Source organism: Peromyscus leucopus, chromosome 16_21, assembly GCF_004664715.2.
Source record: "Peromyscus leucopus breed LL Stock chromosome 16_21, UCI_PerLeu_2.1, whole genome shotgun sequence".
NCBI lineage: Eukaryota > Metazoa > Chordata > Mammalia > Rodentia > Cricetidae > Peromyscus > Peromyscus leucopus.
The window spans coordinates 59,083,727-59,227,905 of record NC_051084.1 but is presented as its reverse complement, the minus strand read 5'-3'; the positions used below and the strand labels follow the sequence as shown (position 1 = coordinate 59,227,905).

The 144,179-nt window shown below is 40.6% G+C and overlaps 1 protein-coding gene, 4 long non-coding RNA genes, 1 other non-coding gene and 2 pseudogenes across 8 annotated transcripts; 5 read left to right on the top strand and 3 right to left on the bottom strand.

The window, feature by feature from the left end:
• The first annotated feature begins 14,564 nt into the window (after positions 1 to 14,564).
• LOC114692327 lies at positions 14,565 to 19,462 on the top strand. Its single transcript, XR_003734403.2, has 2 exons — positions 14,565 to 14,640; positions 18,275 to 19,462. It is a non-coding gene; the product is annotated as an uncharacterized LOC114692327 (long non-coding RNA).
• A 10,380-nt stretch (positions 19,463 to 29,842) lies between these two features.
• Positions 29,843 to 82,819, top strand: LOC119086775. Its single transcript, XR_005090129.1, has 3 exons — positions 29,843 to 31,608; positions 80,475 to 80,533; positions 80,613 to 82,819. It is a non-coding gene; the product is annotated as an uncharacterized LOC119086775 (long non-coding RNA).
• Positions 71,967 to 72,068, top strand: LOC114692400. The gene has a single exon (XR_003734409.1). It is a non-coding gene; the product is annotated as a U6 spliceosomal RNA (small nuclear RNA).
• Positions 72,429 to 75,165, top strand: LOC114692326 (annotated as a pseudogene).
• A 6,625-nt stretch (positions 82,820 to 89,444) lies between the features above and the next one.
• Positions 89,445 to 96,672, top strand: LOC114692354 (annotated as a pseudogene).
• Positions 96,673 to 99,639: 2,967 nt separating this feature from the next.
• On the bottom strand, positions 99,640 to 101,670 carry LOC119086756. The gene is made up of 2 exons (XR_005090113.1): positions 101,310 to 101,670; positions 99,640 to 100,440 (listed from the first exon to the last, which is right to left on the bottom strand). It is a non-coding gene; the product is annotated as an uncharacterized LOC119086756 (long non-coding RNA).
• Positions 101,671 to 102,354: 684 nt separating this feature from the next.
• On the bottom strand, positions 102,355 to 120,390 carry Ogfrl1 (opioid growth factor receptor like 1). 3 transcript variants are annotated; one of them, XM_037200138.1, is made up of 8 exons: positions 120,006 to 120,390; positions 115,900 to 115,986; positions 115,663 to 115,744; positions 112,913 to 112,991; positions 112,743 to 112,809; positions 112,456 to 112,601; positions 106,790 to 107,747; positions 102,355 to 106,759 (listed from the first exon to the last, which is right to left on the bottom strand). In XM_037200138.1, the coding sequence occupies exons 1-7, from the start codon at positions 120,261 to 120,263 to the stop codon at positions 107,081 to 107,083; spliced, it is 1,386 nt and encodes a 461-aa protein (XP_037056033.1). In that variant the 5' UTR covers positions 120,264 to 120,390; the 3' UTR covers positions 102,355 to 106,759; positions 106,790 to 107,080. The 3 variants fall into 3 exon arrangements, with proteins under 3 accessions (XP_037056033.1, XP_028723836.1, XP_028723835.1); XM_028868003.2 differs by having other exon boundaries at positions 115,663 to 115,741; XM_028868002.2 differs by having other exon boundaries at positions 102,355 to 107,747.
• An 11,402-nt stretch (positions 120,391 to 131,792) lies between these two features.
• LOC114692382 lies at positions 131,793 to 133,587 on the bottom strand. Its single transcript, XR_003734407.2, has 3 exons — positions 133,360 to 133,587; positions 132,610 to 132,703; positions 131,793 to 132,325 (listed from the first exon to the last, which is right to left on the bottom strand). It is a non-coding gene; the product is annotated as an uncharacterized LOC114692382 (long non-coding RNA).
• Between the last annotated feature and the right edge of the window lie 10,592 nt (positions 133,588 to 144,179).

Sequence of the window (144,179 nt, the reverse complement as noted above, 5' to 3'; positions counted from 1 at the left end):
AGCCATCTCAGTGGGATATGAAAATATATTTAACAGTGATAAAGAATAGCTGTGCAACAAGCCAACTCTACGAGTTTAAAAAACAAAATAACAAAAATAAGAAGCTTGAGCTTGATCTGAAATAAAGGTGAAATTATCAGAATCAAGATATAAAAGGCAATTCATTATTAATGGTCTGAGACAGTTATTTAACAAATGGAAATAAAGGGCTAGAAAGATGGCTCAGCAGTTAATAGCACTGGCTGTTCTTCCAGAGGATTCGGGTTCAATTTCCAGCACCCACATGGCAGCTCATAATTGTCACTCCGGTTTTGAGGGGATAATACACCCTCACACATATATACATGCAGGCAAAACACCAATGCACACAAAATAAAAATAAATAATTATAAAATAACACTACCCATCTTTCACAATAGAAAACAAAACAAGTGATTGTTACAAGCTGCAGGAAAATGTAGTGGAATTCAGCTGCTATCACAAAAGCTACCACTTGAAAAAGTCAAGGACTTGTCCAAAGGTCAAGCCATGGCTTAAGAAGTCTTGGTCTCGAAAAACCAAAAAAAAAAAAAAAAGAAGTCTTGGTGATATTTGAGTATATCCTAGAACTCCTAACAGTATTTATCTAAAATACCTATCAAGCATCCAAGGCCAAATGAAACAACACCCGTCTCCTAGGTCAGGCGGATAGCTTCATTTCTTGTGCAATTTAGGGTGAGACCCTCCTTTCTTATTCAACCTTACTAATAGACCCCTAACTCCTAACTTCTTACCTAACCACTTCTAGGAATGTAGATTGAGCATATAAATTCTCTTCTTGATGTACTAACTGATCATTAGCTCTCTATTGACCTCCTCCTTTACCTCTCCCCTTTTGGATTATAAAAGAAAGCCTGGTGGTTACTGCCTGAGAAAAATTCTTACCTGCCTTTATGACCTCGTAAGAATTCAAGCCTGGTGACCTCGCTCTGCAAGAGGATTGCTATTGATTGGGTTTATAACTGGGTTCCTGAGAGACTTATAGAGAACTGACAGTATAAGGAGAACTGAAAGGTGTAAGGAGAGAGAGGAGGATTTTTGAAGAGAGAACTTGAAGATGAGACAGAGACAAGAGAACAGAAGAACTAGATGGAAAGAACTAGATTGAAGGACTAAAGGAAAGTACCAGAGGAACAAGATGGAAGATGAGGAAGAGCGAGATGGGGAAGAAGGAGATGAGAGGAGCTAAGATGGGAAAGAACTAGATGGATGAGAACCAAATGGGGCAGAACCAAGATGAAGGAATTAAGATAGAACTTAGAGGAGACAGCAGATTAATGTAGAGAGAAATCAGACAAGCAAGGAGCTAGACTTGAGAGCAGAGTAGAACCTTGTAGAGAAAGAACTGACAGAGAATAATAAAGTGTGTGGACTAAGGAGTTTCATGTACGTACATTCATTTCATTTCACCAAAGATTAAATTATCAGCTGGTTGTAGATTCTTCCCGGACCCTGGGAGGGGACTATCAAGGGACTGGACCCCCATAGTCCCTGATAAATGATAGAATGAGTAAATATTTTAAAATTAAAAACTGGAACCTTGCACCTAGACACTCAAGTCTAGACTAAGTTTATCTCAGGGGTGGAGAATGTTCTCTAACCACGAGCACACTGGAAGAAATGCTAAACGGAAAATACTGTTGGGCCAGCAAGATGGCTCAGTGGGTAAACGAGCATGCTGCTATTCGTGAGAATCTGAGTTTAGTTTCCAGGACCCGTGTGCTGGAAGGGAAGATTCAGCTCCTACAAGTTGTCCTCTGACCTCATGAGCATGCTCACATACATACAGACATGCACATAAAGCAAATAAAAATTTAATATTTTTTTTCAAAAAAGTATGAATTTGGCCATAGAGACTAAAATTTAAGTTTCCTTCTGAGAACTAGCAACAAAAATCTAACTGAAATCTCTATCTTCATTGGGAAAAAATGTAATCTATAATCACACAGCTGGGGAAAGTATTTGATGGAGATTTATGATAAGTAGTATAATAAACTAATGTCTAAAGAGCTTTTGTGAATCTTAAAATGCAAATAGAAAAGTTGGCAAGGGGAATGAATAGACAGAGAGGAAAGAAAGATAGGGAGGGAAAGAGTGAAGCAGAGAGAAAGGTGAGTTAAAAATAAGTAAGAGTTTAAATACTTTTCTTAGAAGACTGTATTTTTCACTTAACTAAGTCAAATTTGAAATTGGGGCTATTCTGTAAAACAAGTTTGGGAGTCGGTTCCGTGATCAATGCCCTCCAAGCCAGCAAGTTTCTCATAGACAACTCCCCTATGAATTTGGGGACAGGAACATACATCCACTGCTGGGCTATGCCTGTATTTAGTTCAACTCAGTGTTAATAACCCAAGATGTCGACACTCACCATCATCAGTTGTCAGGTGTCTTGTATAACTTGTTGCTACCAATAGTAAAATGGTAAACCAACTACCATACAGTATGTTAGGCTCTAGCGAAGGTTACCTGCTTCCTTGGGCTACTGTACACTTTCTAAGTGGCGCAGGTAGGAATGGAGCTCTGGAAAGTACACAAAGCAGAGCCTTCCTTCCCCGTGTGCACATGGGAGAGAAAAAGACAGAACCACAGAAGAGATACCTGGTGCAGCCTTGCTAAACCTTGATGTGGAGGAAATTTGATGTGGGATCAAATAAATGGTTTCCACGGTGTGATGGGGCCTGAAGTCAGTGTTAGATACACACTGACCCTTCTTTTAAGGAAGAACTTAAACTGAGTTGATCTCTGTTGGAAGTGATGTCCTCTGAGAGAAAAGTTTCATTTTGTATTTTCTGGAATTTTTCAAGTTATAAGTAGTGGACAACTATCAACTGTATGGTTGGAAAGAAAGTATTTATTAATGGAAAATACTGTGAAAGTATAAAAACAGAAACATGGGAATTTACAAATCAACTCTGTAATCCTTCTTCTCTTCTGATTCCAACACCAATGAAAGCATAATATTTACCAGAGTAAAAGCATGTTGTCTTAGTTAGGAGTCTACTGCTGTCATAAGACACCATGACCAAGAAGCAGCTTGGAGAAGAAAGAGTTTATTTCAGCTTACACTCAGAGGTCACACTACATCACTTAGGAAAGTCAGGGCAGGATTTCAAGGCAGGAACCTGAAAACAGGAACTGGAATGGAAGTCATGAAGGGGGTGCTGCTTACTGGATAGCTCTCAGTCTGATCAAGTTGATCAGTGGGTTGATCAACTTGCTTTCTTATAGAACCCAGAACTACCTGCCCAGGGGTGGCAGTGCCCACAGTGGGCTGGGCTCTCTCATGTCAATCATCAATCAAGAAAATATCTCACAGGATTGCCTACAGGCAATTTTTCATTTGAGGTCCCTCTTCTCAGCCAACTCTAGCTTGAGACAAGTTGACAAGAAGACAAAACAGGACACATGCCTTTCTGATTAACTTCACGAAATTAATTATATCACATACTACAAAGAAAGTATTACTAAGTTTCTTCCTCAGCACATCCTTTTGTAGCCTACTCAACAGATCTTTGTGGCTCTTTCAAGAATTACATATTTAATTATAAGTAAATTATATAACCATTAAGTGTCAGTCTGTTTTTCATGAAACACTTTGCTTTTTTAGGAAAAGATTAGTAAAGGACGAATGGTATATTTTGGTTAAAACATAATTCTTCTTTATATTCTTTGACGTCTAACACTTATTTCTCATATCTGCAGCCACTGAGATGCTCAAGGTCTGAGAGTTGTGCCTGTTTGGTGGATCTTTGGATTGTGAAGCCATCAAAGACATGGATTTTCCACTTGGTTCCACTCAAGCCTTAGGAAGCTAGGAATGCAATATGTGGAGGCTTGGGGGGGCCACCCACACCAGAATGACAGGAGCTGGCTGCAGCCAGTCATCTAAGTGCTGAGCCCCCCCTTAACATTGAACACTTATTTCTCATATCTGTAGCCACTTAGATGCTCAAGGTCTGAGAGTTGTGCCTGTTTGGTGGATCTTTGGATTGTGAAGCCATCAAAGACATGGATTTTCCACTTGGTTCCACTCAAGCCTTAGGAAGCTAGGAATGCAATATGTGGAGGCTTGGGGGGGGGCACCCACACCAGAATGACAGGAGCTGGCTGCAGCCAGTCATCTAAGTACTGAGCCCCCCCTTAACATTGCCGGGCTGAGCACTAACCACAGCCACTCACAGGAGTGCACAGGACTCTAACCCATGCCTGCACAGGTTCCCTGGAGTGTTGCATATGTAGGTGAGCCTCCAGGAAAAGTCCATAATTCTTATTTATAACCAATCTTATTCATACCTTTTTTTTTTTTTTTGCCTTTTGATTCAGGGTTTGCTTTATTTTTTTCCTTTTATTTTATTTTACAATACCATTCAGTTCTACATATCCTTTTTCTAGAGAAAAAAAATAAGGTGTGATAACCTCCACTGAAATTTGTGGAAGAGAAAGAGGAAAGAATGTAGAGCCAGATGATAGGGAAGAGCTGTGAAACACTGTTCTGAACATGCCATGGCCAGTCCATTCACGAATTCACAGCAGCTTTTATAGGTAACACAGTTACCTATAAAAGATCAAGTCAGTCAGAATTCTAGCGTTTATGGGGGAGGAGCTCCTAAAGCCCCACCCCTAGCTGAGGAGTTGCTTCAGTTGACAGCTGATGGTGGAAGACTCACTCCTCTTTGGGGATGTGGCCAGCACTCCATGATTGGCCCCACACTCGTGTATACATGACTGGACTAATTGGACACAGTGGTTCATTTTAAAAAGCAAAACCAAGTAGAAGGCATGAAATTGGCACAACGATGTGTTGGGGAGGCCTGGGAGGAGTTGAAGAAGTACTTGGGGTGGGGGGTGTTAATATAATCATGGTCCATTGTATGCACGCATGAAATTTTCAGAGAGTAATTTTTTCAAGTAGTATGAAAAAGAAAAGAAATTCTAGCACTAACAAGCAGAAAGCATAATTTTTAAATTCCCTGAAGAAAATGAGACCTAATCATGGATTAGGCTGAAACAAAATCCTTGAAGAGTCTTTTAGTTGTCAGATAAAAGATAACAATGACTTTCCATATCTTTCAAAGAAAAATGACCAACAAAAATAAATTAGAACATCAAAAGTAATTATTAAATTTCATTGTGGAAGAAAAATCACTTAATGATATTCTCCAGTGATTAATCTTGAATGCTAAAACGCTGATCTACCAGGGAAAATGTGTCTACTGACGCAATAGTGGCACCAAGTTGGCATTTTCTTTGGGCCACCAACCAGCTTCCCAAATAAAGACACAGAGACTTATTATTGTGAATGCTTGGCCTTAGCTTAGGCTTATCCCACTAGCTCTCTAACTTAATTTAACCTGTTTCTATTCATCTACAATTTGCCTTGGGGCTTATTACCTTTCTTTCATTCTATATGTCTTTCCTGCTTCCTCCATGTCTGGCTGGTTGGCCCCTGGCATCTCCCTGTTGTCTCCTTTTTCTTCTCCCTTGAGCCTAAATTCTTTCTCCTACTTACTCTCCATGTCCAGAAGTTCTGCCTATATCCCCTTCCTCATTATTGGCCATTCGGCTTTTTATAAGACAAACCAGGTGCTTTAGGCAGGCAAGGTAAAATAGTAAGACCTCCTTACATAATTAAACAAATGCAACAAATCTTTACATAGTTAAATATTTTGCAACATAAACAAATGCAACACATCTTTGCACAGTTAAACAAATGTCCAGCAACACAAAGGTTATAAGGGTAAACAATCACTTTCTGATTGAATTTGATGCCTGCTCTATAAGAAGGAACTCATACCTGAAACTGTAAACCTGGCCAAAAGTCTACAGCTGGGGAGGTTATGGGCCCTAGAGGGAACCTACTTTTGTTCTACCAAATGTAGAACTATATTTTTCACATTATCAAACTGCCTTCTAAATATTTGTGTTTATAGTCATTGGTTAGTGCTGCTCCCGACCTTTATCAAAGGAGCTTCTGTTTTCAATAGGAAGCAGTGAGTGGAAAGATGCACATCTGGTCTAATTTTATACATATATGAAATTGTCAAAGAACAAGTAAAAGGTATTTCAAGTGTTTCATTCTGTGTAGCTCTACTTTTTTATATTCTTGTTTTTATTTGATCATCAAAGTCATCTAAATTATTTTAGCACAACAGACATCTAAGTTTTTGTTTTAAACATCCAAGTAAGGAGTTTTTAGTATGATTTAATATGTGAATACGCTTTTATTTGTAAATTTAATTACTACGTAGCAGAGGAGGAGTAGGGTTTCCCACACCAGTTTTAGACAACATTCAAACATCTTTGTAATTATTTTAATTGTAACATATTTACTTGAAACATGTCAGAAAGTTTAGAAAAATATGTGATTACATGTTTCCATATTTCATTAGATTCATATAAATGTATCCTATATTATATCCTTACCAAATCACAATCTATACTCCAGCCCACATGAATGAAACATAGCATTTGCTGAGTGATACAAAACGATCAAAATTCTCAATGATAACTGCACTTAGCTTTCGCTAGCAACAAAGCATAAGACAAATTATACTGTGCCCAAACCCTCTATCTGCTGCACTTTTCTATTTCTCTGTCTTTAACAATATCAAGATAAGAGTATCATGGCCATAATTTAAGCCTTGATTTAATTATTCAATCCTCTCACTGTGTTGGAGATCAAACTCAGGTTATCATAGGTCAGGCAAGCACTCTTCCAATGAACTATGTCCCCAGGCCTGCTTTTCATTTTAATTTTTTTTCTATATGTCATCTAGAGACAGAAACTCAAAGATTTGCTCATTTTTCCTTAAGATCTTAAAGGAACAAAGGAAGGTGTTTCCTATTATTTTTCTGTGCTGTACATGAACCTTTTGAAATGAAATAAACAGAAAACATAAAAAGAAATCTCCAGGCAGGGCCATTTATGTATCTTATATCTTTGGCGCATTATATTTTTTACCCTTTTTTGTATGAGTTAAGCAAAATATTTGCTGGATGATATATTAAATCAAAATTTGAGATGATAAATAGCCTTAACTTTCTCAAACTATTTTTTTTCACAGCTTGGGAGATTTCATTGGAAGCTTGTCCTTGAACCTTATTTATTTATTTTTTTCTTCATGACCCTTCCACCTCCACATTTAGGAAATACTTGTGGATTGTTTCATGGTTTGAAGTTCTCAACTTTAAATCATCTTCTTGGTCCTCTGCCCCCCCCCCCCTCTTTCTGCCCTTCTTTTGCAAGGGCAGTTTCTCTGTTTTGTACACAGAGCTATTGAATCATTGTCTGGGTTACCTGCAGGCAGGCCCTGTAGAGCAACAAGGACCTCTAGGCAGATGGAGAATCAAATATGCAATACGTGTAGAGTTTACAGTCAGGAGATTCTGATAATCAACTAATCTAGCTGTTTGATCCAAAAGAGAAATTGAGGAAACCACAGACAAGTCCAACTTCTATATTTATTAATCACCACTCAAAGCATAGCTCAAAGCAGTGTGTTGAACACTTGCTCATCATTAAGATGTACAAGGACCTGAGGCAACAGACTGCAGCTTATCTAACTTGGTTAATTGGTTTTACATACCATCTTCTTTCCATTAACCCACACAAAAATGGGAATAAAGCTTGTTAACTAAGAGCATTGGCTACCCATATGGGGTCTACAAAGCATGTTCCCACAAACAAGTGTTTCCATCCTTAATATAGCAAGAAAGAGACACAGCATCCATAACTGCTATCATTCCTCATTTAGTGTCCTGGAGGAACTAATGACCTATTTGCTAGTTATTGAAATAGGAAAGCTCAACCATTCTTTAACTCTAACCATCACACCAAGCTGCCTCTTTATCATGGGGGAAAATTCTGAAGAGTCAATGTCTTTATACATAGGAAGGTGCTTTCCAAATTAAAAAAAAATAAAGGAAAAAAGGAAACGTTATTGCTATATTAATTTTTAGACTACTTTGGGGAGATTCAGTCCAATGAGAATGCATTGAGTAGAGTTAATCTAGTTTCCATATACTGCCTCCAAATGACTTATGTCATGCAGCAAAGCTTTGCATATCAGGATTAAACATTACCATTGACAGCACTATTGCAGGTCTACCATGCTTCTTGACTTATTCCGGCTTTGCTTTATTTTCCCTCCTGCTGCTAATCAACTGACAGTGATTCAAAGCTCATTCAGCTTTGTCTCATAGACACACACACACACACACACACACACACACACACACACACACCCCTACACACTACACAATTTCCAGTAGTGCTGCAACAGACTGATTTACCTCTACCTAAGACACACTCATCCTAACATACCCTCTAAGACCCTGACAGCAATTCAAAACTTATTCAGCTCAGTCTCATATACATAGACACACACATACACCTACACACTACATGATTTCCAGTAGTGCTGCAACAGATTAGACACACTCATCCTAACATACCCACTGGGACCCTAAAGTATTTTCCAGTGGGTACAACAGTCTCATTTGCTTGCATAGAGAATTACCAATGAATTTTTATCTGAAAATCTAGACACTTGAAAGCTCAAATAAGACAATTTCTCATACCATTTGTGTTCCGGATTTCTAATTCTTTTTGTAACTTTCCACAGAATCTTCTCCATAATTTTCATTCATTTCTCAAGCCATAAAGCTCACACTTTGCAAAATTTCAATTGAGTTTTCCTGTATGCTGAGTCAAACAGTTTTAAATGATACAATCGCTTCATCAAAAAACAAATAGGCATTTAGGAAACACTTTCCCCATCCTCATTTTGTCCTGAAGTCTGTGGGACCCAAGGACACAGTTGTTTTCTAGTGCACACACACACACACACACACACACACACACACACACACACACACAATCTTTATTATGAATTGCTTATAAAGTGCATTAAATAATTTCACTGAATATCTATTATGTTGGTGTTTTTTAAACCATCCTTTATATTCTTTGTGTTAATATTTTATGTACTGCAGTCCTACAGTCTTTTCCTTGAGATAATATTTACAAAAATCTAACAAGATCCCAACCTTCCTCCTATTCAAACACAACAACCTTTCCCAAATGAAAAACCTTTCAAGCATTTACACTTTTAGTTTTCTGCCTGTAAAGAGCTAAAGAAGACTTGCTATTTGAAAAGAAAGAAAACGTAAATAATGAAATTATGATGATGAAATTACTACTACATCTCTATTTTTATTTCTATATTATTTATCATCTTGATCACCACATGTATAAAGTGAGGTATGGTTCTTTTACTTTAGACAATCTATGATTGGTGTAATTTTATTAAAGACATCATTATTTTCTGTTTGATGGTTGCAGTTTAGAGCTAGTTTGCTTATATTGATGTTTCTTGCCCAGGAAGCATCAGTTGCTTTCTTGACAGCCCTTCTCATGACCTCGCCTCCACCTATCTTCTGCTCCTTTCTTTGGTCCCCATCTGTCAGCCTACTTTAAATCAGTGACAGAATAAACTAGTTTTAATAATTATGTAATATTAAGTTTTCTCTCCCTTCTGACTTCCTCAACTTCCTACATATTGATCTGCTGACCTGGAGAGCAGGTGCTACCCTTGTAAACTGTTTTAAAGGAGCGTGCAACTTCTAGGTAAGGAAGATATAATTGCTAAAAATGAAAGAAAAAAATTGTAAGCTGCAGTTCTGTAACATTCTAAGTCACTATCATACTTAGTGTTTTTATTGTAAAGTCACTTTTGAAACCTTTAAAGATGATTCTAATGCCTTCTTTCTACTCGAGCTCTTCCATTGTTTTTCTGACTGCCTGTTGTAGGGCTTTTTCTGGGGAAGCATGATCAAACATCTATCTAGTCTATAGGATAGGAAACTATTCTGCCCCAGTCTGGCTTGCTGAACTAGTAAGAAGCATAAATGACTCGGGTCCCTGCATCATAAAAGCCCACCCTGGTACTCAGCCACTGAGACAGGAAGGAGACACAGCATCCCTCAGCACAGGAAGACAGACGGCCCTACTGGGACTCTCTCTCCATGCATGCCAGCCTCAGATGGATCAATCTCAATTGGATGTCTTTCCTCCCATAGCAGGGGGGCACAGAATGGCTCTGTCAGTCTGTTTGGGCATCAGTTGTATTATGGGATATTTTTTCCCTGGGGAAACAAGAACAAACATCTACTGAGAAAATAAAGTAGCAACAGCAGACCAAAGAAATGAGTGTTCTTATCTAGCTTGGTTTACCAAAGAAAGCACAGATCATTCAGGCAGTTCATCGCCAAATAGCCCACCCCCCACATGAATGAATCATGGGAACCGGGTCAGTGGAGCTTCCTATGCAGTGAATATTCTGGCAACTGTTCCATAGAACAGTCCCCTCTCTGATAGCAATGGTTCACGGCTTATATAATCTCTGAGAGGCTTGTGAGTCTTGTACATTTCAGTGACTTCCTGAGTCTTATGAGTTTTCCTCTTCCCTCCAGGAGGGAATGTTACAATTCAGACAAAAGAGTTACAGAACCCTCTGAGAAAGTTTTTGAGAGGTGACACCTGACATGTCAAATTTCTATTCCTCTGTGAAGAAGAACCACAGAAAGAACCTCAATGTTGTCTTGACTGCACATAAACTGCATTAAGCTCATCATGCCCAGGTGCTATAAAAACTCAAAATATGTTATTTGTCCATTTATTTACATAGACACAGCACACAGTGAAAAAACAGCATGAGTAAAGTGAAGAATTCAGGAAAAAAAAAATGTAAGTTTTGTAAAGAGAGTGTTAAAGGATCTAGCATTATGCCTCAAAAAGCAATTGTCTTTCATCCATGTCAGAAATAGAAAGAAAAATGGAGCTAATTATTTTTCTATTCTCTCTATAGATATTATTTCATTATTACTAACAACATCATTTTCATATGAATGAATTGGATTCAGTGAATTGGAGACAAGTCATGTGGAAGTCTGCTTTGTCCAAGACACAAAAACTCAGAGGCATTTCAATAATCAGAATCCAGAAAATCTGAATCCTGTTGTTTGTTACGCTCAGTGATAATGCAGTCTCAAGACAATTGTACCTTAAACGCAAAATAATTACACAACATATTGATTGTCCTTAGTAATACTACTACCGACATGTGACTCAGCTTAGAAAAGATCTTTATGTACTAAAATTATTTTTACCAGTGCTAATGTTAATCTGAAAGTCAGAGTTTCTATATTAATCATTTAAATGTATGTTAAAGCCAATAGCTCTCTCTCATGCTATAACTCTCCTGTTCCACAATGGACAACTAATGAGGAAGTCACTGTGGAAAACTACAAAAATATCACTTTGTAAATGATATAACACCTGAGTGCAATCACAAGTATTACCCAGCTAACTTAGGAAAGAGTCATTGCCTATAAAAAATGTGTGTGAACTTATAGATTAGTAAGACATTACCTAATACTGTCCTTGATATATATAAGTCATATTTAGTGTAAGTACTAAATTACACTAAATATTGATCAATTCTCCCATCATTTCCACTCAGAAAATTATATATCTATCTATCTATCTCTCTATATATTTATATATATGTATATAAAATTAGTTGAAATTAACTAGTATTTCAATTAAATTTAGTAAATTTCACAAATTCTAGAGTTATCATATGTATGTCTGTTTGAGGTAACAATTAAGCTCCTTACTAGATTGTATGTTTTGAAATAAAGTAAACAAATTACATTACAACACATGGACATACATCTAAAATTACATTTTGCTTTCCTTTTTGAAAATTAAGCACAAAAACCTCAAGTGAACCCCTAATAAGTGCCTACAAAAATAATTCAGTATTTGACTATACAGGTATAAATTTGACACAGCCACTCTAATTTCCATGGACAGTTATGCACATTAGCAGGCACAGGATATATTAATTTATATGTATATGCTGAAATTTTCATGAATTTTAAATATGAATAGAACAGTATTGCATTGGACGTTATGATGCATCTTGTTTTTTTTTGAGACATATGTTAAGAACAACCGGTAAAGAATTTTCTTTAAGCTTTTCCATTCATAATTCCTCCAGACATAATTCTTGTCTTTTAACACATTTCTATTTCAAAAGAGTGGGGATGGAAATAAAAAGAAGAAAAACCTGTTAGAAGTCATGCTTTGTTTGTTTTTTTGAGAGAGGGATAAGGAAGGAGGGCAGGAAGAACACACACACACACACACACAGAGAGAGAGAGAGAGAGAGAGAGAGAGAGAGAGAGAGAGAGAGAGAGAGAGAGAGAGAGAGATTGAGATTGAGTCTATGGTGCCCAAATCACCCTCAAACTGCAGAGTCACAGGATTCTCCCTCCTTAGTCTCCGGAGCAACTGGGGCAACAGGCTCACACTGTGGTGCCTAACACAGAAGGACTGCTTTTTTTTTTTTTTTTTCTAGAATGTGTAGGCAGAAGCTTAATTCATATCTATTTTAAGAAAAAAACTGATGGGTTCAAAAATATTTAGATTGAAAGATCACGAAGACTGAGGAAATGCTCATTGGCTGCTGGTGGGCAAGTATTTTGACAGAAATGTCGAGAATGATAATCACACTTGAGGCTGCTCTGCACTTGGCGCAGGATCTTACAGAAAACAAAGTGCTTGACAACTATCTGGGCTGGATCTCACCCAGTGAGGCAGGCAGAGTCTGGCATGTTGTTCTCTGGTTACAGAGTTAGTCATTAACCTATGTGCCCCAAATCAGGCCAGAACTGGGATATTTTGACAAAACGAAGTCCTGGACATCATTGTTTCTCTTCAAGGTAGTCACGGTGAGTTTCAGTTGTGAAATGAGGGTGGTCAGAGAATATTTTTTCTTGTTTGGCATTCTCTCTCTCTGTCTCTCTCTCTCTCTTTCTCTCTTTCTCCCTCCCTCCCTCCTTCCCTCCTTCTTCTCCCCCTCCCCCTTTTTCTCTCCATTTGGTTGACTCTAGAAATCATCCTTTCAGAAATGACATTAGTCATCAAAACAATTTATGTAAAGGAACAGGTCACATGTACAAATATTTTTAAATGCCGTTTATTGCCAAAATAAAGAAATTGAGCATGCCGGCTATGTGAAGTATACAAATAGATAAAGTTTTATTCTAAAATGTGTACATATGTTACCAAATACTTCTTTCATCATCCTGTAGTCCATTTTCAGAAAGGAAATCAACAAAACTATTAACTTCATAGAAACAATGAAAACTGAGTAATTCTGGTTGTAGTAGTTTGAATAGGGTGTTCCCATAGTCTCCAGCGTTTGAATCCTTGTTGCCTAGTTAGTGATGCTGTCTGGGGAGGCTTAGGAAGTGTGGCCCTATTGGAAGACGTATTTCTCTGCGTTCCCTGTCTGCTTCCTGCGTGTGGCTCAAGTGAGCATGCCAGCTTTTGCTCCTGCAGCAATACCAGCCACCTGCTGCCTCTGCTCTGCCATCATCCCTCTGGAACCGCAAGCTCAAATTAGTCCTTCCTTCTGAGAGTTGCCTTGGTCATGGTGTTTTATCACAGCAAGCACAGTGGTCCTATAAAATAAGCAAATAGCTACACAGCTTCTATTTATTGCAAGGGTCACTGACCACCATCTTTAACCAGCGCCTTCTTTACTCAAGATTTTGTAGGTAGCTAGAAACATCTTACGAGCACATCCACTCTATCTATAGCCTTCAATTCAGGTATTTCACATAAGTTGTACTGAAGACAGTTTGTGCAACTTTACTGTAGAACTAAGGTTCACAACTGGACACTGTGATATGCCTGTGATACCAGCACTCAAGGGGTCGAGAGAGGAAGATACTGGTTTAAACCAGATAGGATTATACAGAAAGACCCTAACTCAAAACAACATAACGATAGCAATGAGGTTCGTAATAAAAAAACGATTTATGTATTACACTCACTTTTTCAATCTTGAATGCAATTTTCCTTTAAGAAAAAAAAAAATCATGGCTATGCCATTGACGGCTGGGACTTGATATCAGGACAAAAACTAACCTGAATGAGATACCTGATGTTCTGGCTAATTCTTTAAGAACACAGATGCTCAAGACTGCAGAAACACCGATCTGGGCGCTGTCTGGTTATGAAGTCTTGGAAAGGGAAAGGCCTTACTTAACTTTAAAAATTAATTACGTTGCAAACCCATGTGTGCAGCTTTCTTGCATGGGAGGAGTTTGGGTGGAGGGTGAGGATTTTATTGAACCTCAGAAGCACGAGTCACCTGCCTCCAACTGAGGGCAGTCAGGCTCGGCATCTGCCCAGGTCCCCTCCCTCTGCGACGCCGCCGCTCGGGCGCGGACTGGACTTGCTCAAGGCGGCAGGATCAGGTCCCACCTCTGGCCTCTGGAGCGGTTCGGCTCCTCGGAGGATCAAGGGCGGGTGTGTAGCCGGAGTCGCTTCCTATTGGCCGCGCTGCCGGGCGTCCCGACATCGGATTGGACGGCCCCGCCTCCCCGCCGGCCGAGCTGATTGGAGGCAGCCAGTCAAGGGGGCGGGGCGCGTTCCCCCACCCCGGGGTTCTTGAGCGAGCGCGCCGGGCCGCTGAGCCGGGGCTGAGGCGCGGGAGCGGGGCTGCGCGGCGCCGGGCTGCGGAGGTAGGGATCGCGGCGGGCGGCGAGAGGGCGGCGAGGGGCGGCGGGCCCGCGGCGGGCGGCCGGGGGCTCGCGGACGTCCCGGGCGAGACGAGCTCGCCGCAGTCCTCGGCCGCCGGGGACCCAGCAGCCGGCGCGCCGAGCCCTCCACCGTCCTGTCAGCCGCGGCCGCCACACACACACACACACACACACACACGCACGCACACACACACACACACACACATATACACACACACACAAAGAGCGCGGCGGCGGCGGTGCGGGGCGGCTCGCCGGGGCCCGCAGCGCCCAGGCCGCGGAGACAATGCGGCGGGCGGGGACCCGGGCGACAGGCGAGCCGTGCGAGCCGGGAAAAGTTTGCAGCGGCTCCTCGGGGCCCGGCCGGGCCGAGCCGGGCCGCGGCTTAGGGAAGCCGGCTTCGGGACGGGGGCCCCGCGAGCTCGGGCGCCTGCGCGGCCGGAGAGGCGTGAGGCGAGCCTTTAATACTTTTTTTTTTTTTGGAGCGGGCGGGGAAGAACAAAATACAAGTGCGGTCGGGCGGGCGAGAGGCGCTGGCGTGCCGCTGACGCGGGGCCGGTCTCCGTGGGAACCCTTCGGGGGCGAAGGCTTGCCCTGGGCCTGGCGGGGGCGGGGTGGAGAGGTGAGAAGGTCGCCGAGCTGCGCTGCCTGCGACCGGCTCTGCTTGACCTTGGACCAATGATTTAACCGCTGGGATCGCCTCGGGAGGGTGATCCGGGAGGCGACAGCGGCTCCGAGAGTCTGGTCGCTTTGAAATGTGTCTCCGATGGAGCATTTTTTTTTTTTTTCCTTTTCCTTAAGCCTCGTCGTGGTGCGGGAGTTAGGAAGTGGTGGTAGGCCGGGGTGTATTTATAGGCGCCCGGCTTCACCCTTCAGCTTTACTCCGAAGTAACTTTTAAGTCGGGTGGCTTAAAAACACTGCTCCTTAAAGGTGATCTCGAGGGGGAAAAGTAGGTATCCCTTGCATTATTTGCGATTCTTAAGACTGCCCTACCTTGCTAGGATGTTTGAAAGTCCGAGGGCCGGGGAGGGGTGGGGTGGGGTGGGGGGCAGAACCCCCATCCTAAGGGTGAAGAGGCAGGTGCCCCCAGCCAGCCCTTCTCCGCTCAGTGTAGAAGAAGCACGAAGTATTTATTATGCAAAGGGAGGAGGAAGCAGGGCAGGTGTTGTGTTTATGGCGTTGGTTTCTGTGTTGCTGCTCCCTACTGAAAAGTTTTGTTTGAAGGGTGAGGGGTGTGTGTGTGTGTGTGTGTGTGTGTGTGTTGAGGCGCGCACGCGGGGCTGAGGGGGGGGGTCCTCTTGTGACAAAGAAGAGAAAAAAAAACTTTATCTGTAATCCAAGTAAATCTTAAAAGTAATGTAAATCTCCCTTGCGGGCGGGCACAGTAGCGGTGCTAGTACATCTTGATCTAATTTTAATGAAGGATTGAAATAGCCACTGTGTTCGTATCCCTGACGCCAAGTCAGCTCACTTACATAATCTTCTTTGTTGAGATGTGTTAGTGCCGCGTATAATTCTAAAGAATGATTAAAAGGTTTGTTCTGACATTGTCGTGGAACTCTTGTCGTTTCAGATTGAAATGTAAAATAATGAAATCGTAACTTTTGGTTATAGTGATAACCTACATTTCCCCATCAAAAGTAAAATCAAACGTTTCCATGAACAGAACCGTTGTAAATACTGCATATATACTTTGTCAGCAGTGTATAAAGAAAGTGTTTGCTCTGTCAATGATCAGGTACCACAGTTCTCTTTGTGGTGAGAGTGCTTCTTAGATGTCAGGTGATCCGCTGGCCATGTTTTCTCCACCACGCCACTTATAAACAATGCAAGGGTGTATGTTAGATATTCAGCAAATATTTGCTCACTAAAGAACCCACTGTTCAGATAAAAATAATTAAAAATTCCCTTGAACTATTAAAGAGAATTATCACCATGCTTTTCTGGGAAGAGAGATAGCAAAGAAAGAATTTACAGAAAAAGTAAGTTTAATTCTTGTACATAGCCTGAAAGTTTATAGCTTAAAATAGGGATACATATTTAGAGACAAAGACAACTGGTAGTGTTTCTAGGAGAATGCTAACAATGTTGAGTTAACATAATACATTTCATGACCTAGTTTTATTTGAGCATGAGCCTTTGAAGAGGTGTGTTTCTTAAATAATCAGTACCTGTTTGCATTGATTGGATGTCTAATTAAATGTCCCAATCATAACTGTGATTTTCATTTGAGTGCTGCCTCATTTTTAAACTCTTAGAAAATAACGTGAAAGCTTTTAATTTATTTGTATGAAGGAATCTTTTTAAAATCACATAAATCCTCGGAAGAATTATCTCCAATCTGATATCAAATGTAAATTAAGCACCAGAAGTGGCATCTTTTGAAGATCTTTGCTCTAGACAAGCACTGGGTGTAGGAAAGATCCAATTCGGACCACAGTGCAGCCTGCTCTGTGTAGTAATGGTAGTATCAGGGGAGTAGCAAGGCCTTAAGGTTTGGAAGCTGGGACACTTAGGGAAAGTTGAGTGGCTTTATTTCAAAGTGACCACTCATCCCTGACCTAACATTGGTAACAATGAGCTTTCTTTGTAGAATTTGTGTTTTTTTTACTCAGATTTTTTTAGTTGTGTACCAGTGTCAGGTGGGAACAGTACATCTCAGGGTGTGCTCTTTATAATAATAAAGACAGGTATCAGAATCCCCTTGTTGAGCTTGCAAAGCTTCACACTAGAGAATCAGGATGTTTGTGAAGGGAATCTAAATCTGTACTCAAGCTCCTTTCAGTTTAAGAGTTAGTCACACAAAAGTGTAAGCATCAGTGCTTTGTTTTTTTTCTTGCCAGTGTGATAGTGGCTAGTGTTTTCTTTTAAGGTAGTTTCTCAGATGCTCAGTGCGTAAGCATTTCCCTATGGCGCCAAACATGGTGTCAGCCCTCATTTGTTGTCTTTGCATGTCAACCAAGTTAAGGTATCTAAGAGTATAACTAGAGTTTACAGATGCTTCCTTTCTGTCCTGCTTGTGGGAGTAACCTGGTGTACTTACCCTGTTAACTAAATTTTAGGCTTAAGGTTGAGAATGGACCCTGGGATGGCAGCCTGAGAGACTAGAACAAGACTACTCTCAATGGAGAGCCGTCCGTTTGTTATCCTTTAACACTCACATTTGAAGATTGGGGTTAAACGCTAATATTTTGGCAGGCAAGTGTGTGGTATATCCATGTACCCTGCCCTTTATTGTTACAGATTTTTGTTGACAAATTTATGTAAGGGCTTCTGAAAGTTCTGTATTCAAATGTCCCCCAACTTGTAAAGATTTTTGTGTTCATTGAAAAAAAAAAATAGAAATAATGTAAAAGAGAAGTTCAAAGACTACCGAGTAGTCTACCAGACCTGCTTCCAGTCCTAGCTGACATTACTGCCCAGGTGGCTTCAGATGAACCTGACCTCCTGTGCCTTAGCTCCTTTACTACAAAGACAAGGATGATAGTGCCTGGCTCATAGGAGTTGTTTTGAAAATTATGCAAGATTATACATGAAAATACCATCTGCTAATAATGTACTGTATATACTCAGTAGATGTAATTTCTAATTGTAACTTTCAATTTTCCTTTTTAGCCCTGGAGAGTCACTGAAGAAGGAAAAGAGGAAGCATACACTGGATGAGCTAAGTAATCTGAACACAGTGGGAGGTCACATTACTAAGTAGTAATTGTTGAGCAGAGGGGAAGAGGGTAGGAGAAAGATGGAGATGGTAGTACCAGCTAAAACTTGGATTTTATGGTGCAGCCTTCTGGCTCAGGTGCTTTCTTTACCCTCCTCTCCTTTTGTACCATCTTATTTAGCCCTTAATTATATATTTCCTACACTCACTTTGAGAAGCACTGGTTATGTGGTTTGCCTCAAATTCTGAATCTTGGCTTTAGATTTTAGTATCACTGATTCTCAGCTTTTGGGTTTAAGGGTAGCAGCTGTTTTTCTTATGAGGAGGTAGATGGGGTCTGGCTCTTAGAATTATTGAAAGGAATATATTTCTACCCATGGTGCTTGGAATGGATCCAGAATTCAGCTTAAGAGTTTCTTTTTTTGTATAGGCATTTGCCACCAAAGAACAGGTTCTGGTCAGAGAGGCTCCTACCCGAGGACTTAACACTACCTGTGCTTTGAGGTAATATTTAGACATGTCAGCGTACTTTCTTTAGTTTCAGTTCATTTGCTCATCATGGCAGCCCATTAAAATGCTGTCTTTATAAGTGGACAGATTCCAATCAATACCTCAAATCCTTTCTCCTCATCTCTCTTTATTGCTTATCAACAAAAGGAGTCCCATCCTGCTCTAAAAAACTATCTTTGTAGATTTAGGAACAACCAACCATTGTAGCTTAGCTCATTGGTGATGTCTTCTCTTGAACCACCCAGAATCTGTCCATTTTTTAGTTTCTATTCCTCCATAGTCTGTTCCCAGATTCCTGACCTCTTAAGAATCTTACACTCCTTGAATTCATATGGTAGCCACAACCATTTGGCCAGTTGTAATGGAGTTATAAAGTCAATGCAAAAAAGGATATATGGTATACTTGATAGGAGAAAGCACTGGACTGAGTGAGTTTTAAGACTTTTATCAGGGTTTGTGTGAGCCAGGTCAGCTTGCTCTGCTTCCCTGATCAGTGAGTGGAAAGCATGAGCCAGATTTCTTCTTCTGAGGTTCTAGCACATTTTGGCCTTGCATAGGTAGGATGGGATTGAGTGTTCCTGGTTACAAATGTTGTTATGAGAACTGAGTGCCTCAGGACCAGTTCAGTCACAGAGATTTATAAATATAAAGTTGTTGCCTTTAAATTCCATATGCCTTTTCTGGAAAGCCTTTTAACAAAACTCAAGAAGATTAGTTGTGGGGGGGACAGTTAAGTGCTTGTTGATAGATATTAGAGAAAAAAAAAAGTCCACATCATCCTTGGGAATAATTTACTATGGTAAAATAGTACACTGTTGGTCCTCACTATCAATTGGGGTTGGGAGGAATTGATGCTAGGATCTACCACTTTAGATACTAAAATCTGTGACTATTTAAATCCTTTGTGGAAAGTAATTGAGTATATGAACACAATCCCCCACACATCCTGTATACTTAAAGCACCTCTTGATGACTAGATCCAATGTAACGTGATGCCATGTCAGTAGTTGCTGTATTGTGTTGTTTGGGGAGCGGTGACAAGATTAAAAAGTCTATACATGTTTAACATAAATGAAATTGTTAGTTGTTTGATTTATTTATTGAAGTAAGGTGTTGTTTTAGTCCAGGCTGGAGTGGAATTTACCATGTAGTCTATGCTGTCTTTGAATTTATAATTTTTGTAGCTTAGCTTCCCAAATGCTAGAATTCTGAGGCATGTGACATGAAGCTTAGCATACTTTTATACACACACATACACACACACACACACACACACACACATACACTTTACATACACACTTACTCTTGATTCACAGAAACTATAATGTCATGTAAAAACCAATGATATTTTACATTTCATTTTTATTGATGAATGTTGTGTAATACTGGCTATATGCATTCTTTTTTAAATCATTGCATGACTAAAAGTCATAGAAAGGAAGGAAATCTAGGCTAGAGTAAAAAATACTTGGTGAATTTCTACTTATCTGGCTGGTGAGTATTGTAGACTACATCTATATGTACATACATCACATGCACATTACACCTAAATTAAGGATACTCTGAAGTTACGAGATGCTATTATACATTGACCAGACTTTAGGGATATCTCTTTAAAGTGTGTTGACATTTCATTGACCTTTGAAGGTTCATTCTGTTAATCATACTCAAAGTGCTAAAGCTATGGTTGACTGCTCTGGAATTTTTACATCCAGTCGTGCTTAGCATATAAATTCTCTCTCTGGCATAATTGCTGCTTTTTTCCTTTCTTCTCCCTAAAAATGTGAGTTGTGCTTATGTTTTATTTGTTTGTTGGTTGATTTGTTTTTCTTAAACTTTGCTTCAGGCTAGGTAACGTTAGAGGTTTGACTTTAAGGCTTTTCCTGTCAGTCATTGTATGGGATATTTTTCATACATAAGGAATGGAAATTGCTTACCTAAATAAAGGGTACTGTTCTTTATGCAAGAACTAGAGCTCTTCAAGGTACAATGTTAAAATTTAAACAAGTTTAACACTTAAAATTGTTTATTTTTCAACACTTTTAAGAGCCTTTCAGTTCTATTATTGTATTAAAATCATCAATGCAAATGTTTTTATTAAACAAGAATTCAAAAGAACTATTTCCATAGTAAACTGTATTCCTTAAATTATTGTGATTATAATTTTATTGTAGACAAACTATTTGTAAAAACATAAAAAATCCAATTTGTTTTTTTTTAAATGATAACTTATGTTGCTTTATCTAGAGAATATCTGCTGAAATGTTTTAAAATTTCTGGGACTTAAATTTATGAAAATGGTGTTTGGAAGTATTTTTGATATAGTGAGCTCAATTGACTTCTAAGTTGATGGCTTTTTTATTTTTATTTTATTTTTATTTATTTATTTTTGCTTTGCTTTGGAGTGTCTTCACATAACTTGGACTGGCCTTGAGATCATGACCCTGCAGCCTCAGTCTCCTGAGGACTGGGACTACAGGTGTGTATGACCATGCTGGACGTTCTACCTGCGTGTTTGGCTGTACCATATATGTGCCTGGTGCCTGTGGAGATTAGAGGAGGGCATCAGGTCCCCTGAGGCTGGAGTTGCACAGTTGTTAGTTGCCATGTAGGTAATAGGAATAGAACCCAGGGCTACTAGAAGATCATTACCATCTCTTCAGCCCCTAAGTTAATATTTTTAATAAGTATGGAAATGTTAACATTTTGCTAAATTATGATTGAAAAATTAACATGTTCCCACCATTTTTTTGATGATTATCTTTGAGGCTTCATGTGTTCTTTTGAATGCTTTTGCTTTAACACAGCTATTAAGTAGGAAAATTGATGTTTAAACTAGAATTTTCACTTTCATGAGATAATTTTATACTTTTCAAATATGTGCCTCCATGTTTAAAATGCATTCTACTGTAAATTTTGATGTCATTATATCATTTACTTATTCGTACAGTATGAGTAAAGCAAACATTTACCCTGCTACAAAATTTGATCTTTTTGCATCAATTCTCTGTCATCTCATCTTTTCTGCTTTTTCGCTGTCTTCCATTAGAGCTAATAGAACCTCCTCCAGAGAAAAGGTTAATCATTTTCGCTTAGATGTTTAACTTCAGACTATCCTTTTTTGGGGATAGGGGAGATACAGTGAAACATATTAAATAACATTATTTCATTAAAACCTAAAGGATGTGAATTAGTTCAGTGGTGAACAGGAGTGTATAGGATACTTAGGACAAGGGTGACATCTCAAACTTTTTTGTATGCTGTGATTTCAGTGTATTTCTTCATCAATAGCTAGTATCTTAAAGTCAGAAATAACTAAATGTAATTTTAATATAAAGACTGGTTGCCTCAGGAAACTTCCTTAGTTTGGTAAGTCTATTGAGTGGGTGATACATTAACAAAAATAAATATTTACTATTCTTTTATTTTTTATCATAAAGAATGTTCTGTCATGCAGAGCTGAAGATGTTCACAGGTGGTTTATTTAACCACTTTCTGTGTTTTCACATACTGAATCCTGGCCTAAACTCTCCCATAGCTGTTAGTTTACTTAATATTCTCCATGTTAAAATTGTGTCTTCATTTTACAAGTGAGAAGGTAATGGTGCAAGCGTTTGTCTTTAGTTGGGGAGACAGATGTGTAAGAAAAGTAGGTAACAATCTTAGTCCTCGGAAGCAACAGAAAGCTGTGCCGGATCTGAGGAAAATGGGTCTATTAGGAAAGAACAAGAGACTGAGCTGGGCCCAGTTTGGAGAGCAGCAGGCCCTCTTTCCAATGGCTCTGGAAGCACAGGGCAGATGTTCTCAGGTTTCAGTTGAGGGTTCAGACTGCCAGGTGGAGGAGGCTCCTGCTCTAGGGCTGCAGGAGCCCTCATGTCTTCCTCCTCCTGGCGTTTTCTGGCTGACTCAGGCAGTTTTGCCCCAGGAGGGTTTTCCTTCTCCCTCTGTTGGAAGCCTGAGCTTTGGAAATAATAGATTTTTTTTAGCCTCACCTCAGGCCAGTTCATCCTCCCCTTGCCCATTGTATATTCCTGTGAAAATAAGTACTCAGTCGTGATTTTTATGTGCATATTGTATGAAACTTAGAGGTTGATAGTAAGTAACAGAATTAAAGGGCAAAGCAGTCTTTTCTGTTTGAATTCAGGAGAGAAGGTGAGAGAGCAGTTAAATGTAGAAAAAAAGGGAGAAAAGAAACATTGTGGAAATGAAGAGATAAATTGGGAGCAGGAGGATGATGGGAAAGGGAAGGAGAGAATTGCTGATTTGCATCACACCCACACCTCCCCCCCAAATTCACAGAAACAGGCAATGTCACTTTCTTTTTCATGACGTGTGCTGAGCCAGGGAGTTGAGAATCGTGGGAGTGGAAATTTTCTTCCTTTTGCATTTTGAGACTTGGGTGTGCTGCTAAGATGCACTGGTATCTGAGTACCTTTTGTTGATACTGGATATGTCTGTGTAGCCTTTGTGGATGGGCTTATAACACAAACAGTGCTGTTAGAAGGACTGCAGGTACTCCAGTGCTGTGTTTATTTTACTAGTTAAAAAATTGCCAGAGCCCTAAGACTTCTGAGCACATTTAGAAAACACCAGAGGCAACTTTAAGAATAGCTTTAGTAAAAAAGAAAGAAAAGAAATTAAGACTTAGTGCTGACCGACATGTAAGTTTTTCTTCAGAGAGCATAAATTAGGGTCCAGCATTTTTAAAACTTAAATGTAAAATAGTTTTTTTGTAATATTACCTTCTTAATTGTCTAGATAAAAGTGTAGCACTTTTGTTCCACAGAATATGAGATTAAAGTTAGAAAAAATTTGGAGGGATTTTAGCCCGATTTTAAAGTTCCATTTTGGTCATGTATAAAGATCCTTGATCAGATCGTGGGTCTCAAATTATTTCTTCCTGATTTATGATTGTAATAGTACAGAATAATTGAAATTATAATCATTTCACAAAATCTAAGATACATTGCCAGTCTTATTTTTAAACTCTCTGGTAACTCATTTTATGCCTCTTCCTCACTTTTTTTTTTAATCTTACTAGCTGTATAAAAAGTAGATTACTCATTCACATTTATGAAAAAATAGTCTCTTTGAATAACAAAATGTCAAGTTAAATCGTAAACTGTTGATTTGGACAAAGTAATTGCTGAGTGACTGTTTCCCAGGTAGAGAAGCATCTGACAGGGTTTGTTTAGTTCTCCATCTGTGAAATAATGTGAATTAACCATGCTTTTCCCAGTCAGTGCATAGCCCTGGCATTCTGTTCAAGCATTCATGGGCTCTAGGAAACAGAAAGGGGCAAGCAGATTTTCTTTCTTATTTTCCTTGTATCTAATTCTTGTACTTGTCCATTCTTCGCTATTGTCATGGAAACTTCCCCCTCCTCTGACACTGTTCTCATTACACTCTAGATTGCCACTGTGCCCAGTTTTCCACATTAGGCAGAATTGGAACCTGGGCCTACAAGCGTGTAGAAAGGGTCCCAGCTTTCTTGGACTCTTCTCCCAGAAGCAGGAGCTGCATAGTGCTGCTTATTTATTGCCGCTGTTTGTTCCTGTGTCTGTGCTGTTCGCCTAGCTTGAACTGTCTTTTAACCTCCACTCTTAATGCTTAACTTTACAAGTGAAATTTGAGCCAGTCACACTGGAAATGTCAGCCATCCCTAGTGGGTCAATTCACATTCATCACAGATCTACTGAGTACTTATTAAGTGGGTAACTATTTTTTACATAGGAGTTTTTTTTTTTTTTATCTTGCAGGTTTATAGTTACTTCATGAAAATTTTAAAAATTCTTACTTAAAAGCCACTTAGCTTTAGATAACCCCAAACAAACACTTTTTAATCAAATATTAACTTCCCATAAAACTCTCCTAATTTTCAGGTAAGCAAGCTATTTATTCTCTTATGAAATGATACAGAGTTGTGAAAGCTGATTCAAAGGTTGGACTCTGAATAAGACTTTTGTCCTGATTTTCTATGTGCTTTATTGCTATTTGCCTTCGGCATAAGGTATGTGATCCTCCTTTGTTCCCTGCTTGTATCCGTATTTCTTACCAAATGGCACTGTAGACAAGTTCTGCAGGAAGCTTTATAAGTTAGCTTCTAACTGCTGTGTCTGTAACTATACTTTCAAACAGTTGTGTAATGCTGCTATTTTTAAAAAAAATGTGGGTGTGGAAAGTGGTGGTGAATGAATTCAGGGTAATTGGTGACTTTGTATTAAGAGAAAAAAATCACTGGTTAAGAGAAATCTGCTTCCATGATTTATATATCTTTAATTTTAAAATCTTTCAACCCATATTTACTCTGTTTCCACTGTATTTCATAAATTTAAAAAAAAAATCAAGAAATTAGTCATGGCGCTTGATAGCTTTAAGGATTTTATAGAAAATTTTATTAACCCTCTTATTGAGAAAATTGACATCCAGTGTAGTCTAATGAAATCAGGTAACTAGCTGGTTTAAAAGCCTAAATAACATTTTAGTAGTTTGTTTCCATTAGTATATACTGTTCTATTTAAGCTTCCTTAGCCTTCTAATAATCAGAAAAGGACAGTACAGGAACGTAACTACTAGTAGGGACATGTGTTCTTTGTCTTCTTACACACACCTTGGTCACTTCTCCAGGAAGGTCTGATGAGCAGGTATTACTGTTTCCTTTCATAGAGAAAGCAGCTTGGGCTCAAAGTTACAGATCTCCCCTAGCCCCCAGGTGTCTGCTAGGTAACCCTGTGTTTCTTGTCTTCCTGTAATTTAAGATTCACCAGCTGGTCTTGGAGAATTCTCACAGGGGAGAGTGGGGAACAGCATCTTGATATTGTGACTTCTGCTTCTTTGTTGAGTTGTAAGCTCCCAAAAGATGTTGTCTAATTGTTAAAAAGATACATCTTAAGAATTCTATTACTGATGTCTTGAAGATTCAGCCAGCATATACTGAGCACCCACTTTCTGCAGGGCACATCTTGGGGCACTTCTATAGATGCAGGACATCGAATCATGGCCATGGGCAAAGAATAAAGGTAGTTTCTTTCCTTTCAAAGACTTGCCTTTGTAGGGAGGTGTGAAAGATACTAGTCCCTGTGTCTGAAATTGGTCAGCTCTCTCTAAATTTCTGTATTAAAGTGCATATTAAAGTAATGTACATCATATAGAAAAACAAGGAAGTGACTTTTTCATAGTTACAGTTATATGACTTGGTTATTGTCTTGACTTTCTTTTTATTGATAACATAGCTAATACTCTCATTGCATAACTTTGAAAGCATTGTCATAAGTGCTTACAGAATGAATCAATTTGGTAATATGACATTCTGGGTATTTTATGGCAATTGATTATTATTAAAGACTCTAGACTAACCTTGCCTTTTAAATGCTTTCAAAGAAAATTAGTTAAGTAGTAGACTACTCTATAATATTTAACAATAGCAAATCATTTAAGTTACTAATATATATATATAGTTATACATATAAAGTTACACACACACACACACACACACACACACACACACACAGGACAGTTGGCCTAAGTTAAAAATAGATGTTTTCCAGTTACTGATACTGGTTAACAGACTTTTTTTTTTTTTTATTATTTTCATTTTTTTAAATAAAGTCTTACTGTGTTATCCATGTTAGTCTTGAACTCTGGTCTTTCTAAAACTACAAGTGTGTAGCAGTCCCAACTCAAATACTTGTTTTGAAACAGTTTTCCTGTGTAGCCCTCCCTGACCTGAAACACCTTATATATATTCTTAGTAGCCAGGCTAGCCTCAGATTCTGCCTCCTGAGTGCTATGATTACAAGTGTGCTTCACCATGCCTGGTAAAATAAATATTTTTTTAAAAGGCAGCATTTGTTATAAAATGGTTCACATCTGAAACAATATATTATCCTGAAGGAATAATACTGATCATGCTGAGTTTTTATAGTGTGGGAATTATAGCTTTAGTTTTGTTTTTAAAGTAGTTCAGTATTTGAGCTCATTTCTGCCATGTGATTGTTAATAATAAAACTTAAATGTACTTGATATTCCTTTAGAAGCATTCTGTATTTCAGCAGAAGCAGGAGGGTATTTCTGTTCTTTGGAAGGAGCCTAATTGAGCAAAGTCTGGCAGAAAGAGCTGAGCCAGCAGCCTGTGGTCTGAGGGAGGTTGCCTGGGAACTGCTGACAGTGAGGTAAGAAAAGGGAGCTGAGGTAGATAGACTGGGGTGGGAAAGTCCCCCATTAGCCTGGAGGCTCGGAGGCCCTGACCTTCTGGAATGTCCCACCTTAGTAGGAATACCAGGGAAAGTAAGAGAGGAGAGCTACTTGCAGGTGAGGGGTGAGTGGAGAATGAATGATAAGACTAAGGTCCTGATGCCTTTGAGAATATCTGAAAACTTGCCTTGGAGAGCAAATCAATTCTATTTCATCATAAAAGGGGTTCTTAACTCTTAATTTTTTGGTTATAATGAAAATACAATTATTATTGAACTGTTAACTCTTATTCAAGTACATGCCTTCCATACTCCACAAATGCTCTAGAACATCAGAATAGAGGAGTGAGCAGTGAGCCATTTCAGTGCTGCAAGTCTGGTGTCCTCCTCAGCGTTATGGTGATGGTGCATTTGTCTTGGTAGCAGCTTATCATGCTGTGACAGGGACAAGATGAAAGTGGCATGGTGGATATTGATTGACATGAGGAAATACTTAGGAGAGGTTCAGTTGAACTGAGCTTGTAAATGTGTACAAGACTAAGCGTGCTGAATGCCTGTAATCCCAACACAACATTTGGTAGGTGGAAGCAAGAGAATCAGGATTTCAAGGTCAACTTCTGCTACGTAGTTCAAGGCCAGGCTGGGCTACATTTGGACCCCCTTACCTCCAAAATAAAAAGTCATAAAGATGAGTACATACGCTTAATTTTTTATTTATTTTGTACTGCCACCTTAGTAAAGAATGATAATTGAATAAAATAATTATGTTCACTTCTAGACTAGGAGAGGACTTAATCTTCATAAATTTAAACTCTTTACTATCCAAGATAATGGTTTTCTTCCTAGAACTTGAGTTTCTTAACAGGTGTTTGCATGAGCAAACTCCATGAGAAGTTGTTCCCAGTCAGTTCCCATGGTTCTATTAATTTTCACAAAGCAAGGAATATAGCAGGTAGGTTTTTATTAGTATTACTTCAACAGCACTAAAGAAAGTCAAGAGAAGACTCACTGGTGTCGTGATTAACAGGAAATGTAATGAGGATTAATACAAACCCTTAGGCTAGCTAAAACTGAGGAAAACTGCACCTTGAATGAGTCAGAAAAGGTGGAGATTGGATTTGAAGTTCAGAATTCTGTTTGTACATTTAGTTACTCTGTTTCAGATGAGTTCTATGCATGCTTTCAACAAAAGGAAACAGACCAGTTGGTGTTCGTTCTTTACAGGTGTGTCAAAATAAAAACAAGATAGTTAGAATTCCAGTAATGTTCATGCAGCTTCCTAGACCCTAGGATTCCCAGGCAGAAAGATGCAGATCCTAGGCACTGGAGCCTGGGCTGACAAGGGACCTCCCATTCTTGGAGTATTCCTATAAACTTGCAAACCTGTAGTTGGGAGGTTATATGGATAGGAAGGAGTAAGATGGAAGGAAGGAGAAGTGTCATTTTCTGGAGGGGCAGGGCACCTTGTACTTTTTCATTTCTTTGACTAGCTAAGAAAACGTTTTAAAAGATTTTAGGACCAGTCTCCTCCACCTGAATGAGTTAATCCTTTACATAGTTAAAACATAAAGGATGTGTGGTAGATTCCAAGACGCTACAGCTACACCTTTGGGCTGGCAGACTTAGGGACCTTGACTCACAGATCTGAAGCCATGGAGTGCTCATAGTTTTAAAGTTGGAAGTTTGTTTTGTGTTCCAGGGTTATATAAGGCAGATCAGGGTCTGATGTACTAAACAAAATTGAATCTTATTCCTTCATATTTGTTAAGATGTGCTTTTTTCTTGTATAATATTAGAGGGACCAGCCTTAATATTATACATCTCAGGGGCTCAGGAGAGAGAACTACTAACGGCAAGGACTAATTTCGGGAAATAGAATCTCAGCACACCACGCTCTATCGTCCACTTGCTTTAATTCGTCTGGGATAACATCCTATATACACAGCTTCAGTTCTGTTCTCGTGCCTAGCTCCTTTCTTGCCTGATTTCTCTCTGTTTATCTACTGCTCCCTCTTAAGTTCTATCTTAATTCTCTCGTCTTAATTCTGCCTCATCTAGGTTCTTTTCACCTTGTTCTTACCCAGCTAGGACTTTCCCATATCACCTCCTCTCCCATCTCCTTCTCTTTCTCTTGTTCTTCCTCATCTTGTTCTTCCCCATCTGGCTCTTCCTCATCTTCCATCTCGTTTCTCTAGTCTTCTCTTCTAGCCCTTCAATCTAGTTCTTCCCCATCTCAGTTTGTTCCTCTCAAGTTCTTACCCATCTAGTTCTTCCATTCTCTTTTCCCTTCTCATTCCTGTGCCCCGGAAGTCCCGGTATACATAGGGAGGGTCCAAGCCAAATTGTGTAAAACTATTAACGTTCACCTGACCTAGGCAGTGTCTCCTTGTGGAATTTACCGTAAGTCAGGAGACTTGCATGTGGGCTGTTATCACTGTTAGTCCTCAGAAGTTGAGCGACCACCTGGGTGGTGTCTCCTTGTGGAATTTACCTTAAGTCAGGAGACTCGCATGTGGGCTGTTATCACTGTTATCCTCAGAAGTTGCGCACCCACCTGGGCAGTGTTTCCTGTAGTCCTTGAAAGTGGCTAAGGGAGATATCTGATTCCAGAGAAAGCCTTTCCAAATACCTGGAATGTGTATGTCCAGAGAGTGATCGGTCCACATTGTTAGCCCTTCTTAGGTAAAAGTCAATTGGGAAAACTATGAGGGCACACATGATTTTCATAACAGAATACAGCTGATAAATAACAAGCCAAATAACACCAAAAGCTCCTTGGAATTTGGCTTCCTCTGGAGGAAATCCTTGATCCCTCCAGATAGTGACTTTGCCATAACCAGCTGAGTTCTTATGATATATTCCTGCGACCTGCAGCACTTTTTAAAAACATTCATATTTTCTAGATATTTTGGTCAGAAGCACACTTACTTAGTTCAGATATTTTACGTCAGTGGTTCTCTGCTGGAAAGGTGTAGCAGAAGCATTTGGTAGCTTTTGCCAGGTGTATACATACACCCAGCAGCTTCCCACCTTTGAGGAAGAGTTGGAGAAGCAGTGGGGCAAACTGAAATTTAGGTATGTGGGGTTAGAAGAAGCCAAATGGATAATCTATCTTATCTCAACCCTCAAACTTTAAGAATTATGGTTCCAAGTGGAATCTCTGCTTCTCAACAACAAATAAAATCCTAAGTCATTGAAACAACTACCTAACACAGACCTACACCTGAAGTGGCAAGTTATCCAGCATCCATTTGAATAAATCGACTTAGCTTTTGTGTGGTTTTACTATGCTTGTATTTTGCTAAAAAAAAAAACCCTACATGTAGAGTCTGAAACCCTGAGTTGCTCCTTGTTAAATGCTCTTGCATGTTTGAGCTCTTGTATGTATGATCTTAGTCTTTCATGTTTTAAAGAATTTTTTCCTCTTTATTCATAAAGTGTTGAGCAAAAGGCTGGAGTGGTGCCGAAGTTTTATGTTTCTTTCACAAAGAATTGTTATTGGAAGTTGTTTGCTTAGTATATACCAGGAAATTAATGATTTTAACATTTTTTAATTTAAAGTTACTACTCAAAAGTGGACAGATTCCAAGGCAACTAAGAGATCCTTTACTTTGAGAAAAATTTATGGGAGTGAAAACCTTTTCTTTTTGTAAACAGTTGCTGATATACAATATCCTCTGGGGTGCCAGTTCTGGTATTTATGTTTTAATTAAAGAGCACCCTGCCTCTCTATTTGTGGGCCACTTAAAAGGAGTGGGTGTCTTGGTGAGAAGTTCACAAGGTTGGTGGCTGTAGCTGAGTTTAGGATTGACTTAGCTGGGGCAGCAGTGGTCTATGAATGCCAAGTGCTAGGAATGTTTGGAATGTAGACTTGCCAGCACTGATAGGGTTTGCTTTGTTCCCTCGTGTGACTTGACCCATTGAGAAGTTGTGATTCCCTAGGAAGTTTTAATAGTTCAAAGTGTTTAGTTAATAAAGAGAATGGCCACAACATAATTCAGCTTGTTTTCACCTGCTGCCTCAAAGATTAACTTTCTTAACCATAATGGGATAGAACTACCCTTTGCTTTGAAAAAGAAATTTATGGAGCTCATCACATTTGTTAGTTTCCACAAACATGAAGCTCTCTGTGGGGATTTTTGTATCATAAAATCCCAAGGCATTGGCAGCTTAACCTTGTGGTAACTTCATCTAAAACCCAATCTCAGAGAAAGGGCACACCCGCCGTATCAGCTTAATCTTTCACTAGACTCAGAAGGGTTTTGAATTACTTCAGGAAAAGTAGTGACTGATAGAGCTTAACCTTCCGTTTTCCTCATTTATTTTCATTAGAGAATGGGAGTGGAATTCAGAACATTCAGATGTGGAGTTAACGTGCGTCACTGCTGCCAGCCCCTGCTGCCAGCGATAGGTTCTGTGTTTTTCCAGTGGGAAACTCAGATCCACAGACTGATCCTGCAGACCGGCACCTCCTTGCCTTTTCTGCTTTCCTCCTGATTGTTGCTTATTCCTTCAAACATCAGCTGACTGGACAAGGCCTCTATGAACGCGGGTTTCAGAACAAAGGTGATCTGTAGAAGCAGCACGTAAGTCTTTTGTCTGTTTATAACTTTACTGTTTTTATTGGTCTACGCTCCCCTATTTCAGTGTTTAATGTCAAATGTGCATTTTATGCTGTGTTGATAATTACGTTTTTTTCCTGGTTACTTTTGCTTCAAGAAGGATTTTGATGAACTTGTACATGTTGTAATCCTAGTCAGTCACCTCACCACTTTCCTGTTTGTTTCTTATGGCCAACAGTAATGGCTGAAGTCCATTTACATATGTTGTTTTAGTAAATGTTTTTCACACTTAGTAGATGAATAATAGATGTTCCTGAAGCATCTGTTTGGAACTACAGTCATTTTCTAGGGCCTATTTGTGTGAACGAGGCTTTACAGTTTACAGAAATGGTGCCTGTACATTTCAGAAACACCTACAGGGGACTTGTCAGGTCAGTGAGACAGACTGCTGCAGAAGGCCCCTCTCTGTTGACAGTGAGCGACTGTAAACATCCTCGACTGGAAGCTGTGCAGCCACAAACGGGCTTTCAGTCGGATGTTTGCAGCTGCCTACTGCCTCCAACTTCAAGGAGCAGTTATCTTGTTTGCTGAAACCAATACCTTGTTTTCTCTGATTTATTTTTACAAAGCTTGGGTGGAAAAGATATAAATTAAGCAACTTCTAAACCACAGATAGAAGTATTCTTCCTATGCGTAGAATATGTAGTATATGAACTAAAAAAAAATGTAACAGTGTTCTTGAGATAACTGAAGTAATGTATTATATAGCATTAACTATTTTTTTAAGTATGCTAGGACAATGCTTAAAAAAATCATTCTAAAACATGGGCTCTTTGATCCACTATTTATATATTAATTCTCAGAGTAGGTATTTTTTTTAGAGCCATTCACAAAAAATTCTGTTAATGTAGCTAAATTATTTGAAAAGAGAAAGTAAAATCCAAAGTAGAGAATTAATTCATGTTTCATATTACTTGAATTAAACCACCTATCCCTTCTTGGTTTAGTCTTTCACAAAGGGTTTAAAAAGTATATTTGGCTTTGTTTTGCTGATCAAAAATACTGTACGGTCTTTGAGATTTTCCTTTTAGCTGAACTGGTAAAGTAACCATCTCTCTTCAAAGCAGTCAGTGCATCAAATTCCATTCTTTATGAAGACAGTTTCAGAATGGGAAGTCTATCACAGATCTCTGAAGGACAAGTTTTCTAAGTTGCCTTTTTTGAAAATCTATATTCTTCTTATGGCTTAATGTGAATGTTTAGTTAAATTGTGGGAATGAAACACCTTAAAAAGAGAAGCAGGCAGTAGCTTTATCTTCTAAAACACAGTTTTTTGAAAGGTAGTATTTTCATTATAAACTACAGCTTCTATTCTCTCATTTAATGTGTTGATCTTATTAATAGGAGGACATATTGAAGGACTGTGCTGCATTCCATAAGTGCTGGCCATGTTGGTGGCTGGATGGAGAGATGGGTGTATAGAAGTGAGTTTCCCTCATACATAAAGCCATCAAGTGAGAAAACTCAATTAGTCATGCTAGGCATGAAGAGTTAGTTGACTACCTCTGGAACAGGGGGCTGGATAGAGAGCCCTCGGGTCTGAAACTGAGTGCAATGTTGCTTAATAGGTAAGCTGAAAACATTCAGTGTAAGTAACTCAGCTATGTCCTAGGGAAACTAACAGTCTTTCCCAGGGAAACGGCTGTAGGTTTGAAGAAAGTCTTTGACCTTCACTTTCTTTATCTTCTCCCTGTGTTATTTCACACTCCCTTCCTTGCTTCATTGACTTCTAAATTTTCCACTTTCCACTTCTATTTGGTTATTTCCTTCATATAAGAAATTACTTACTGGAATTTTTTAACTTGTAAATTTTCTTAGATATTCCTTAAGCCAGCAGATATAAAACTCCATTAGCTATTTTGGTTCATTTTGAAATTAATATCTGTTATGTTTTGTGCTCATTTCCATAGTAATAATCTAAAATGCTATTTTAGAATATCAACAATGTGCTATTTATAGTTGAAATAAGATCTGGATTTTTTTTCTTCATTTTATAAAAATAAACTTAAGTTTAAAACTTAGCAGTATTACATTTATATAACTATATTGTCAAAGTTATTGTGCACTTCTGTAAGATTAAGTATCATTTTATATAAATTAACTTGCTCATTATTTTTTCTTTAATAATATTTCTTTTAAATTTCACATCCATATCTGCTCAATAAATCATCTTAAATGAACTACAACATAAAACAAGTGTTTTAAAGTTAGTAATGTTTTAAAAGTGAGCAGCATGCCTAAAATCCCTAAGTAGTGTATATTTAGTTTTATTTGTAATTTTCCAAAATAGCAATTATAACGTCCTTTGAAAAGAGATTTCTAAAGGACGAATGTAAGAGCTGAAAGTGACATTGGTGATTCATTTAAACGATATTATTTTTTCCTGAACTCTGACTTGAACCCACACTTAAGTTTATGGGATGTTCCATAAATAGCATACATGTGTAACTCCTTTCCTCCCTGAGAGGACAGCTACAGTCTGTGAGGATTGTGATGACAAAACTGAACATTGTTGTTCTGATTTCTAATGGTCTTATAATGAAAAAGATCAGAGAGACAAAGGAACAGGCCACCTCTTACCTCTAGGACTCCTCAGCCTGAAAAGCTTTCTGTCTTCTCACGCCTTATATACCTTTCTCTGCCCACCCACAACATTTCCTGTCTCAACTTTCCTAGTGCTGGGATTAAAGGCATATGATTCCCAAGTATTGGGATTAAAGGCATGTGTCACCACTTCCTGGCTCTGTTTCTCTCCTAGACTGAGTCAATCTCACACAGTCCAGGGTGGCTTTGAACTCACAGAGATCCAGATGGATCTCTGCCTCCTGAGTGCTAGGATTAAAGGCATGTGCCACCACTGTCTGGCCTCTATGTTTAATCTAGTGGCTTATTCTGTCCTCTGACCTTTAGGCAAATTTTATTAGGGTACACAATATGTCACCATAGACCATGACAGGGGTCCTTTGTGGATTTCATACCTAGACCGGTGAGTGCCATCTCTGCCTACATTGCTATTAGATTGTGTTGTTTTCTTATGCAAAGTATTAGCTAAATGTTACCTATCAAGAACAAAGTCTTTCATAAGTATTGTCAGGTTTTAATGGTTTAATAACACTAATTTGAAGTTGCCAGTTATTTTTGTCTATTGAGAAAATAATAGGATGTTAAGTGTTTCTTTTAATTTTTGAAGTGACTTAATAATATCCTAAAGATGATTTCTAGTGAGCTATCTTAAAAAACTTGCTAAAGGAACTGAAAATTTTTTTCACATGGCCCTCCCTGTAAGTAGTACAGAAAAAGTACTAGAGATTCTAAATAAATGGGAAAGTGGGCTTATTAGTATGTATTATACAAATTATATATACTATTATATATTATAGTATATATTCTAGTTGTGCATATATGTATTATACATATATATATATAGTATATATGTTATAGTTGTATATGTGACTAGGCAAATACAGAACTGAGCCATTTGAAATTGAGGTTTTAATGATTATTATTTTTCTTCATTTTCATTCCTCTTATTGACAGAAATTCAGTAAATAAAGGTTACTTTGGGGGTGGTTACTTTGGGGGTGGTTACTTTGGGGGTGGTGCTTCTTTTGTTATTTGTTTTTATAAATCTATTAAATGTGGAGCTAACCAAATGGCTCATGGGTAAAGTGATTGCTTCCAAGCCTGATGATGACCTGAGTTCAGTGCTAGGCCTCATTGGGAAGAATGAAAGAAGTGACTCCTACAGTTGTTCTCTCACTTCCTCTTGCAGACTATAGACCGCACACACATAAACATTTACTTGTGGACTCACAATGCAGTGCATTTCAGAAAAGGAATGTTTTAATCCTGACAACTGGATCTTGCAAATGGTTTTTGATGAATTAAATATTCTTTAATAGACTTCATTAACAGTTATTCATGACAAGTTATCTGTCACTGATATATACTTAAAGTCTGGCACTGTGAACGTGGTTGAGTAAGTTAGTGTTGCCAAGTTAGACTTAATTGGCCCTTCTAATTTTTAGATTTAATTATTATATAAGCTTAATAATGCAGTGCTGTTAGAATAAAAGTTTTTTCTTGCAAAATGCAAATTTAAACAAAGTAGACTGGGGATTCATTCAGCACAGTCACTAAATGTGAAGTACTGTCTCCACAGACTTCACAGCCTCCCATGGTTAGCAAGATTAAGGAATAAAGTCCATCAAGCTCCCTTTCACAATATCAGAATCTTTCTTGTTAGGAAATACAAAACAGTGTGATACTGTATCTTAAGTTGTTACACGCAGTGATTTCTTGCAAGGCTGACCACAAGAGCTAAATTTTGGATTTTGTGAGTTTTTAGCACAAGAATGAAACTCTTGAAAAATACAGTGCTTAAATGAGAAGTCTTTAAGTAAAGGAAATTTACATAAACTAGTTAAGAAATACCACAGTTGAATATGTAAATAAATACACAATGTCATAAAACAGTATCACTTGTCATAACTCCCCCAGTTAGGTATTTACTTACTGGCAGGATGTGTGAGTTTATGTCATCAAAACATCCTGGCCCTGTTTGGATGAAGACTTATTTGCTCTGAATATAACTGTACAGAAATAAGACAGAGAATTTGTAGAATTTGCAAATTCAGATGTTCATTGTTGAGCATTCTTGTTTTGACACAGTAGATCTTTCTAAGTACATACCAAGGAAGTCATTTTGCTAATTTATTTAATTTTTAGTTATTGTCTTAGATTAAAATTATTTGGCAATTAGTAATTTTTAAGTATGGACTTCCTATCTAGGAAATATAATTTTTATAAATATTTTATGTTTTTGGTGGCTTTCTTAGTCATATCAGCTACGTAATTTTAACCAGTAACCAATATTTTACTTAAAATAAGTTCCAACAGTCTAAAACTGAACTAGAAGTAGAAAATCTGCATAGATTGCTCATAGGATAATGTCTAACTGTATCTTGAAACAGTTTTCCAAATTTCCATACTATAGCTGTAGATTTTGGGTTGATTTCATTGGTTTCTTACAATTCAGGCTAAATTTAATTCAGTGCCAAGGTGCAAAAACACTGTATTGCCTCCTTTTGAGAGACCCTTCTGAAGAGGTGTTTCTGATCTGACTTGTGCCCATCCTCTGCCATCCTCGCCTCCTTAAACCCCAGCTATACTGTTCTAGTCCATTGGGCCCTTCCTCTTGACTCAGTTCCTTCCACTGACAGATGATTGTTCTTATATCACTCATTGCTACTCCCAAACACATAAGTCCTTGCACACTTGCACACGTGCACATGCACGCCCACTCATACTTTATCTTTGGTTCTAAATATCATTTCCTTGGTGAAGAATGCCTGTATTCCTTTTTATGCTGTGGCCTCATTTGTCTGCAAATTGCTGTGCACAGTGTAAATGCAGAGGAAACAGCAAGTAAATGATCAAAAAGTGTGTCAATAAAAGACTAGGAAGTACTCAAGGATACTCACTGTAGTGAATAAGAGTCATAGAGAGGTAAGCAGCAGCCAGATGATCCTTGTAGGAAATAGTGGTCAGTTAAAATATATTAATCGACACTAGATTAATATTTGTTTCTATGAAACATACTTTGGATTTTGAATTTAGTTTAATGATAAGACCTTAGACATAGAATTCGATTCTACCAGAATATGACTTTTTAAGAAAATTAATGATTATCAGCTTGCTTTAGTAAATGCCTCACGTGTAGGAAGGCTAGTTGAAGCTTTACATAGAAAAAAAATCTTTGCCCACTGTGGTACTAATAGGTGGAGTGAGACAATGTGAGGTGGACCAGTGACCAGCATTTCCTGAATCCGACCTAATACCAGTCAGTCCTTCCAGAAAAGGTCCGACAAGAATTCCATGCCAAGAAGAGGAAAAACAATAAACTATCACCACTAAGCAGGGCATTTTTTCCAACTCTAATATACTATGTAAATGAGCCAGGTTGGAATAATTTGTTTCACATTCCTTTATTCTGTATATGGGCTATTAAAGAACAAGAAAGTTTTAGATAATGAAGGAGAAATAAAAATCAAGACCTGTCCATAACAAGTTCTTTAAACTTGAGGCAGAAGGGCATCATTGAGGAAGTCTGTACAGAAGGGATAAGGACCATGTCCATGTGTTCTTGAGCCTTCAGTGTTCATTTACCTAACTCACCATGGGGCTGGAGAGTGTGGAGAGGAAAGAAAGGGAAGGAGAGAAAGACAGGCAAGGAAAGATGCTTACATACATCTTTCTTCCCCTGGGTGCTACTACTTGCCTTTCAGCAATTTTCCCGGTGATGGCATTGGAAGTGATTATGACAAAAGTGTATTGCTGCCTGGTGCCCTGGACTGCTGATGGCATTGTTAAAATTGTAGATGCCATGTGCCAAGCACTGTTCTGACTGCTTTGTTGTATCTGTCACAGCTGAATTAGCACAAAAGTATTGTGATAGAAGTGGATTCTTACATTTTTACAAATGAGGAAACTGAGACCTAGACAGGTTCAGTTACTCAGAGCTTTTCAGTAAGTGGCAAGGAATCTAAAGTAAGAATATAAGCTACTGAGGCTCCCATGATAAAGACCAACCAGTTTGAGCTGAAAGGGCTGTGAAGGCATATGGAGCATACTCTCCACAGGTTGAGGAAATGAAGTACAAGGGAGGTGTGGAGAGAAATGTCGGGGTGCAAGGTGAGTGCTTACCAGCAGAGATTGCCTAAATTGGCTGGCCTGCTGCAGGTAAAAGGGTATCTGGAAGCAGTATGGTGAGGAAATAAGCTAGAATATTTATGAAGTTTGAAAATGTGCAAAAATAGCTCTCCAAACTTAATGGCAAGCTACACTTTTAAAGAGTGTTGAATTATAGGTTAAACTTATTATGCAGACTTGTTTTGTGTCCCTTCAAAGCTTCAAACAAGGGACAGCACTCTTGCTGCATCTGTAAATAGGCTGCTGTCTGTTTTCCTTTCTTTTTGTGGTTGTAAAGAATCATTTCATGCCAGCACAGTTAATGAGCTTCGGCAGCTGTTGAATGAAATGATATATTCTGTTCAGTAAGGGCTTCTCATGCTGCCATCATCTCCTGCCTGCCTTGGTGTCTTTCTCCAGGTTCTTCTCCAGAGGCAGGGTCATACTGTACCTGTAGAGAGAGAGGCCCTTTGGGCAAAGTTAGCCATAGTGAGGTATCATTTTTCTATTCCATAAATCCCCTCTTCACCAAGATCTCTAAAAAATTCTAGGGGGATATCATTCAGTTTTCTAAAACATTTTCTTAAACAGAACCATGATCTGCCAAATTGTGCAGGAACTTTGAGTTTTCATGTACTTCACCTTCATAGACTGTTGAGTTAAGGGTGTGAATGAAACTTGATTTTCTCCTCTAAGGTATTTCTCTATTGCACCCCTATTTTGTAGGTTCTTGGATAGGCTTGTAGCCTTCCCATCTGTAATTAAATGGGATTTAAACTTCTCTTTTCAGTACTATGAATTGAAACTAGGACCTTGTGCACAATAGACAAGTATTGTATATCACAGCTCTATCCCCAGCCCTGAATTCAAACTTTAGCATTTATTCTTCCTTAAATATTTCTCTGAGATGACCACTTTTCTCTAATTCTTAGAAAGGTAAGCCAATTACCTGGTGTCACCATGAAGTAACTGCTCACTTTGCTTCCCTGTCCTGGGCTGGACTCTGGATTTGCCTCCTTGATATAGCTGGTGGCCACAGCCAAGTGCTTTGTGCTAGAGACAGAAGAACGCATGCTGACATAACCAGCACCAGCTCTGGCCGGGCACAGGAGCTAGCGAAGCGTGGGCTCCTGCGTGTGGTAAATGCCGCTCTGCGGTGAAAGCACTTTGTTCCTTTCCTCTTCCACTACAAAAATGCTTTCAGGTTTTTCCACAAATATTTCTGCGTACATTTCCATAAGAAAAATATTTGGTAGACATATTTGACTGCCTACTGTGTAAATAAAAATTTTTAAAAAAGTTATTTTTTTTTCTAAACCTCAGTGAAGTGTTAATTCCAATTAAGTTATATTTCAGAGTTAAAACTAAGAAAATCAGAAGATAAGCACAGGAAGCAAAGGTATTTTATAAACAGATGCACACATACAACTACACCTTTTGGTCTTTGATTTTCTATATATTTACATCCTTGATTCCATATGGATCTTCTATAAATGAACAGTGGTTTATTATGTAAACATTTTAGCTGTTGGCAGAATTAAGTGTGAGTAATCCAGCAGTACTATTCTGATTATTCAGTCACTGTACTAGTTACTTTCTTCCTTGATGTAATTAAATACCAGTCAAGGACCAAATTGAAGGCCTTATTTTGGGTCACAGTTTGAGGACATAGTCTATCATTATGGTGGCAGGACTGTGAGGTAGCTGGTCACATTATACCTATAGTCAGAAAGTAGAGAGAGAGAGGTGAGTCCTAGACCTTACCCCTTAACTTACTTTTTTTTTTTTCACTCAGTTCAGGACCCCAGCCCATGGTACAGTGCTGGATACATGCAGAGTGGGTCTTCCCATCTTATTTAACTGAATCTAGGGGGTGAAGGTATCTCTTTACAGAAGTGCATAGAGGTTTGTTTCTATGGTTATTTTAAATTCCACCAAGTTGACAGTCAAGATTAACCATCACAGCTCATACATCTACCTCAAAACTATGGCAATATATGAATACTTTAACAATCTTTTCATTTTTACATACCTTTTGATAGGGAAGTAATTTCAATGTGAGATGAGAAAAATATTTATAAGTGAAACACCCCAGTCAAAAAGGATGCCATGCAAGCTTTCCATGGCTTAGTCTATGTTGATGTTATTAAGAATATGTGGAAATTATAGTCTGGAGGCTCTCCTGTGTTATGTAGCAAGAACATCAGCTGACACATGGGCCACTTAGTTAACATGTTTTCAAGAACTCTGTTACCATCTCAGTCACATTCATTTCTGAATTAATAAGACTCTTCTGTGCATTACAGATCTTAGAGATATGTAGTGCTATATATTCAGGAGCTGCTTCAGAAGTAATATTTTTGTAGCTATAATCATTTGTTCCTCTAACAGTAAGCATTAAGATAAAGACTGTCCCTGGCACTGTATAGCACAGTGAGAATACTCGCTTGCTGACTAAACAAATAATGGCTTCCATAGTGAACTACTAAATTTCAACTAGCCTTGCTTGCTAGAAAACTTTGCTCCTTTTTTGTACACAGCTTTGTACCTTTTTATTAAATGAACATTTTCAACTCTAGCAAATAATTTCTGTATTTTTCTAGTCATTATTCTAAGTTTCCAGCATTTATATATTTTTTTAAAGTAGTACTTGGAGTCCTACTTTGTGTGCACCTATGCAGATGTTCATCTAAAATTACATTAATAAAAGTCTCGGTGTCTAGTGTGTACAAGGCCCTCGGTTTCATTCCCAGGTATTGCAATAAATATCACAGAGACTCTACTCCTAGGTCTGACTGCTGTACCTGAGTCACCACTGTGAGACAGTCACATCATCAAGCTACTTTTATGTTGTGATTAAACAGTGGTGACTTCATTTCAGTATTTCCTTTAGGCTGCTATTTGGGAGACTCCCTTCCAATAGAGGAAGTGAGTTGATGAAGGCCAGTGTTTTCATTCCAGATCCTTCACATCTCTGGAAAGCTGCATCCTCTGTAGAAAATAGAGCTGTATGTGTGCCAGAGTGTAACCCTGACATTCATCAGGGAGGGGGAGGAGGTCACATAATGCCTTGTGTCTTTCAGCAGTAATCCTCCCATTTGGCAAGAGTTAGACAGGAAGTATTTTAACAATGGGATTTTATAAAATTCAATGTAGTAATGAGTGTTTTTTTATTTGAATGGATCTAAGGAAGTCCCCCCCCCCCCAGTAGAGGGAGGGTACTTAAGAACGAGGATGTCTGTGGACTTGGGAGCATTTGTCTACTTTATTGGACTTTGTGTAATATTTTTTTTTCCATTTTGTCATGTCCATGAAAGGGAGTTGGCAGAAGAAAGAGCTGTATGTAGTCTCTTCATACTGATCTCAAATATTTTGCTTGAGGGAATTAGTGAGGAAGTAACCATCTCTTCGGAAGGTGAATTTATTCAACAACTACAGGTCTTATAATGCCTTTAACTAGGCCAGAAACAATGGAGTTCTTTTCTTTCACACGTGTACTGGAAGACCTGATAGTTTCAAAAGCTTTGCACATAAATAGCTTTACATTAAAAATTAGTTACACAAACTAGGGGAAAAGATACTCCTGTTACATTTCCTGCTTGCCCCCAGTCACACAAGTTCTCCAGGGCAGCTGAGGACACAAAGTTCTTAGGGCTGGTACCGGAGAGTTGGTTAGTAGTACAGAGGACATCTGCCAAGGAACAAGGTGAGTCCTTTCCTCCAAGTCCTAAGTAGTTACAGGCTTTGAACACAAGAATGATGGAGGTCATCACTAGCCAGAAGTCCTTGTCAATAACACAGGCAGGGAGGGAGGCACAGCCAAGGGGAGGAAGAGAATGAAGAGTCAGAGATTCAGAAAAGCATGGAGACCATCAACCTGGCAATGAAAAGTGTTCTGCTTCACTGGGGACCAGCTAAAAGGTCACAACTTTGGGGTGGCATATATTCGTTTTTCAGGCATTTTTTTTCTAGTATTTATATAAAGTCCTAATAAAGGCACCAAGAAATAGGAATATTGTATATTGGGAACCCCACTTAAGATGAGAATGCACTTTAGGAGTCCACAGCTATTAAGTATACTAGGATGTTTTTTGTTTTTGTTTTTTTAATGACAAATCTCTGCCTTATCTGTGATCCTGTCATATCTACCGAGTCTGGTTACACCATGACCTTAAAGTACTCAAGTCCACAAAAGATCTAGAATACCTTATTTTTATTTTTATTTTTCTCTTTTCTCTCAGATGTTATAGATTGGCCTGTACATTTCAGCTTACGGGGGAGGGTGCTTTTAGGAAAGAATTAATCCCCATAATTTCATTTTCCAGATAAGTGAATTATGTCCCATTTAAACTAAAACAACTAAATCTAAAAGGTAATTTCTGAAGTGTGTTTGTAACTTGTTGATTTCTCTAAAGAAAGAAACAGCCCCTTTTCAGCAGTGTTTGGTAAATTCAGGCTGTGGTTATAGGCCACACTTGTGCTGTGCCTGTTGAGCGCACTGAGGCCTCTGCTGTTTGGGCTTGGGACTGTAACTGTTAGTCTTCCTATGACAGAACTGTGTCTTTAAAACGTGGGGACTGTGCCTACTACTTCTCTATCCCCACAGCACTAGAACAGTGCCAGAAAAGGTTCCATAAATACTTGACTGACTTCTAAAGATAGCATGACTCTCCCTGACTGTTGCCTTTTTCAGTTAGTATTACTCAGGTTGGGCTTCATAGCCATGAAGACACTGTCCTGTTCTCTCTTGAGTTGCTCGGTTGCCTCAGTGGGTCCTTTTCTGTTCTTCCATGACCTGAATTTGAATAGGTACTTAAAGTTATCCTTAAGCCTCAGGAGTTACCTCAATTGTACTGCACAGGCAATTTCTAGGACACACTGCCTTCTATTGACATTAATGTGGTTCATTGTGCTAATCTTTAGTCAATGTCTTTGTGGACCCCAAGTCATAAGCTTTTTAAGGTATATGCCCAGTTTAGGAAACCTTTACTCTCTAGTTTAATTGGCCATCTGAACAGAAGTTGCCATGTTATACAGTAAATATCCAAAGTCCAGTCAGTGAAGACTGGAGTTTACCACTCTGCTTGGCTGGTTTCTGTTGCTATCAGTTCCTTTAGGACACATTTATTCTACACGTAAGACTCTCCACAACTGTTAGAATTCTGACTAAATTTTTCCACAAGGACATCTTGAGAGACCTGATCAGATATGTGTTGCATAACACATTTTCTCTATCTGTCCATCCACTAATCATTCAAAAAGAGGAAATTAAAAACCAACACCCAAATTACACAAATTTCCTCTTACCTTCTCTTATACCTTTAAAAAAAAAATTAAAACATGATTGCTGCTCCAAGGCAGAGGATTTCAGATGTGTGTTCACTCATGAATACTTGTTCATCTCTTACTCTAAGTAGGACTCTGTGCTAGAGTTGTTGGTACACCTGTGAACAAGTCAGGTGCTCTCCCTGCTCTCTCTTGTCCATTACTGCCAGACATTGTAAGGTTGTCAGGAGTGGGTGAGAAGCAGTTGCTGAATAGGTGGTGGCCCCATCAGAGCTGAGAAATAGTGTATGCTAAAATGGAAGCCTTTCAAGTTGCCGAGAGTCTAAAATTAAATGTCTTATCAAGGTCTAGACAGATTGGGAAACTGATAGAACTGTGAAGCACATAAACCCCAAGAAACTGAAATTTGGAGCAGCTTGCTTTCTAAAGCATTAATTAGTAATATTAGACTTCTCATGTCAGTAATTCGGGTGCATACTAGCAATAGCTTTCACAGTCTGGTTAACATACTCTAAAAGTGACACTGTCGTGTAAAGTAAATGTCCTTGAACTTAGAACTGCCGTATATGAATTTTGATTATTTTACCAAGAGGAAAATACTAGGAGAACAATGAGTCAGTCTTACTACGTTGCCCAAGTCTGATGCTCTTTAGAGAGTTTTCAGAGAATTGCTTATGCAATACCACTTTGCTCACTGTTGCCTCAGAGGGTTCACATTAATCATCTTCTGAAAGTTCTTTATTTAGGTGTACACTATACCTGAGCCAACTTCTGAGTTAATCAGTCCTGTTCACAGGTCTCAAAAGGTCTGTAGGTGGAAAACCACAAGGTAACTGGGCCAGGACTCCTATTTAACCCTATCTCAGTTCATTTTCCTTTATCTGGTGCAGCTTATCCTTAGTCTAAAACGTAACCCTTTTAAAAGACTGAGAAAAAGGAAAAGTCTGGTCCCTTGGAGGTTACTGCTTGCAGAAGCCTGGTTCTAGGTTCCCAGGTCTCCTATGGATGCTAGGCTAGAGTATTTTTGCTCAAATTTAGAAAGTCTGTGTGTCACCCAGTTGCCCAAGGGAAAATAAATGTTTCCTTTTCTCAACACTGCTATCGTCTAAATGCTTCTTTGTGTTTCCTGGTGGTCTGTTTGCTTCTGGATTTCTTTCAGTCTCTTATTAATATATACATAGGTCTCACACATGTATGCATGTCACATAGAGATGTGGAAATGTCTAGATGCAATTAGGTATATAAGTGAAAATGCCAGATAAACATTTGTTTCAGTTATTTTTCTGGTCAACTATCACTTCAGTAAGAAGGGCCATACATGACCATTCTTCTAAATGGTCTCATCCATTTAAAATGGGCTTCTACAAATGATACCATAATATGGGGAATTTACCATCACTGTAAAATTGTATATTATTTTCATAAGTAATTATATTTGTCTCTTTGTAAGTATTATGATGCCAAGAATTCAGTTAGATCTCTATTACCTAGAACACTGCCATATATATGTCCTTAATTTTTAATTATACATTGAGAAGCACTTTTAAATTTAGAAACTTGAGGTATATCTTAATGAAAGTTGATCATGATATCTCTTTTTAAAGCTGAGTATGTGCTAAAGTTTATTGTTTCCCAATGTAACACAAATAGCAAATGGAACCCAAATCCAAACTCAGGCTCTAGACTGTTCTTGTTGTGACTCAGCACAGCAAGAGAACAGTATCCATACTTACTAGTATGCCTTTACGGAGGAAATAACATAAACATAAAGGACAATGCATTAAAGTTTTCCACAAGCAGCTCTTACTGACGTGTGTCGGCCTTGTATCAGAGTAAGAAAGCTACGATAGCACACCAAGTGTGGTGGAGCCTGGAGGAATGTGGAAGCTTCTTGTCAGTCAGGCAGTTTCCTTTCTCCCCTGTACTTCTGATTTCATCCAGTTAAAGAAATGACCAATTTGGTTTTATTTTCCTTTCTTAGGCCAACTTTAAGGCAACCGCTCATTCCTGAAGATGTGATTAGTGTTGCTTTTTCTTCAGTCCCTGTGGGAGGAGAGTTAGGGACACATAGCTTGCTTATTTATTAATTTGCTCTTAAATCCTCTTAGGTGTCTCTTGCTGCCCAAAGACACTTTAGCACGGGGCTTAAGCAGTTAGATTTTGAGCCAGGCAGGGTTCTGTGTGTGCATTTGATGTATTTGGACTTCATGCTTTTCTTGCAAACTTCTCTGTCTTCTGATGGGCTAGAAAGGAAACATACAGTTCTCACATGAATTTCAGTGACAGGATTAAAGTTTTCTCCAATTTTTTTTTTATGAGGAAAAAGAGTGAACTATAATAGAAGTTTTTATTTTATGAAAATAAGAAAACAATTCCTTTGCCACAGTTCTTTTTCTCATAAATTAATTTTTCCAGTGGAAATAAGCTGCCATCTTTAATATAATGGAAAAGAAAAACTGGTAGATTTAATGTTTGTCAATGATGAGAAAGACTTAAAAATTAGTTCTGTACTGAGACAGTGTCCAAAGTATTTCAGTGCTAGTTTGTTGTATAAGCTTAGCACATTTTTCTTCACTTGGTTCTCCTGGGTTCTGTTTTTCATCAGAAGAAAACATTGTGTCATGTTAATATACAATAGCCACAAAACCCTGCCCTGGGATACTGCCCTTGGTGCTGTGACAAGGATCACTGTCAGATTGCCTAAAGTATAAAACGCCCTCTGCTCTGTTTTCACCAAATATAGTAGGTTACCTGAGAAATATGTGCATTGCTGCTGCTGTTTCAAAGCAATGGGTTATTGGGCAGCAGCAAATGTCTTTTATTCATCTCCTTAAAAAGAATTCTCACCATAGACTCAGCATCATGAGTCTGTGAGATCTCAGTATTTCTTTGTCGTAAAAAGTTATTGAAACATTGAGAAAGTATAACAAAAGGTCCACAAAGGAATGCTTTACCATTCTAGTGTTCAAACGTAAATGTTTTATGTTTTTACATATTCAGTACTGGTCCATTTTTGTAGCCATGCAATTATGTTATATTGAAAGTAACAGTGTACTTAAAAAAGTGTCATAAATAGATATCCTGTGGATGACTTAAGTGAATGTGTTACATTGATACATTATGCCAAATTACTCTCGAAATTGCTTTCATTTTAACTGATAATTCTCATGTAGATACTTGTTTCTACCAGTCTGCTATCATGATAAATTATCTTAAAAATATTCAAGTTAAAAAAGAGTAAGGTTTTTTGTTGTTTTTACTGTTTGTTTGCTTGCTTTCTTTGGGGGTGGAGCACTTTGCTTAAGCATAACAGATTTGTGAGCCATGCCAGGATTTTATATGTATACATATATAATTTATTAGCTGCAAAATGCTAACTCAAAATATTTATTGACCTTAGTTTTGATGACTACAAAAACCTAGTGATCCCTGCATTTTATTATTTTATTACTCTGGTAAGTCATATTATAGCTCCTAGCAGCAGGCATTCTTGATTCCACAATTGCCTGTTGTAACGCTGATTGACAGCGGTTTATAGACATTTCATGATCTCCTGAGAAGTACATGCAGTGCCTACCCATGTTGAAGATTGTGCAATCTAATGCAATAAATAAGCTTTGATTGTTGCTCATTATGACCTTAAATTTTAAAAGCCAGTACAATACAGAGATAGTTGTTTTGTCATTCACAAATTGATAAGAACCAAACTGCTATAATGGAAAGTAAGCTGAATAGATTAAAGCATAAACAAAAGGAAATATAGCAGCCATGGACCAGAGGCTGCATAGTGCGTTCCTCATTGGAGGCGTATAGGTAAGTCTAGCTTTTGTGCAGCCACATCCATACTTTTGGCTTAGACTTGCCCTAAGAAGTGGTGTTGCTGATTTTTATTCTGTGGCTATAATATGCCTCTTTAATGTATTATAATCAATTTAAAATCATTGTCAATTTTAACGTGGATAAAATAATTATATACATGTAATTATGTGCGTATATACAGGTCCATTTACCTTGCCACTGCTTTGTGTGATTATTGACACTTATAGTACATCTATATTAAAACCCAAAGTATAGTGTTATAAACATTTCTATAGGTAGTCATAGACTTTTAGGAAGTTAAAGGAAGATACAAAATGCTACTAAATGCCTAGGTAGTTTCATCTCTAAAATAAATCTTGTATATTGTGATTTATTAGTTATGAATATCCCCAACAATTGCTTTTACTTCCTCAGGAGGCAAGCTCAGTGTGGGAGGTGGAGAGTTTAGTGCTGAGTGATCACTTGGGCTCACTGGCTTTCAGTCGGTCTCCATCAAACATCACCATAGAGTGATCCCTCAGGTTTGCCTACTAAAAGGACAGACCTGAATATCCAAAGTCTTTGACCTCCTAAAATATCCACTCAATGCATTTGAAGTCATTTCTAGCATCCATTCCCTGTGTACTGTACAGTATGTTTTAGCTGAGGTTTGCCTGTTCTCTCCTGTTTAGATGAGGCAGCCACTGTGTGGCAGTGTCACCCAGCAGCACTGGAGTCTGCTTGAGCTCACTGCTGTAATGGAGAGCTCCGTTCCCTCACTAGGGCAGAGAAGCGGAGGAGCTTTGCGTTGTAGTGACACCTGCTGGTGTGTTTTATTTTGTCTAGACCACTTTTTGAGAAGGAATCATTTAATCCATTAGAATGTCACAAAAGGCCTCCCTTTAATGTCACCACATGATCTTGTGTAGCATGTGGCTTTGGTGGAGACAGCAACCAACATTTGGTTTTTACATTTGGCTTGAGAGAAAGAGCTAACCTCTTCCTCCAGAGGGGACTAGGCCAAAAGAATGAAGACATGGTTATGTGTTAAAGTTGGAAACATCTGTATAATAGTATCACAGGAAGTGCTTCTGAGAGCAGGTACTCTGAGAGAACATGCCTGGTACATCATGAGGTGTCGCCATGTTATTTTATCATTTTATATCATCTGAGGGTATTCAAAGACAGAGTTAGCAGTTTTATTCCATTTCTGGTGAAGCCAGAGTTTTCAAATGAATGCTGGACAGTGATAGAACAATCACAGTACACCGATGCAATTTTTAAACTTGTATAAATGTTGCAGGAGTAGATTCTCTTTTTAAAAATTAGTATTGAAAAGAAGGTTAAAATCATCTTTACCCAGCCCCCCCCCCCCCCCCCCGCTTCTTTCTTTGGTTGTATTACTGCTGTCACTCCTCTGTGTTTGCCAGATACCCTTTCCCAAAAGCACATGCACATACTTTGTTGCTTGATTGTAGACTTGAAACACAGTGGCTAGTTGTCAGAAGCTACTTTGTATTAAAGCATTCACTAGAGAGACAGAATAGTCTTAGTATCTTAAGTCATGCTATTACCAATTTGATATTCTGTTAATGACAGTTGTTTTTAAAGTTGCTCCAGTATGTCTATAGTAGATGTACAAGATTTAACTCAAAGATTGATAGTACTATAAAAACAGTGATTTACTTATACAGTTGTCTAATAAATGTTTCAATTTTTAAACACTGGTCAGAATACCTTTGATTTGGCCACTGCCACATACCCATCACCATGGTTGTAGCCAGAATTAGCTAACTTTTCAACTTAAGACCCACAGTTGTTTATTGTGACTAACGGTGTCAAAGTGGTCTGTGTTCATGATTCACGTGGAAATATGACTGAAATTGGCTGTCAGGAAATTTTACTTGAACATTTTTTTCATTACATCATTGAAAATTCATATATATCATCATTCAAACCCTTAGGATCCCAAAGTGTGTGTTTGTGTGTATGTGTGTGTTTAACTTGGATTTTCCACACTTAAAACACTAAAAGGAAGTTTTAAAATATATATGAATGAATTATAACAAGTTCATCTGTTAGTGTGTCCAAATAATTACCTTGAAGGCATTAAAATACCAGACATTAGATAGTGACATTCATATATTTATTCTTTAAATATTTACTGATTATACCCAATAAACTCTGGCTCTATCTTGTTGATTTTCTTCAAACAGAATGAAGTTGAGTGAAACTAAACTAACTTGTCAAGTAGCTTGGTTTCTCAGAGATAGAAAGTTATAATGATGATGGTAATGAACAATGAGTTGGTGGTAGACAAGCATGCAGAGCATAGTAACGTGGAAAGGATGGAATAGATAGTTCCTCCAGGGTGACAGGGCACAGATTTAGACAAAGATCAGTGGGGGCTGCTTTGGAAGAGATTCTGGATTTGGGATCTGACAGTATGGGGCTAGCTAGTTGGGTGATGAAAAGTGCAGAAACAGTTGAGTGAAGGATGCGCTTCTTGAAGTTCTTTGAGATGCCATTCCTTCAGGGGCACCAGAAGTCCAATATGCAGCGCGCTGGGTTGTGAGCCTCCCATCCAGATTCCAGGGGATGTCAGCTTGGATGTGGCTGCTTCTCAGCACTCACTTCTCCTTGGGAAGTGGTGTCACTAAAACCTGTGTGAGGAATGAATTCGATTTCCCCATCTCTGCTTTCTCTGAGTGTTCTCCTATTTGTGCTTTCTAGCTTTGGTATTAAAATAATCCACATCCTCTGCTGTTTTCCCAGTTACACAGCCTGGCATTTGTGTCACCCATCTTCCTTCCCTAGCACCTGTCTCACTAGCCTCACTTCTCACCCCTCATCTTCTAACTACTGAGTTCTGGAGGGTCTCAATATAGACTTTTATTTCTCCATGACTTTTTTCTGATAAATTTCAATATATACTGTCCTCCTCAGTGTACAGCCCTCTCAGGTCCCTACAACACACCTTCGTCTAACCACTTTATTTAATATTCAGCATTGTCTCAGTTAGCATCTAACTCAGGGGTGTGTCTTGACCCACCACAGTCCCTTCTACACTGAGATTGATACATATGGCCTGCAGATTAGGTTGTGTTTTGAGGGAAAAGATTGGTAATATTCCTTACTCCTTACCTAGCATTTTACAACATTGCTAGTGTGTGGCAGGTACCTCTAAATGTTTGTCTAATGCATGAATGAGGGATTTGTGTCTGTTCCTGAGATGTGTGCCACTCTGGTTCATAGGTGGGAGTCTCATCATGTAGGCTTCTTTTTCAGTGTGTTGTATCAGTGATGACTTTCTGCTTCACTATCCAACAAATCAGTTTAGCAAATGACCTCCAAGAACCATTTGTGTCATTCATTGTTAGAGAAGAATTTAGGGATTGACGGGCTCTGTTTATGTGTACGCTGCCAGTTATAGATTTGTTTCCTTCCACATATAAGACTTTAAATTCCCAGCATTATTTTAGAATAGTTAGTGTACCATTTTAATGCATGTAATTTGTATTCCAACTGACATGTTTACTCTGCTCATTTGATTGATTTATGACTTTATAACCCATAATTAAGATAACCGGCTATCAGTAATTAAACCTTTGAATGGTATCTGTCTGCAGACACAGTTGAACAGTTTTTCTCAGTTCTATGCAGGAGTAAAGCACAACAGAGTCATTTGGCTAAGATAATGAGAAGGTGGACTTGTCTTCCTGAAGTTAAAAGACATAGTTATAAGTAGAAAGGAACCTTCTGAGACTATTTTGGGAAAGCATAGAATGTTAAATTTCAAAATTAATCAAATTCCCAAGTGGTTAGGGCCCACCGCACAGACCCCAGGAAAATCCTGGCGTGTGCAGAACAGGAACTGAGCAGTCATCAGGAAAGTAAGCAGTCTGCAGCCTTCTCACCGGCTCCAGACCTAGAAGCTCTTCTGCTCTAACACAATCTTGTCTCTCCAAATGCTGCTGGGCTTCCTGAGGCTTGTGCTGCTCACCACCAACCTGCTCTAGAGAGCACTGAGTGACAGATACTGTAAACATCCTACACTCTCAGCTGTGAAAAGTAAGAAAGCTGGGAGAAGGCTGTTTACTCTCTCTGCCTTGGAAATCAACTAAAGAGAAAGGAATTTTAGATGGCCTGTGTCTTATAGTTAATCTTGTCACTGGTCTGTTATGAGATCAACTCTAAGAGGTAAAAGGGTGAACTAACTCACTCATGGTAAGAAATGCATGATGCTTTGCGAGATCGGTTATTTTTTAACTCTTTAAAAAGACCAGGTATAATGGTGTGTCCCTAAAATCCCAGTACTCAGGAAGCTGAGACTGTTGGATAATGATGTAAAACCAGATTAGGCTACCATGTCAGATTCTAGGCTAGCCTGAACTGTATCCAAAAACCTTATCTTATAAAAGGTTTATTACATACCCACTGAGTTTGTGTTGTCATGACTGGGACTTGCTACTTTATCAGGGATCACAGGCAGTGTAGATTCTCATACAGAAAGAATGGTATGATAAGCAATTTGACTAAAGCCTGCTATTAAAAGACAATGTAAATATACTTTTCCTGAAAAGGTAGGATTGTGGGGTGCAGTTAGAGGACATATAAGAAAAGAATTTTAATCAATCTGTAGAGCTAACTTCCAGGTTCAATTTTAACCTGAAAAATAGCAACCTGTTTCTTTTTCCAGTAAATAATTTAACTTCATCTAAAATCTGAGTCTTTTGCCTTGGGCATTCAAGCAAGCATCTGCCACTGAGCTACATTCCCAACCCAAGTTTTGCTTTTGTTCTAATCATTGTCAAAAAAAAGTCTTCTTTTCAGAGATAATGTAAATGAAGTATGTTCTTATACAGCAAGCTCTTAAGAGGTTAACATACTTAATGCTTATAGTAAATTTTAGTTATACATATTTATTCACATACTGTAACCTTGGTATGCTAGCATACCTCAGTCATTTAAACTAAAAGACATTCTATTGCCTTAAATATATTAGAAGAACATTTTATTTTCCCTGATCCCTAAATATAGCATATAAGACAATAAGAAGTATTGCTTCATGTAGGTCTAGTAAAAACAAGTATAAGTACAGTGACTTCAGCATGTGAGTTCAAGGAAGTATTTGGACAGACTGGTCTTGAATCTGTTACAGACACTGATGAAGCACTAGCTAAGCCACTCAGCTTGGATGGGTCATTAACCTTTCTAGGTTTGCCTCCAGGCATAAACCATTTTCTTCCTAGTATGTTCTCATTGGAACAGTACTGAATGTGACATCACTAACTTGTATAAGTAAGCATGCTTGAGAGGTCAGTGGTTTGTTTGTTCGTGGTTTTTTTTTTATATATATCATATATACATATCACATGTATTTGCTGAAAAGATTGTTAACCAGTTATGTAAAAGTATGTATATTTAGTGTATGTTACATAAATGCAAATATTGTAATTGTACAAGTAAACTTAATTACTTTGAACCTATGTTCGGGTTTGTAGCTTTATCTTTTCATTATATTTGTATGTTCTTTTAAAAACGCTGTAAACACTTTAAAAGAATAAACTATGAGTAGAGGTAAATGTTCTATTGGAAGAGTAAGCTTTAATGAACAATTTATTGTAAGCCTGTATTGTTTAAAACTTAATAAAAATAAGCGTTTTACATATTTCATTCATCTATCAATTATCTCCTTGTCTACTCTTGTATAAATGAGTAAATCTTTAATACATTAATTGTATGTCTAGTGGCAATCTATTTCTATAAAACTAGTTTGACTTAAATTTCTCAATTTGAGTATATTCAAACTCTTCATTTTGAAACTATAGAAAGTAGGTTATTATAGTATCAATTACTATAAACAACAAACAAACATGGGGATGGGGTTGGCATGTTTCCACACTGCACTGAAGAGTGAAGTCAGGGCAGACTGGCTCACCTAGCCAGAAGGAGGCTTTCAACTCTGGGAGGTGTTACAGAAGCCACTGCTAGCTAGCTCCTTGCCTGTGATACCTCAAGGGATTTCGATAGCCATCCTCAGGCCTTTGACATGGCTTAGTGGGCGAAGGTGTCTGCCACCAAGCCTGATGTTCAATCCCTAAGAACTGTATATTGGAAGGAGAGAACCAACTCCCCCAAGTTCTCTTCTGACCCCCATGTGCATACTGATGTGTGCATACACATGCTGAATAATAAATGTAATAAAATTTAAATTAGTCCTCCACCATCATGGTAAATTTTTGAAATAAAAATTTCTTTAAAGACAGGGATACAAATAGACTGTACATTTAGTGTTCTTATTTTAATGGTTATTGTAGCTGAAATTTTACTGGGGAGGAGAATGATTTATGATTTTTTGAAATAGTCTTTTAAAAGTTTTCATTAAGGAAATATTTCTTCATCAAACACCACTTTAATTTTTTAATCCTATATTTAACCAAAAGAAAAAAAAATCTTGACCCTTTTATAGATCAAATCCCAGGCTTCACAGAATACTTCTCATCTGGGGACTGTGCAGCTCCATCCATGTGTAGGTCATTTGAGATATTACGCTTTGGACAGTGCCACCCAACAATAGATCATTTCAGCCCAAATCACAGTAGAACAGGAAACACGGTCTTACAGATAGTCTAATTCTCATTGGAATTGGAACTTCTCATGCTATCTGTACTGTACCCCCGAGACACTATAGGCCTGGAAAAGATACATATGATCTGGGTCATCTAAAAATAATCAAAATTAAATATTAAAAAGTTTCCTGAGTAGATTATGTGACTCCACACATCCTACAATGTTGAGATTTTTCAAAGGCTTTGTCACTAAAGTGCTATTTTGTTTTGTTTGAATTAAAACTTTAATTTTTAATAGTAACCTCAGTTTAAGGGGCAGATATCTTAGGAAAAAGAAAAGAGATTGTGTTTTTAAAAGAGTGAATTCCTGATATGTTGGTTTCCATGATATGGGAATTTGATATATAGCTTCTTAACAAGTTTGCTAAGAGAATAAAAGAAATTCAAAACTTTAGATATTTAAGCTTCAACTGTGTTTCTTAAAGTGTTGCTCTTCTTTGGCTCAGGGGAAAATGCTATTTTTAATTCCAAGGTTTATGAGGGCAAACCCAGATATTGTGTAGTCTGATCATGATTACCGCTTGAGAATCTGACAGCAACACTCGGGACTTGGTGGCAGTGTCATTCAGTTCTTAAAAAGCTGTGACTTTTTTAAGCAGTGTTAAAAAGCTTTCAACACTAGGCATAGACCCTCCTCTAAAAGAACCTTCAGTGGATGACAAGGAAGCTCTTCTGGACACAGCAGGGCATCTGTCTGTCCTTGCAAACTCAGCGGCTGTGACAGTGAATGGGAACTGTGCAAGCTCAAGCCAGACCAAATCCCAGCATAGAGGAGAGAGTGAGCTGTCAAACCCCAACCCCAGATGTGGAGCTTGGTAAATTTGTTCTAAGTGTGTACATAGTACCTGGTAAGTCAACCACAACTTCAATGTAGGCCACACATTAAAGAATATTTGGTCTTGATGGGAAGGAAAAAGGATACAAAGTAGAGAAGGAAGTGGGGTGGCTGGGTGAGTCTGGGAAGAGTTGCAGGATTGGAGGAGGTAAATAAGATCAAATAGGAAATTCTCAAAGAACTAATAAAATTTCCTTGAAATCTCATTTAATTTTTGCAGAATTTTAATACAAGCCAGACATGTATATGCATAAAGAGACCAGTTACTGCCTAATGTCTGATAAGACATGGTTGGTTGCATTGCACTCTGCAGTTACGCTAGGCTGTACCATCCCAACCCACTCCACGATTTTATGCTCGACTGAGTCATGGCGTCTGCCACATTGCTAAGATACACTACACAGTAAGGGCTCAAATATCTGCTCTTGACCCCATCAAGGCTTCTGGAATGTAATGTCTCCTGTGACGAGTAGTTACTATGATAACTGTTAATGCCATAGCAGAAGCCAGGCTTGCTTCTCAGCTTTGACTTAACATTAAAATTCTAAATAATGGGGCTGGAGAGATGGCCAATGCTGGTGAAACATTTGCTTCACAAGCCCGAGGACCTGGGTTCAAATCCATGTGAAGCCTGGTGGAGTAGTGGGTATCTACAGCCCTGGTGTTCCTGTGGTAAGATGGGAGGCAGAGCCAAGGCAGCAGTGCACAAGAGACCTGTCTCAAAACAAGATAGAAGGTGAAGACTGACAGTCAAACTTGTCCTTAGGTGTGAACACACAAGCACCTGTGTACACATACGCATGCACTCACACCACACATGAATTTAATCAGATCCTGATGAGGATGGGTGGGTAGTTACTGATTAGATAGTTTTAGGGACAGGAACCTCAATTCTTGTCCATAACCAAAGAGCCAAGTTGGTATTCATGAAGAATTTTATACAGTTCACTATAGTATATGTTTAGAAAAAAAAAAACAATTGTCTTCACCAAACCAGAAACTTTCTGAAGGTGGAAATCTACTTGTATTTGAAAATTTGAAGTTCAAAACTGATTACTCAGAAATACATCATTATATGAATAAGCCACCATTCATGAATCCTACTGTCTAGTAGTTCCTAATCTGGGGATAATATAGTGTCCCTGTAAGCATTCTTATTCTCGATGATCAGGGTGTAGAACATTGTACAAGCTTCTCTAGGGCAAGTGACAATTGACATACGGAAGAGTGAAATATTTTTAAAAGGTCAAATGTGGAATATCTATTACCTGCAAATGGAGGGGAAACTGCCAAGTGTTACAGGTTTTAAAAATAAAATGAAGAACCATATAAGCGTAGATGAGTAGACTCCATATTGAGATAAAATATGAAGAGAATAGGAATTTTGGACACTTACAGAGAAAATTAACAGTTGTGTGTAAGACTTATCACAATACAGACTTCAACAAATACATGAGGTAATAATTTACAAAAGACATTCAGATAGCTATTAAAATGGTAAAACTGTCCACAATGGAAGGTGTGCAGTACTCAGGGCAATGGCTCTTGACTGGAAGGTTAAGCCTTCAAGTGACAGTTCATTGGCTTCATTCACATAACCACATAAAGTTTCAAATCTGAGTTGACATGACATGCTTGAATTGCATTTTAAAAAAATGGACTATGCTAATGGAGTCCACAATCCTATTGATCAACTACTCTGTATGTTTATCCTTGAGATTAGGAAACTAATCAGAATTAATGGAGAAAATGGCTCTAGTTTTTATGAAACCTTTCTTATAAAAATGAGTTTTACAATGCTGTTACCTGCTAGGAAGAAAAGATACGTCTATTGTGATAAACATGATTGCCACTATAGTTGTTAGATTTTTTTTTTTCAATGGTGGCACTGAACCTGGGGCCTCACACACAAGGTAAGCAAGCTACATCCCTAGCCCAACCAAGTACTATTTTGGAATCAGATTTGAAAGAAGTGAAATTAGCCTAAGATTTTCTTATCCCAATTTAAACCCATGTGCATTACCATAGTGTAATTAGAATTGGTCCCTTTCCATTTGTCCTTCTCTAGGAGCCAGGAGCCCTTTAGTGTATATCCATCCCAAGGTAGAAACAGTAGGCTGCAGTTGTCTTTTTTTTAAAATCCAGATCCCCTTGGCTGTAGTTGTCTTTAATGATATGGTCATGAGTAGATACCACTGAGATATAAAATAATCCAAAAAGTGATGGGGCAGTAGGTCATTTTCAGCTGCTAATTCTATGGCAGTGTCACGTTTTCCCCTTCCTTGGTGTCAGGGACAGGGAGTGGGAAAAACAGTGAAACGATGTCTCTTAAAGACTGTTAAATTGCAGTCATGTTCAGTGATCTCATAATACTCAATTTGTGTGGAGATTAAATAGCTTTCACAGTCAGGAATATATAACAAGTCCCTGTTGGGTAGGGAATGTTTAATCCCAGCACTCAGGAGGCAGAGGCAGGCAGATCTCTGTGAGTTTGAGGCCAGCCTGGTCTACAAAGTAAGTTTCAAGACAGGGCGGTTACACAGAGAAACCCTGTCTCAAAAAACCAAAACAAATAAAAAACAAAGTCCCAAGATTCAGACTTATTATACTAACAATATACTAAAGTCCATCTACCTTTGTGTTGGCTAAAAATTTAGTTCTATTGAAAATTAGAAACTAACAGGTAAAGACAAGCATAGCTAAGAAGTTACTAAGAACCTACAGAGGTCAGCTGAACTACACGGGAATTCACTGAATAGTAGATGTTATCTCAACTGCCATGAACAAAGATGCCCTGTTTAATGCAGTACAGGGGCTGCTGAAGTAGGTGTAGTCCTTCCAGTACACCCCAGAGTAAAGAAGCTGAGAAAAGGTACTTACAGCATGTATCACCAACAAGCCACTACTCTTAAATTTATTGAAATTGAAACATATAGATAAGGACATAAAGAAGTCTTGTGGAGATATGGACAGACTGAACAAATAGCTTGAGCAAACAACTAAAAAAATAAAAATAAAAAAAATGGTCTTTAATTATATGGAAAGATTGGCAATTACATCCACACCAAAATAAATGATAAAAACCACAAGGAAGGTCTACTTTTCACACATCAAACTGGAAAGGAAAAATATCTCCAAGTTTTACAATCCATTCTGTTTGTGAGGTGATAAAGAAACAGGGCTATGGCCAGGAGATGTGGGCAATGGCTGTACAGAGGGGAAATTGTCTCTAACCCACCTCATCTAACTTTGCACTACTGATCTTCAGGGAGATATCAACAAATACCGTTCATCCCTGATAGGAAACCGACCACAGACCAAAGAAACAATTTTTCCCAAGTCCAGTCTGGCAATTAGTTTAACTGGGATTACTGTCAGGAACATTGGAGGAACAGACACATTCATGCCTTGTGCACGAGTACCATGTGCCATATGCTACTCATGATCTAGCCATCTAGCTGCGCTGCCTCAGGAGCCTTTCTCCTTTCCACAAGGAGAAGTTAGTGTAAGCGACTTGTACAGCTAACCCCACTGCTCTGGTTTCAAGATGGCAATGGCCGTGTGGTACCTAAAGGACAAAACTCCACATCTCAACACACAAATCTCTAAGCTTGACCACATTTCCCCAGTAACATGATACGAAAATATCTTTGTACAAGATTACTCATAAAATATTATTGGTGATTGTCAAGCAAATGAGTACTACAGAGCACTTAAGCAGAATAATAAAGAATTCTAGCCTGGCTGTCGTGGTGCACACCTTTACTCCCAGTACTCAGGAGGCAGATGCAGGTGATCTCTGTGAGTTTGAGGCCAGCCTGGTCTACAGAGTGAGTTCCAGGACAGCCAGGACTACAGAGAGAAACCCTGTCTTAAAAACAACTCTATGTAAGGATAAAGAATGATTTACAAGCAGTATAATTAAGTGGGAAAGTTAGAAAAAGCATGTAAAGTATATTAACTATTGTAAAAAGGAAAAAATTCTTAACACAAACAAAGCAGTGGACAGTCCAGTTGGCTACTTATGGGGGATAGAGAAATTGGACAAAAAATACAGGAAGGAGGAACTCTGATTATAGCACTTCACATAGCTGGGTTTGAAATCATGCTAATTAATATTCTATATATTGTAGAAGTAGAATCAGTGAGATGAAGGAGGGAGTACAAATGAAATGCACATACCTAGTTGATTTTCCATTGAATACCAGGTCACGACAAGGGGAAAAAGAAATGAGTGAACAGTTTCTAGACACATTTCACTGCATACCCTTATTCTTGGATTAGAGGTGAAGGGAGAGCTGTGAACAGCTTACATGTTATTATCATAGTGGCATGTGTAAAGTCATGCTTAACCTATTTTAAATGCATTAGATAGTTGAATAAATGAGTAAATGCCGCGAGGTCATTGGGTTCTCACTGGAAAAAGAAGCACAGAAATACAGACTGATAGAAAGCAAGACAAATTGGGGGGGTGGGGGGCTTTGAACCAGGCACCTTTGTTTTGATTTTATGACATCTGATTTCATCTGTGTATGAAATTCTATGTACACGTATACATGGTTATGTATTATGTGGGTGTGCCACCCCCTATCCCCCATTAAATGGCCAAGAAGCAAAGACCAGAATCACAGTGAGCAAGCCTAGAACTAGACTGACCTTAGTGAAAGAAACCCAGGAATCTAGAAATGAGACTTCACAACTCAGGGCAGCTCATAAAATATGCTCTACCTATAGCTCCTAACATTGGCATTGCCTTTATAGCCTAGAATCCACCCACAATTACTTCAATTTATCTCTAACCAATCCATGAAAATGATCCACATTAATGAGGTGTGTTATGCTGTGATAATGTGTATTTTGCATAATGTTCAAATCTGTACCTTCTCATGAAAACAAAATCAACATTTTTGTCAAATTTATATGGATCCTCAAGACATTAAAGAATTTCACCAATTACAGTTGTCATTTACTTCTATCCTGTTTGCTTGCAAAATGATCTTCAAAGGCCGCGTAAAAGTAGGATTTTAATACTCACAATAGCAGCTCTCCTTATATTCAGTTGGTTCTGCATTTCCACTTCTGTGTGTGTATCTACATTATGAATTGAATGTTGTCATGGTTAATATTGTTTGTGAACTTGATGGAATTTAGAGTCACCATGAAAACAAACTTCTGGGCATGGCTGTGAGGGACTGTAGATCGGGTTCATTGAGGTTGGGAAAGCCTCCAACTCTGGGAGGCGTTATTCCAGATGCAGAGGTCCTAGACTGGATCAAAAGGAGAAAGAGGTCTGTTGGGGGCGGGCCACCATTCTTCTCCCTCTGCTTCCTGACGGAGGACAGTATGAGCAGCTGCCCCATGTTCCCGCCACTATGCCTCCCAGACCACAGTGGGCCATACCCTCACACTGTGCACCAAAAATAAAGGCCTCCAGCCTTAGATGACTTTTGTCAATATTTTGTCTTAGTCACAAGAAAAGTAACTAATATAAAAGTTTTGCTAGAAATATCAGAGGAGCGACAGCAGCATGAGTTAGCCACATTGTAGAAAACTCTCAGTAGCTGACGGGGAAACTCAAGATGATCTACACTGTGGATGTGCTGAGACTTGGCAGCCAAGAATATACCTAACAAGCTGAAAACAGAGCTAACACAATGTTCTGTATTGCTTTTTGTTGCTGTGATAAACAATGACCAAAAGCAACTTTGGGAGGGCATTTCAACTCGCACTTCCGGGTCACAATCTGTCACTGAGGGAAGTGAGAGCAGGAACGGAAACAGAAACCATAGAGGAGTGTTGCTTACTGACAGACTCATGCTCAGTCAGCTTTCTTCTACTGAACAGGTTCTCCTGTCAAGGGTGGTGCTACCCACAGTGGGCAGGCCTACTACATCAATCATCAATCAAGACAATCTCTCACAGACATGGGAATGGGCCAGTCTGATCTAGACAATTCTTCAACTGATGATCCCACTTCCAGGTGACTCTAGGTTATGTCACAATAAAAACCAGGACATGAAAGTCTATCAGGAAAAAACCCATTACAATAAATTATCCTTCTGTGAACACCTGGCTAACCCACCTGACATTTTTATTATCAGTTGGTTTTAAATGATGACTACCGTTTAGATCGGTAGCCATGATAGTGCAACCTGTCTGCCCTGTAGAGGAGTTGCTGTTACCCAGATTCGCAGCCATGCAAGGCCAGTGGACTTGAGGCCTTGGAGCTCTGATCCAGAAGGATTGAACTTTGGAACAAAAGCCCAGAGCAGTTACCCAGCAGCAGTAGCCAGTGCCTCTTCCCTTGGAGGAGAGTCCACAGGGTAGGGGAGAGGAACTGAAAGCTGATTCCCCTGGGCTTGAGGAAAAGTGAAAGTGCTTTTTAAAGGCCCAAGAAGGATCACAGATCAAGGAAATTTTGAGTCGTGCAGTTTTGTTAAGTGTGAGCCCCCGGCTCTCTGGAAGGTACCTCCTGCTTCTGTCCTGCACTGCTAAGCCGTCCCCACTTTCCTTGAACCTATGTGGTTGCCTCTGGCACAGAGAAAGAAGTTCAAGTGACTACATTATGAGATCAAGGCTCTTCTGGCCGGCAATCCAACCAGAGGCACGTTGTCACTACCAGTTTTAATGTGTGTTTGCTTCATGGTTTTTGTTTGTTTGTTTTTGTTTTTGTTTTTCTGGATAAAATGAAAATAGACTCAAAGAGTTGAGGAGGGGACACCCGTTTGCTTCTCCTCCCTGCCCCTAAACTGCCTCTTACTGTACTTTCAAGTGGCTTGTGAAAGGGATTAAAAACAAAGGGTGAGTATGACAAATAGACACTGTTTCTATTGTCAGCCTCTGAAGTTCCAGGAACAGACTGAAAGTTCAGCCTAGGTCTATGAAAATATCAGCAGGCGCCAAAAGGCCAGCGCCAAGGTCTGCCTCTTTGTGGGAGAACTAAAAAGCTAGAAAAAAAATTTTTTTAAAGCTTTGGCAATGATGCAAGAGTCCTATGAAAAGAGTGAGAAAGAGAGAATGCCTCTGAATTAATTAGATTTATGAGCTTCGGAAAGAATGTTTTCTCATGATCCTGGGCCTCTAAGTGTTAGTTGGCAGAAATTTTAAGACCAGGAGATATTTATTTACTCTCTACATGCTGCTGCTAGTACAGTGCAGAGGAAATAAGTCTGAAGTAACTTGGAATCCTTTAGAGAGGGATTATTGGTAAAAATAAATAAATATTTTGTGTTCACAATAAGCAGATATGTAACCTTAAAAGGCTATTCTAAGTTATTCAGAATGCCAATCACATGACATCTTTTTGAAATTATTTCTTTTCTGAGATTATAGTCTAATTACATTATTTTCTCCTTCCCCCCTCCAAACTCCTATAATACCTACTTTGCTGCTTTCTTTAAAAATTCATGACCTCTTTTTTCATTCATTGTTGTTATATATGTATATATAATATATATGCATACATATAAGAATATGTATATACTTAGGTATTTAGGAATATATATGTATGTATATGTATATTCCTAATTGCATACGTACAGCCTGATCCGTCTGTATAATGTTACTTGTATGTACGCCTTCAGGGCTGACCACTTGGGATTGGACCAGCTGGAGTGCTGGTGTGTTCTTCCCTGGGGAGACTTATTTCTCCCATTCTTGGTATTCCTCGATTCTCTGTAGTTTTGTAAACCATGTGACATTGTAAGACCTTTTTTTTTTAATAAATTTAATTGTATTGAGAAAAAAATCATAACTGAGCCTTCACAATTTTATGTTATTAGAAATTTAAATTAGAAACGCCTGTTTTTTCATTTTTAAAATATGTCAAGTAACACAGGGAGAAAACAAAATGTATAAAGTGAAACTGATGCTAAAAGTTGAAAGCGTTTGCATACATAATGTAGAAACTTAGAATAAAATACATGATTGAAAAATCACTAAGGCAAACACTTGGGTTTTATTTAGTGATCAAATTATAAGACATTTAAGTACCTCACTGAATTTTAGTTAGTAGTTTCCTTTTTCACAAATACCCATCGTTTATCAGAAATAAATTTATTGCTTGTATTTCTAGAGAGCCTCTAATGTGTCTGTAATGATAGAAAATAAACAGTAGAGGGCACTCTGGTTCTCTAACAAAATAAATTGTTCCAAAATCTTTTGTAAATCAGCAAAATAGAGGATAAAATTTGGGCAACATGGTAAGCATAAACAAAGGTATAAAAACAAGACTTTTCACTTGTTGTAGCCAAAGCAAAGATATCTCAGGATAATTGAAATATCTTTCTTTAGTCAGCCTATAAAGACATTGGCTGCCCTGTGGAAGAAAAAACAAGTGTTCTGAGGACTACAAATTGAGGTTCCATCATTTCAAGAATATTTCATTAAGCAACAACAACAACAACTGACATTCAGTTTTAAATTCCCTGACACACTAAATGTTTCTGATTTAAATCAGTAAGCTCAAGGCTAGTGGTGGTGGTGGCTCATGCCTTTAGTCCGGGAGGCAGAGGCAGGCGAATCTCTGTGAGCTTGGGGGGCAGCCTGGTCTACAGAGCGAGTTCCAGAAAAGCCAAGTTCCAGAATAGCCAAGGTTACACAGAGAAACTCTATCTTGAAAAACCAGAATGAATGAATGAATGAATAAATAAATAAATTAATTAATTAATTTAAAAAATCTGTAAGCCCATTAGTTACTGTGTCTTGCTGTAAAACAATTTAGGGTTGAAAGTGTCTATTTGGCTTACAGGTTTTAGTCCATCATCAGGGTAACCAAGAAAGGCACTCCAGGCAGGAGCTTGAAGCAAAATCCAATGGAAGAATGCTGCTTGCTGGCTTGCTTCTCTGGTTTGTTCAGCTACCTTTCTGATACAGCCTAGTCCCACCTGCCTAGGGATGCCACCACCCCCACTGGGCTGAGACATCATCCTATATCACTTAGCAATAGGAAAATGCCCCACAGATGTGCGCACAGGCCAATCTGATAAAGCCAATTCCTTTAAGATTCCCTCTGTGTACGTATACCAAGGTTTGTGTGAAGCTGACAGAAACTAATCATGACCTTGACATTATCCAGAATTTGAAGACATAATTTGCCTGCTCCAACTGCATGAGCAGTAATGGTAGGTAACTGTACATTTCTTCCATGTTGCTGTGACACTCCTAACCTTTGGCCTGAATTTAGAAGTGTTGGTCAGTTTTTTCTAGAATCATCCTTTATTATCACCTTTGTCGTTTGGGTCATAAGTCATCATTTTATAGCACAGTGACTTCCTTGTACCACCTACAAATCCATTCTAATGTTATATACACACCAGCAATATTATATGGACTCGTGGGAGTGTATCTATACATCTATGCATATATATGTAACAACAGTAAAGAGTCTGGGCTGGCTGAAGGCATCCACAGGCCTGCCTGGTGCCAATTCAGCCCAGGCAGGTGAAAGACAGCCACAGGCCAGCCTGAGTCCTCATAGTCCAGGCTGGCTGAAGATGTGTCCACAGGCCCACCCAGCGCTTTGCACTGCCGGGTAGGTAGGTGCCTTTATGATGAGCAAATATATGGTGGAGAAACGGAAGAGAAAGAGAAGAATGGTTTGTGTGCTGTGGAAAGAGGCAGAACCGAAGAAGTGAAGGCGGTGAGGAGCAGGCTGATGTGGGTGGCCTGCTTGCCACGTGAGGCCAGGGTGATGTCTGGCCCTGGGCTGGCTGCTGCCAAGGGCCATGTCTATGTCTACGGCCACATAGCAGCCAGGGTCTGTGCTAGTATCTGTAGCTACTGATACCATCAAAGGCCATGCTGATGCCAGGAGTCTGGGCCACCACCTGAGGCCATGTTGGTGTCTGAGGGCCATGCCAGTCTGAGTGGTCCTGCACTGCCACCTGGGGCCATGGTGGCATCTGGGCCCAGGACCATGTCTGGGTCTGCGGTCCTACCGCAGCCCGGGCCTGTGTTGATGTCCGTGGCCCATGTTGTCACCAAAGGCTACACAAACTCCCAGGATTTAGGCCACAACCTGTGGCCATGTTGGTGTTCGAGGGCCAGGCTGCCACTGGGACCATACTGATCTCGGTGGCCTGTGCTGCCACCAGGGCCATGGTGTTGTCTGGGGCCAAACTGCCCCGTAGGGCCATATCTGGGTTCTTGGCCCTCTGTAGTCGGGGACTGAGTTGATGTCTGTAGCTCCTGTTACCAACTAAGGGCTGTGTGGATGCTCAGGATCTGGTCAGTCACCTTCGACCATGTTGGTGTCAGAGGGCCATGCTGCTACTGGGGCCATAGTGATCTGGGATGCCTGTGCTGCCACCAGGGCTATGGTGATGTACAGGCCCAAGCTGCTACCCAGGACCATGTCTGGGTTCGTGGTCCTGCTGAAGCTGGGGTCTGTGTTGATGTCCATGGCCCATGCTAACACAGGGTCCCATAGAAACCATGCATGTTGAAATCTGAGGGCCATGTTGAGCTGGCCCATCCGTCACTGGCCATGGGATAACTGGCCCTGTTCCTCACTTGACACTGAAGCAGGAGAGCGGGTCCCACGAGAGCCAGACCTCCCTGCACTAGGGAGAGATGATCCCATCCCTCACCACAGATGTAGGAGAGCTGACTCCTCCCCTCACCTGAGGGGTGTGGTCCTCAGAGGCCCAGACTGACCAGCTTAACTACCACCCAGACCCACATCCTGGGCCTTTGGTTGCCCTACCCTAACATCTACCTTCATGGCTTGCTGGAGCACATGAAGGGATTAGTCCTGCAGAATGATAGCCACAGGATCTCCATGACTCAGGGCAATGGTAGGATATCCAAGAGGAGTTTTGGTGAGGTCCAGTATTAATGGACCAATGACTCATTGCAATAAACATGTGCAGGCAGGGTTGATTAGACAAAAGGGTATACTCTGGCATGCCGAAGCTCTCAATGCCACTAGAAGAGGTGTTGGAGAGTCGGGGAAAATGGAGGCGTGGTTTTTTGTTGTTGTTGTTGTTTGTTTTATATTGTTTTTAATTAATAGGGGGGAGGAGTCTTTTTGGGAGTTGTTGTAGGGGTGAAGGGCAGATATGGAGAGACTGGGAGGTGAATGGGATTGGGGTGCATGATATGGAATTCCCAAAGAATCAATAAATGATTATGTTGTAAAAAAATAATTTTAAAAAAAGCCATGAATTTGAAGGGGAGAGGGACTAAAGAGGAGACATGGGAGGGGCTGGAAGGAGGAGAGGGAAGGTTGAAATGATGTAATTGTATTTTAACTTAAAATTAAAGTTAACAATGAAAATGTGAGAGAAAACTCGTCAAAGAAGATAATACACAATTAAATCTAAATTATATTGTTCCACATATAATTGACCTTGGGAAAATCATTACAATTTCTTGGACCTCAGTTTTAACATTTTTATAAAAGAAGTTCTATATTTGTTATCAACTCTACAACAATGTCATCCATTCTTACTCTGTATACTTTTTCTAGCAAATGTAATGATCTGTGCCCTACTTCTCAGCAGACTTATAAAGAATCTTATTCTAGTAGGTTGAAAGAGCCACTTGAATTTTGATAAAAAGATATGGAGCTATTGCTAAAATGTACATCTTGCTCAAAATGAGCATCTACTTCAGGAAGCCTGAGGACCTTCAGAAATCAATCAGTAGATTCCACAAATCACATGTCAAGAATTAGTAAGGAGGTTCAAATTACACAATTACTACATATCTGGGGGCCCAGTACAGAAAGTCGATGTGATATTCTTGCGTCAAAGTGAGCAATAAATTGTAAGACACTAAAGAACATTTTCAAATCCAATAAAGGTTTATTCTACAATTCCATAAACTATCCATTTTCCACTTGAGACAATAGGTGGGTATCTGCAGCCTTGTACTTATACCCTTCCTATGTGAAGTACTTCAACAGTTTGAGTTGCTGCTGACCCATTGGTGAGACACAGGAGCTCCTCCAGAGCTGACAGACAGGAGAGCTTCACTTGCTGTCCCCCCACATCCAAGTCCAGTCGTGAGGGCTCTATCTACTTCCATTATGTCCCTAGGGAAGAAAATGATTTACCACTCAGGATGTTACCTAAGGCTAGTCCCATCTGGAGATAACTTACCACTGTCTGGTAACCAAACTGGAACAGCAAACAAGCAAAAAGTCTGCACACAGATTTATCAAGAACTTAGTAAAAGTGGGGGAAAAAAAACCCAAAATATTTGTATTCATAGATTATTCTCTAGGATGTTTGCACACATCTTGTATTATCAGTCTTATATGATTCTAATAAGAAAGGTAAAAGATGACTAATTAAATGGTAGAGATGAGATCTAAGCATTTGTTTATTCTTATGAGAAGGACTTTGGCTAAAGGACTCTAAGACCAGGGCCAGAAATAAGACAAGATCAAAGGAATTATAGAAACGCAGTTCAATAGTAGTTTCTTGAGTCTACTGAACCACCAGCATTGAGCCAATGTAAGAGCTGAAATCGATCATTCCAACTCTGTAGAGCACAGCCGCCATGCTTTGTTGAACACCTCACACTATCTGGCCCACACCACATACCTGCCTCCTGTCTATCTACTGTCTGCCTTATGTTCATGCTCAATGGATAGCTAAACACTCCCCAAATCTTAGAGTCTTTGTGATGTAGTATACCTGGGACCAAAAAAGCCCTTTCCCATCGCTCTGCCCCGGGGAAACCCTATCTGACCCAAACCCTTAGCCTCTAAACTACCTTCTCCATGTAAGCCCTCGTTAACTCCTGCCTACCTCCGGCAAGCCAAAGTTACCACTCCTCACTTTGGACCATATGTCTGGTGTTCACCATGGCACACCTAGGTGAACTAAGTTCACATCCTTCTTTCCCACAGGACTGTGCATTCCTAGAAGAAGGCTAGTCTAATTCCTTTTATACCCCCAGCTCCTAGCACAGTGTTGGCATATAATAAGATCAACATTTCTTGAAGAATGCAAAGGAGAGATTCTAGCTGACAGGCTAGTGGGATAGTCCAGTCTTCCTAAATTCAGAAAGTGGAACTATGGGTGAAATGAAAAATGATTAATAGACAATAGATCCAATTAGCTGAGTTATGAAATATAGAAATGAGAGATAATAAGAACTGGAAGATTATTATAGCCACAATTCCTAGTTAAAAGGACGGAGAAACTCTAGAGGCTATACTAAACATAGGAAGAACAGAAGGAAAAGAACATGAATTCTGCTTCAGGCTTCTGGACCCGATAGGCAGATGATCACCATTAACAGATGGTTAGCAGACAGTAGTGTATTCAAAGACTAAGCTTTCAGGAAGGCTATAGACGTTAAGGGCATGCAGTGGAAAATACAGAGTGGAGGATATCGAAGAGATACTGAAGAGAAGCATAAAAATTACTACACTGGGTACTACCTCTATGTAAAAAACAAAGGGCTGGGAAGAAGGAAGTGAGAGGGTCGGAGAAGCAAGCAGATGGCATGCTCCAAGAACATGAATCCAAACTGAAGAAGGGCCATGGAGCCCTCCTCATGGCGACCCCCACAAACGCAGCTTCACCAGATGAGGGAACAGAATGTAGAAGAGCTGCGGAGGAGGGTGGAGCTGGTGAGTGAGGGTGGCTGCTCCCTGAAGTGGCTGTTGTAACAGGCATGGGCAGAGCTGCTGTAAGTTCTGTCACTTGTCACTGCCACCATCTTATAACTGAGAGTGATCGGTGTAGTTCCGCTGCATTTGAAGCTTCTACTGCTCAGAGCCACTAACTTCTGCTTCTTTAAGAAGTTAGTAATGTAATATATGGGGTTGGAGATAGAGCTTAATGGCAGGTCACTTGCTAATGTGCCCCATGTCCTGAGATCATTGCTGGCAACACACACACACACACACACACACACACACACACACACACACACGACCTAGTATAGTTATAGTCTTGAGATTGGGCTGGGGAAATAGTTTGAGAGTTCATCTTTACTCTCTTTTAAAGTATGTCACAGCTCTTATGAATCATCTGTTCTGTGTTTTGTTTTGCTTTTTTTTTTCCTAAAAAGATAAACCAAGAAGATCTTAAAAGATCCCTTCCAAAGAGACACAGACTATCACTAAAGCTAATGAAAATTGTATATGCCTGCTGCTCCGGGCTGCGGTCAGGGTCTGACTGTGACCCTTCATACTTGAAGTCATTATTTCCCATGTGGTTTTCTCCTCCTGTCAACAAAGATCATGGACGTTGTTTAGTGCTGCAAAGAGGGGACTGACATGCCTCCACCCTTGCAGGGAAGTACATTTTATTGTGTCATCCACTATTTATGACCAAGGAGATCTATGGATTTTAGGTCATGATGGTGAAGGCTCGTGGCTCTTTTTAGCTGGTGACATTTCCATCTTGGTGGATTTATTCCATTAAATTTACCACTGAAGACTTGTGTGTTTTGATTTGGCAATAGTCGATTATGTCATTTTAAATATAGCCTCTGAAGCAGTTTGGGGAAGATAATTAAAATCCAATTAAATGCGGGGCTTTAGTGGAGATCAAATATATTAACTAAATAAAATATCCGGGGTCATTTCACTCTGCTAGTGACTTCCTGGAAATTACAGTCGATGAATTTCTGCAAATGAGGTGAGTCTTTCCCCAGGGAAGCCATAGGAAACTCAGGGAAAACCTTAGAGGAGCCAAGGGAACTGGGGGCAAACTTGGTTCCCAGTAATCACACACAAGGCAACTCCTGCCGAAAAACAAAGGTAGTCTATGTGAAACCTCTTCAGATAGGTTACCTGTGTGTTTTTTATATTCTATGTACATGTTAGTATCTTCCTGCTAAAACTTGAGCCAGACATAGGGATCTTTGCTTTGATTCTACCATGTCCCGATCACCCACAACAGTATCTGGCACACTAACTGACTCACAATTGTTGGTTACACGAGTGAGTGATTTTTCTAAGAACTCTCATTTTCTGAAGTTTTGCATTTCCTACCCAGGAAACCTCTCTTTAGAACTTCCTCCTGTTCTTGCCATTTTTTTCCCTCCTCGGAACACCTCCCTCTGGCCCCATGATACGCCATGCCTTTGTAATGCATCTCCCTGACTTCCAGAGATAGTGGTTCATTTTCTGCTCCACTGCTTAGAGAAGCGGGTCTTCCATGCACCCATCCTCCCCTCAGGAAGTGAGCAGCAGAGAATGTACATATTGTCCTCTTGGTCTTAGTTTTTTATTGCTCATCCAATTTTGTACATTGTCTCAGGATTTACTCAAACTTTGTGGATAATGTCCATCTGATCTCCCTCTTGACAACACAGTTACCATGGCTACAGTCTTGTGCTGAAAGAGGTAAGAAGTGAAGCCATACATTTAATATCCCATGACTTGTCCCCAAAACATTGCCTGGTAGATTCCTAATGGCCCCAGAGTAGCACAACAGACATGCCAGAGGAAAGGAACTTCAGGTTTTGTGTACACAGAAAGACCCCTTTTGTTTGCTATCTGGATCTCCTTTGAAGAGACCCTGCATGGGGACAGGGTTGGGTCCAGTTCTTTCAAGTCCATTGTGCTTCTTCTGAGCTTCCAGGCAAGGATGGAGCATACAGAGATCTTAGAGCTTCCTTATCCCACTCAAAGTGGAACCCCTAACACTTCTGGATCTGCCGGTTCAACTTGTACCTCCTGTTTCTGCCTCATTTATGCCTCGTGGGGCTCTCCCCATAAATCTCTTCCATATAAAATCCCATCTTGCCATTAGCTTTGTGGAGAACCTGAACAGACACCTCGAACAGTTGGCTACCTTACAAAATCATCAGTGAAAGGCACCAAAGGAAGATACTGTGGATGAAGGTGTCACTTTCTAAAAGCCTTATTGCACACACTGCGCCTCCAAATGCAGTCAAATGCAGGTTCTAGTCACATAATGGGTCAGTGGAGGAGACTCATGTTCACAGGGACAGGTTGTCTTAAACCCTTTGTCTAAGTGTGTACTATAATGAATCTGAATTTCTACAAGGATCCTAGCCTTTCGTTTCATTGCCTTCATCTGCTAAATTATCAACAATGGTGGCTAATATGTCAATTAACATGTTAGATCTCAAACGACAGTAATATGGGTCTGCATAAAATAACACATTTTACACAATAATAATTATGGCTTCATTTTCCATCCCAAACTCAGTAAGTACTTGTCACCTTTTGAAGGCAAAAGAAGCCTGTGGTGTAAAGATAATGAGTTATCTTCATCTAGTGGTGGGCATTAAGAGAAGCTATACCCCAACAGAAGGACTCACTAATATGAGTGAATTAAGTAAGAGAAATCAATAGGTAAAACTTTCAGACTAGGTACTAACTCTTGGTAGAAGATGCTTCCCTTTTCAGCCTAGACAGTGCTCTGAGCTAAGCCCTGGGGATTTGGCCAGAAGGCACCTCCAGCAGCTGTTGTCAAGGAGAAGGCTTATGTCAGCACCATTTATATCAAGTACACCCGGAACATTGTGTCAGCGGCATAAGTGCAGGCATGTCAGCATCTCTATTTTACACCCCCTAAAATGTGTACACTTTAATTAGACTGAAGCCCGGGAGTGGGTTGTTGAGAGCCCAACATGGAAGTAATGACTTCCTAAGGGAGTCATCCCTCCCCACCCTGGGGAATCATCTAATATTTGTCTTTGAAAAGCCGATCTCTCATGGTGTGCTCCCTCTAGGAGACTACTCTCAAAAAGCAATAACTTTACCCCCTGAATCTAGTGGAATATTTATGGTGAACTGGGATCAATAATTTGTCTGGACACCTGCAGACTTCTGTATTCTGCTAGTACCCACTTCAGCCACGTGCTCTATGTTCTTCCTCAAGCAGGTTGTGTCCCTGCTCCATTTAAATGGAGGAGAGAACATTTCCACAGAGAGAGCTAGTTGAATGACAGAATGACAGACTGCCTACAATCCAGGAGAGGCTTGAGGAGGCCTCTGAGGGAAGAGCAAGTTTCTCTGAAGGCAGAGATCAGTGAGCCCCCAAAAGCTTAAGAACATTTTCAGAACTCTCTCCTTTCCCCCACAAAGTGTTGAGTCTGTTTGGACCATTCTTTGGTTAAAAAAAAAAAAAATCTTTCTTGCAGAGTTTCGGCAGCGCATATACTAAAATTGAAATGATACAGAGAAGATTAGTACAGCCCTGCACAAGGATGATATGCAAATGGGTGAAGCATTCCAAATTTTTAGACAACTGAAACTGTTGTATCTTTGTATTTATTACTTGATGTAATAAAGATTATTTTCATTAACAAAAAAAATCTACCTTTATCATCTTTCTCGGTGCCTCATTAGGCTGAATGATGGTTTAAAGAGAGAACAGCCCAAGTTAATTTTTGAAAACCTCAAAAGATTTGGTTGTGTAGGGACAACAATGTGTATGTGAGAGAATTATATCCAGTTAGGTTTGGAAGATAAAGGATCATTTGAAGCCCTTCCTGTAGGGAGCAGGATGCTAGGAAGAAACATCAAAGGAGAGTTAAAACTGAACTAAGACTTTTGAAGGAGAAATCAGAGATTTCTTTGTGATGATGATGGAGACCAGATACTAACTTCTAACCAAACAGAACTGGTGCCTCCATAGAAGTTCCTCTCTGACCAGTAACTGAGTTCCTTACATCTCAGTATCTCCCGGAACCTCCTTTTGCTGAAAGGAGCATACTTCATATCATGAAACAAAATGCATATCCTGGAATGCATGCATAGATGTGCATGTATACACACAACACACACAGCCAGGGGCAGTGGGGGAGAGAAGAGAGACTTTTACAGCATACTTTTTCTTCTTTTCTTTTATTATATCTTCATACAGGGTTTCAATGTGTATCCCAAACTGGCCCTGTGGGGGTTTCTTCTTTCTTTGTGGTCTGCTGACTACCAGGCCACAAGGGTAGAAAAGGCAGAAGTGATAAGCAGGGCCTCGTCCTGCCTGTGGTATAATGGAAACAGCCTTCCAGGACTCTGCTCCAGTGTTACAGCTCAACGTTACTCAAGGGTGAGGGCAGTGTCTGGGGCAGAACCTAATCTGCATTAAACAGCATACACCTATCATAAGATTCCTAGTACAAGTCTTGGTTATCATATGTGGAAACACCGGCCTCTCATAAAGTCTAATTACCATATGGGCAGCAGGGGCAAAGCTTCCCCAGGGAACTGTGTCAAGGGTCATACTTGAGATAAGTCAGGCATCTGGACCTAGAGATATTCTCCAAATAAGGTCAGAGAGAGAGCAGGGAGCCTCTGCTGCTGGGAAGGAGTCCTCTATGTTGCACCAAGCTCGGAGAGAACTGCCAGGCCACTGTAGACTGCAACCTCTGACCAGTAGGGCCTCCCAACAGCCCAAACCTTGATATTCTCCTGCCTCAGCTTACTTGGTGCTAGGATTACAGGTTTGCATCATTATGCCTCATTGAAGTACTCTTGTTTGTTGCAGTAATTTTATGGGAGAAATGTAGAAAATGGTTACTATAATGATTTTTGCCAAGTCAGAGTTCTCAACTGTTAATTGCAAAGTCTTCACATCAGGGTCTTGACAGAAACTCAAAAAGAATAATGCAATGTTTAGTGTGGGACCAATATTCCCAATCAATAGCTCTCATAATCCCACTAGCTCTTACAAAAAATAATAAATAAAAGATTTTTTCTTTAGTGCTACCAGTATCTTTTCCATGTCTTAAAGATATACTTTCGGAGACATCTTTCTGGAACAGCCAGGGTTCTGGATAGGAGACCTGGGCAGGATATATTTGGTGTCATGTGTTACTTTGTTAACACAGAAAAATAAATTTTACTTGGACTGCATCTTTTTGAAGGCTCACAAATTGCTTTACAGCTGTCACTACAGAGCTACTCTTCAATCACTTTGAAGAATTATAAAGGACACACACACACAAAAAAAAAAATCTCTGAAGATGAAATAAGGGAAATGCTTCTCCTTCCTAATAAAAAGGAAAAAGGAGTATCGCAGGAAATTACAGACTGCTGGTTGACGATGAGCTCCAGAACCAAGGATCAAACAAGCCCTTTCAGTGCCCAATGAGCAACAGGCAGCCTTCCTTTTCAGAGAGCATCATATTAACTAGGATGATGAAGAGACTTGTTACATTTTGAACCAATTTTTAGCACCAATGGGGTTCTAATTCTACTGCACTGAATAAGTATCATGGTACTACAGACCTGGCTCTAGCCTCATTTTTTTCCAGAAACTCCCCATGCAATTCTGAGTAATCAGACTTTCATTTGTTGGATTCTTAGACTTATTAATTGTTAATGTTCTTTGAAATCTGAGAAGCTCAAAACTGGGGTTCAAATTCCCAAAGATATTTGTACCTAGAGTCAATGCCACTTAAGAGTAGCAGTTTGCCTCATGGGGGTATCCACCCGTTGTGATTTGTGTTTTGACGAAGGCTATTGAAATGGAAATGTTCTTATCTGGGTTATAAAATCCTGTTTTCTTCTTTCTTGTCCATAACTGATTATTGTAGATCTAGATAATTCATTCAAACTTAGTTGGCCAAATTCTCTCCAGGACATCAAATGAAAAGATGGAAGGCTCTTTTCCAGGTTTTGTGGCTTGAGCAGCCATGGGCAGCAACGCCTCTCACAATACCCTATACTAGACAAGTGCTGAAAGTCCTGCACAGGAACCAGAGCAAGTGCCACAAGTTTCTGGAAATGGTGGCATTGCAGATCAGCCTGAAGAGCTATGACCCACAGAAGGACAAACACTTCTGGAGCACCATCAGGTTTAAGTGCACATCTCACCCCAAGTTCTCTGTGTCCTGGAGACCACCAACACTGTGATGAAGCCAAGGCCGTGGAGATCCCCTACATGGACATTGAAGTGCTGAAGAAAGCTTACAAAGAACAAGAAGTTGGTCCAAAAGCTGACCAAGAAGTATGCTGCCTCTGAGTCTCTAATCAAGCAAATCCCATGTATCCTGGACCCAGACCTGAGCGAGACTGGCAAGTTCTCTTCTCTGTTGACATGCAATGAAAACATGGTGGCCAAAGTAGATGAGGTGAAGTCCATAATCAAGGTCCAGATGACGAAGGTGGTGTGTCTGGCCATTGCTGTTGGGCACATGAAGAGGACTGATGATAATCTGGCTGCCAATTTCTTGGTGTCCTTGCTCAAGAGGAACTAGCACCATGGGCAAGCCCCAGAATCTGTACTAGGGTGCCCCAATAAACCTTAGTGCTACCATCCCCTTGGTCTGCCTGTGATTGGGGGTAGGGTGTTTGTGAACTGTTACAGCCTTGGTAAAGAAAAAGAGAAAGAAAGGAAGGAAAGAAGGAAGGGAGGAAGGAAGGAAGGAAGGGAGGGAGGGAAGGAGGAAAAAAGAAAACAAGAAAGAAAGAGAAAGAAAGGAACCTAAAGATGGGGTATTGTCAATCCAGAGACACCAAAAGAGATTTTTACATTGTTAAAGAATGAAATGGAAGGAATGGGTGAATAGTGCTCTTAACACCTCCCTTGTCCATAATAGATGCCTCTCCTTGCAGTGCCTAGGATTACCAAGAGCCCTGGATAGGGACCTGTTTCCAATTTCTTCTCTTTGAGATACTCTATAACCCTACACTACTACCTAAAGTCAATCAGATGCCTCAAAAACCTTTAAGTCCCAGACTTATGGTGTTGTATTAGGGTCCCGTGACCAGACTCTGATTTCACAAAGTGATCAGATGAGGAAGTTACTTTTGTTAATTGGCATTATATTTCTTCTATGGGATTGTGTGAGATTGGGCTGTCATAACAGTGTCCACACACTAATATAGGAGCTCTACACACCCTATGGATCCTTGTTCAACAATGTTACTAGTGGTAATAAGGTAAGCTTGCTTTGTGAAATGAAACTCTTTATATAACTAATATAAGTATTATATAAATACTTGTATAAATATATATAACATAATAACATATAATATGGGCATCTCATAAACATCTATGTTATAAATTTAAATGTATTAAGTTCACATTTGATAAATTATTTACTAGAGGTCACAGTAAAGAATACTTGCTTTAGGATTGTAGGAGCCAGAGGGGTCAAGGGCACCACAAGAACATGGCCCACAGAATCAACTAAGCAGGCCTCATAGGGGCTCACAGGGACTGAAGTGACAATCACGGAGCCTGTGCTAGGTCCTCTACATATACCTTATGGTCCTTTATGTCCAACCTTGATATGAGCATTTGTGCCTAGTCTTATCATAGCTTGTTATGCCATGTTCGGTTGATATCCCTGGGAGGCCTGCTCCTTTTTTCTGAAGGGAAACAGAAAAGAAGTGGATCTGGGGAAGAGGGGAGATGGGTGAGAAGGGACTGGGAGGAGAGGAGGGAGGAGAAAATACAGTCAGGATTTAATATATGAGAAAACAACAACAAAAGAATACTTTCTTCGATAAACTGCTACATATACCTAAAAACAGATGAATTAACACCAAAACCAGTATTGGAGAATGGAAGCACTAATATACAATTTATCATTCAACATTAACACTGCATTACTTCAATGAGAGCTATAACTTCAAACTTGTAGGACTAAAGAAAAACACATCTATAACAAAAATATTTCTCTGTAAATCCATTTATGCCATTTGGGGATCCAAACACGAGACAGCAGAGTAGATGCGGAACTGGGCTGAATCTGAAACTCTCAGCTTGAAGCAGACAAGTCATGCTGAGGACAGGTGTACACCTGCATCTCTTAAGCCCAGCCAAGCACATCGTCATGTTAGGCCTGCCTCGGCTGTCTGAGTCTAAATCTTAATGCTACATCTCCAAGAGTGACCTTCACATCTCATCATTTCTACCTCATCTACCATTTTGCATTGGCTTTCTTATTTTGTTGCAGGTGAATGACCAATAACTAATCCTATAATTTTAGAACTTAAATAAAGGCTTTCACCCCATAGGAAGAGCAAGATTAGTTGAGAAAAAAAAAACAACTAAAAATAAACATTGCAAATAAATTTTATGTATGCATGACCCTTGGACATGCCAAGTATATTTTCAAATCTTCTTTAATCCACCCAATCAATCGTATTAAGTCAACACATTAGTCCTGTCAGTGCCTGGTCAAGCCCGAAGAATCAAACTGCGTGATTCGGGCTAAAAGGAAAGTTTTCATGCTGGAAAACTGTCAACTGTGTCATGATTTTTTTTCCTCCCAGTTTATGGGAGCTCATTAAAGCAGCATCCATCCCCCTTAAAACCCACCCACAATTTACTGTCAAATACATCACCCTCAATTAAAGGTTATTCTTCCTAATAATGTTTCCCAACATACACTCCTTTTTTTTCTTTTAAAAAAGTGAAGTGACTAGTAACTGTGAGAAAATAAGCTTGTTCATCACATTTTATCACTTTCCCTGCTATTTTTTTTCCCTGTGAGACACCACAGCCTTTTTATGTCCATGCTGGCTGTGCATGTTTGTGACATCTATCACTGAGAGCCATACCTGCCAGGACAAAAACACAGAGGAGGGAGAGTCATTGCTGGCCAAATCCCTTTAGACTATGTCAGAATGAGTGATGGTGGTAGGAACTTGCAGAAGAGCCGCAGAACCTGTGGGATGCGAGGATGCTTTATCTAGATCAGAATCTGTGCAAATCTCCTGCAGTGGGTATTTACTGTAACCATTTTTCATATTTAACATAAGTCACAATTTCATTTTTAGGGCTAAATCATTCAACATTCCAAGCTCCTCAACTAAGGACATTTTTTCAGTGTTTTATTATCGGATTTGATGGGCAAACAATGATTTGATGTTTACTTCTAAGGTCACTCAATGCCTTGAGACAGGATAACAGCTTTACATGAAAGCAGTATAAAGAATTGAAAAAATGCAAGCATTGTCTGGTCATTGCCAGTGGCTTTTCTCAGAAAGGAGAATTGTTGGGTTCTCTGTTACATTTATTTTAAAATTCTGTGAGGTCCTGCATGATGTGTTTCACTTCCCACTGAAGAGAGGGAGGGAGAGAGAGAGAGAGAGAGAGAGAGAGAGAGAGAGATAGAGAGAGAGAGAGAGAGAGAGAGATGAGATGAGATGAGATGAAATGAGATGATCTATTCTGGTTACTGTTGCTTTCATTCATCCTAATATGCCCTATCCAGGTGCACATGAGTGGGGATGCTCACATGGGGGAAAACATTTGGCCACAGTTTAACATTTAGAACTACTTCAATGCTGAGATGCTGGCATTATCTTCAAACACTATGTATTCATAGAGTCACATAAATATTCTCACAGGGTGTTTGCCATTCATGCAATTTTCAATGAGCCCTATTGCTTAGGTGGCTTTTGAATAAGGCCCTTGGTGACCTATGAGTAGCATCTGGTGTGTATGAATGGTCTTGATCTAAACATTTACAATACACAACAATTTTCAAAAACTTTGTGATTGTGGTGTTTTGGTTTTTTTTTTTTTTTTTTGGTGTTTAACATCTGGCATCTGGAACCCTGGACAACTGGAAGTGACTCAGGATCTGAACTGTTCTATTACCAGAACCTTCCACCCTTTGCTGTCCTAAGCTCCAATCCGGCTCTTTCTCCTTTGCTCCCGTGTCTTGACCACAGTTTACTACACTGTGGTATACGTTCTTATATGGAGGCGTCTGCTTTTCACAAACTGTCTCAGAGACCAGCGGACACCTAGGTCCCAGTGACCACGGTGGCTACCCATCACTGTTCAGAGCATCTGCCAACTTCACTTATCCCTTCGAGGTGTTTGCTTCTCAACCTTAACGCTTCATTCCCACATATTACTGCCAATTTTACCAGTTGTCGTGAGCACACAATTCCGTTAAATCTGAAAGTGGGTGTAGCAGGAATCAAAGTTTGGTTCTTGCCAAACGTATCCTGAAAGCTTTGGGAAAACCTCATAACGGGAAATTATAACACCAAATAAAGATAACCAAACAAGCCCGTCAAATGGATCACAGGTAATGCCACTATATTCAGCTAAGGAGACAATCTTAAACATCTAGAAAGGATCTTCATGAGGGTTGTTTGCCAGTGCATTTATATCTTGGCTCCATCCTCAAGAAATCATAGCTAGAAAGTGCAGGATCAGATGGCTCTCCAAACAAAAGGAAAAGTCTTTTTTTTTAATTATTTATTTTTATTTTATGTACATTGATGTTTTGTCTGCATGTACGTCTGTGTGAGGGCGTCAGGTTCCCTGGAACTGGGGTTGCAGACAGTTGTGAGCTGCCATGTGGGCGCTGGGAATTGAACCTGGGTCCTCCAGAAGAGCAGTCAGTGCTCTCAACCGCTGAGCCATCTCTCCAGCCCCCTAAGTCTTGTTTCTCATTAAAAGATTAGCAAGTTAAAGGTATGATTAAATGTCTATGAACACTCTTTTTTAAACTTTTCACAACTGACTTTTGAAACATAAACTAACCAATTTCTGATAAAAGAACTCCTTACAAGCTTTGTCTGGGTCCCTAACTTCCCCACTGTCCCCATTACTTTTCATTGCTATGATAAAACACTAATGAGACCAACATGGGGAGGAAGGGGCTGACTTGATTTGATTTACAGGTTACCGTCCATCATCCAGGGAGGCCGAGGCAGGGACTCGAGGGAGGAATCTGGAAGCAGAGACTAAAGCAGAGGCCACGGGGGAACTCTGCTTGGGGCCTTCCTCTCCATGCTTGTTCAGCTGGTCTCCTCCTGCAGCCTGGGACCACCTGCCCAGAGATGGCAACATCCACAATGGCCTGGGCCTTCCTCCATCAACAATAAATCAAGAAAACACCACCCAGTCATGCCCACAGGCCAGTCTGGTGGAGGAAATTCAGAACCTCAGTTCTTTCTTCTCATGGGCCTCGAAGTTTGTGTTAAGTCGACAAGAGTTAACGCACATACTCACTAAGAGCAGTTTAAAGAAACCCCAAGCCAAAGAAGGGATGTGACAGCTCCTTGGTGCTAATGCACTGATAAAAGCCATGAGCTACCTATGGTCATGATTCACCTAATGAAAGACACTGAGTGGTGAAGACAAGGCCTATGGATTTGGGTCCCTCAATGTCACTCCTAAGGCCAGGTGCACACATTTCATTCTAGGGTTGACCACACACAACAGCTTACTTCCTTTTTGCTTAAGTACCTACAAGTTGGGTTTCTAACACATTTAACAATTATATATATATATATATATATATATATATATATATATATATATATATATATATTAGTATACTAAAATTTTGGACATCTCCTTGTGTGGCTTTGAGGACAGAAGAGTGACTAACAAGACCATAGCCCAGACCTCTCTAAGACTTACAGCCTAGTTCCCCAATGACTGGAAGGGACTGCAAATGGGAATTTTATATTTGCATCACAGTAACATTTGTATTATAATTCATTCATGATGCATTAATAATGTCTGACAGATCCAACATGGGCATTAAAGGTTAGAGTACTTCCAAGCCATAACCCTTCAACGAAATGCCAGTGGGAATATGCCCTCCAAGTGATACTCCTTTGTCATTGTCAAAGTCAGAATCTGAAAGCGAAGCTCTGGTCTCACTAGGCAAAGCCATTTCTTCTGAGAGCTGCTGACTCACGCCAGGTGTTTACCTTGTAGGTCACAGTGCTTCGAAATGTCTTATGAGTGGTGTGCTTCCAATAATGGCACGGGAACAGGTAAGAAGTATTACTTTATTCATGAACTAGACCAGAAGTTTGATTTATCCCTAAAACCTTATGCTCATTTGCATTGCAGAATCCATTCTCGAGCAGAGAGGAGGGTAAGTTTTTTCCGTGCTAATGATCCAGGAATGGAGCACTCCCTGGGAAGCCCTCAGGAAAGGTCTTGTACAAATCAATACTGCCAGTCAAGTGTTTCTTCCACTGGGGATATCAAGGCTAAAACTCACTGGGCAGGAAAATTCAGGACTGGACCCCAGTATCTTTAATTTTGATGAAGGTTTTGTTTGAAGTCATTTACAATAAAAGGCAAAATGAATTCTAATCTTCAAGCGAAGAAGAAGAAGGAGGAGGAGGAGGAGAAGGAGAAGAAGGAGAAGGAGAAGGAGAAGAAATTTTAAGATGGAGTTATTAAATGGCCCAGGAGAAATAAACTCACATCAAACGAAGCTGAGTCTGTTATTTCTGAAAAGCCTTTTTTTCCTCTGTTCCTTAAAGAGCAATCACACTGATCTAGAGGGAATTTTATTTTTATCCTTTCTGGCTTAACTTCTGTTTATTGCAAAGGAGGTTAATATCTTCCCTAAACTTGGGTTTCGTAACACAGCATTAGGACCTGACAACTAACATCTTATTGAAATACCTGGGATGAAACAAAACATCATTGGCTTGTACTTGCTCCTATAAACCTCAGTTTTCAAAAGCTTTCCATGTCAATTACCTCCCATAACAAAGCAGGTCACGCTGGCCTCCTGATGACGCTGAGAGGGTCATATCATCAGTCAGGGCCTTGCTTAGACTTCACAGTCAAATCTAATTTCTTGTAGTTACTCCTGAGAGTTAGGCTGCCTTAATCAATTGAATTCCTGAAGAAAATGAGGACCCCAGAAGTAAACCTGAATTTATTAAAAACAACCTTGCAATCAAAATTTCCTGCAGCTACAGGGCTTGCTAATGCCATTCACCCAATACGTGCTACTCAGCAGTTTTAAGGATGTATTTTCTAGACTATATTGAGGTCTCTTCCCATTAGAGGAAAAATGTTGAATGGAATGCAATTCATACAATATTAATCTCTTGCTCTACTTTACAGCTTAGTAATAAAGTTATTTATGCTGCCAGAGGCATTTCATGACATTAATGGTGGAAAGAGAGCAGTAGACAGGTGGACTGAGTCTGTGATGGTGACAAAGGGCGGAATAACAGCATCTCTCTGCAAGGCTACAGAACAGGGCCATGAGCAAGAGGAATGACCCTGGAATGAATTCTTCATACGATACACAGAAGAGTAATTGATGACTAGATCAATCTCTGTCCTATCTCCTGGAACAAATGAATAGCAGAAATTGTCAATTAGATGAACATAGTCTAGATGTAGGTCAACTAGCTGCCAATCACAAAATCTATCTCTTTTCCAGATCAAATATATCCTTTCAGATCTAATTATGTATTCTGTGTCTAACTCTCCACATATTATCACAAACTATACTCTCAACCACACTATGTTTATTCACATGGACATATTTTTATCTGATTATGCAATTTTATAAACCTTTATCTATTCTATTTTATTTTTTCCTACATCCAATACCAACTAGAAAATGGTAATGCCACCTTGCCCAAGGGTTTGCTGTCTCCCACAGCATCCGCTACAATGGTAAATACGAGACAGACACACACAAAGTGTCTGTAAATAAAGAAATACAGAGCTAACATTTTGTCTGATGGAAGGTTATAATACTGTCATTTTCCATGATCAGATGTAGACCGTTCAAAAAGAAGGGAGTCATGCCATAAATAATTCAGAACAGAAGACCTGAAAGTCATTTATATTTTACTTTGAAATGCATTGAGGCTGGCCACATCTTTATAGAAATGTGCAAATACAAAAACAGTCCACAAATGACGATCTGTGTGCTGTGGTAAGCACAGAGATGAGAAGGGTACAAGAACATTTGTGGTTGTGTCTGATCAGTTTTCCTCCCCAGCCAATCCTTATAGCATCTTACATCCTCCTGTGTAACTGTCTGCCCCGTCTGGTGAACTCCAACAGGAAAGCAAACTCACACATCACTCCAGGCTCTTCCATCTGATTTCTCTGTTATTATGTGCAACCTAAAGGCTGGCACCTCAATAACTCTTACACAACCTGCTCTCTTTCCTGCAGTTTTGAATTTCAGACCATGTGATGGAAAAACAGAAACAGAGCATTCCAGAGCCGGTAGACACTTAGCATGCTCCTAAGGATTTCTAGATACCCACATTCCCTGAGCATCCAATATGTGTCCTGTGGTCTACCTATAGTTTCTAATCAATTCATTTATAATATTTATCAGAATTTTCTGTCGTTTGTGCACAAGCTGCTACCAGAGATGCCCTGAAAGTATGAATGGTTTCTCCAGTTGTCCTGGAAGCAGTGGAAATGCCCAGTCCTACTTCTCAAGACTGCCCGCTGTATATTTTTCCTGGAATTATATCACTTCACTAAGCTTTCTGAACCAGTGGTTCTCAGCCTACGGGTCTTGGCCCCTTTGGCAGTTGAAATGGCCCTTTCACAGAGGTTTCCTAAGACCACCGAAAACAAATATTTACATTATGATTCATAACAGTAGCACAATTAATGATGATGAATTAGCAACGGAATGTGGCTGGAGGTCACCACCACATGAGGAACTATATTAAAGAGTCACAGTGCTAGGACGGTTGAGAACCACTGCTCTAAACTCTCGGAGAGCTTTCAAAATCAAGATCTGCCTACCAGTCAAAGTGTAAGCTCTCGGGTCCAACAGCTCCCATAAACACCCCAGTCTACTTATTTTAATTTTCAGACCTCTAACCTGCAAAGTCAGAATCTAATCGACGTCTCAAATGATTTTGATGAAGTTGTAATATAATAATCCAATCCTAGCACTCAGCAGAATGTCGCTGTAACATAAATCTTGTCTGCCTCCTTAGATTTTTCTCTGTCTCTCACCTGCCGGTCAACCCTGACTGCTGGGAGGCCTCCTTGGCTACTCCAGGCTGCTGAACTAGAAAAATCTAAGCAAACACTGAAGGTGTAGGAGAGTGCAAGGGAGCTAACGCCCTGTGGCAGAAGCTATGATCCCTGATTAAGAGACAGGAGAGAGCCAGGCAGATGAGATGTCACCCATCTGCCCCTGAAGCCCCAGAACCTGCTCCCTGGCCAGCTGTGTCCCGGTAACAGCTCCCAGGGCCCAGGATACAACATTTCATGTCCTGTTAATGCCCACCAGTCTCCACACGCTTTCTCCCCTTTCTCATCCACTTTTTTCAATTTGTACCTCCCAAATAAAACCCTAGCAGAAGAGTTCCTGTTTGCTTTATTTTCTACATCCTGTGGAACCCAGTCAAACCAAAGATCAGTGCTGTGTTTTCTTAAACTAGCTTGATCGGGTCTCCGGTACTTGAAACATTCCATGTGACCCAGTCAAACCAAAGATCAGTGCTATTATTTCTTGAACTAGCTTGATCGGATCTCTGGAGCTTGAAACCAAGAAATCAGAAAAGAGCAAAGAGGCCGAGTATCTATGTTAACGCCGTACTACATCAAAAGACGGGTGGGCTCCTCAGCCACTCAGCACTGAGCCTGAGAGGCTTTTAGAAGGTAATGAAGGTGTGACCGTGATAGTAGTGGGGCTCCTTCTCTTTTTCTTCTTCTTCGTCTGCCTGTGGAGGTGATGGAAGAGTGTTAAGAATGGAGTTAGGTGCTCTGAGCATCATAAGCACCCTACAGCAGAACTGCATTCACAGCTCATGAAGGCAACTTTAAACATTAACACTAAATGCCTCTTAAAGTCACTTGCTAATAAATGGGATGATGGGCTTTTCAAATATATATATGAAGATTTTTCAGATGAATATCATCAAGAATCAACTATTTTTAAAAGCCAAACTTTTTTTTCTCTTCTCCTGAACCAACCAAGAAACTTTGAGGGTTGTTCATCTATTTCTAGCTCATACACTGATGTTGAAAGTCTTGTTCTGTTAGAAATTCTTGGAAGGTTAATTGTTTACATAGAAGGTACCTACACCTTTTATTAGCTAAGTGGAGTTGAGAAAATTATTTAACCTTTCTGTGACGTTGATTTCTCTTCTTTAAAATGTAGTATCTACTTCAAAGATTCAAAGAAAATGAATATAAAGACGTCTATGAGGATCACTCAACTGAAAAGAAATCTTAATCTAGGATTTGCCTTGTTATCCAATACCAACATGTTAGGCCTGCCCTCCAGAGCCCTGGATCGCCTCATTTGTATTATTTCTCTTCCCCCTCAACCAGCTATGTTTTATTCATTGCCAAGCATGAAGCAAAGATTTTAAAATGTAGCCAGACTCTCCACTCATCTAGATCCTTAAAAACCAAACTCACTTCAGCAAGCTATCATTGGAGCCCCAAAACAAAAGAAGAGGATCCAATCTAGCCAGGCTTCAGGTAAAGATGGGCTGCAATAACATGTCCTCTTGATGAAAGTATGCCTCGATGCTGGGACCACATAGATCCCTTAAATGGTAAAGTTCCACTAATTTGGTGCACTGTATGTATGCCAGCCACTAAACTCACCATTTATAAAATGATATCATAGGATATTTGCATAGAATATCTGCATTGCTGTAAGAAATATCTGATGTTGCTATCTTTCTAGAAAGGCGATTTCTTTTCTTCACAGTCCTCAACTAATGGTATTTTTCATTTGTTTCTGCCAGGGCATTCTGGGAAAGATAATAAACGATCATTCAGTCTCAGTACTCAGTATTTTCATGAGGGAATTAGAGTTGTATAAAAACCAGTATCTTTGTCAGCCTTACTTAGTTGCCTGTAGTTCTCTGTCTAGGGTTAAGGCCTCGTGAGACATCTCCCTTTCATGTCTATCAGCATCATCATGGTTGGAACTTCACAAGTGAAGCTTCTCTCACATTTCTAGGAGGCGAAATGTCACAGCAAACTCCTTGCTCCTCTGGTTCTCACAGTATGTCTGCCCACGTCTGAAACTGGGAAGAAATGGCTTTCTCCAGTTGGTTATCTAAAATCATAAACATATCAATGACATTACACGAACTGGGCAGATTGTGTATATATTTAGAACACATGCACACGCACAAGCACACGTACACACACACACACACCAACAATTAAAGAAAAAGAAGCCATGAATTTGAGAGAGAAAAAGGATGTAGGCACATGAGAAAAGTTGGTAGGAGGAAAAAGAAGAAAGGAAAATTATGTAATTATAATCTCCAATATATCACTTTAAAAGCCAGAACAAAATGATAATTTATGAAGTATGGCAAAAACTTAAACTTGCTGGGCAGTGGTGGTGCATGCTTTTAATCCCAGTACTCAGGAAGCAGAGGCAGATGGATCTCTGAGTTTGAGGCCAGCCTGGTCTACATAGTGAGTTCTAAGACAGTCAGGGCTACACAGAGAAACCCTGTCTCAAAAAACAAAAACCCAAGAAACATAAACTGATTCTCAGACTTTAATTTTTCATTAAGTGTGATATTCATACCACAAATGTACATACCACCACAAAGATAGCTGTATTCCTTGCCGTTTTTCAAACAGTAACACGCTGATTGCATCATTCAGCAGAGGTTGCAGACACAAAACCATTTCCTGATTTCAGAAGACCATGGAAACATTAGGCAATTCCTATACTACAAATACAGTCTCCAGCTATAGTGAAATGAAGCCATCAGTGACTTTGGCCATTTGGACCCGCTGGCTGGTTCTGTCTTGTCTGCACCACTCTCAGTATAGCGACTGCAGTATTCCTGGCCAATTTAAAGGTCCAGTATTTCCCCAGGTGAATATCTAGAATACTAGTTCTACAGTGTCTGTCACAGCAGGAGCTTCAGCCTCAACAGCTAATCCAGTATTCCGTTTCTTCTTAGGGCACTGCATAAAATCTGAAGATTGCTTTATTGCCCTTAACTCCAGTATTCTCTGACAGCGCCATGGAGTAGCTTCCAGTGCCTCAGTAGACTTCATAATAACACACCCCCTACTCCAGGACATCTCTTTCCATATGATATGAACTGTTTGGCCAATTCAGTTTATGTTGTTCCACCTCCAGCTCTAGAATACTTATATCTTATGAGAACTTCGAAAGTATTAACAGCATCATCTACTGACCTTTCTATAGTATCCATCAGATTGTGTAGGACTTTGATGTACTGTACTAGAAATGACAATTTTTTTTTGCTTGCTTGAAAACAACCACCTGCATGTCTCCAACAGCTGAGAAATCAGCACTTTTTCAGTGTCCTATTTCTTCAGGGATATAAGCAATCAATTTAGGAAGAGCCACAGCACCAGATGGTCTGGGCACTAGGGATCTGAACAGCTAGGGCAGCAGGGACTTTGGCCACTACGTCATCTTAGTCCTGGCCCCAGGACTATCATTTTCACTGGTGTGTTTTTCCCCTAATCCATCACTGTTTGATTATAGCATCTCTAAAACTACCAATGAGATCTCGTTCAGCACATGGACAACAATTCCTTCAAGTTGTCCCTCACGATAGCCTTCCTTTCAATTTTGTCCTGTTCTCAGAGTTTTTAACGAGCTGAAGTAGGCTCTCTGCCACCAACACATTCACCAAGGGATGAGCACGCACTCTGTGCACAATCCTTCTTAAAGACGCTCTCACGTCAAATCACCCTTCTCAGAAACCTTCAGTCACGGTGCTTACTAGAGAGACTTGCTCGTTTCCCAGGCTGGGTTCCACACTTTCCCAGCTAAAATCCCCTATACTCCAGACAATGACATGTGGTCTTACTGAAATAGACCATCTTTACTTCCTTGCACAATTCCTTGGGATGCTTGCTTTCTTACCTCTCTCTCTTTCCTCCCTTGCATTCCAGTTTACACCTTCCAGACCACTTCGTACTTGCTTCCTCCACTGTCGCTCACAATAAATGGAGAGGATCAGTCTTTTGTTGTCTTGTGGTGACTGCTCTGTTCATTTAGAACCTTCAGAGGGACTTTGGCTTAGCCTCGGATAGCCCTTTTTCCCACAGAGCAAGCTTGAGTGCAGAAGGGGGGAGACAAAATATGAACAGGTGTGTGGAAGGAATGCACATTCATATGCTGGGACGTGGAAGGGAAGACTAGAAAAATCTGACTCCTCATTACTCACTCAATTACATTTTCTAACAGAAGTCTTGGGAAATCTCCCATGGGACTATGAACTGTCTGGAGCAGAGCGATGAGGAATGTACGTTGCCTTGGGCTCTTCAAACAGAATCAAAGAAGGGAGTAAAACTTGCTGTAGGGAACCATCTAGTAGAAAGATCAGCTTAAATACCTTTTAGAGTTCTAATCTTAAGGAATAGTGGAGTAAATGGACCGCATAATCTCCTTTGGAAACTGTGACTATTTGTTAAATCTTTAACTATACCTACCTTTCTCCTTTTGATGTGGAACTTTGTTGGAAGTTTCAGGCATATTTCATATGCCGTCAATATTTTGTAAATAGGGCTCTCAAACTGTTTTGTGTGTAGCCTACTTGCTTTTGCCATTGTGTGATTTAGGGGAAAAAAAGACCTATCTTTGGATTATCTCAATATTCATTAGAGTGCTTCCATGTACCCTGTCCTACAAAACTGTTCCCCAGGGTTCTAACAGGCAATACTAGAATGTGTGTTTATCTCAGTTGTAGTGAGAGCATATTTTTATGTGCAGTAAAAGGTGACCATTTGCCTATGACATGACATGAATGATCAAAGTTGAAGCAAATAGACAAAACAAATATATTGTGCCGTGGAGATGGCTAACTGTCTTCAGATCCTTGTGTTTTGTTTCATTGTGGTTGAGGATGGCCTCTTAGCTGTGCAGCCAAGAATGCAACTCCCACCGTCTCCAACTACATGAAAATGTAGAAGTCAGGCTGTTGCAGGAGAATGTGTAGGAGCTGGTGTGCTGATTGACAGGGTGGGTTTTTGAAATGCTGACAATATGCTCTTCTCCACTCATGGATATGTGAGCTTCAGTGTGCTCACAGCCAAGACTCTGCTGCCCGGAAATCTGAGGCAAATACTTTCTGTGGAGATCACAAGAGCTTTGTGACCTTTCAGTCTCCATCTGCAGTGTACAAATAGATGACAAACAGACATGGATATATTGTAATAAAATGCATTTGTAAAAATAGCGGGCAGATTGGATACAGGGGTGTGTCCTTTCCTCATCCTTTACCATATAAATTATGGAAGAAGTTAGTGTCTGAATGGCAACATAAAGCAGAAATACCCACAAACCAAACCACTTGCCTTAAAACTACTTATGAAAAAGAAAGACAAACTTCGTTTTCTTTTGGTCACTGTGCTTTGGGGACACTTTTCAAAGTTTGACTTTCTGCCTAGATAGTGCACATGAGCAGACATTGCTTACGCCTCTTAAGTTCATGGTTGAGAACAGGAAGCATGACCAGCTTCAAGTTCACGGTTGAGAACAGGAAACATCAGGCTTCCACCATTTGAGGCTGGCACTTCACTGAATCTTAACTTCACTCCAGAAGGCTCTACTACTCCTTCCCTTTTGATTAAGGAAGACAGATTGCTTTTCTAGGTAACTCTCTGTCTCTGACTTGCCCTTTATTGAATCTTTCGCTGAAGCTGACTGACACACCTTGAGTCACCTGGGTACACAGTGGCACCTAGATGTCCTGTGAAAACGGAATAGAATTTCGTGATGGTTGAACTCTTCTGTCTTACATCACTTCCCCTCCTTTTCTGTGCCCTAGTCTTAGCTGCAAATTAAAGTGTTCACTTGTCATAATGTCATGATATGTTCTCCCACATTTTTGCTCTGTTTGTTCCAACCATTAATTATGTGACCTTTAAAGAGCTGGACAATAGAGAAATTGAAGAGTTATGCATGATGCAACTACCATGGCTACTACTGCTGGTATATCTTGGAACAAGCTTGGCTTGGACTTCAATGTAAGCTAAGTAGACCCTTCAAAATTCTAAGAATGAGACTCTGCAGAGGAGAGATGGCTTCAATCATTCATTTTACCTGAAGATGAGGGGGCAGTCATGAAAAAAGCAATGCTCTAATTTGATATGAAAGTGTAAGAAATGTTTTGAGGCATGGAGAAGAAGGTAAAGACATTCTATGATGAAAGAAAATCTTGAAGTCACTAAAGGGTACTTGGCTGTGGTATAGAATCATGTAAACTTTTGAGCTCCACTTTCCTTGTTTATGAATTTAAGAGGTTTTTCATAATTCTAGAAAAAGGAATATGTGGAAGAAAATCCATTTTCATATGCTTGAATTCTTTAGAGGAAATGGTACTAAAATCTATAACACATAACACATAAAAAATTTGTCATTTTTACAATGTATTTGATTTTATTTGTTACAATGTGACAATATTTCTTCTAGAACTTTCCTAGAAGAGTTATAGGATATTAGGTATCACATGTTTTAAATTAATATTTTTTTATCTGAACTTCTATTCACAAGGAAACACTTTTGAAAACATCATATTTATTACAGATTAAATAACATGCAACTAATTTAATTTTTCTCAGTTGTTTTTGGATGTTTCTGACTTTGTTTTTTTTTTTATTTTCTTCAATGAATTACAAAGTTAATCTTCAATTTCAGCCAAGGTGAAGTTGGTCATCTCAAAGTCAGACTACATAATATTCAGGTAGCTCTCTGAGCTGTTACTAAATGAAGCACTATTGAATGTTAACAAAATAAACATCTCTGTTGCAGACACAAATAGTTCAGAGGATCTGTTAATAAAACAGCCACAGCATCTCATATATTGTTGCTTCTTATGCTAAAGATGCAGCAGAATAAAGATAAACTATTCACAAGAAATCTGCTTACATTGCCACATGGAAATGACAAACCTTTACTAATAATTCTGGATGCCTGGGATTTCATATGGTGAGTGTTGTAACCTCTCATTAGGGATCTTGTTGATCAAATGTACAGGATTAAAATCAAGGTTCAGATTGTATTCTGATGTTCATTCTTATGGAGGAAATGAAAATCCACTTATATGAACATAGTCAGGAATGAATCAACCATCATTTTGAAGGTTGTGTTTGTAGGCTTATTTCTCAAGAGTAACTATAATTCTATAGTTCAGTAGTGGCAAGTATAACAGGTAAACTCAAGTTATAAGAAACATCTTGGCTCTTACTGACTTTACATCAGATAAAATGGATTTTGACCTTCACCCCTCAAGGCTTCCAGGGAATGAAACTTCTTCATCAGTACTGAGGCTATTGGTTCTCCACGGATCATGTCAGCATTCAGAAATCACGTATGTGGGATCAGGAAAAAGGCTTCTCATTGCTGGGTTGTCACAGTCTCAGTTGATGGATAGCATGATTCTGCTTCAAAATCTGTGATTCCTTAGAGTTCCAGGGTCTCTGCTCCCTAGTGCATGGAGATATAAGCTTGTGGCAAAGACACTTCTGGTGTCTCCCCTGTATGTCTACTGAGGACTCATCATCCTTCAGAGGTCTTGACACACATTCACTGGGAGTTGCATGATGGTATACTTACATACCAGACAAAAGGCTAGCTTCAGAGGACGGAGGAACTTAAGCCATTCTGCACTCTGCTTGCCAGGCCCTGTTCCCTGGCATGGACTGACTGATTTTCTCCTGGACAATGGACTATCTAATCAAGTTACATGTGCTGGGCTGAGTCTGCCCAGAGGAGTGCCCTTCCGCTGGCTCCGGAGACAGATGAGCTGCATTGTTTGGCCGTCCAGAGACATTCCTGCCAAGCGTTTAGATCTCTTACCTTACCTTCAGCACATGATTTGAGAAGGGTATTTCCTCTCTCTCTCTCTCTCTCTCTCTCTCTCTCTCTCTCTCTCTCTCTCTCTCTCCTTCTTCAAGATGTTTTTATTTTCCTTTACTATGACTCCCAGAAAAGGGCCCTTTTGAGTTTTACGACCCTACAAGGAGTGCCAAGGGCTTTGGCTCTGAGTGATTTTGCTTTGCCTGGCCAAGATAATACTCATTGAAATAATGACTAGGACCTAGCCACCAGCTTGGATGAGGAGATAACTAAAACCAATACAGGTCCTCCTTCTTAAGGGCTTGGGGGTGGGCTTTTTGCTTTTACCCCAGACTCCTTGGTTTGCAGTTTACTTGGTGTTGGGGGACAGGCAGATATGAACTAGTTACGGACTGAGAACATTCTGCTGTTCTCACCTTGGCACACAGGCCGCAGTGACTCCTGATGAGCAGAATTCTTGCCAGCATTTTCCATATTCAGGATACTCAGGTCCTTGGATGCGGCGAGTGGAGCGGTCCCTCCCAGGCTGCTCCTGCCAGCTGCGCCTGCACACCTCCCAGCTGGATGGCCCAGGACCAAAAGTGGTGCTTTGCCAGTGCAGGTGTCTGCATGGGGAATGTTCTAGTAGCTGCTGAGCTTCCAGTAAGGTAACTGGTGCTTTGAGAGGGTGTATAATATAATATTATATGATATAATATAATATAATAACACAACACAACACAACACAACACAACACAACACAACACAACACAACATAACATAACATAACATAACATAACATATGAGGTAGAGGCTGCAAGGGTATGAACGCCGAGTTATCCTGGGTGCTCTGGCCATACCTCACCTGTCTCTATTGCAGCCTCCTAGCTCATGCTCACACTCAGCTGGTCTCATTCCTCTCTTTTGAGAAATCAGGTTACAGTTCCCAAATATGAGCTCTCTCCACTTCCTTCTGTAGCATGGCCATACTTCCCACCAGAGCTCTGCTGTTTTTGCATTAAAATTACAAACAGATCCCTCAGGTGATTTCTTTCTTAATGAGTGGGCAGGGGAAGCTTTTGAGTCTGAGAGATATAAAAAGGCAGAGCTTCTTTCTGTCCACCCCAAAACGACTAGCAGCAAAGAGTTTTACCAAAGATCTTTCAAGATGGTTCTACCACACTAGTGAGCACGGGAGGATGTGTGGGGCTCCTTTTCTGGCTCCAGACTGCAGAGTTTCTCTTCTAGATTATAATTTTCTGAGCGCCACATTCTGTGTCTATGGCACTCACTCTGAAGCATACTTTCTCTATTTCCCTTGAAGCCCTGGTGCAGGGAAGTCCCACTCTTCCCAGCCATGATGCCTAGGAAGCAATGTTAGGGTCTGGTGTTTCTTCTATGAATCTAAACCAGTATTTCTCTCTGTGTAAAGTCTCTGTTGTACTCTCATGCATTCCCATGGGAGCGATTTTGTGAACTCCCCATCCTTGCTAATTTGATTTCATTATCATAGGACAAAGTCTGAAGGCTTTCACGGCTCTTTGCAGCCACGCATCAGATGTTTCATTTACAATGTGTGCAGATCTGAGAAAGTGTTCAGCATTTGGACTGCCATCTTCCATTCCTTTCTCCAACTTTTCATAACAACCTTTGTCTACGTACAGATCTTGTAATACTCTGTTTAATTTATCTCTGATGATTTGAGGCATCTCTCCTAGAAGTTGACTGTTGTGGGAGGCAACGGCATCCAGAATTCATCTTTTGTTCTAACAACAAGTCCTTCACATTGGTGGCAGTGGAGGACAGGTGCTAATGGGCAAGAAACACTTTGCAACTGGAAGCATTTCCAATTTAAAGTTAATTTCCTGCCCCAGCAGGGGGAAAATTCTCCATGCAACCCCACTCAGCTACAACTGACAGGAATGCCAGTGAGTACAGAGACAAGGACGACTCGAAGGTGCCCAGGTTTCCCTCCTGCCAGTGGCGAAGCTGCTGACCAAGACAATGAGTTCCCCGGGGCCGAACTCAGCGGTTTCATGCATGTGACCCGGTCTACAGTTATACATAGCCACCGCTTAAAAATCTATCTGATTTATCACAGTAATAGACACTCTGAAAATGTCTCCCTGGGGGTGCTTCTTTTAGCAGAATCCCCACCTTCAGTTTGAATCAGCAATGGTGTTTATGCAATTATAAATGCTTGAAGGAAGCCTAGAGATTGTAGATAGCAATGTCTTATCAGCACAGTTTTACCTACATGGACAAAATTGTCTTTATAACACTTTGGGGAAATCTCACTACCTAGTTGATCTTCAGGCTTTGCACACAAAAATATTGATGATGAAGAAGAAAGTGGCTTTCTGAAACATTAAAAATCATATTATTTCTCTTGCTAAATCCCCTGATGGGCATTTTATGGGTCTCCTTAATTTGAAAAAGAGTTTTTTTTTTCAAGATTCCTGTGATAATTAAATAATAAATATAACATGCATACTTACATAACATTTCTATTTGTGTTACCAATCTATTGCATATCAATCATATTAGATAAGGAATGACTAGGTGTTATCTAATTGGGAAACACATTCAAGCAAACATCAAAGTGGGCTCTGGGATGGTATGTGGAGAATTGGTCGTCCTTTCTTCCTTCTCTTTCTTCCTTCCCATCCTCTTCTTCCCTTTTTGACTCTGTTCTTGTGGAAAATGCTCATAAGCCACAATATTAAATAACTGCCAGTCAACAACAGTAGCTGTCTGCTCTTCTCGGGAAAAGACATTCTAATTCTGTAACCTTCAGTCTGTGCAAGGCAAGTGTTATTTCCACCCGATAAATAAATCGATGCTCACAGTGTGTAGTAACCTTTCCCAAGGTCAAGCAGACTAATGCAGGGGTGGGTGGGGGATGGGTGGTGAGATTAAAGATTTCCGAACCAAATTTCTCTCCATCTCTCACGTGCTTTCTATACTACCCATGATGCCTCAGGCTTGGGACTTCAAGGATGGGACTGCTACATCGGACAACTATAAGACTGAGGCTTCCAGCTCTACCATGAGTACCCCTGGGGTTAAGTCTCAGTAGTCAGAGAAAGTCTCTTGGACCCTAGCAGTTTCCAGTCTGAGAGTTGCCCCAGTCAGCCATTCCAGAGACCAGTGCAGATCTCTTCAGCTGTTTGTGCTGCCACAGAGACTGAGTAGCACTCCTTAGTGCCAACTTCCCCACAGCAGTCTTGGTAAAGATGGGAGAGTGGCGTGCAAAACCCAAATGACTAGCGATTTGCTCAACGAAGCTAGGTTGTTCCAAAGAAGCCTTTCACTGGCTCTGTCTGAGTTTTGAACATTCTGGATACTTCAACCAGAAAAAAAAAAAATGCAAGCATGAAATAACAGAACCAGCTTCCACTGTCCAGTCTACGGCGCCCCCAGACAATGAGTAGGGCGGGGCTCCTGACATCACAGGAGATACCAGAACCTATGCCTTACACATTTATTTACACATCTGAGTTGGGTGAGAGAGATTCTGTGAGCTCATCAAACTTTTATCATTTGATTTTTATCACTATGAGCTACAGAAGGACGAACACAATCAAGAATCACCCTCTTCACCAAGTCATGTTCAACTCAAGTGTTTTCTAAGTCCATGAAACACTCAAACCTTTCTTAGGGCTCCTAATAATGTTTATGTAGTTTAGAGGAATTTGAGTGATCAATTGCTTCCATCCACTAAGCCTCCACAGTGTTTTTACTTAAAGGGGACCTTTAAGTCAATGTTTTATTTTGATTTGGTTGTCAACATCCAGAGGGGGGGGAAGCTCAAATGAAAGATACAATACAACCTGAAAATTAAATGTTATCAGAAAAAAAAAATGTATTCCTACACATGTGGTATTTGCTGATAATCAGGATTTCCAAGTTGTAAAAACAAAGAGGGCAAATCATCTTCGCTGTGAACTTCCAAGGGAATTACCTTTATCCTGACAAATGGTCCAGATGTTTTTCTTCCAGAAAAATTTCCATATCGTGCTAATCCTGATTTACATGCACATAACTCAGCCAGGCAGAGTAAGGTATTCCTCTGACTTACAGAACATGACTTTAAAATTACTTGACTTGATTTAAAATGAAGCTAGGCAATAAAAGTGGAACCATGGGTTTCCCTTTTCTTTTTCTAACCTTGAACCTGAAACTGACACTAAATCATATTAAAAACAAGTATTGCTAAGTGACCCAAGAAAGCAGAAAAGAACGAAGACCTAAGTTTACAGAGCAAATCATTAAATACTTGTGAAATGTTTCAGTATAAAAATTAGTAATGCCATATACATAATTCTTTAAGAGTTTTTTTTTAAAATTTATTTTATGTGTATGGGTGTTTTGCCTGCATGTATGTCTGTGCACCATGTGTATTCACAGAGGCCAGAAGAGGGTGTTGAATACTCCGAGACTGGAGTTATAGACAGTTGTGAGCTGGCGTGTAGGTACTGGAAATCTCTTAACCACGGAGACATCTCTCCAGTCCCCAAATAATCCTTTCTTAAAGATATCTACCTTGAGGGACAGATCTTGTTTCCATAAAAGAACTCAAGTAGTTGTCCACCACATACACATCTTGCCTCAAGATGCTAATGTCCTATGTTTGAAATTCAGTGAATGATAACTCAGTATGTACTGTATGTAGGCTTCATGTTAGGCACTCAAAATATAAAGGGACGCCATGGCATTTTGTGAAGACTCCAGTCTCTATTGGAAACAGATGATCTGGCATCCGCAAAAGTAGACAGAGGCCTGTGGAGGTGGTGATGGTGATGGTGATGGTGCATGAACGACTTGGAGACAAGTCAAGAAGAGTCAACAGAATCCGTTACCACACTGGATGTTGATGAACAAGGAAATTTGGTTTCCAGTTTGGGGATCAGGCAACGCCGCTGGAGGAGATGAAGAAATGTCAAGTCTATGGAGGCCCGTTGGGAACAGGACTTTTAAAAGGCAAGTACGTCTGGAAGGCTGTGGTGCTAGGCCATTTTTAGTGGCTGTAAGCAAGGTCTTTGGAACCAAAGAGAGCATACAGATCTTCTTGAAACTGAAGGTGTTTATGTCTGAGATGAAACTGAATTCTACTTGAACAAGAGATGTGTTTATGTGTATAAAGCAAAAAACACCAACAAGTGACTCCTGGAGGCAAAGGAAACAAAACCAGAGAGATCTGGGGGAAAAGTAACTCCGGCTCACGGAAACAGCGACACGGTTCATGGTTCGTGCCAAATTCCAAAGCAACCTTCCCTCAAAGGCCATTGGACACAGAATCCGTGTGATGCTGTACCCTTCCTGATTTTAAACTACTGAAAAGTAAATAAAAGCGCAGGAGGAGAAATGTCCAGGTTAGAGCAGTAGCACAGGCTCCATCACCCTACGGAGGAGCGCCCAGAGAGCTAACTGCAGTGTGTGTGCTGTCAAAGATGCCTGTATTCCGAGGCCAGTTTTAGAGGCCGCTTGGCTGGTTTCCCAAATGGATATCTGAAATTCCACTAACTGTAAGCGCCAGCGGGGCACAAATGGCTGTAGTGGTGAAGCCTTTCAGTTCAGTCCTCGGGTTTCAAATTACCCCCACAGCATAGGCCAGCTCATTTCCTGACTGATCCTCTTCCATCTATTCTGATGATTAAAGTTAAAGAAGCCATCCAGCACACCCACTGAGCAGACCCCAACCCCTCCTCCCTGCTTGGGTTCTACATTTGGTTCTTGCATTTGCACCTGTGGGGTGGAGGGAGTCATCGATGACCTCAGCATCACTACCTGTAAAATTATAAAACATTCTGCCAACGACGGAAGTCTGTGATTTTCCCCTCACATTTCTGCACACAGAAACGATAAAATCAGGGCAAATGCTCGAAATGAATCTAGATTTTTGTATTCTAGAGGAAATGGAAACGTTAAATTTCTATCCAAGTCAATGGGAATTTATTTCAGATTGTGTTGATAATATCTGTATGACATTCTTAGGGGAGAAAGGCTGTGTAACACCCCTTTTAATGCACAGCGTGTCAATACCTACAGTTTAGAATTCCAAAGTGTGAATATCAGCCAAGATAATTCAACCTTCTAATTTTATGAAAATAATGGCAGTTAAGCCATCATGCTCAGAGAATTAATTACATGCATATTTTAAGGTTTAACTTTTAAGAGGCCTCCCATTAAGACATGAAGTGAATATTCACCTGGAGGGTTACAAATTAAAATGTCCTGATTTCAATAGGAATCAAATAGTGTCCCAGGAGAAGCCAAGACTATCTTCTGGTTATAAGTCATTCCCAACAATTAATTATTGATGAAACAATAAGATGTTTCATGTATTTACAATGGAAAAGATTTCTGCCTGTCTGTATCAACACATATATACTAATTATATAAACCACCGATTTTATATACCCCATGGAGTCTTTTCTAAGAAGTACATTAGAATTATAAGTAAACTTGACAGTATTTGTTTTGGTTTATACACCTGACTAACATAGACAAGATTAGGCTGATTTCTGATAAGATAAATGTTCTACAATTCCTGCTGTGCCTCTCATCTTCTCTGAACACCAGCAGCTAGCTAGTCCTGTAAGGGACTATCTGGAACACAGCCCCAGATGTGACACTCCCTCTAATCTAAAATACAGCGCGTGCGCACGCGCGCGCGCGCACACACACACACACACACACACACACACACAAATGCCCAGACACTGAGAAACTTGGCCACCGTCACACAGCCAATGCAAGTGATGATGTAGCCCTACGTACTAGTGTTCACCTGACCTCAGAGCCTGTCAAGCAACGTCCTTTTATCCTTCCATTTCCCTCCTCCAGGACTTTCCTTGAGCGTCTCTCTCCTAACAGCTATACCACCCATTTCTAGGTTCTCAAGTCCCCTCAGTGTGACTTCGCTTGACTTCATCCTCTCTGCCACTTCCCTTCCGCTTACAGACCTCTTCCTTCTCCAAAGCCGAGGGTGGGCTAAATCAATCAGCTCAACCCCAACAAAAAATACCTAACACACCTTTCAAGCATTTGCGTGTTTCTTAGAAGTGTTGAATCACACCATTATCCATGTAGAACATGCTCGCTATTACAGCAAAATTAATAAACCTTGTGCTCCCGAGCCATCAAATCAAAGCCTTGTGGCTCTCTAATCTTTCTATTCAGTGTCCTATTTTAAAATGTCGTTCCAATTAATCCTACATATTCATGAGGATAATCTAAGGGGCAAGATAATCCTTATGTTTCCTCTGTAATAGTCTGATGATTCAGTCACCATTCGAGACCTTGAACCATCAAAAACACCCCCTCTCTCCCCCCACAACACCAAAATGCTCTCAGCACTTTTTCCAGGTAGGAATTTTCTTTTATTTCTAAAATATACATCTGCCGGTATGGTGGGCACTGGAAAAATGAAGAAAATGCGGTGACTATTTTTTACAAGGCCTCTCTTTTATTGAATATTACACTCTGAGAGAGAGGTGGGCTTCATCCTATATCCCTGCCAAGCCCGAGAACGTTCATTTTCACTAGATTTTTACACTGCCTTCAATCTGCAGGCCAAAGGGAGCCCTTCTGTGTTCTTACTGGAATGCGAGCATTCTCTTGTGCTGACAGTAATTGTGTGCATCCTCTCTGCTGGTTCATCTAAAAGACTGTGGTTAGCATCATGCTCGGCCACCCCTGTGACTGGTACACTGTTCTGTCCTCCTCTCCTTGTGTACAAGGTGACCTCGTCTCTTAGCACAAGTTGCTCTCAGTTCTTCAATCCCATCCTTTCCTGCACAAACAGGTCAGTGCAGCTAAGTTCAAATTGTCTGATCCACATCGCCCTGTGACTCCACAGCAGCGGTTCTCAACCTGTGGGTTGCGACCCCCTGGGGCTCACATGACCCTTTCACAGGGGTCACATGTCAGATATATTGCATATCAGATATTTACATTACTATTCATACAAGAGCAAAATTACAGTTATGAAGTAGCAATGAAATAATTTTATGTTAGGGGGGATGATCACCACAACATGAGGAACTTTATTAGAGGGGTTGCATCGTTAGGAAGGCTGGGAACCACTAATGTCTCCTCCTCACGTGTATCTCATGACCGCATTTTTCTTACGCAAAAACTTGATTTCTTACAAATTTTATCCCGCTTAAATGAAAAAGTGTTATTTCCATTAGCTATTCACATTCATTAACCTGCACGTGGAATTTGCATGGAAAAAAAATGAAGAAGAAAGTAAGCTACACATCCAAATATTTACACACATGCTCTGCCACATAAAATCTCACAATAAAAATTTCACATCAGGGAAGATTTTACCCTTCATAGTAAAATATTTATTTTCAAAGATAAGGGAGATAATCTTAGATGTTAAGCATTAAAAAATTACACTTAGTCATTGGAAAACAGCACGTCTTTTTTCCTAGCTCTTTAAAAATATTTTAATCATGCAGAATCAACACAGTGTACTCCAGCACAATACTAAAGTGTTCCTCAGGTTAACTGGCTTTTATTAATTTACAGGGTGTAATAGTTATTAAACACAGTAGTTATTAAAAAATAACAATCTAAAGGAAGTCTAAATATATTATTCAGAAACAATATACAGCAGTTAGCAACAGAAACTATTGCTCTTTAGACTCGTGTGGCATAACTCTGCCACGCAGTCACAGAATCATAAAAGAAGAATCTCGAAGTACCATACAGATCCAGAAACTGGTTACACCTTTTACCATACACACATGGTATTTGCCGTAGCACACATGCAAAGCATCGGGCAGTTCACACCAGAGCTGAACACAGAGTGCAGAGAAGGCCCGGGGACTCCCAGGGGACTGGACACGGAAAACCCACATCTTTAGAAGAAGCACATCCATTTCCCTAAGATATGTGACATACTAGAGACCCAACAACGACCCTTTTTATCTCCTTAGGTAACATAAAGGATGGAGCAGTATGTCAATCAGGAAACAAGGGGAAGCCTTTAAAAAAAACAATCATTAAAAACGTATCCAAGGACGTGACGTGCTGCTCTCAGTTTCTCATTTTGCCATTTCTCCTATCCCACGCCTTTACTCTGGGCGTGCACACACACACACACACACACACACACACCTGTGAGCATGCAGGTGTGAGAACATCACCATGCACTTGTAGAGGCTGGAGGAGGGAAACTTGCCGAAGTCAGTTCTCTCCTTCCATCATGTGGCTGACAGGGATCGAACTTGGATTGTCAGGCTTAGCAGCAAGCGCCTTTACCCACTGAGCTCTCTCTCTCTCTGGCCCTCACTTGGTTCTTAGTTAAAATGCCATGCAATTACTATCCAGACAACGAGACAGTGTGGGTGACAGGAACTCCATCTGTTACCTATCACCGAGTCATCTGAACGACCCTGCTTGTCTGCACATAAAAAGAATTTAATTTGGAACTGATCATTTGACTCATCCCATTAGCCTAATTGAAGGTGTGTGTCAGTGTGGAACTCACAGTTCACGGAGAGTATTAATGGGCCTACCTCTCCACCAATCGCTGACCACCTCGCCACAGAGCACCCAGCTCATCCTTACAGCACACCCCACAGCATCTCCCACCCATTCCTCACCCGCTTTGAATAATTCTCAAATGGGCAGTAACTTAGATTCAGGAACGTCTTGGAGGTTTCTAATATTTATTCTCATTTGCTATCCTTTTTTTTTCACATAAAACTGTATCAGTTAGTATGAAAACATGCTCATTTGGCCCAGTTATTGAGCATTCCTTAGGCTAAAAGTATCTTCTATAACTGGCTTCTCTAGTTAATATAAGCTCCATAAAGTTTCTTTTTGAATTTTTAAGAAAATAATTACACCATTTCCATTTTTCCTTTCCTCCCTCCAAACCCTCCCATATACCCACCCCTTCCTCTCCCTCCCTCAGATTCATGGCCTCTTTTCCTGTTGTTATACATATGTGTACACACACACACACACACACACACACACACACACACACACACTCCTAAATACTATAAATACAACCTTCTCAGTCCATATGCTACTTGTATGCATATGTTCTCAGTGCTGACCATATTGGATTATCAATTAGTATGCTCTTCTCTGGGGAAAACTATTTCTCTCACAGCATCCCTTAGCTGCTTGTAGTTCACAAACTTAAAAAAAAATCTAATTAAACATCATTCAAAATGTTTCATTAAGATGTTATGATTTAAAACATCTTTTAGAATAACAAGTAGTGGACATCAAGCTTCCTCTCACAACCTCTTTACAAGAAGGGTTTTGTTGTTGTTGCTGCTGCTGCTGTTATTGTTTTTAAAATGTAAGTATGATGGCTATTCTTGGTTGTCAACTACATCTGAAATTAACTAAAACCCAAGCAGCTGGGCACACCTGTGGGGGATTTTTCTCTTAAACAAACTTGTGAGGTGGGAAGATACACCTGGGCCACACCTTCTGCTGGCAGCCTAGATAAAGGACATGGATGGAGGAAGCTCACTCTCGGTCTGCTTGCTCTTGATAGCAAGTCCCTTCCTTCACTGGTGTTACAGAGTCCAGCGTATACTGAAGACGAGCTGAGGGATCCAGCCTCACGGACTGGATAACTACAGGATTCTTGGACCTACGGAATTTGTAGACAAACATTGTCTATCAACAGAATATATGTATTCTAAAAGTTCTCGTATAAGAATATATACATATTCTATAAGCTCTGGCTCTCTAGAGAACCCTGGCTAATACAATAAGCCTATGGGAGAATAGCTGAAAAGAAATTTGATTAAAGAACCAAGGTGAAGGGTGATATTTTAGTGTCTACCAGGAGAGATATAATGATAGAAGTAGTTTATATAGCAGATGCCCATTTGCTCATAATTTCTAAACTGCTATAAAATGGTAGCAAATAAATTATAGCAAATATTCTGTGAAAAACAACACCGGTTGAAATTGGGCATGGGGTCCCAGGAGGCCTATCATCCCTGGGCATCAGAAGTCACAGGTCGGACAGCTTCATGATCCAACTACACCTGTGAAGACCTGCCCCCCCCCCCCAAATCCATGTCCATGAATGGGGCTTGCTCTGTCTTCCAAAATGCCCACGCAATTCTTAACCACCTCTCCTTCTCTGAACTCCATTTCCAGAGAGCCAGGGTTAGGGTCACAATACAAGTTCATCACAAGGTTTTCCACATGAAAACTTTAATTCAAGAAAAAAAAAGGAAGCTATTTTCCACAAATAACCAAAACAATAAATTTCACAACAGAATTGGCAAAAGCATATGACACTGAATACTTTATATAACCTAGGGGAAATGAGGAACAAGCCTTCAAATTGTGTCTACTAAGGATGTAACATGAAGGTTTTTCAAACTAATTTCAGACTCCTCGAAATGACTACTAGAATGGAGACTTTCTCTAATAACATTACATTTTATGTAGCCATCTGAATGCAAGAACAGAAAGTAAAACAGATCGCTATGACTTGCAGCAACCAAAGGATGCTTCAGTGAGCCAGCATGTAAAAGAACCGAGAAACATAAAAATAACACAATAACACAGGTGAATCGTGGCTTCTCTGAACCCTTTATGCAAAGGTGACATACTGTTGAATACTGGGGTGAATATACTTTCAGAATTGGTGCTCTTGTCATGAAGTGGTAATCTCTCCAAAATGATAAAAGCACCAACTTAAATTTGATTAACATGACTTACACTCATGACAAGAGTTTACAATGAGATAGTAATGTCAACTTCTGAAAGAAAACCTTTTACTTCCATTAAGGCACATCTGAAACCTCTAGGCATTCATAGTAGAACTATATTATTAATTTCAATAATGAGATTTCTAAAAGCAGCCTGTCCCTGAAACACAATCTGCTGGGTGGGTTGGCTCACTAGAACAATGCAGGAGGCAGGGTAGTACTCACTGTCACCCTAGAAATTTCCCACACAAATCTGTTCCTGCAATAAACATTACGAACTCAATGCTGAAAGAGTAGATGTGCATTGCTAGGTTCCTAGGTCCAACACTCACTCCAGCCATCTCCCTCTAAAACTACCCCTGCCTTGAATGATTCTAGCATGTCAAATTTCAGCACATCCTAGTGGGTGTGTGCGCACATGTGCATACACACACACACACACACACACACACACACACACACACGTATGTACACTGAAAGGCAAAGGAAATTATTCTAAGTGGGAAAACATAAAAACAACTATTCACCAATACTCCTGTAACAAGGGATCTTATTCCAAATAGTCATTAAAGAGCTGTGCATGTAATTTATAAGATTTGAAAACGCTCTTCTTGTCTTTACAAAACACAGACCTAAGAGGTGCCCAGGGAATAGTTTTAAATTTGCTTGACTCAATCACTTTATCATAAATGGGAAACTTTGACTTTAAAACCATCAACTAAATGTTCTTTGTTCATTTAACTTTTTTTTTTTTTTAACCATTTGGCATGTAGGTTCATTTACCAAAATATTTTTAAGGACTACCTCACTGTGTTTCTTTTCCTTCTTACCCCATCCTACCTTCATCCCTAGTAAACTGTGATAACCAGGAGAGCATGATACAAAGCATCATGGCTGTGACAAGTTTTTATTACATCTTTATGTATTTATATATGTAACAACAAAAAAGGAAAAAAAACTTAGAACTTTCTTAGTAACTCCTGAGTTATATACTTTCTCTCCTTAAAAACGAAAAGTATAGTCTCAAAACTTACAACAAAATAAAACTATACCATGTAATTTTAGAACTGACAACTAGACCTAATTTAGAGGAAGCACATAGATTTTTTTTTTACATCCACCATAATTATTTAGAATTTCCTGTAAGAATGAGCTCAAAAATGCAGAATGATACAATAATCTTAATGTCATAAACATCTCCACCATACAGAAATATATAATTATTTGTCACTTTACAGTATTTCAAAATATCTTCACATATATTTTCTCCTCTGAAATATGAAAGCAAAAAAATATTAGAAATGCACTAGGCTCATCAAGCAATATGACATCTATTTGCTGTGAGATGTAGTTTTATCAACAGCCAACACTTAGCATCCTTACAGCCCATGGCATAACAAAGACCATACGAGAACACCTATGGATGCTTAGCCATGCGGTTAGCTATTTGGCCATGCTATACAGCATTTTCTGGAACAGCTTTTTAGTAAATTTCTGTAAGCATATGGCAGTTTGCAAAACACAAAAACGTAGAAGTAAAATTCAGAGGGGTTTTTGATATCTAACACACTCAGAAATACATCATCTACAGATCTTATGTTAAAAAACTATTAAATGTACAAAGTACTCTTAATAGAAAAAAAAACGAGACGTTCAATTTTTATTAGCAAAAGGAATGACTTCCTTTAACTTTATCTTCACTGAGTTATTCTCACTGATATTTACAGATTAAATGTAGGAAACATTGCCACTTTATGAATATGAAGTTTAAATAACCATTGTTGAGAAAAGGCCACTATTTTAGAGGGAAGCCAGGGAGCTCTCCTCTTGGGACTCAATATTCTGAAATTAAACAGCACAAGCTAACAAAATAATTAATAAGGAATAATAGTCTAAAATCTAAATTGTTATGTGTTTTCATTTCTAAGGGTTCTGGTATACCATAATTTCTAAGTGATTCAGATTGTATTAGCTTCTGGTATTTTGTTTTTTAAAAATATTTTTAGTATCTGACCCACGTTAATATTTTAAAAAAAACCTTATTTATGTATATGTGTGTGTGTGCATGTATGTATGTGCACCACATGCATGCAGTTCCCCTGGAAGCCAGAACAAGGAGTCAGATCCCTTGGCACTAGAGACGGTGGTGAACCACTGCACCCAGTACAGGTGCTGGGAACTGAACCCCGGGCTTCGAAAAAGCAGCGATGCTCTGAACCACTGAGACATCTCTGAAGTACCCCTGATCCCAAGTTTCTTACACTAAATGCCCTTAAAGTGGTCTGAACGCTTCATTGTGTGTGCAAAATTAAGGTATTTTGAATTAAATTGATCATATCCCTACAATTCAGCCTAACTTAATAGTCCTCTTTCATGCCTGGACCCTGTGCAGACTGGAACAAACCAAAGCTGTTGAATTGTGGTAACTAAATGATGAAGCATTTCCTATCTTACTGGGATATGATACACAACACCAGTGCCACTAGGATGTACACACACACACACACACACACACACACACACACACACACACACAGAGTCAGGAATAAGCAACTGGGCTGTGTTGTGTAAATTTAAAAACAATAAAATCTTATTTCTAAAAGCACACGATTGATAGGCGTATTCTGTAGGAATCACCACAGAATGTGTGGGTGGAAAAAGCCAACAAGATGATTATGTGTTAGGTGTGCTCGAAAGAGTTAATAGCAAAAGTTCCCTGGGGCAGGAGGGTGGTGATGAAAGAATACCACCGGACTTTCCTTAAAAGCCAAAGAGAGATTTTTAAAAAGTCAATTCCTTGCTAAATAAAAACAAGTAAAAATATTCTCTGTTCATTGCTTTGTCTGTGTTCGTATGAATGTTCTAAAGTCCCCATCACAGTGTTTCTGATTGTCTTCAGATCTGTAATAATTAGCAACAACTGTACACAATAAAACTTTTAGCCAATGTGATGCAATATATCTAGTACTTATTAAAAGTGAATGTATGTAACTGCAAACTGTTCTCAGGTCCAAAATGACAAACTAAATATGCACACGCACGCGCACACACACACACACACACACACACACACACACACACACAGACTCTGTGGAGTAGTAACATCAGGAATCCCATAATGCTCATGGCATCAATACACTAATGGCTCAAAAGACAAAAGTGTTCGTTGACAGTGTGAGGAGACATCTTTTTAAAAAATGAGTAATTTTGTGATTTAAAGAAAAAAAAAACACTCCTCAGTAATTTGCATCCATAATCAACCACCAATTTTGTATAGAACAGCCAAAAAAAAATAAAAAAAAAAGCCAAAGTCTACTTTTGTCCTATATTTTTTCACATACATATACAAATCTTTTCTAAGCAATTAATACTGAAAATATTTTTATTATTCTAAACCTTAAAGAAAAAAATCTTGAAATCAGACTCTTAAAGATGTCCCTGTCTTCCACCTGGACGTCGGCATAGGAGAGGGTCCTAATGTGTACTAGAAAACTCACGGGAGCCGACCATGATGGTGGTTCAAGCCAGAAGAGGAAGGGGGACAAAACAGGATGGCGGACAAGTGGGAACCGCAGCCACTGCAGAAACCCGAGCTAAGAACACTGAGGTGCTGCAACATTTGAGGAGACCCAACTTCATCCTTCCAACTTCAAAACGAATCTAAAAGTCAGGGGCGATGCGTCAAGAGAGGGGCTCCATTTCCGCACGGAATCTCTCCAGAGAACCGGCTGAGTACCGAAATCTCTCCAGAGAACCGGTTGAGTGCCGAATGCTACTCGATTCGTTCTAGATAACTTGAAAATATTTGCAAAGTGACGACTGTTGTACAGATTTTGGAAACGCATCCTAAATATATTCTTTTATTGGATCTGGTCTTAAAAAACTTCTTATTAAATATCCATTTTCACCGTCATCCAAAATAAAAACAAGAACACAGGGCTGACGGCCGAAAGTCACAGATGGCTGACATTTCAAACGTGACCTCATCTCTGTCCTTCAGGATGAATTAGACAGTAGTTTTTCACTTCCTTCACCGGAACTGATGTGTGGTCTGTGACACTTCACTGGGACACCACCTCATCGTGGCAACTGGTGTTTTCAGGACTTTCCAAGTCTTTGCTCTGGCTTTCCCCGTCTCTGGCGTTTTCAGGGGAAGTTGGACACTCCCCTTTCCCTGCGGCATCAGGAACTGTTTTCTCGGGTGGAGAATCCGACTCTTCGCCAGCACCCTCTTTCTCTGGGTTTCCTGGGGTGGCATCTTCACTGTGGGACTCGGGGCTTGGCTTGCTGGTCTCCTCCCCAGCCTCTCTAGACGGTCCCTTTTTTTCTTCCACAGTTTTGCTATTTGGGTGAATAGCTACTGAGGAATTTTTGGAGTCCTTGGATTTCTTGTACACGGAAGTTTGACTGTTCGAACCCGAAGTGGGCAGAGTGGGCATTTTCTGGGCTTTGCTTCGCTCTGGCTGTTCTTTTCTAGGCGGTCCCCAGATGAAATTCTCTGACGGGATGTAATGTTTTTGGGCAAAGCGCAGGAGCTTTCTCCTCTCTCTTCTGTCTCTAATTGTATAAACAAAATACTCCAGAGCACTCTGCCTAATATTGGGAATAGTGTTCTCCACCAGAGCCTCGTGGAGAATAAATTTTACGAGAGGAGATTTAAAACTCTCGTACCCAAGCTCACCAAGGCTTTTCAGAATCCGTGTAATTCTTAAATAGTTGTGCTGGGACCTGAAAGAGAAAATAGAATGCGTTTAACTCCGAGGCCTTGGTGTAACAGAACCTATGTGAAACTCCAAGGTAAAAACAAACTCCCTCTTTAAAAGACTCTTTAGGAAAATACACTGGGATTGAATGTATCCTCGCTGGTGCTACCTTGTTTATTAATGGATCTGGGGACCAGTGATCTATCTACAAGAGCAGCCTGCACAAACAGCCAAGCATCAGGTTAGCTGATATCACCCTGAGAAGTAAGGATGGTACAAACCAAGAAGACACATGCAGGGAACTCTTACTAGGGTCATGTTTTAACAGCTCTGCTTTATCACTGGTTATCGTTGTCTCTTACCCTGTCTAACTGATAAACCTCATCCTGGATGTCTATCTACAGGAACAAAACAGAGTACGCATAAAGGGCTCTGTGCAATCTGTGATGTCAGGCAGCCACGGGCCCCTTCCGCGCTTGCAACATCATGGACGTATGCTACTCATCACAGGCAGCCAGGGCTAAAGCCAGGTGCAGAGATGCACCGGCGAACAGCTGAACGGTAACTAACAGCACCAACCGGCCAGCAGAAGCGGTCCAGATAGGATAAGTCACAAGGAGGGCAGCGCTCGGTCCCGCTATCTGGCTCGGCCAATTGTGACGGAAGAAGCAGAACTGACTTGAGAGAAACTGCCTTAGCTGTTGGCAGAGTACGGGCCTCCTAGCCTGTCACACCCTGGCTTTGTGACTCAATCGCAGTGAGAAATGACAATGCCCATCTAAGCCTCTGTGTTTCCATCTGTAAAATGGGGGAAAGGGCCCACACTCTTCACTGCACTGTTGTAAAAATCAAAGGCGATGACACAAACGAGAGACATGGACAGACTCAGGAAATAGTGGACATTATGTAGGACTATGTGGTGTGCATGTGTGTTCGTGTGTGCACAGGTGCATGTGTGAGTGAGTATACAGACATGTACATCTGTGTTCTCTGCCACTGTTTCTCTGTCACTACTCTCCTTGTCTTTTGAGACAGGGCCTCTCACTGGCCTCCTGGAGGCGAGGCCAGTTGGCCAGTGACCCCTAGGGACCTGCTGTCTTCACTTCCCCAGGGCTGGGATTAGAAGCATGTCTCACCCACCACCCTCAGCTCTTAGCGTTACTATTACTACTACCATCTACTGAGACAGGATTTGGCACCGAGGAACACTATCTGCACTCGGCTTCACCTATTTCTTCCGTCTTTTCCATCCTCACCTTCCCTTCCCTTATTAAAAAGCTTTAAATCTTACTCATAACAGCCCCAATTCCAAGCACACATTTCTCCCACGTGATAGACACTTAGACTTTTTTAAATTTCAAAACCGAGGCCATTCTTGGATTGGCGCTTTCCAAATTTGTCACAGGTCATAACCGACGACCTCCCCTGCCTTGTTCAGCTGACCACACTTGCCTTCATGCACACACCTGGACAAACCCGTCAGGTCCCCCATGACAGAGCCACGTCTGACAGTAACAGGTCAGGTATGCGTTGACCCCAAATTAACAGAACCAGAAGTCAAGCACTCACTGCTAACACCCTAAACCCTGTGTCAGAACAGACGTCAGACTTTCTGGAAAGCACTACACGTATCTGCCCCAGCTTCCAAAAGTGCTTGAGTTTTTTATTAGAAATAATTACCTAATCATCTGGGAATGCTGTCAAATTATTTGAGACACAGAAGTATGCAATTCCATGATCTTAATAGGTCTTATATTTCAATGAGAAAATACAGACAAAATAAAAATCTTAATTATCTGAGCTAACCAAATTCTGGGATAGATAAACCACACAAATTTTATTATCTCCATCCTTTTGGATGTATGTCCCAAAAATATTATTTTAAAATTTAATTTTTTTTAATCTGAAAGGTAAAACTTAAGACATATGTCTGAGTGTTATGAATCTGTAATATCTGATTTTTTTAAAAGCTCATTAATGTGGCTGTGTGTGTCCCTGTGTAAGTTTATATGCATCATGTGTGTGCAGGAGTCACGGGAAGTGAGAAGAGGGTACCAGATTTCTCAGGAGCTGGAGCTGTAGGCAGTGAGATCCCACATGGGTGCTGGGACCCACACCCGGGTCCTCTGCAAGGGCAGTAACTGCTCTTAACCACTGAGTCATCTCTCCAGCCTCAACTCTACAGTTTAAATTGTGCTTTGAGACAATGTGACTGGGGTGACATTAAGGAGCCATACCACTAACAACAGGGTTGATGTAGCTGTCACATTAATGTAGAGTTCTGAAACTGAAAGAACTTATGGACAAAACCTGAAACACCAGGGAACGGAGAAAAGGCTGCTGTACAGACAGAAGGGCGGGGCTGATTCTGCCTGAAGACTGGATAGGTAAAGACAGAACACAGGAGGGAAATACAACCCCAAACAAGACTCAGTATAGCTCACTGCAAACATGACCTGAACAGCATCTTGGTGGTGGATCTGCAGATCTATACTTTCATGCCTGAACGTGTTTCACCACCATATTTTATCACGGTCACTTGTTCACTCAATGTTACTTTGTGTTACTCTGATTAAACAGTTTTCCTCCACTGAGCTATAAATACAACCAAGCCCCGGCCTATTCTAAAAAGTTCAAGATGCCACTCGGCTTCAATCACATATAAGCGGTGAAATTTAAGAATAAATCACAGAAGAATCCAAATGAAAATGAGAGGATATATGTTTACGTCATTCCACATCATTTGCTCAAACACAATCAATAAGACCTTTTGGCAGGCGGAAGTTGCAGCGGCATGTGTCTGACATCCCAGGATTCAGAAAACGGTGCCTGGAGGATGGCAAATTTGAAGTCAGCCTGGACTCGGAGACCGTGTCTCAAAAAGTCTTGCAGAGAATCCAGACTTGGTTCCAGAACTGCACCCACATGAGGCAGTTCACCACTGCCTGGAATACCAGTCCCACTGGTCTTCTGACTTCCGCAGGCATCTGCACATATGTGGCATACACATATACACATAAAATGTTTTGTTCAAATTTTTTAAATCTTTTTTTCCCCTAGGAGAGTTCATCCAGAGCTGGGAGAGCAGAGAGGCACTGGATGACAGGAGGAGCAGTTGCTAGGTGGAACGGAGTGGAAAGGCTGTGAATTCGGGCCATTCCTCCAACTGAGGCGGAGAGACAGCCTAATTAAATCAAGCCTTCAGCAAGGGCTCTGTTTTTTGGCTATAAATGAAAAGAGCTGACAGTGATACCCTGGGGAGGATTTAAGCCTTTGATCATATTCTGTCCAGGATTTATAACTTCAACAGCAATGTGCCAAGCCAGACTGTCATTCCAAACAAAAACGACAGCGGCGAGTGCGCGCGCACACACACAGTGAGGTGTGATCACTTTCTGCTAAGGCTGACTTGCATACAGTTTTCTCCAACAGTGTGACAAAGTTGCCTTAGAAACCATCCAGACACGGTTGTCTGCATTACACAGGCAGAGGCATACATGTCTGCGCTTTAAACAGACTTATGTGTCAAACTTAACCCCAGTGCTAAGTTGACGGGTCTCCAGTCAGGACTGTAAAATTTCATGCCCATATTTGCAAGGCACTAACAGAAGCTGCTATTTTAACAGTGTTAACTTTACAACAAAGGAAAAAGATGCCCCAACACTAAGAGTTCTACTCCTTTTACCAAAGCAAGGGTAAATTCTAGAAAGATGCGAAAAATTTAAAGAGCTGGTGCCAAGACTCTGATTGTTTTTGCCAAAGAGAAATCACTTATGTTAGTTCTTTTTTTCCTTAATACTTGCCCAGTTCAGCTAATTACAAGGTGCTAAAAAAAGTTTCTTAAAATTGTTGGTTTTATAGTCCAGTACTCATAAGTCACTCTATAATTAAAAACGGAAAAAAAAAACAGGGTGCATATGAATATTTTTAAAACAAAACTTTGGTTATAAGTATTAATTACCATTATACACAGTCAAGCAAAAGAGTACAGCTAAACTCATCCAAGGAAGCTGATGAATTTTCCTTTATACATTTTGGAATTAACCAGAAATGAGTACTTGTCTTTTCCATAACTCATAAAGATAACTTTTCCTCTGTTTTAGTTAGAAGTATGGCCACATTGCTTGAAACCATTTTTATACATCATAGACCTTAGTCACGAATTTAATCTAAGACGTCTGCATGCATGAAGATATTAGAGACAATTTGTACTGCAAGCAGCCTATAGCCTAGGAGAGAATACATGAAAAACTACAAGCAAGCAATAACTATAAACTCCCTGAAATGTGGCGTATAGACCAAGAAAAGCCACATTTGGCTGCAGGCAGAGGGTTCAGGAAGAGACTGCTCTGGAGCAGAATAGCCAATGCTCTATGTAGAATTTGTCCTTCAGAGTTTCTGTGCTGGCCTTTAGAATGGACAAGAAGGAATAAACGCATTTCTGACTGGATTTTGATTCCTATTTCGATGCCCAACATCTAGTAGTCCTATATCCAATGTCTAGCCATCCCTATGCCCAATGGCTAGCTGCTCCTATGCCCAATGTCTAACTAGTTCTATGCCCGACAGTTAGCTTGTCCTTGCCCAATGAGAAGCTATTTCAATGTCCAACAGCTAGCTAGTCCTATGTCCGGCAGCTAGCCAGCCCTGGGTCCGATGGCTATCTATTCCTACTTTGCGGAGAATGGGGTCACAGGAAAAGGCCACTGGCTTACCATTAAAGCTCCACTTACTCATTCAGATGTTGAAATCTTTCTTGCCAATTTACAGCCCGAGCAACATTTCCAGTTTTATCAATCAGCTTTATTCCAAAAAATTCTAGCATCATTTTATAAGCCAAGAGGAATCTTCTGATTGCTTCTTTTGTTTTTTTGAATTCCTAATATAAGAAGGGGAGAAAAAAAAGTCACTTGAAATGACTCAGTAGCTATCAAGACAATGAAGTAATTATTATATACTTTATAATATTATAAAGATATTATTTGGCTACCTCATGTAAGATGAATTGAGCTTGCATTACCTCAATTTCATATGTAGTTAATTCTTTAGCATAAAAGTTCAAGCCTTGTTCTCTCAGGGGAAAGAGCCTAGTTTGTTTAAAAAAAATAGAATAAAAATTTTCAATTGACATTGTCTTGAGAACACACGATTAAACAGGACACGGTTCAAGGTAGAGAACATTTTACTGACCACTGAATGTAAGTGTGGTTGTGTTCCAGCTTCTCATAGTCTCCTTTCCATTTATTTAGAACCTCTTCAATGTAAACACCTAAACAGTAAATATTTAGAAAATGAACCATTCATTGAAAACATGGTGATAGCATTTGAACATACAAGTCACTTGAGTTCTATATTAAAACATTTAGCTTAAAAACAACACACAAGAACACCCCTAAAAGAAGAATACTATGCCATATACTCTGTAATGTAATAAGCCTAATTTAAAAAAAAAAATAGCAGCACCTCAAATTACAAAACTCTGTACTGGGCAATGTACTCTAAAGCAGAGGATGGCAAGTGATGGGCTAAGGATCATTTTGTAAATAAAGTTTTATTGGAACATAGGCGAGCACACCATTTATATACTGTCCACAGCTGTTTTTTAGTACAACACAGACTTGAGTGTTACAATGGACTATTCTGCAAAGCCTAACATAGTTGCTATCTGCCTCTGTGCAGAAAAACTATTCCAAACAGCATTATCATCTCCGTATGACTAACAAAAAAATAATTACCAGAAAAAACAATGCTGTTAAGTGGTATATTTGTTCAAAGCTGTAAACTAGCAAATTATTAATAATGATAATAATAAAAATTTCTTCAGAGTCTCACACTAGTAACAAAGCAGCCTAGGAGAGAACACACGTCTTTGTGCGGGCAGAAAGTAAGCCCTTTTATATAGCCCATGTTCTCCTCTAAGAACTTAATAAAATCCTCTTGATTCCCAAGCCTGTCATGGTTCTTATAATTGGCCAGTTAGCTAATCTTACAGGAAAAAAAAAAAAAAAAACACCAAACAAACAAACAAAACCCACAACTCATCTCATTCTTGTTTCCTCAAAGATCACTAAGGCCCCTCGCAGGAAGTGGGAAAAGTTGCATTGAATCACGCCATAGGTTTAACACGCTGGGGTCATCTTTTCCCCTGCTTTTTTTTTTTTTTTTTTTTTCAACAGTGGTAAATACAACTGCGTCTATGCCCACAGGTTTGCCTCCAGACTTCTGGGACACCAAACAGTTGAAGAGAATTGGATTTGGCCATTTGGGCAAGGCTCCCCAGGGCATCCTGTCAGGACTCCCCAAAACCACACCCAGTCATGAGCTCCCTTCCAACTTAATCACCCAAGACCCTAACACTCCGAAAGGCTTACGTCTTAGGGTTCCGATTGCTGAGACCAATACTAGGACCAGAAGCAACACACGGAGGATAGGGCTTATTTCACTCACACCTCCACATCAGAGCCCATAACTGAACTGACGTTAGGGTAAGAACTCCAGGCAGGAGCTGACGCAGAGGCCACGGAGGAATACTGTTTACCAGATTGTTTCCCATGGCTTGCTTGTACTCTTGATATCTTATACCATCCACGGCCCCTAGGGAGGTAGTCATCAATCAAGAAACTGCCCTAGGCTTTCCCACAGGCCAATCCGAGGAGTGCATTTTCTCAATCAAGGCTCCCTCTTCACAAATGACTCCAGCTTGTATCAGTTAACATAAATCTAGCCAGCACAGCTTACAGTCTAGGACAGTGTTGTTCTCAACCTTCCTAGTGCCGCGACCCTTTAATACAGTTCCTCATGTTGTGGTGACGCCCCAACCATAACATTATTATTGTTGCTACTTCATAACCATGAGTTTGCTACTGTTATGAATCTTAATGTAAACATCTGTGTTTTCCGATGGTCTTAGGCGACCCCCGTGAAAGGGTCGTCATGACCTATACAGGTTGAGAACCGCAGATCTAGGACCTTCACTAGCTGACTCATACTACTAGGAATGTCATTCAGTTTTCACTGAGAACAAATGACAAGAATCAGGATGATTTGGTCACCTCACACACTAAACCTCTAAGGAGAATCTGCCTCCTGCTTTGCCTATACACAATTCAGATACCCACTGAGAGGCCCAGTGTGCTGCCTCATTTTTTTGGCTGACAAGTTCGTAATCAAATTACCATGGCAACTGTGAATTTTCATTATGGGTTTGGGAAAGCTCCTATGCTATGAGGGAGGTTGTGCCGTTGTGGAGGAGGCACATTTAGTTGGCAGGGTTTGAATTGGGGTTGCTGTAGTTTCCCAAGCCTTACCTTTGAAGAGGGGCAAAGGTAATTCTAGACACCAACAATATCTTTACTAACATTCTAAATAATTTCTAGGTCTGGCACAGCAGAAGGAACAGTGGACACTGGAACTTAGTCCCCCTCTAAAATCAATTTAGTGACCCAGCAAGTCAGTCATTTAGGCTTCAAATCCCAGTTAGCGCATCTTAAAGATCAAAAAGCTGAATGCAACCCCCTTCAAAATCTAATCGTTTTAGATTATATGGCTCTACAAATCCCTCCTCTTCTCTGCTCACACTCACACCAAAAGTCTAAAGACAAAACGAAACAAAAATAAAAAACAAAAACACAAAACTAAACTACACCAACCAAACAAAACACCTTCCCCTACAACCTTTTCAGTGACAGCCATGACACACAGATAATGAGATGGTAGAGCTAACTAATATCTATCTCTCCACAGTTCACTGAATGGATGGCCACAACTCTAAAACCCTGGGCTCTAGGGACAGATACATCAGCCTGCATGGCAAGGCAAAACAAAGTGAACAAAGCCCACCCACGAGTGCAGCAAGAATACACCAAGTCCAGAATAAGGAAAGAACACCCAGGTATCTGCGAGTACTTAACCTTTGCTTTTTACCAAGGTGGCTTACTCACCATCTGGCTTAAACGGAATTTTATTCTTATAAAAGCGAAGGTTGCTCAAGTCATTTTGATATCGGATATCTTTGAAGTTCTGCTAAAGGAAAAGATAAATTAATCTCCAGTGTATGGAAACACACACAAAAAGGCACAAGGACCCTCCTGACATGTTTTCTTACCAGCGGAGTAAAATCAGAAAAACAGAAAGACAAGAGTTTACATTTAAGGGGGGAAAGCATCCCGTTGTCTTACTGGGTACTGATGTCGGTATTTGTACAAATCCCTCGCAGCATAGAAGCTCCTCTTTGGTTTGGCAGTGGCTTCTGTGGGATCACCACCCTAAGACACAGAGTGAAACTCCACTTACACAAAGAAGGATACTCAGAAAGTTCCAGAACAAACTCTAAAACACTCAACATCCGTAAAGAGCCCTGAACATCGGCAATCCATTCAGTTAGAGAAAACTATTATGTCTCTTCAATGATGCTTTACGAACAGTGCTTATGGGTACAACTTCCTTGTTTGCATTAAAAACCCATGTCCTAAGCTCTATCACTAAATAATAAACTTTCAATTCACTAAATAGTAAACCGTTCAACGCCTTTGGAGGGCAAATGCTAAGGACCAGTATTGATCCAGAACAGCACTCAGAATGAAGTGAAAACATGTTTCACCCGATGCGAAATGGAGCCTATGACAAACTTATTTTATATAATTCTATGAAAGGGTTAAGTTGGTAAATCAATTCTACACAGAAGATTCTCATTAAATGTGCAGCTCCGAGCTGCACTTGGAAGTCAAGAAATATTTATGAAAGGAAGGGAGGATTTTAAACTAAATTAGCTTTCTAAATTCCTTCAAAGCACCATAACAAACATACAAGGCATGAATAATCGTCCGCCCATTCAATGATCAATAGGCTATAAATCAGCAAACTTGAGATAAATACACAAAGCGAGATAAAGCTCTGGGGTGGAGTGAACACTGACTGAAGTATGTGGCAATTCACTCGGGCTGCTTACAAAGTGCCGCCACCTCTGGGATGCCATTTCCAATGGATAAGATGCGGGTCTGGCACCCTTTAGCCATCCAGTGACATGCAGGACAGTGAGATGGAACATGGCGAAGACTGTGGTGTTCAAATATGAATAGTCATTAAGAGAGCTGGCCCCAAATCCTTTCTCTCATCCTCTCCTACCCTCTCTCTGTGTTGACAGACTGGCATCCTTCTAAGCAATTTTCACACATTTCTGAAGTGGTGTGATTCTCACTCTTACTACAAGTACAGAGATACTTTAACACCAAATCCTCTGATGTCTAACGGTAGCTACACTGTCGTGTTACATAAGCAAGGAAAAGCTTCAATGCTGGCTCTTGCCACACTTTTCAAAATAGCTCTGCCTCGCAAGTTTCGGGATCTATTTAGCCCGAGCTACAACTACATGAATCATCACCTGCATTTGCAGAAAGTCCTTTTCCATTTACAAAACACTTCCACGTATATTTCTTCACTTGAGTCTCACAACATACCTGGCCTGACACTCATTAGTGTCTGCAGCTTAGAAACAAGGTTGCTGGGGCTTAGAGGAACTGAACAAGGCTCAGAGCCCAGTAACGGCGCAAGGACCAGCTGCGTCCCTGTCCGCCTAATTAGGTCCGAACCAGTTTCAGTGCCTGCTAAACGCGATGGAAGTGAGGGAAATTTGAAAAGCCTGTCATAAAGATCAACGAGCCAGGATCAGGAGCCAGGAGACCAAGGTGAGTCTTGGTTCTGCTCCTTAATATTTGTGAGGCCTTTAAGCAAATCACTTAGCTGAATCTTGGTTTTATCATCTGTGAAGATAATGACTCATGGCCTGCCTGTTCCCCAAGACTGCCACGTAAATGATCGCATCCTTCAGCCCGCCAGCATCTGTCCTGTTCAAGTCTGTATCCTGGCCTCTGACTTCCTCAGCGGGGATTCTGCACCTTAGCCTGACATTCCTCCCCCCACCATCCTTAAAACTTCCCTCTTCCTAACCATTCCCGAAACCAACAAGCACGCTATAGTCTCTCCAAACTTCGGCATCGTATCTCAATCGACCCAAGTCTACCCCAAGTACAGACCACGCCTCCGCTCCCCTTTGAAGCAAATCATCACCAGAGAATTACGCATACTCTCTATCCTTCTAGAGCCCACCCCATGACCTAAATAAGGCTCTGCCCACAGCATCGCATTAAATTGGGACTATTAGGAACTTTTCAAATCTCTGTCTGGTCAGATCACGTCTCAGTGATCATCCCAGATGACTTCCCAGCAACACTGGACCCCTTAAGGCCCTGCCCCCAGAAGCAATGTTAGCACTTGGCTGTCAGAACACCACACTCTCCAGTCTTGTTCCGGTGTCACTGGTCCCCTTTTTTTGGCTCCTCCTCTGAATCACCTTTGTATACAGCAGTGGTTCTCAACCTGTGGGTCACGACCCTTTCATAGGGGATGCATATCAGATATCCTGCATTATCAGATATTTACATTGGGATTCATAGCAAAATTACAGTTATGAAGTAGCAATGACATAATTTCATCGTCGGGAGTCCCCACAACATGAGGAACTGTATTAAAGGGTCGCAACATTAGGAAGGTTGGGAACCACTGGTCCAGAGAAGGTCTGTCCTCATCCCTCATGACTCCCTGATGACTTCTTACCTAAGAGCACTGATTTTGAAGTACAACTAATCCTAAATGCCCGCCTACAGCTCCAATTCTAGGCTGACTATCTATTTATAGATAACATTAACTACTCTACAATCCCACTTGGATGTCTAATAGGATGGAAAACTTAAGATAAAGACTTGACTTAATGGCTGAAGCATCTTCCGCCCCAGGCTTCCTCATCTCAGTTAATGGTACCATCCTTTGTCTAATGTTTACAGAGAGATGGATGGCAGCAAAGTCTACCCAAGCAGACTACCCAGACTGGCGAGAAGCCAGTCTGCAACCTACTTTAAAGAGAGAACTGACTGCTCCAAGTAAGGAACAAACAGGGTGAGGAGTTAAAACATAAAATAGTATTTAAGAAGTTTGGCGGTACTTACTGGGGGAAGAAGTAACCATTAAGAGGTGGTCTACTATTTACTCAGGTTGGGGAGCCTTGGCTGAAATGTTATCACACTATTTTACATAGACTGACCTAGTTCATTAGATTATTTACCTGTTTTGTTTTTGTTTTTTTTTTAATATTCCAAACTTCCGCCGACGGCTACTTACTTGAAAGACACATGGAAAGATAAAACACTGAAATATGGCACACAATACTGTCTCAGGGTTGATCACACAATGCGGAATGCAAACCAGAGCACAAGGGAAGGATGGCCCGGATCCCACCCATCAGGACCAAGGGCGCTCTCTTTGGCGACAGACATACTTAGGTTTGCATCTTTCCTTTTATGCTCTGGGCAAGAGTCTCTCTGGAAGGCTCACAATTCTCCAAAATGGAGAATGAAAATGGCATGCACACACCCCGAAATTGCATGCCATTTCAGTAACATGCGCAATTACCTCCCATAAGGAAGACTTTGACTTCCTTGAAAGGTGTTGCTTCCTCTAAAGTCACATCGGACTTTGGACTCCATTTCCCCTTAAGTGGAGTCCTAATACAGAACCACCAACCTTAAACCTACTGCAGACTTCTTTAAAAAATACAGTTCCTCCATTTAAAAGTTTCTAAAGCCATGAGGTTAGGGGACATCATCTCTCTCTCTCCTTTAACCTCCCTGCCTAACTGTATTGGTCAACTGACTTAAGCTTGGTTGGATCAACAAGTCTTCTGGGTGAAACAAAATGTTTAAGGAATGTCTTGAAGTCGTTGAAAGGTCTCTCTTGGGGAAAAGAACGGAGACATATTAAGTTTGCACAGGAGCCTTCCTGCAATACTTTTAATGGCCGTGGACCCCCGCTGAGGGGGAGCCTGCGGGGCCGCTCGGCAAATGCAGTTCCGTCCTGTTCTGAATAATTTTTTTTTTAAACAAACAATAACACGCACCGGCCGGGTCCTCACAATCCTCTATTTTTAGGTTAGTTCCTCCCACCCCACCTTCGCATCACCCAGCTGCGCTGCAGAGGCAAAGATAACACCTAGTGGAGTCGGGGTTTGCCTTGGGGGACTTCCCCATGGTGCTCACAGCAAGGCCCCGGGCCAGCAGCTATCCACTCCGGCGACCCTGGCCACCGCAGGCTCCCCCAGGTCGAGTACCCGGGCCACAGACGCCTAGCATCCCGCCCGCTCTGCATCCCTGGGGGGCCGCGCGCTGTCCCCTCCCCGGTGCCGGGGCGCTTAGCCCTGCCGGGCCCACCCTGGGTCCGGGGGGGTCACGTTTACCTGCTCGGCGCCCCCCGCCTCCGCATGGTCCTCGGGCACGGGGCTGGCTCGGGGCCGCCCTCCAGTTCTCTCGGGAGGCTGCTCGGGCTGCTCGGGTTCGTCGTGCTCCTGGCCCTCGCCACCGCCCGCCGGCTCCGGCTGCTGCTCAGGCTCGGGCTCGGGCTCGGGCTCGGGCTCCGAGTCGGTCTGCCAGGTGGAGTCGCAGTCCTCCACGGTGGTGGGCTCGCGGAAGCTGACCCCGCCGAGCAGGTTGCCCATTGAAGAGGCGGCGGCGGGCGCGGGCTGCGGCAGCGCGCTAGGGCCCGGGCATGGCCGCGCTCCGCTCGGGGCGCCGGCGGCAAGCTCGCACGGCCCGCGCCGCACAGCTCAGCGCGGCCGCCGGCGCTCCAGCGCACAGGCGGGGAGGAGCCGGGCGCCCCGGGGCCGCCGCCACCGCCGCACGCGTCCCAGCCCGCCCATCCCGCCGCCGCCCCGCCCCCGAGGTGCCAACCCCACTCCGGAGCGCGGTCCACCAGCTCCTCCGGGACGCGCACCCCTCCCTCCCTTCCTCCCTCCCTCCCTCCACGGTCCCCGGGAGTGGACAGGGGTCAGCTGCTGCCCCGCCCCATCTGGCTCGGGAGCCGCCCCCTTGGGGCTCCTCCCCGCTAAGCGGGAAGATGGATCCCGCCCAGGTCGGAGAGGGGAAGGAGGTGTCTCCATCAGCAGTCGGGTCCTGCCCACACCCCCGCCCCCCACCGGCTGGTCCAAGAGGAAGCCAAATGAGCTCCGCCGCCGCCGCCGCAGCAGCAGAAGAAGACAAAAGCTAATATGGTGACAGGGCACCCTCTAAACAGGAAATCCAAGCTTCAGGAACAGTACTTAGGGCCACCTAGAGTCCCTGCGGTCTATGTAAAAGTCAGAGCTATCTGTCACCGCAGCCAAAGAGCAAACTTCTCTTGAAACAAAGGAGCAGTAAGAACTAGACCAGCATACTCCATCTATGAGTAGTTTTAACAGTACCCACTCCACATGTGTGCTCTATGCAGAAAAAAAAAATCTCAGAATCCTAGAATCCGTGCCACAGATAGGCTGGTTCTACATGGGGGTTCAGACTCATGGTTCTCAGGGGAACCATTCCGTAAGAGTACTTCAAGGCAAAATAACAACCAAAGAATCTGAAAAATGATAGAGTGTAAAACAAATCTCATGAAGCTGGGGCCCTCTTCCTGCACGTGAGTCTGGACGGGACTGTTTTCTGCTCTGGAACATTGCCTGGGCCCACTCAGGGAGTTTGGTGCTCAGAAAACATTATTGAATACGGCCAAGAAAATGGGTTAGTTGTTTGTTTGTTTGTTTTTTTTTTAAATCAATCAATTGTATTCAAAACTAGTAATTTAAAAAAATACAAATCAAGGTAGGTGGGTATTGCTTAGAGAAGACTCAGGCGAGCAGGATGCCCTACCCACAGATGAGTCAGGGTTGCTTCTTTTCAAACATTGCAGTAGGGTGAGCTTCTATCACTAGTTTCTGACTTTAGATAGGTCACATAGCTTCTTGAGACCCCAATTTCCTCATCTTCAAAATGAAGCCAGGTTTTTCTCTCTAGAGTAGCATCTAGCTTGACCTTTAATGACTTTATGACTAGAAGAAGCTGGCTCTAAAACTAATAATGGATCCATAATACACACAAAAGAACTTTCTGGTCAGGATATCACAAAAACTGATGATATTAGGATGAAATCCTTCTTGTCAGACCCAGACAAAATTAGAGCCAGACAGTATTACTGGGGGAGGGGGTGTTCATGCCTGCCTGAGGTGAGTAGTCTCTTGGCTCATAAGATCTGTGTTTGTTCTAAAAGACAGTCAAGCTCTGCACGCCTCTCCCCCTGGAGGAAAAAAAAAATTATCCTGAACATTGAGATTGCAGCAGTCCATACAAATGTTCCTGCACATTTTCCTAACATCCTACCTACTATACAAATGAACTCATCTCAACTCCTTCCTCCCACCTCCAAAACCTAAAATCTTGATATCCAAGAAGCTAACATAAATTCATCTCTTTTTGAGTTTAGAATCATATCCTTGCCTCGAACCTTCTTGAATAAATCCACAGTTTACTCTTGTTGCCTGCTCTCTCCACAATGCTCTGCTCGTCCCAAATAAACATCATTGCAGAGAACCTCTAGTTGTCCTTTATGTTGACAATGACTGGGTTAAAAAAAAAAAAAAATACGGGTTAGCTGCCAAACAAATCAATCCAGCACTGTTAAAATCCAGGGATTCCACTCATCTTCCATTGGTACTGGACTAGAACATACTGCAAAAGTGATTGTTAACTGGTCCAGGGTCCATGATGCTGAAAGTTTAGGGATAATGTGCCCAGGTGCTCCAACAGTTGGCCCAGTTGTGTGTAGAAACAAAGTCAATTGCGTTGCATTTGCTTTCCTGTAACTAAGCGATGATTCCCCCTGCTCCCAGATGTCTTGGTTGCATGTAGGTTTTTGTCTAGGGTGGAAGCCCCGTGAGATTCTTTCCCTGTGTTGTCCCTGGTCAGTTCTTGTTTAGGCGGTCATGTTCATGAGACTTCCTGAGTGTAGCCTCCGGAAAACAGGAAATCTCACAGCAAACTCCAGTTCCTCTGGCTCGTAAGCTTTCTCCTCCACCTCCCTCTTCCACTATCTGTATCAACAATTTAAACACACACACACACACACACACACACACACACACACACACACACATACACACACACACACACACATACACACACACACACACGTCTACAAACTTGAGAAAGAACAAGGTGGTTCATGGGAAGGGTTAGAGGGAAGAAAAGGGAAGGGCAAAAATGTTGTAATCATATTGTAATTTCAAAAAACAAAAACAAAAAAAGACACTTTTAACCCTCACTCTTGAATGGGTTCTAACCTTGAAAAGTAGAAGCTGGAGTAAGAGATATTCTGAGATTTTCAAAGTTCAGCCACAAGGAATTTGCATCTCCAGCATATTATTTGGGTTATTCCCTCTGACGGCTCTGGGCTAACATGTGAATTCAACTCCCTTGGTACTACCCAGCTGGAAAGGCTACTGAAACAGGACTCTGGCCAGGGCTGCCAGCTAATCCCTGCCTCTCGGTATCTCTTGTTAATTGTGAATTGCTTTATGTTGAATCTATTCACCAGACGGATCTCATTCAGCAGGATTCATTGATCCTACTCGGAACAAAATAAACACACAATAGAGTGCAGATCAAATTTCTGAGTCATGAAATTTAACAAAAAGACCTTGTTTTTAGGTCACTAAATTTTGAATTGCTCTGTTATACAATGGGAAGTATATATACAAACATATATATATGTATATATATATACATATATATATACACACACATAAACATAAATAACTGCTCCAGTTAAGTGCTTACATTTTCCTATACCTTTTGGCATTTTTTAATCAATTTTAAAGGGTGATAGATCACCTGCCAAGTTGTGAAATGTATTTATTAGTGAGTGTTGTTTTATATGAAATATCATAAAAACATAATATAGAAAAACACTGAAAGTTTAAAGCAATATTTTGCCTACATTGTATCTAATATATGTTTTTAATAGTTAATTCTGAATGTCTCTTAAAATTAAAAATTAAAAAAAATTCCTACCTTTGAGAGTATATAACATTTTTCAATTAACAGTTAAGCATATTTAAAAAAATTCATCATTTTGCTGGATATGGTAGTATACCTCATCTTAGTTAGGGTTATCATTTCTGTGATGAAACACCATGACCAAAGCAACTTGGGGAGGGAAGGGTTTATTTGGTTTATATTCCTACATCCTTTCAGAGTTCATCATCAAAAGAAGTCAGGACAGGAACTCAGACAAGGGCAGGGAACTGAGTGCCAGCAGCTAACATGCCATGGAGGAGAGCTGCTTACTGGTTTGTTCCCCCATGGCTTGCTCAGCCTGCTTTCGGAGAGAACCGAGAACCACCAGCCCAAGGATGGTGCCACCCAAAATGGGCTGGGCCCTCCCTCATCAATCACAAATTAAGACAATGTCCTAGGCTTGCCTACAGCCTGAACTTATGCAGGCATTTTCTTAATTGAGGCTCCTTCTTCTCAGGTGACTTTGGCTTATGTCTAGTGGACACAAAGCTAGCCAGCACAACCCCAGTAGTGACTCAGAAGACTAAGATGGGAGCCTTAGTTTAGGCCTGGAGTTCAAAATCAACCCAAGCAACATAGGGAGAAATGATCTCAAAACAAAACAAATTTCAGCCCTTGACCCAGTACCCGGAAACATCGTAATTTATCAGGGTATGTTAGTTCTTGTCATTATTCATCTACTATGTCCTTTGAGAATATCAGGTTGATCTCTAATGTAAATTGTACTGGGGAACGAGGAGAAAGTGCTGTCAGAATGAGCAATAAACAAGCATGGCTTCTGCCTCTCTGTGTCCGAATTCTTGCTGGAGTCACACAGGCACTACTGTGATTCTCCAGTGTAATTCTGTTTCAGTTTTGCTTGGGAAGCAATGAAAGGTCTTCAAGAGGAATGGAGACTTCAGAAACTAAACCTTTGGATGGATTCCCAAGTGCATCTGGCATGACGTGCATTTGATTTTTATAGTGAGTTGTGTTTTAAGAATATTAACAAAGGAGGTCTTGTTGTGGTGTATGGCCTTTGGGAATCTTCCAAATAAACGCAGAGGTCAGATGAAGGACCACTTGACCAGGAGTTAACCCAGAATCCTAGAGCAAGGAAGAAAAAAGACATCTCAAAGAAACAGCTGTGTGCCATGACCCTGGCATCAACCACAATAAACATCTCTGCAGAGCCACCGTGCCCCTAGGAAGAAGATGCTCTTTGCCTCACTGGATCGGCGGTCCCTCCCAAAGACTCCAGGAGACACCTTCAAACGGGACACAACCTACAGAACTGCTTCTGGACACTTTGACCAAACCAAGACTTACGAGAAATTTCCCGAGATCATCTCTCTGTTCAAAAAAGGAATTTGTAAATGTTTTAGTTTATGAAGACAAAATTAGGGGGTGCTTTGTACATGAGCTACCACTCCCCAGTTCTAGTGCTCCTACAAGTGCAGCGTCACCACCACCGAGATGCCTCCTACAAAATCTGCTCTCTCACTGGATACCGCACCTGGAAAGGCTATCTTTATCCTGCCTGTTATTTCTTATCTTTATAGGATTTCATGGCGGATGTATTTTCTATCCATTAACTCTTTAAGTCCTCTTATGATCACCTCCCACTAGTGTTCACCTCCAGCAATTTTTCCAGCTCAGAACTAGAGTTCTCAGAGTTGTATTAAATGAGATACAGGCATAAAAGAACATACCTTGCTTCAACTAAGTCAAATTTTATGTAACAAAGAGATTTCTGTATTTTTAATAATTAATAGAAGATGCCAAATATTATGCTCTCAAGTCTTGGTGACAAATGCATGAAATTCTCTCGTTGGCAGCCTGACTGCTGCCAAGATTCTCTTGCTTTGCCCGGAGTGCTTTAAATATTACCACATCTCATCTATCAAAGTGACAAAATATAACTGTGTGGTGTTGGTCTGTGTTGATCGGCTCCCCGACGCTTCATTTGTTTCACCAGCATTCACGAGGCATGGCCATTGTGCAAGTCAGGGCCACAGACGGAAGAGTTGGCACAACTTAACCCACAATAACAACCGTACACATCGGGAATACAACAGAGGCAAGATGAGATGACAGCCGTCTGGCTTCAGGAGGTTTCTCTGAGGGAGGTGACGTACAAGTGATGAAATGAAGGATTGAGCAATGAAGTGAAGAAATGAAGTAACGGAACAAGCAGCAGTGAGAAGAGAGCTTCTTCTGGTTAAGACACCGGCGTGGACAGCGAGAACAAGCAAAACCAAGACTGGCCCCCAAGTCAGAGTGGCCGGAGTACGGACTTCAGAGGGGAGCAAGCTGGCCGGGGCTGCCGGCTTCAGAGCAACCAGCTTAAAGCTGTTTGTTTTCCTTCCAAAACTACCGGCTAGCCAATTTCATCAAGAACAATAGTGGTGATATTTTATTGTGCTGAAATGTGACATACATACTTTATTTGTATGTTAATAAAGTTTGCCTGGAAATCAGAAGTCATAGCCATAAACAGAAGCCAGACAGTGGCAGAACACATCCTTAATCCCAGTATAATCATAGAGACCTGGTGGTCTGTATAGAAAGGCAGTGACGAGGAAGTGAGGTGGCTGGGCTTAGAGCCAACGAGAGGTCAGAACAGGAAGTGCAAACAAGCGGCTTCCAAAAATATGTGAGTTGACAGAAACAGCCAGCTGCCTGGACAGTCATCCGAGGTTTCTCTACAACGTTGGGGTATCATCTTCAGCCTACAGACTTAGGGTATCTGACAGACTCATTTGTGAAGTAGGATGTACGCAAGGCCCACAGCTCAACCTCACATTCAGTGCGAATATTCCATGTACCAGATAAACATGAATTCCACCAGTGTCCTGTCATGATTCAGGATTTTAAATTCTGGAAATTGCTGGTGTTTTTGGAATTCAGCTGTCCATTCTTCTCAGCTTGTGGGTGACAAGCAGGACAAAATGGACAGACAGGACACAAAACAAAGGACTACCGATCCTTGCCAATACAAGTGTGGTTGTGGCTTTAGCAACAGGCGTCCCTCTGAGGCCAGGACAATATGGCTCCATCCCTGAAGTGGCCTTTGCAATCTGGAAAAGGTGCTATGCCCCTTTCTTTGAAGGCAGCTGAACAGGCAATGGACTGATGGCTTTTAGTGTGCAGTGGAACAGTAGCTGAAATAGTTATTCTTGAAAGAGTAACTAGGCTGACGAAGTCTAACCTCTCAATGGTAGACTGGCATTTAATAAAAGAGAGGAAGCCACCCAAAAGCCGAGAAGAATGAACAGTTGAATTCCAAAAACACCAGCAATTTCTAGATTTTAAAATCCTGAATCATGACAGGACACTGGTGGAATTCATGTTTATCTGGTACATGGAATACTTGCACCTGAAATGAAATTGAGCTGTAGGCCTTGCGCACATCCTACTTCACAAATGAGTCTGTCAGATACGCTAAGCCTATAGGCTGAAGGTGATGGCCCAACGTTGTAGAGAAACCTCGAGTGACTGTCCAGGCAGCTGGCTGTTTCTGTCAACTCACATTTTTTTGGAAGCCACTTGTTCGCACTTCCTGTTCTGCCTTCTCATTGGCTCTAAGCCCAGCCACCTCACTTCCTCATCACTGCCTTTCTATACAGACCTCCACGTCTCTGTGGTTAGTACTGGGATTAAAGGCTGTGTCCTTGACCACACAGAGACTCTGCCTGCCATGTGATCAGATTAAGGGCATGGGCTACCACCTCCTGACTTCTGTTTATGGCTCACTGACCTCTGATCTCCAGGCAAACTTTATTTATTGACATACAAATAAAATATCACATTTCCTCACAAATAAAATATCACCACAAACAACCCTATTTTTATAATGTCTGTAAGCCTTCTAATGTTTATTGCTTTGTTCTAAAGTACAAGTAGAAGGAGGGGACCCTCCCAGTAGTGACTTCTTTGTGACACTTGCAGTAGTGACTGACACAGCAAAGCCAGAACATACTATGTTTTGTGGAATCCAAGAAATACTGATTCTAACATGCAATCTTGTTTCACTGAAATGTGAAAAACTATATATTTGAAAAGCCCCACAGTGGGACTAAGAAGGAAAACTTAGCACTGTTAAAGTACTGGCTTACATTTAAGAACTAGTTTTCAAATCAAAGGCCAAGACCATATAGTCACAGTCAGTAGTGAGTATTTTCACGGCACAAAACCCTTTGTACCTACCCATCACTCTAAAGTTCTTACTGAGACCTAGGTTAAAGGTTTAGAGTGTGTGCACATTGCATTAGGATGTAGTAAGATGTTATTAGACTTACTGATAGTGAAATTATGCTGAAACGAATATAAGAACCACGTAAGAAACTACATTTGTATAACTAATCAAAGGAAGTCAACCTGTGAACTGAATGTAGACTAGTCTTCAAAGTTAAAAATAACACTGTTCAAAACTATAGTTTATAGTTCTCATTTGGATAATTTAGTTGCATATTGTTATTTTAAAATAAGTACTACAAATCTTATGAAATAAGACTATTTTATTTCAATGTTAACTACTTGGTTTTCATGAATTAAAAGGATATGTATCATATAATATTTTCAAAAAGTATTCCATTATTTTTTCTTACATAATTCTTTTTCTTGGTCCTTTAAATTTTTCTAATCACTTAAAAGCATTACAGTAACTGAACCAAAAAAAAAAAAAAAAGATATGTAAACACATCCTGGACTTTTCCCCAAATCTGAAGGACGTTGGCTCGAAAATCAACAACCAAGGAACACATGGTTTGTGTGGGTGTGCACCAGGCTTCCTGGGAGTTCCTGCCCTTCTTCTTGTCTTTTGAAATAATCCTAAAGAAATGTGTTTCCTCCAGGCAACTCGTCTGTCTTAGAGCCCTGAGACCCAGCCCAGGGATACAAGGCTGGAAGACACGTGTGTGTGACTTTATCTGGGACTTGCTGGCAGCTTCAGTACTAAGGGACTGCCCAAGGGACAGCCCAGACAGTTTAAGATTAAACCATTCCAACTTCTTCTTCACTTGCCTTCACTGAGAGGGGTGTGCTGTTGTGGGACCTAAAGAGTAGCTCATCATAGGTAGCTAGCCATTGTGTCAGGGCAGAACTGAGGTGTTAAATGTGACATACACAAGAAGTACAATTCACTCTACAATAACAATGGGTTTGTTTGTTTGTTTTGTTTTTCTGGCTTTGTACTGAATATTGACCTTCCTAAAAGGATATACATGTAGTTTTGTCTCAGATCAAAACTGTTTCCCTCAAGGCTAAACTCTGTGCCCCTGTGCCCCATGTTCAAGCAAGTTCTAGTGTCCTTACTTCCTTACATTCCATCATTTGCCACACTAACTGAGAACCCTGTATGATCAGTAAAGAATGGTAGTACCCTGACGTAGGACATCTGAGAAGAGGGTCTAAAGGCATTGTTGATTCCACTCTGGTATCCTAAACTGTCTGCTCTAAGGAAACTAGCTGCCAAGCTGTGAGGACATGCAGTCAACCCCGTGGAGAGAGACAACGGCCCCAGCCCTAGGGACTGAGCTTGGAAATGGATTCTCTAATCCAAGGCAAACCTTTAGGTTCCTACCACTCCAGCTGACATCTCATTCTCTTTATCCTTATATAAGTCCTTCAAATACTTGAAGAGAAAAGTGACCAGCATAGTCCTTCCTCAACTCCTGACCAGCAGAAAATGAGAAAGAAAATAAGTGACTGCTGTTTGGAACTGCAGTGTCTGGGGGGTGATTTGTTATAAAGTCAGAGTAACTGGGTCATCATGGAGTCAATGCCAATCACCAATGTCAGTCACACCTCATACTCCTACAGATCACTTGTGATATGAGCCACATCCCTCACTTCTGGGGAACATCCATAAGTAAATACAGACAAACAAATATGATTCTTTGGGAAAATAATGTTGAAGCACAAAAAAAAGGGGATGACTTTCTCTGTTAATGAGAAAAGGTTACTCATTCTTGCAATAAAAATATATTTCGTATTTCCTAGGAAGTCATTGTGATCTGTGACAAATGCTGGTTAAAAACAAACAAACAAACAAACAAAACCACAACATACAAGACAGAGTTCTGCCTGCAAGATCACTCTGGAAAGTTAAGGAGATAACAGATTGGAGGAAAGTTAAAATGAGGCCATCAGATCTGGCGTACTGTGACCTAAGACCATTTTCTGTAAAATGGTAAAAATAGATAATAAATTGTACTAGAAAGAGGACTGGGAAACTGCTGGTGTAGAACACACGGGTGTTTTCAAGGATGCTAGTGGTTGGGAGAAAAGAGAAAGGTCAAGAGCGTGTCTCCTCTCCCTTCTATCAGCTGCTCTCATCACCGGCAGCTGGTTTCCCATCTCCGCTGGCCTACATCACGCAGCACAGCAAAGCAGATGTGGAGCAGGCTCAGGGCACTAGTGGACTCCCAGGAGCGGACATTTCCTAAAAACTACCATTCTAGGCACCTAATCACAGCTCGGCGAGTAGGGGATGCTTTTTGACATTAAAATGAGTTTTACAAGAAAATGGAATGGCTGTCGCAAATTTCGTAGCTGCATAGAGACCGTGACATAATGCACGGATGTAGAAAACTGATGTTCAGTGACTAGGCTGGTTTGCAGGCATCAGTCTATGTAAACACAGGAGTCTTCAAGAGCTCAGTTGGCTTCTTTTACTGATCACTGAGTGGTACCCTCCAGAACAAGCTCACCGAAGTCAGCTGAACAGGCTCAGAGCCTTAAAAGGGGTGATGTGTGGCGTTCATCAACCTGTTCATCTTACCAGTCTGTTAAGAAGCTCTCAGAAGACCTGTCTATGAAACCACATCCCCACTTCTTAATTTACAATGAGAACCCTGACAAGCCTCAGCTTGGCGAGCATGGTATCAGAACAGTGGACATCATGGGCTCTATATCTTCAAAATCTTGAGCTCCCGGAATCCACAACCTCCTTTCATACAGATTGAGGAGAAAAGCAATTGCCTTCTGGCCCCCAGGAAATGTTCTTCTGGATTCAATACACCACACATACAACATACTTTGAACTCTAGCTTCCCTGTTCATCAATAAATCAATGAATGGACTGACCAGGCAGGATCATCCAACTCTACAAGAAGCTGTATATCACGGGTCAGCAGAACGGCAGTAATGAAGGTGCATTGGGGGAGACTCCTGGCCCTGCCTCCTGCTGGATTATGGGATGTTATAGGGTAGATGGGGAGAAAGAAAGCACAGCAGCATTGTGGATTGTAACTGTGTGAGAAACTCGGAGGCCGTCTTTGTTGTAACTTCTGCTTTCAATCTGAATCCTTCTAATGCTGAACCAATACTTGGTATTCAGGGGAAACCTGGAGTCCCTAGTTTTTGAAAGTATAATATCATTATTGCAAGTATTGCTTTTAATAAACATTAACAAATTATAATAGAATTTGTATTTTCCTCCCCCAAACTCCTTATAATAGTTGACATATTATAGTCATGTTTTCTATTAAGTGTGAGGAAATAACAGAGCTTAGCAGATCAATAGACTTATAAACCTGGTATTTATTACTTATACCAAATATCTTCAAATTCCCTGTCCAACACTTGCAATGTTTCCATTTTAAGATAGGAGCTGAGCTTTGCTGGTGGGTCTTTACCACCCAGTCGAATCCAATGTTTCTCAGCATTCCTAACACTGCAGCCCTTTAATCCTCATGTTCTGGTAACACCCAATCATAAAATGATTTCCTTGTAACTTCCTAAGTGTAATTTTGCCACTGTGATGCATCATAATGTAAATATCTGATGCACAGGATAGCTGATGTGTGACCCTTAGGGGGGTCTCGACCCACAGGTTGAGAACTGCTGCTCTAACCTATTCATGCCTGCTCTGTGTGGACTTGTCCTTCTAAGGACATTGTGTGTGAGGCACAGATCTTTAAATGGGAAACCAGAAGCACGTCCCTAAAATTTTTAGAAAGTCATTGATTTTTAATTAAAATTTCAAAATTTTATTCTCTAAATAACACAACTGGAAAATGAAAGATATTAGAAAATCATATTTACACAAAAATACTTATTTGAAATATATGAAAAATTTCTAAAATCAACAGTAAAAAAATTTTTTTAATGTCAAAATATTTTAATAGAGACTTTACCAGAAAAAAAAAACACATGTGGCCAAAGAGCAAATCAACCAAGAATATAAAACGATGCTTCAAATTGTGAGTTATTTATGGAAATAAAAATCACAACTATAGTAATAGAGCAGTACATACCTGTGAAACGGGGGGAGGGGGGACAGAAAACAGCCCTGGCAACGCCAAGTGGTTGCATTGTCAGGGAAATCTAAGATGGTTGATACACTCTTAAACATAGGTCTAGGCTCATAAAGCTGGGGTCTATTGCTGCCACCACACTGCTGGTGAACAGCATTAATACAAAGGTCGCTCACTGATTGCTTATCGCCGCCAGCTTTTCCATTCACCGAATAATCCATCTGAGAGCACACTTTCCTCCGTCTTTCTTTTATGTTTTATAAAACAGTTCACAGCCCTCAGCAGCAGCACGCTTACTGGTTTTATAGACTTGCATCTTTAGCTTTTTGCAATTGTAAAGCAGGGAAAGGGGTGGTCTTGTTTTGCATTTCAAAAGTGTAACAAAATCAAATATGTCCTTAAGGGACAGTGGTGCAAGGTTTGAATTGGGCCGGTTTCTGTAGAAGGGTTAAAAAAAAAAAAAGATGATAAATTGGAATAGAAGGAGGAAGAAGACAGAGACGGCTGGTGTAAATACACACCCATTTTTCAAGAATCTTAGTGGGAGGGTGGGGAGAAAGACACATACACACACAGAGAGAGAGAGAGAGAGAGAGAGAGAGAGAGAGAGAGAGAGAGAGAGAGAGAGAGAGAGAAAGAGAGAGAGAGAGAGAGAGAGAGAGAGAGGAGAGAGAGAGAGAGCTTGCTTCTCCTCTGCTCCCCCACCAGCTGGTGTCAATACCTTGGATCACTTCTTCTCTTCACTGGACTTGGTGTGAGCATTAGGAAGCATGTTAATCACATGCTCAGTTTGATCATCTGTACGCCAGCCACACCTGCCAAATAAAATCAGTGTATTGTTTTTATTTGAGAATAAATATTAAGTCACCCTGTCATCCCCTCCTGCCCCCGAAGCAACTGCATGAATTCTAAGTTATGGCCAGCCTTTCAGTTCCCTGAGTAATCTATTTGAGAATAAATTGTTCTCCATTGCTTTTTGTATTTTTATATAAAAAGAAAAGAATCTTAAAGGTATGATAGATTTCTGGACTTGCACCTGAGAGTTGTAGCAATCTAAATGAAACAATTCTCAATAAAGTACTTTCAAGATTCTGTTTTAATAATTAAAATGTCACTTCTAGATATTTGGAGTAGAGACCCATCAGTCTACCATGTGTGTAAGGGAAAGAACAGGGGAGTTTCACAAGGAGTGTTTACTCAGAATGATTGACAAGTGATTGTAACAGGAAATGTCCTTAGGTAAGAAACAAAACTGACTAAATTCAATAGAAAAAGTTGATTCACACATATTAAGAATCCTTGTGAAAACATGTGCATCCCAGAGTACGTTAGCCATCTTTGGACACAGATAAACGTCTTGGCTGTTCTTCCGGGTTGCCTTCAGGACAGAGGTAGAAACAGAATGCCTGGATTCCAGGCTTCTGTACTTTCTTTCCAGGGAGCTCCTACAGGTCCTTGCCTCCGCACTTACCACTCTTTTACACTGTCCATTTCTCCTCTCTTCGTGATTATCCCTTTCGATGAGACGACAGAGAGCAAAAGTGTGACCCTCAGCTCTGGCTTCAAAAGCAGCTCAGCTGACCAGAAGCGCTTGTCACCACTGCGCGCTATTTTTACCTTTTGCTCACCACCAACTTAGGAATGACAGGTACTCTGCGCCCTTCCACTTCATTATGCATCTCCTCCAGGGCTGTCTGAATTCCGCTACTCTGCCCTCTTCTGAAACTGCTAGAAGTCATTGAATGAGCTTCAGAGTTTCTGCGACATGTCAGTCTTCCTGCTAAATTTACCACTTGAAGCGGCTGGATGTGCCTTTGCGCTCATGCCCACCACTTTCAGGAACCCACACTGCCACCTCCCCACTTTCCCAATCCACCTGCTCTGCTTCCTGCACCGACTCCCTTACGGGGTCCATCACGTATTGCTCTATCAAATTTAAAATACCAAATCTCTTCCATGATGGACATTGTTTGGTACCTGCACCTTCGTCCTCCAAGGAGCTTCTACCATTCATTGACCACATATCTGGAACTGTAATTGACTGCTTTCTCTAGGAAATCAAAGACAAATTTTTAAAGTGAAAATTAGGGCTGTAACTCTTCTGAGAAAATGCACAACACCTTTTTTTGGTGCGGTGAGGGGTGTGTGTGTGTGTGTGTGTGTGTGTGTGTGTGTGTGTGTGTGTTATATGTGTGTAGGTATTGATGGCAATGCCGCACTGAGTGAATTCTAACATGACAACATGACATCCATAGGTCACGTATTAAGTACATTTGTTTGTATATCCTGACTTTAAGATCACCTCTACACAATTTAAGATCATCTCTACACAATTCCTCTCAATATCCCTGCCCTCTTGGAGTCTCAGTGTTACTTATTTAAAAATCGTATGTTGACTATTGGGTAAAATGCCAGGAGCTGAGATACAAAGATGGCTGTACCATAACTCTGGTCAAGCAAGCTATCCTGAGCTAACCCCACGATCTTTCTCCGTTCTGGAATCACGAACTTTCTCACTTGTCATCCACTTAGTCATTTTCTTTAAAACCTTGGAATTGCCCTAAACGAATTCTTTTTATTTGTTCCCTATAGAGAAAAATCTTCTGCTGGGGTCTCATTGAAGGCCGTAGTACTTTTCCTATGCCCTTTCTATATCCATTGTGAAATGCCACATGCTAGATTTTACCTTTGACATACAAAATCCAGTGACCCATTTCCTACTCGTTTGTAGTTATACTTCCATAGTCTCTCAGCTAGCCAGTATGGGTGTGGTTCTGCCCACTCACTCTCTTCTGATCTGTGTCAGATAACATCACCAGATCATTCATCAATAAACGTCAATGTAAAATATCTCCTTATTCCCTACCCAATGCTTGCACTGTTTCCATTTTAAGATGAGAGCTTAGTTTTGCCTGTGTGTTTTTATCACTCATGCTAACCTATCAACACCAGGGAATGCCAAATGCTTGCATTGCTGGGGAAAATCTAAAATGATTAGTACATTCTGGAACAGGCGATGAATTTATTAGAAAGTCAGGCATGCACTTCACCAGTGTCTCAGAAGTTCTAATGAAACTTTTTATGCATGAGCTATGATTTGTTCCCTCCAAAAGTTAGTGTATTAAATGCTCACATCTCAGCTGGGGTCTCTCTTGAGGGGCAGATGGATCATGAGGATGCTAACTGCACTAAAGGAGACCCAAATAAACCTTTCCTCCTTTAAAGTTGCTCCTCTCAGGCATTTGGTAAAAGTGACGACAAGTGGACAACCAGAAACCTAGAGAAATAAAAACATAATGAGTGTCAGCAGATGATTACAGCAGCTTCATCTGCAATCCTCAATTTTTAGTGTCCACCAAGATTAACAAGGTGGACACACCCACCCAACCAATACTACTCAGGAAAATACTAGAACAAACTATTGACGCCGTCGTAACAAGGATGAGACCCCAAAGCAGCATACTGAATGACGGAGGTCAGTCTTTGAATGTCTCAGCCTCCAGGACTCCACGGACATCCTCTTGGAGAAAAGGAAAATGAAAGCAAGGAAGAAGCGAGTAGAGAGACTTCAGTGCTTAGGAAAGGGGGGCATCAGGGAACATTGCTAAGGCAGCCCTTGTGGGAATGGAGCTCATGTACACTGATTGTGTTAGTGCTTACATGAATTGCATCCTATAGAATTCATACCAAAACAGTTATTTTATATTATGTTAACGCAGGAAAAAATGATGGTTTTTTTGTTTGTTGAGACTGGGTCTTCCTATGTAGCCCAGGCTGTCCTTGAACTTGTAACTATCCTGCCTTGGTGTCCCTAGATCTGACATTGCAGTCATGAGCCACCACACCTAGCTGAACAAAATTTCAATAGGGATTAAAACAATAGAAATCTGAATTAAGTTGTTACACAGAATTCTTCCAGAAGCATCCTTATAGTTACTTAGATTGCTTGTAATGTTTTGGTATCCAAAGCAACCATGAAATTAGTATGCATAAACATTATTTAATAAAAAATTATACAAGTTAAAGGTGATGTTGTCTACTTTTTAAAGAGAGATTTTTCTTTGCAGGCATATCATATGCTTCGATGTTTGGTAAGGTATGCAAAAACCAGTATAGATAGACATTTTTGAATGCCACAAAAACAACAAATCATATTTATAATATTTATGAATCAAAGAAATTCTTCATCCAATATTAGGTAATAAAACAGAGACTATTTACCATGGTGGCATTATAATAGCTATAAATTAATAGCTTGATTATAATGCTCATTACATTAGTTGGCATTAAATGATATACTAATGATATCTGAGAACATACCAGAAGGGAGAAAGGCTAGCAGAGGATTTCCATGATCTGCTAACAAGACTTCACAACACCGATACCTGCACTGCATTGCAAATACTCATGCACTAACTTACAACACACCTTTGAGTCCCAACCTATTAAGTAAGATACCAGTACTTTCCATAAAACCTCAATATATCTTTTATATTTTCATGTCCAAATTGCCCTGCACTCTCCTTTTTTAATCTACTGAAACAGAACAAAATTTACATACAATGGTTTGGATATGAAATGTATCTTGCAGACTTACACGATAAAGGCTTTGTGGCCAGCTGAATAACTTTTGGAAAGTGGATCCTGAGGTCTCTGACCTAATCAATAGATTAGTCTTTGTCAAGTATGTATAATGTCATTAAGAAGGTAGTGTCAATATGGTGGCCAGTATGCTTAAGCCAATGAAAAGTCACACAATAGTCCCATGCTGCTTGAAAAAGAAACCTGTTTCTTCAGGATAGTCCCTTAAAACTACAACCAACTCTGCTTGCTATGTCTAATTTGGACAGTCAACTACTGTAGGCCAATGAGGAGGATGCCGACATGTGGCAGGGATGAGCTGAGTGTGTGTGCACTTAAAATTATTTTTATTAGTACCAAACAACAAAACTCAAAGGAGATTTTTTAAAGAACATTAACAACTGAATACTCTAAACTTTAAGGAGGGAGAAGCAGCCACAGAGAGAAAAAGGAGAACCTAATTGTGCACTGCCCTGATAAAAAGGACTCAACTGGATTAGTAGAGGTTGAATGTGGGCTGATTGACAAGTGCACAGCCCTTGCGAACTTTGGGTATAAGGGAGCGTGCATGCTCCTTGCAAGGTACAGTTCACCAACCCCACCACTTACGAGCGTTCCCAGCCATGTGCACAGGGAGAGCTGAGTCACCACCTCTGCCCAAGGAAAATCCTCAACCAGGACCCTTCTCCTACATCCATCCTCTGGGACAAAAGCCTCCTTCGTCTATGTGGGGTACAGCAGCAACAAACACAGCCATGCTTAAGATACTTGAAAACCCACTGCAACGGAGGAACAGATAATAGTCCTTCAGTTTCTAGAAAATTCAGTGCTAAGAATGATATGCACACTCTGGTGAAATGAGAAAGGCTGGACCCCCTAACCCTGATTGAGCCCTACCCACCACTATAGCTGCAAGGTAAGTAGGGTAATGGAGAGGGCCACAACCCCAGATCCAATGGCCACCTAAGAAGAAGGCTTACCACAGAGAACTACCCTCCCCTTCACCAGGCCCAGAAGTGAGTCACAAAGAGCACTGGAGTATTGCTGGAAGAAGACCAAGATCACACATAAGGACAGAGCAAGAGGACATCCTGAAGCTAACGGGGAAGTGGATGTTGAGAAGTAACTGCAGGCAAAGAGCATCCAGCTGGAAAATAGTGCCACTACATAGGAGAAAGGTGTTGTGTGTGTGTGTGTGTGTGTGTGTGTGTGTGTGTGTGTGTGTGTGTTGCAGGGGAAGGGGTGTTTAGATTATTTGAGACAGGATTTCACTATTAGTTCAAGCTAGTCTCTAACTTGTCATGTTTCCCAGGATGGAATTACAAGCACACCCCACCCCACCTCACCTCACCCCACCCCACCCCACCCCACCCCACCGGGCCAGTGCAAAGGAATTTGACCCCACTGTGGCACCAAGGAAAGTCAAGGATGGCCAGCTCCTAATCAAACTCACTCTAGAACTGCAGCAGCAGAACACATGTTTCCATTTCCAGCATAAACTCTGCTTTCTTGTCTCTGTGTCTTAAACCAGGTGTTTGGCTTTAAAGGACAGGCCACAGGTCATAAAACAAGTCACAAGTCAGCAAACAGAAAAAAACTCAGGTGGACCACAGGTGTAAGAATGGTGCCCGGGAATTTAAAATAACTCAGGAATGTGTAAACACTGGTAGGAACGGATGACAGCAAATAGAAACAGTCAGCCAAACTGACAGGCCAGGAGTGAAAGCCGCAAGCATGGGGCTGGAGTGAGAGCCTTCTGTGGCTCCTGAGTCCTGCTACAGCACCAGGTAACTTTGGACCCCTGCCAATGGTAATTAACCAAACTGAAAAACAAACAGGAAAAAAGAGTCAACCCCTCCTCGGTGGCTTTACCCAAAAGAACTTAGAACACGCCAAGAGAAAACCCTGTACCTGAATGTCTACCATGCCCCTATTCATAATACAGACAGCCCAGATGTCTTTCAACCTGTGAGCAGATAAAGCACGTAGAGCCAATCAATCAAATACTAGTTACCATTAAAAAAGAACGAGCCGTTGCTACTTGCAGTCACACATGAATCCCAAATATACTCTTGCCGAGTGAAAGCAGCCAGAGACTCACAGGCCATTGTCTTGTTCCATTTATACAAAGTTGGGACAGATAACTGTTAGAGGTAGTGGGAGGGGCTCTCTGCAGAGCGGCAAACACAAAGGACATCCAGGTGACAGGGACACCCTGTGCCATGACTGTGGTAGGTACATAACAAAGCCTGAAGAACAAAACACTATGAGGAGTGCGTGTTACTCTTTGTCAGCTAAATGAAAACACATCAGTGGAGGTGCTGCTGAGTAGAATACAAACTCAAACCAAGGTTGCCAGCCTTCCCTCTGAATAATTACCCCAGCAAAACAGATAGAGGACAGAATTAACTAAGGCATCTCAGAAATCAGTATTTTGATAGGATGCTATGACAAACTAAAGACAAAAATAATGTTCCCATATATTCCGAATAGTGTTTCCAACAGAAGTATGAGTTGGCAGTTCTGAGATGTCTTGGGTACAGTAGGATTTTACACAAATAAGGAAGTACATTGTAAACCGTTAGGACCAGGTTTCTAATTCTCAAAGAAGAGATCAGTCTGTATTGAACTGGAATTAGATTGGAACTATGAACTCAGAGAATAATCTGACTTCTGGAGATTCCTTTTGATTTATAATTCTTTCATAGCATCATCATGACTGCCTTGTACTTTTGCACATATTTTTAGAGACCCTTCAAGACTGAAAAATTCTTAAAAATATTGAAGGGTCCCTAGCCAGCCCAAGCCTGGCAAACATGACTCTGGCAGGCCTTGCCCTTCTCCCCCATTCTATCTGCCTTGCTAAAAAAGCCATTAGATTACATTCCTGAAGCTAGCCACCAAGATCTATTCCCTTATTTGGCCATTTCCTCCTAAGGCTGACTATCAAGGTCCAGCTATCAAAGTATTGAAGTCCAGCAATCAAGAGCCCCCTTTGACTTCCCTAATTAACCTGCCCAATTAAAATTAAACCTTTATCCTAATATGGGATTTCCTCTTTTCCCTTTTTAAACCGCCATTTTCCCATGGGCCATGTCTGTCTCCTCTCCATCCAGAGGCAATTCTTTGTCCCTCTGGGACAGAGATCCCTTCCCCCTCTCCCTTCCCTTCCCCTTCTCCCTCCTCCTCTGTCTCCTCTCTTTGTCTCTTATTCTCTGTCCTTTGTCCCTCTGGGGCAAATCTCCTTTGTGCTGAGAACCTGGTCTTGGGGTGTCTTGGGCCAATACAGGTCCCTCCAAATATAGTATGCCTTATATCTTTTACAACACCTTCCACGGACTCTTATATAATTGGGAAAATGAGTAAATGTACTGGGAAGAATTTAATATCAGGGACACAAGACACATGTTATCAACATGCTCCCGAGGCAGTCAGCTCTTTTTATACTAGACTCCAAAAGCTCTTACGGGATCCTAAGCTATTCTTTAAGACAGTCCTCGGTTCTCAAATTCTTCCTTTTCTGTGTTCAATTACATAGTCTCTGATGCTGTGAAAACTTAATAACTACCATCTCTAATGTATCATACTGCCTTAAGTTTTCCTCAGAGGAAGCTGGGCATCTTCCTGGCCCATTGTCCCATTTCTCCCAATTTGTCTCTAATCCATCAGCTAGACATGTGTCAGCTCATTCTGTTCCCCCAGTCAAATTCCCCCATCCATTGCTAAGGCAACCCAGCCCCCCCATCCTCTCTCTAACAAACTTCTGAATGGCTCTGACCTGATCAACCTGGTTTACGCTTTTTCTTTCACCATCCAGTTTGTGCTCAATGGTTGTTTAGGAAAAAAAGTCTATGCTCTGTCAGTTTGAGTTATTTAAAATTCTTCAGTGGACTCCACTTTGTGGACTGTGACCCAAGCTCTTCCTCTTGTCCTCAGGGCTCTGCACATAACACGGAGCTCCGCTCCCACTTATGAGCATCCTGTCAGTTCCTCCAACTCAACAGCCTCTTTCTTGGGGGCTTTTGCAGCTGTGGCTGACTTTGGTTACAAAGAGCCTTTCAAACTACGAGTGGGGAAGGATTTTCCTTTTCTTGTGAATCTGCCATGTAAAACAGCAAAAAAAAAAAAAAAACCTATTAGAAAAAGATTAAAGACTTTCAGTTTCAGATTTAAAAGACATAAATGTGGTCCTATCAAATTGCTTTATAAGTTACAAATGTTTACTCTCCATGGAACTAATTAGGAGCCAGGAACAGTTTGCTAATGGAGTCTGATTCACAGGCTGCTGAGGACTCTGAGCATAGCGGATTCCATCTTCTTGTTTAGGTCTCAGCCTTCCTCAAAGGGTATGTCCTGACCAAGTCTTCTCATCAGGCTGCTCCTTTAAACTTTCTATCATTTCACTCTCTTTAAAACACATGCAATGTATGTGCATGAGCACACCACACCACACCACACACACACACACACACACACACACACACACACACACACACACTTTATTCTCCATCTCTCCATCCTGAACTCCAGGTATCAGAAACCACGCTGACTGTGTTCACTACGGCACACAACGCCAAGTCCAAAAGTTGTCAAATACACTTTGGAATTGCTGGATTTCTAGTCTTCACATGCTACCCTAAAGTGTGAAATTCCAAGAGGGATGTATAAAGTGAAGTTTCCAAAACGCATTGGTCCTTGGACCTTTTTTGTCAGATGCGTCTTATGGAATGTAGAATAGGAAATACTAAAGAACTATCTAGAAAGTTTGAGATGGTAAAACTAATTTGCTAGGTTACAAATGATAAGGAATACGGATACTTGACTTTAACATGTTACAGTCCTTCCCAGGACAGATGGGGAAGCACAGAATTGAAATTGTATCGCAGATTCGGCTGACTATGCATGTGAGACACTCACTTGTTTTCCTCCCCTTAGTGTTCTTTCTGTCCTTTCATGCTCTAGGGCTCAAACATAGAAAATTGAATCCCCCAAATTTCCTAGCCTAATGACTTCTGAGTAAGGAGTCTTCCACAAAGAGGCAACCACTGGATAGTGGAAAGATACAGAAATGAAGAGATCTTGCCACCCCACCCCACCCCACCCCGCTTTTTCAGACCGTGTCTGAAAGCAGTGAGTAGCCCCAGGCTTAAGTGACTACCTATGGTTGTAACACAGTTGAAGGCGCTGGCAGACGAGCAATTGTAAGTCAACTAGCTGCATGCTCCCAGGCTTTCAATGCCCTCCTCAGGTCCGCAATGTTTTGCAATGCTGGAGGCTAAACTCAGACCTTCGTTCATGCTAGGCTAGTGTTCAGTCACCAAGCTACACTTCCAGCCCTCAAGGCCTTCAGTGTTGTAGTAATTCTGGCAACAAAATTGGCAGTGGTGTGGTTTCTGCCTCCAGCAGTATCCCTGGGTGAAAGACTTCCTAGTTCTCCATTATGTGCTTCCAGCCGAGACCTCGCAGGAACTCCCTGTAGTCGCTGGTTCTACTTTTCCTATCTTGTGCTCCTTCAGGCTTTCCAACATTTTCACATTTATTGACTGACTGTGTGTATACATTTACCGGGGCATGTTTGGGAAGATCTGTGGTAATATATTGTGTACCCAAATAAAGCTTATCTAGGGATCAGAGGGCAGAGCCAGCCACTAAATTAGACATAGAGGGCAGGCAGTGGTAGCACACACCTTTAATCCTAGCACTAGGGAGGCAGAGATCCATCTGGATCTCTGTGAGTTCAAGGCCACACTGAGAATAGAGCCAGGCATGGTGGCACATGCCTTTAATCTCAGCACTTGAGATACCAAGTATTTGGGAAGCACACACACATTTAATCCCAGCACTAGGAAGGAAGGAAGATGGCAGAGCATAGAAAGGTATATAAAGCTTGAGTAAACAGGAAGTCTCTCTTTTGAGGCTGAGGATTTCGTAGAGGTAAGAACGTGGCTGGCTTGTTCTGTTTCTCTGATCTTTCAGCTTTCACCCCATTATCTGGCTCCTTTTTCTTTTTAATTAATAAGACCTTTTAACATTCATGTTACAAAGATCTGAGGTGCAATGGCCAGAGACAGTTCTCTTTTCCCACCATGTGGGTTCCAAGAATGGAACTCGGGCCATGAGGCTCAGTGACAAGCACCTTTGCCCACTGATGCATCTTGCTGGTCCCACAACCCTTTTTAAAATCCAGTCCTTTGTGTGCAAGTCCCTGTGTGTGAGGTGCCTGAGGTGGTTTCTGTTTTCTGATTTGTGTGGAGTCGACATAGGAAAGGCTATTGTATGCATATAAAGGAATGTGGCCTTGCCTACATATTTGATGCAAATATTAAGAGAAAAACTCTGAGTCCAGTGGAATACATGACTCATCGGATGATATCATGAGCCCAGAAGTCAGTTTTCTGCCACCTCTGATACGACTCTTGAGTGTTACCACATCGTTCTAAATCTGACCATCTTCACTTCCTTCCTCCCTTGAGTGTTTCTAGTCCTAAAGGAACACAGGACCGCGTCGGGACCACAGGACAAAGTCCTTTATGACCCCTCTCAATTCATGGTATACATTAAAGCAACAAGGGAACAATTAATTCCCTGGGGACCCCTTGAAAAAGCTTCACAGACAAGAAAGGTGCACAGGGAAGCCTGGGAACCACAGAGCTGAACTGGTCCTTCAGGAGACACACCAGCGTTAGTGCTCTTTATGGTAACAGTGAGACAAGTGAATATTTTATATTCAGAAGGGATATAAGTTTATTTCAAAACTTACAATGTATAAATATAGGGTATACATTGAAGAAGGAAGAGGAAAACACTGTACATTTCCTATTATGGCTACAAAACCACACACACACAACCACACACACACACACACACACACACACACACACACACACACACACACACAAGATACGAGGGTTGGTGAGATATCTCAGTGGGAAAAGCCCTTGCTGCCAAGCCTGACAACTCGAGTTTGATCCCGGAGACACATATGCTGGAAGAAGAAAATAGACTCCCAAACTATCTTCTGACCTCCATGCACATGCCCACACGCTTACATCCACACAAATAAATAATGTAAATAAAAGTTTAAAAAATGAAGACAGCACTAAGATTCTCAAGTCTCAACTCGTGAGCAAGAGGAATAAAATCATGAAAGTGTCACAATAATGGCCCTGCATGCTCCACTAAAGTGTCACTGAAAAGAAGACATCCTGTTGAGAGATTAAAAGTGAAGCTTGAAGGAACATGCTATTATTCAAACAATCTGGACTGAAAACAGTGTCTTTTCAATAGTTTCTAGATATTCTCCACTTGGAAGAACAGTGAGGAATAATGACAGCTTATGGATATAAATAAGATGACATGTGGTTCAATATTGCATAATAAGAAATAAAATGCAGAAATATTTTCTAAATTCATCTAATTCCCACTTGTTTCTCGATTACGGATAAAGCAGAAATGCAATAGAGATTTTTAAATATCCTATGTAGCATTATTTACAAATTTTCAAAGTATATTAATAAATTCAGCACATATAAGTCATAAATTCTAACCAGGATGAGGAAAGTTTATACACTTTCAAAGAACCTTTGGATAATTTGTGCCTGAAATATCTCATTTTCTTTGAATAGCACTATATCAAAATATGGATACAAATTGGATAGAGAATTAAGGGAAGCAGCTTAATATTAAGGACATTGATTCATAAGAAGTATT

Bases quoted from the DNA above. Each gene is read 5' to 3' on its own strand.
- Ogfrl1 (XM_028868002.2), bottom strand. From the start codon at position 120,263: ATGGGCAACCTGCTCGGCGGGGTCAGCTTCCGCGAGCCCACCACCGTG. The intron at 112,992-115,662 runs GTGAGTAAGCCA...TTTACTGTTTAG, and splicing joins AATTCCGTTTAAGCCAGATG to GTGTTTACATTGAAGAGGTT. The intron at 107,748-112,455 runs GTAAGTGGAGCT...TTTCTCTTTCAG, and splicing joins AGATTTCAACATCTGAATGA to GTCCCAGCACAACTATTTAA.